The 122,033-nt window shown below is 41.1% G+C and overlaps 2 protein-coding genes and 1 non-coding gene across 3 annotated transcripts; 2 read left to right on the forward strand and 1 right to left on the reverse strand.

The window, feature by feature from the left end:
- The first annotated feature begins 5,168 nt into the window (after positions 1-5,168).
- Positions 5,169-120,650, forward strand: Gtf2f2 (general transcription factor IIF subunit 2). The gene is made up of 8 exons (XM_005070953.4): positions 5,169-5,411; positions 9,147-9,220; positions 23,322-23,340; positions 24,469-24,613; positions 71,645-71,726; positions 102,115-102,214; positions 109,362-109,505; positions 119,953-120,650. Exons 1-8 carry the CDS (start codon positions 5,346-5,348, stop codon positions 120,070-120,072), a joined length of 750 nt encoding a protein of 249 aa, XP_005071010.1. The 5' UTR covers positions 5,169-5,345; the 3' UTR covers positions 120,073-120,650.
- LOC121138800 lies at positions 49,846-49,981 on the forward strand. Its single transcript, XR_005875663.1, has one exon. It is a non-coding gene; the product is annotated as a small nucleolar RNA SNORA5 (small nucleolar RNA).
- Positions 57,662-67,280, reverse strand: Kctd4 (potassium channel tetramerization domain containing 4). Its single transcript, XM_005070952.4, has 2 exons — positions 67,130-67,280; positions 57,662-59,259 (listed from the first exon to the last, which is right to left on the reverse strand). The coding sequence occupies exon 2, from the start codon at positions 59,063-59,065 to the stop codon at positions 58,286-58,288; it is 780 nt and encodes a 259-aa protein (XP_005071009.1). The 5' UTR covers positions 59,066-59,259; positions 67,130-67,280; the 3' UTR covers positions 57,662-58,285.
- Positions 120,651-122,033: the final 1,383 nt, after the last annotated feature.

The following is a 122,033-nucleotide window of genomic DNA, read 5'->3' on the forward strand; positions in this document are numbered from 1 at the left end:
CCAGGGTGAGTTTGAGTCAATGTCCATGACTCCTGATTCCATCAAAGGCCATGCTGAAGCCCGAGGTCTGGACCACCACCTGGAGCCATGTTGGTGTTGGAGGACTGTTCTGTTGCGGGGTTGTGCTTATCTGGGTGAGTGTGCGCTGCTGCCTGGAACTATGTCTCTGGATCTAAGGTCCTGTCACTGTCAGGGTCTGTGATGTCTGTGGCCTGTGTTGCCACCAAAGGTCACACAGATAGCCAGGGTCTAAGTTGCATCATGTGGCCATGTTGGCTGTGCTGCCACTAGGGCCATGGTGTTGTCTGGCTCAGGGTCATGCTGAGCCATTCCTGTCCCTCACTGGCTCCGGGGTAGTTGGCCCTGCTCCTCTCTGGACACTATAGCAGGAGAGCTGGTACTCTCCACTCCCCATGGGAGAGCTGACCCCAGAACTCGAGAGAGATGTCCCCATCCTTCACCACAGGTCTAGGAGAGTAACTTAGACCCACCAGCCTAACTACCATCCAGACCCACATCCTGGGCCTTGGGTTGGCTCACCATAACTGCTGCCAAAGGGACTGGTCCTACGGAACCATAGCTGCAGAATTTCCATGACTCGGGTCAACAATAGGATATCTGAGAGAAGATGAGGATCCAGACCAGTGATGGTGGTGTACCAGGCACCAGAAGCCTTGAACCAGACAGGTGACTCATTGCAATGAACATTTTGCAGGTGGAGCTGATTGGACATATGTGCCAAAGTCTTTAATAAAGATGCTACAAGCGAGTTGCTTGAATCAGAATGTCATTAACAGGTAGCTGAGCCCACTCTCTAATTGTGTCCTTGACTGTCACCCACAGTCCTGATGCCTCACCGGGTGGAAAATGTTCTTTGTACACACGCACTCAAGCACATCCTATATAAAAGACCATCTCTGCCTCCAGCCCTCCTTTCAAAAGTCCACTATCAAGTATTTCTTTAATTAGACTTTTTTGAGATAGGTTCTCACTATGTAATGCTGGCTTGCCTGGAACTTACAGATCTGCTTGCTTCTACCTCCTGAACACTGGGATTAAAGGCTTGCCCTGCTAAACCCTTTTTAAAAAATTTAAACATAATTCTTTATTGATTCTTTGGAAATTTCACATCATGCACCCCACTCCTGCTTGCCTCCCACTTCCTCCATATTTGCTCCTTACCTCTTCAGTATAGCCCCCCAAATTAACTAAAAACAAAGCAAAACAACAACAATAACAACAAAAACTACCTAGTTCCTCCATCTTTCCATTACCTCCTCATTCATCTTAATGGCATCTGGAGCTGTCACTTGCAGCATCTTTATTAAAGGATTTGGCACACATGCTGTAATGGCTACCTGACAGAACCACACTGGCTGAATTTACAAGGCACAGGGGAACTCCAGCTATACGGCAAACAATGGAGAGAAAAACTCCCAATGGCTTTCTGTCACGAATTAGACCTTTCACCCCGCCCCAGCTCTAATGAATTCTCACAGTGTGGCATTAGAAGAATTATTCCCAGTAATGCAAGCTTGCTGAAATGTCAGTTTCCAGACTGGTCCTAGAAATGCTGGATTTGCTCCACTCAATTTTCAGGACATTCCTTGAGGAACCCTGCTGCAGTGTGCCCAAGAACTGGAGAGTGGGAGCCCTCATCTAGAATGAAACATTCCTGGCATTGGGTGCAGTGGTTGGGATTTTTCTCCTGCTCCATCCAATCTAGAAGTATCAGGAAAATTGTAGGTCTCCCTTTTAATCAGGTAGGAGTACTTGGAGGTCTGAACTGAAATCTAAGCCCTATCAGGTATGTCCAACACTCAGGCCTTACTCACCTTAGAAACTATGAATCTGCTCCAACACAACATTGTAAATTTGCATACAAGATCATGAGAATGTTTTTGTAATTTTTTCTGTAAATTGGTTATAAGGTCCTGAAGCATGTTTGTGAGTTCTTGAAGTGTGAACTTTGTAGAATATGATTGTCATGTTGCAATGTCAAAGACTGGACTGTCTTGACTTGGGTCACAGCTGCATGTATGTGCTCTTATAGTTCTTGGAAGAATTGCAGCCAGAGGGAGTCTTGGACCTTACCTCCTGTGATCATATTCTCATCTTAAAACGGTTTGATAAGAATTTCACTGGTCAATGACTGGAGGGATGGCTCAGCAGTTAAGAATTTCACTGGTCAATTATCTGTGGAAATAAAGAGTTTTGGAATTACCCACTTTTGTTATTGACCTTTGTATTCAAATGTTTTTCAGGGGTTGGCATCACAACTGGGCCTCAGCTCTTAGAAGTTTAGACTTTAGTGAGTATGGAGTCGTAGCAAAGAATAACAGCACCTACTGGAGCACCATCACAACGGAGAAGTGGGACAGTAGTCAGGTATGGCTGAGAGCTTACATCCACAAGCTGGAAATGGAGTGAGTGAACTAGAAATGGCTGTTGCTTTTACACTCTGTCTTCCAAGCTCCTACAGGATAGACTATTAAAGCTCTGCTTAAAGTTCAGCTGATTTTCTAGTTCACAGTCCCAAAATCTCCCACAGTCTTCCAAACACCAACACGGTCAGGTTCTTCATAGTAATTACCCACTCCCTGGTACTAGCTGTGTATTAGTTACTTTTTCATTGCTGTGATAAAACACCATGCTCGAGGAAACTCACTGAAGAAAGAGTTTATTTTTGGTCTTACAGTTCCAAAAGGTCAGAGGCCATAAAGACGGGGACAGCAGGAGGCAGACACGGTGGTGGCTGGAGCTGGAAGGTGAGAGCAGAGGGTTCACATCTCAGATTGCAAGCAGGAAGTTGAGAGAGTGCACTCAAAATGCTTCGAGTCTTTTAAAACCTTCACATCTACCCCAAGTAGCTGGCGTTGGTGGCACATGCCTTTAATCCCAGCACTGGGTTGGCTGATCCAGTCCTGAAGGGAAACAGCTCACAAAAAGACGATCTTAGTGCTTGGGATCACACGCCTTTAATCCCAGCATTGGGGTGGCTGATCCAATCCTAAAGGGAAACAGCTCCCAAAAAGACGCTCTTAGTGCTTGGGATCACACACCTTTAATCCCAGCACTGGGGTGGCTGATCCAGTCCTGAAGGGAAACAGCTCACAAAAAGACGATTTTAGTGCTTGGGATCACACGCCTTTAATCCCAGCATTGGGGTGGCTGATCCAATCCTGAAGGGAAACAGCTCACAAAAAGATGATCTTAATGCTTGGGATCACATACCTTTAATCCCAGCACTGGGGTGGCTGATCCAGTCCTGAAGGGAAACAGCTCACAAAAAGATGATCTTAATGCTTGGGATCACACGCCTTTAATCCTAGCACTAGAGAGGTATAAAAAGCAAAGGGTCTCATAGAGATTCATTCTTCCACTACAGGAGAGACAGCAGTCAGGAGCGTGGTGGAGAGCTTGTGGAGACAGGATCAGCCCTTTGAGGCTGAGGTAGAGGTAAGATCTACTGGCTTGGCTGCTTTGCTTTTCTGATCTTCAGCTTGAAGCTTGAACCCAATACCAGTCTCTGAGGTTTTTGTTTGTTTGTTTTTTGTTTTTCTCTTGTGTTTCACCACCACCACATCTCACTGTGAGCTCTGTAAATTGGACAGTGCATCATGGGTACTTCATCTACTTGCAAATGTTTAATGCAAGTACCTACACTTAATCTTTAAAGCCCATTCCTGGGGCATGCCAGGCTCCTCTTATTTCCTTCTCTCAGATTCTTCTATTTTTATTTATCCCTTCCACTTGAACCAAGCCTAAAGCAGTTCTCAGATACTTGCTTATTATACTCTTTAGGCTTGTTTCCAAGCTGTTACAGGAGAATGCAACCTTCCTTTTCAGTGTGTGCCTGGTCTTTCCCATCACATTAGTTTTGCCAGCAGATCTCAGGGACCTGACAGTTTCCCCCAGACCTTATGCAGCACAGAGACAGACTTTCTGCAATTTTGTGCATAGCTCTGGTGTGTGATTCAATAAATTACTTGCCATTCTTCCAATACCTTACTGTTTCTCTTCAGCAAATGTTCATTCAACCAAAGCCTACTGACATCCCACAGTATGTCGTGCATATAAAATGAAAAATGCACTCTCTCGTATTCACCAATTATGCTTCAGTAAATTTGGGGGGAAAGCAGTATTTTTGTCTAGGAGGAGTTCAGTTTGTAGTCTACAAAACATGCATCTATCTAATGGTACAGGATCTGCGTATCACACACTGTGAAATTGAGAAACGGGCTTTCCCCGGGGATGACTCCCAGGAAGTAACATTTCCATTAGTTTTTGTTCATAAGTAGAAGTTTGCCAACCTAAGGACAGGGCCAGAGTAAAGTACAGGGAAAATGGAGTGTCTATTGTGGATTGGTTTCAAATAGTGTCTGAAATGGGATGGGGTAGAGCCTGGAGCCTTCAGACAGGTAGATGGGATTGGTGTGCAGGGTTTACAGAATACTGGATACGGAAAGATCAAACTGAGAACCCAGTTGAAGCAGAGGGTAGAATTTCATTCTAAAGGCAAGCGGGAGAGGAAACTGTTTAATAACCAGTTTTGTTTCTTACACGTTGGGTCTTACTGATCCAACTAGCTAGCATACTGGTTTTGACGTCTGAAAGAGTGTATTCTGCTTGTGCAAGCAGAAGATCTTGATTTTCACGTCTCGGCACGGCCTGTGTCCAGTATACTCATTTGTACTCTAGGGCCCACTTGTGTCAATGACGTTGGGCCACGAATGTGATTTTATGCCTCGCCTCTTCAGCTAGGGCTGGGTAAATACACACAGCTTTTGTCTGTCTAAACCATAGATTTTCCATTTCTGTACTTTTTTCCCCAGTTATCCAGGGTTCGTTTTTATTTTTTTATTTTTTATTTTTGGTTTTATGAGACAGGGTTTCTCTGTATTGTTTTGGAGGCTGTCGGTCCAGCCTGGCCTCGAACTCACAGAGATCCGCCTATCTCTGCCTCCCGAGTGCTGGGATTAAAGGCGTGCGCCACCACCGCCCGGCTAGGGTTCATGTTTTAATGCTCTGATTGTAATTTGGCTCTCTCTTCCCTTTTCCACAGTGAGACACACACTTACCAGAAGCCACGCCCACCGAAGAAGTTGCCGAAGCAGAAAATTTGTCCCTTGCGACGCGCCGTCCTCACGTTGCCGTGCGCAGGCGCAGTTCCTGGTTCGGCAGCGTGTTCCTTTTCCCCCAAGTTCCTGGTGTCCCGGCCGGGGAGCGACACCGGCTTTTAGGCGGTCTCAGGGCTCCAGCGTCGGGCTCTGGTGTGTCGCTCTCGGTCCTCCAGCTCGGGGCCACTGCTCGTGCGCGCACGCCCACCCGCACGCGGCGAACTCATGGCGGAGCGCGGGGAACTCGACCTGACCGGCGCCAAACAGAACACCGGCGTGTGGCTGGTGAAGGTAAGACGCGAGCCCCGGGGCGCCTCCCTCCCTCCCCTGTCTCCGAAAGTCCTGGGCCGGCCCGCCCCGAGCCACCCCTTCCCGAGAAGAGAGGCCGCCGCGGTCGCGTCCGTCCCCAGGCTAGAGAAGTTACTTTGGGGGCGCGGGGCGTCTTTGAGGCGTCTCTCGGGGAGCCCGCCCGGCATGGGGCTCTCTCTCAGGGAACTGCCCCGACGTTCCCAGAGGGAGCCTTTCACCCCGGGCCGGAGGCGCTTCCTTTTGGTGAAGTTGACTTTAGTCTCAGATCTGAACGCCTTAGTTGAGTCGATATCCCGTATAGTTGTGTGGTCCACAAAGTGGAACTAGCCCCTGTGTTCTTTGTTTTTTGAAGCCCTGGATGTAGATGTAGACCCTCGCCTCTGCTATAGCGGTCCCTGGGCTGGTGGTAATCCAGACGGAGCTTTCGAAAGACCTGGAAGTTGGGAATTTAGGAAGCAGGAGCTGTTGGGCTCCCCCCAACCCCCAGACAGGGTTTAACCTGCGTGATTGTGTTGGGTATCCTGGAACTTGCTCTGTAGACCAGGCTGGTCTCGAACTCACACATCCGCCTGCCTCTGCCTCCCGAGTGCTGGGATTAAAGGCGTGCACCCCCCATCCCGGGGGTGGGGTGGGATTTAGAGTTTTAGAGAGAAAGTTTAGATCTCATGACACTTCAGTAAGTATTTTTTTATGGTTATGGCAAGCTTTGTCTATCCTTATTTGGCTTACTTTTGCACACAGGGAGGGGGGTACTCTTTGGGCAATTTCCTTTTAGAAAGCCATATTTAAATGGAATCGTGAAAGTTTTTCAAATTCACTGGAACTTTTGGTTTATGAATGCTTTATCTGTATAATGAATGTCAATGTTTTAGTTACATGGCTGAGTGCTCATTAAGTCGAGAATTTTCTTCTGTCCACTTCTCTGAAACAGCTCATCATTTGCCAGCACATCAGACTGTGTTAAATTCCTCAAAGCACTTTACACAGTTTCCGGTGATTCTTTGTGCCTGTATCCAGTGTGACCTGCCACCCCCACCTTCCGCAAAGTTACTTTCTTTGCTCTCCAGTTAGTGTTAGGCTTTTCCTATAAATCATACCGAGTGTAAGATCTCTTTCTCTTCAGCCTTCACTTTGGCTCTCATTTGTCAGAGTCTGTCTTTATGGAGGTCTCCCTGGTACACAGAAGGGAAGAGCTTGCAAAAATGTTGGGACTTGAGTTGATGCCTTTGTGTTTGGAGAATGGCAGATACTCATTGTTTGCCTTGCAGGCTTTGGGTGGGTACAGTGGTATGACAGCGGGAACAGAAATGCCAGCTGGAAAATGCATGCAGCCTTGTGAATCCTGCAAAGGGAACAGGAGGCCCTAGAGCAGAGGGTGGCCTACATAAAGGTTGAAGTCAGGGTTTGGGATTGTCATTTCATGAAATGAAAATGTCCTGGCTTTAGTTTAAGTTAGGGTTGCAATCCCAGCACTCGGGAGGCAGAGGCAGGCGGATCTCTGTGAGTTCGAGGCCAGCCTGGTCTACCGAGCGAGTTCCAGGACAGCCTCCAAAACAATACAGAGAAACCCTGTCTCAAAAAACCAAAAAAAAAAAAAAAAAAAAAAAGTAGGGTTGCAAAACATTATATCAGAAAAATAGTAAGTTTGGCGTCCTGCAGCGTGGCTAGAGGAAACGGTAACTGGCGTTGGAAACTTGCAGGGTCATAAGTATGTGCTGATGAAGAATTAGGGAGGCTTGTTCTGTACCAATTGATGGAATTTTGGTGGCAGCTTTTCCTGAAAGGAACTCTGTTCAAGCCATTGTTTTGTGCCTGTTTTCTGTTGTGTAGAAAGAAAGGAGAGTACTGAGCTGTGTCAAGTAAAACCAACAACTTCCTACCTGGCAGACATCTATTCCCATCACCTTCCTCTGCAAATGTGTTCTGCTCATTGTTAGAGGAGGGACTCACTCTGTGTGCATGGGATGACCTTTATTCAGCTGCCACCAAGCTCAGCCTTTACTTTTTCACAGACACAAGCTAAAATGGGTGGGAGTTAGTCTTGTCAGTTTCAGTGGATTAACAGCTAAGAGTTTAGGTTCTGGGTATGTTTGTGGTGCTGTTTCTGGAGACAAGCAATTCATGAGGCTGTGATCTAATTAATGGACTCATTAATGACTCCTTTGGTGGATTCATACTATGGTTTCTCTGAGAGCTGGTGAGGTGGGGAACTAGTTGCAAGAAGTAGATCCTCACATTGTGTTCTTAGGGGCTGTGTCTTGCCCTGGCCCTTTCTGTATCCTCTTCATCTTGGCGTTGTGGTGTGAGCAGCGGTGCTCTTCCTTGCTTTTCCCACCACAACAGACAGTGCAAAAATGACTCTTAAATTGTGTCTGTCAGGTACTAACTACGGTAACCAAAAGTGGTTGATGCAGATAACACAGCGAAGGCTTGTAAGTAACAGGACAAAAGAGAACCTCTTCTCTTCCTCTCTCCTTCCCCTTTCTATGTCTGGGCTGACCTGGAACTCACTCTGTAGCCCAAGTTGGGCCTTAAACACATGGCGATCCTCCCACCTCAGTATGAGCTAGAACACACATGCTTCTTGTATATTTATGTTATAAATTAAAGCTACCAAATAGATACTGCTGTGGTGGTTCACACCTTTAATCCGAGACCTTGTTTACGTAGTGAGTTCCAGGCCAGTCAGGAACATACTAAGACCCAGAGGCCAGACAAGGGCATTATATTATAAATGGTTGTGAGATACCATGTAAGTGCTGGGAATTGAACTGAGGTCCTCTGGAAAAGCAACCAGTGCTTTTAATGCTGACCTATCTCTCATCCCCTAATCCATGTGGTTTTTGAGATCCGCTGTACACAGTCTCACATAGCTTTATTGCTGAGTTGTATCACTAGCCCTAGTGTGTGACTAGTTGGTTTTCACATCTGTAGAAAGGGAGAGTGCATGTGTGTGTGCACAGAGTGACTGAGAGGATGGATGGATGGATGGATGGATGGATGGATGGATGGATGGATAGTGGATGCAGAATTTCGAGCATGGAGTCTCACAGAGCTGTCCTCTTGCCTTCCTCTTTTCTAGCCTTAGGCATATTATCTGGCATGTATTTGTAGTTCAGTAAGTTAATGTGACAAACATACACAGAGTTGAATAAACACAGTCTGTTTTTACCCCTTTGTTTTTTTAGCCTTAACTGTAGTCAAGGTCTTCTACCCAATAATGAAATCTTGCTAGACTTTTTTCCCTCTTTCCAGCCGTGACACCATATCTTAGTTGTGCTTTTGTATTGATGATGATATTCTAAGTTTACTATGAGAAATACTGATGACAGTGATACTCATTGAATATTTAGTCCACACAGCACATTATGCTTTATTCTATATTTATAGTCTTTCCTTGACTTCTCAAAACAGAATAGCCTTAACAGTATGTACTGATTTCAGGGTCTACACTACTTTGAAGAAAGAGACAAATTACATATCAGAGAATTAATATATTATTCCATTTTTCCTTCTTAGAAGTTAACCCCTGGTGACTGCTATATCTTGTTTTAGACATGGTATTTGTATGATTGAGAGTGTAGTCCCTGGCACATAGACTCTGGAGATGGTTGGCTTGAATCCTAGCTCTATCATTTACTAATTATATAACCTCAGGGAAGGTATATGAGCTCTGGGTATCCATAATCATCATGAAATGTTTTTGCTTCATTTTAGGTTCCCAAATATTTGTCCACGCAATGGGGTAAAGCCTCTGGAAGAGGTGAAGTTGGGAAACTGAGGATTGCCAAGTAAGTTATTTATATACGTATATAGTGCATAAACTATAAAAGTTAAAAGCTATTGTTTTTTAAAATGTTTATAGTTGCTTCTGAATGTGATCATATTCTTAGAGAATTTATTTAGAGGTTGAGAGTTACTGGTCATATTAAAGCAGGTCATGGGATACTTGTATATTCTGTGAGGACATAGGTTTGTGTGTGTGTGATAGGTAGTGTGAATATAAAGTTAAATTTATTGGTGAAACTGGCTGACAGAGGAGCAAATGATGGGATCTCCCTAGCTCTCCCATCTGTTCCTGGTGTGCAGAGGTATGCTCACATTAGGCATACATAGAAAGTACTTTGATGGAAGGACTTTGCTAGTGACATCGTGCCTGGCTGCAGGGCTCTGGCAGGAGATAGAGACCAGCACAGGACAAGCCTCAGATGCTGAGTTGATGTCACCTGAGGCTTTGTGTTCTAATTTTTTCCCATTCATTCATTCATTCATTCATTCATTCATTCATATTTATTGCCCCTCTTCTATAAGGTGGTTGAATCCAGGTCTTCCGTGTTAGGAAACGTTTTATCACTGAGCTTCATTGCCAGTCCTGTTCCTCTACTTTGTCTGTCTGTCTGATCTGTCTTGTTTTTTTAAGACAGGGTTATTACTCTTGTGTAGCCCTGGATGTCCTCCTGGATGTCCTGGAATTTTCTCTGTAGACCAGACTGACCCTGAACTCAAAGATCCACCTGTCTCTGCCTCCTGAGTTTGGGATTAAAAGTGTATGCTACTGTGCCTGACTTCACCCATCCATTAAATAAATATTATTTTATTTTTTTCCAGTTTTTTATTTTTTAAAATAACTTATTGTTTTATGTGCATTCATGTTTCTCCTATATGTCTGTCCGTGTGAGAGTCAGAAATCTTGGAGTTGTAGATAGATATGGGCTGCCATGTGGGTGCTAGAATTTGAACCCAGGTCTTCTGGAAGAGCAGTCAGTGCTCTTTAACCGCTGAGCCATCTCTCCAGCCCCTAAAATATTATTTTACTATATGTGGGTTTTGCCTGTATGTATGTCTATGTACTACATTCTTGCCTGATGCTTGAAGAGGTCAGAAGGGCATCTGATCTCTTGGAACTGGAGTTACAGTCAGTTGTAAACCACTATGAGGATGCTGAAATTCAATCCCGTTCCTCTAGAAGAGTAGCCCCTGCTCTTGACTGCTAAATCATCTTTCTATTCAACTCCAGTGAGATTCCCATGCCTACCACTTCACTGAAACAGCTCTCTCCTATCTGTTACCAATGTCCCCGTCTTTATCAGTTAGCTTTTGTTTCATAGCAGAACTTCAAAAAATTGTTATTTGTCACAGTTCTCTGGATTTGTTCTGGTTGGGCTAACCTGGCAGTCCTTCCTGACTGGACTGGCCATGTTAATATAGGATGGCTTCCTTATCAGCTGGGTAGTGCCCATCTGTTTTCCTCCATGTTTCATGTGGTGGTTAGAGTTCCCAGTACCAAAAGAAAAGAGGGCCTATAGTTCTAGCAGTTTGCAGGTCTGAGCTGTGTCTGTTTCCTAAAGACCTGTTGGCCAGAACCAAATTCAAGGGTCTGCAACAGATTCCGACACCAAAGAATTTGTTGCTTTGATTACTTTTATTCCACATCTACATTCCCAACTCTTCAGAATCAGATGGCAACCATCTTGATTGGCCCTCATCAGAATTTGACGTAGTTAATCGCTTCTTTCCTTAAAACTGTTATCCATCACTTCAGGACAACACTCTGCTGCCCCTCCCTTCATTGTCTCCTCCTTTGGATCTTGATAGGTTCCCTACCCCAACTCAACTCCTTAATTTACATGACCCCTCCTCTCAGTCATCAGTTCTTCTCTTTTCATTTTAAGTGGTCTTTGTCTCTTCTCCTAGCTTTAAATGCAAATGATGTTTAAATGTCTGGCTCTAGGCTGGTGATGGCCATCTCTTCCTTATTCCCCCAGGGGTGTCTCATGGGCATCTCCAGCTTAGTGATTGCTACCTGCTTTTGTCAGCAGCAACTCCTTCTGGTAGCCCCGTGGCTTGCTCCCACACTCTTTGTCAGCAGCAACTCCTTCTGGTAGCCCCGTGGCTTGCTCCCACACTCTTTGGTCCCCATCAACATAGCAGCTCCCCCAGGGCTTCCTGACCACCCATAGGAAATAGCACACCATGGTTTCTACCTCCTCCCTCCTTTTTTCTTGGGTCTTTTCTTTATTGTACTTGACTTTTTTTTCACTTACCTGCTCTTCTTATCTTACCTATTATGTATTTACGTATTATTTATCTTTTCTGGTGTACTGTAAGTGCTACAAGGTCAGGAGTTCTTTTTTTTAGTAATCGTATTTCTGGCCTTTAGAACAGTGGATGACATGGAACACATTGAGCAGAGTTTTGTTGAATCAGTCAATAAAAGAAAACTTCTAAGACAAGTTTATTAAAAATAGCTGTTTTACTCTGTATTTCTTTATACGGTAGTTCCAAAATTGACAGCTAGTAAACAAGAGTGAACATTTTAGGGCTTAAATTTTCCTGCTTTTCTCCTGAAGTATGGAGTTTATGTCCCCTATCCCTCAGATACCTAGTATCAGTGAAAATTACTTTTCAGGGGCCAGTTTAAAGCTTCCTCAAGAAAGACCATCACTCTGGAGTTAGGTTTATTAGCTTCTGGGTTTTGATATGACTTGTCTTGACAACTTGATACTTCTTTGTTCTACTTGTTTTGTCTCTTAGTTCTTTGTTTCTTATGTGTGCTTGTGCACATGTGTATATGCATGTTTAAGTATGTTCAGGTAGAGCGTGTGTGTGTGTGTGTGTGTGTGTGTGTGTGTGTGTGTGTGTGTGTGTAAAATTCCTTACTGATGATTTGGTATTAGATAACCAGTTGGTGTGCTCTTCCCTGGGGAAGGATATTTCTCCTCATCTCAGCATTCCTTTGGTGCCTGTAGTTCTTTTTTAAGGTTGAGGCTTTATGGGAGTTATGTTATTATATTTCTTGGTGTTGCCCTTCATTATGGAAGAGGGGTTGGGAAGAGTATAAGAGTCAGAGAAACAGGGAGTTTGCTCTGCTATCATATCTCCTAGAAATGTCAGAAGGACTTAATAATTTCTTATGTTAAGTTTTACTGAAATGGGAGGCCATACCAAGATGAAAGCTGAGACATGTCATTGAAGAAAAAGCAAAGGCAAAAAACTTTGTTTATACACCAAGCCCTTATCATGTGCAGTTTATGACTTCACTGGACACAGGACCTGGCTTCTCCTCCTGAGAAGTTGCACATAGCTGTTGACTGTTGGAATGTTATTTTAAGGTGTGTGACTTTTGTTTATGCTGCGTTTGTTTAACTCTTCTAAGCTGTGATTTTCTGTCTAAAACACCTGATGGTCTATTAAAGAGGTGAATGGCCAATATGGAAGAAGGAGCAAGGATAGACAGGGCTGGCAGGCAGAGAGGATAAATACAAGGAGAAATGAGGAAAGGAGCAACAAGAGAAGGAGAGAAGAACATGAGTGGTCAGCCACCCAGTCAGGCACAGAGTAAGACGGAAAGTAAGATATACAGAAGTAAGAAAGATAAAAGCTCGGAGAGAAAGGTAGAAGGGCTAGAAACAAGCCACTCTAAGGCCAGGCAGTCATCACTAATCATAAGACTCCATGTGTGATTTGTTTGGGTGCTGGGTGGCGGGTCCCCCAAAGAGCTGAAAGAGTGAAAAACAATTCAAGCAACAGTTGGCTCTGGGAATTACTCTTCTAAGCATTAGCATCCTTTTTTTGTGAAGTGTGAATATTAATATTAATGCCTCCCAACACACAGGATAGTGTTTATAAGACAATAGGCACTTAGGGTTTGTTAAGTAGCTTTGTAACTTAGATATGTCCTTACCGTGAACATTGCATTTCTGTAAACCTGTACAGTGACCATTGCCTATTGGAGGAATGTCAGATCTCTCTTGGTATGAGAGACTGAGACTTACAGGAACAAGTTTCAGGGAAGTCGTGAAAGCCCCAGTATTGCATTGACCACTGAAGTAAGATGTTACAGGAGTTGTTCAAATGAGCAGTGATGACTGTGCTTCCATTCTTCATTGGCGCAAGCACCCCTGCTTACTTACTGAGCCAGGGAGTGTCAGTCAGGCTGGGTCAGAGGGTTCTCAGCAAGACTGAGGCTGAGACAAGTTTATTTCAAGCAATCAGACTTTTTCTACTCTTTTTTTTTTTTTTTTTCTCAAGACAGGGTTTCTCTGTATTGTTTTGGAGGCTGTCCTAGAACTCGCTCTGTAGACCAGGCTGGCCTTGAACTCACAGAGATCCGCCTGCCTCTGCCTCCCAAGTGCTGGGATTAAAGGTGTGCGCCACCAACGCCCGGCCGACTTTTTCTACTCTTACTAAAACAAAATGTAATGGTAGTTGCCAGGATACAATGATGATTGCAAACTAGATGTGGTACCCAAGATTAATGTCTAAGACAAACTGTTCAGTCGAGCTCCTATATCATTGGTTCCACCCTTTGGGGGTTGAGCTACCCTTTTGCAATGATCACCTAAGACCATCGGAAAACAGATATTTACATTACAGCTCATAACAGTAGCAAAGTTAGTTATGAAGAAGCAGCAAAAATAATTTTATGGTTGGGGTCACCACAGCATGAGGAACTGTATTAAAGTTTTACATGCAGCATCAGGAAGGTTGGGAACCACTGTTCTATGTGCTTCACTGACTTCTAGGGAATGCTAGGACACACAGATGGCCTGAATCCTTCACTGCCTGAGGGAGTGCCTCAGTTTCTCAGGAACCTGAAAAAACCATGACACATGCCTCTCAAGGCAGCTAGGCCAGACCAACTCCGTGATTCCCTGCACATTAGTAGGAAATTTCAAGCTCCCTTTCCCCTTCATTTTAAAGCAGGTGTCTTAACATAGTTGCATCTAGTATTCATAGGTGGTCATACCTACAGGTTTGCTTTGATCAGTCCCCATTGATAGATTTACCTGGGAAGTTATTGAAGTGTCTGGTTTCATTCCACTGAGTATCCCAGTTTGATAATGAACTGTGGCTACCTAAATGTTACTGTGTGCATGTGTATGTGCTGTGCATTACCAGGCCTAGTTTTTATATATAAAATGATATTGTTTACTCTTGACCACCCAGAGTCCCATAGAAATACTGTGTATGTGTTTTCTTACGTAAGGAATACATTCCCTTTAAATTTGTTTTAAATCATCTGTATACAAACTAAAAAGTCATCTGTATTTCCCATTCACTCCTTGGAGGTGGTGACAGTTTGGTGTGTAAGCCTTTAGATTGCATCCTGATTATTTTGGATGTGAAACATATGGATGCAGTTTTAAAGCATCTTTGTTTATTCTGCTGAATTCTCAGGCTCCTTAGGCTCAGTGTTGCTAATTTCGGAGCATAGCACAGAACTCTGCTTGTGTTCTCGTTGTCATTCACTGTTGTATGCAGGCTTAAGGCTTTGGTTTATATATTGGTCTGCTTTCCTTTATCTCCTCTAGGGATACATGACTAGTACCCCTGTTCTTTGGATCTTTTTAGAAAGAAAATCTTTAGTAGAAGCAACTTGAAATTAACCAATTACAGTGAAGAAAAAGTAAACATGCTAGAATTTCCTTTAAAAAAATGTGATCTTGTGGTTGATGAGGAGTAGGGTTGCTGCTGTTGTTGTTGTTAATGGTTTTTCAAGACAGGATTTCTCTGGCTGTCCTGAAACTCACTTTGTAGACCAGGCTGACCTTGAGCTAACTGCCTCCCAAGTGCTGAGGTTAAAGGTGTATGTCACCACTGCCTGTCAAGGATTAGTTTGTATGCCAGTATACAATATAAAGAGCAGATATTGTGTGTGTGTGTGTGTGTGTGTGTGTGTGTGTGTGTGTTTTCTGTCTACCCAAACTGACCAGTCTTGCCTTGCAGAAGAGCTGACCTCTTTAATAATAGTACACCTTTAGTAACTAGTTCCTTGAGATTCCAGTGGAGAGATGCTGGAAAACAGCTTGTCCCTAGTATCTGCAGCTGCATCTTCTGTGTGTCTTGTTCACACCCTTAGTTGACTGAATTTTCACTGCTATTGCTAATGTACTAAGTTCACTGCTGGTAAATGTAGAGTGGGTGAGGAGCGACTTAGCGGTGCCTATGACTAAGTTGTCAGAATTTGAGTTGATATGAGTCATCAGAGTTTTATGGCTGTAAACTGAAGTCTCCATTAATAGATGTTTGTTTAGAATGAAATGCAGTGATGGTCTCACTCTTCTTTTTGCCAGTTAGCTCACAGTGCAAGCATATGTTGCATTCTTAATGCTGCCAGTAGAGAGAAGTGGATGGGATCAGGGAGTGGGGAGGACAGTGTTTCACTGATGCCTTATGAAGAGCATGGGACATGTGAAGAATTTAGGACTGTTGAGAGAATTAAATTAGGTCACTACAGGTAAACTACTCTTTAAATATTAAAAAAAAAAACATTTTCGTGACTAGAAGATGTATGATCAGTTACTGATTCTTAAGAGGAAATGTAGGCAATTTTTAGTTGTCTATGTGTATATGTTGTGGGGGGGCTGTGGTGTTGATTTTAAAAAAGAATAAAGGGTTTAGAAAGGCAGTATGGTACAATAATTAGGTGTATGGACCCATAAGTTAGATTGGAGGTTCAGTCCTGACGGTGTTACCAACTAGCTGTGTATTTTGGGGTAAGTTATTTACCCTCTGTTTTCTCATTTGTTAAAAGGGCAATTATTAATACCTCATGTTTATTGTATGTGTATAAAGTGCTTAGTTGGTAAGTCATAACACATACCACATACATGTATCACATACAGTCCGCACCACGAGATGTCGGTGGACTTCCCTCCCTATACCAGATCTCCCGAGGTCAGGAGAGAGTGCTGTGCAGCATAGGTCAGGAGCTTGGAAGATCTGCAGTGCACAGTGTGCTGCTTGTTCATCTCTGCACAGGCAGGGCTGTGGGTGGAGAGGCAGACACAGAGGTGAGGAGACATACATCTGGGGAAGCAGTGCTCTTCAGATTCGGTTCCCATTTAATGTCTGAGAAATGGAGAATCTGCCTGTGAGTATGTGGAGAATGATACCCTATTTAGACAGTTGGGAATTTGGCCATTTATGTACATCAGTTTATGAGATGGCCTGATCCTCTGCACTTTTGATTATTTTGTGCTTTTGGGCATCCAACATGTATCCCGTCTGAGTTTATACCACTTTAGCTTTTTTAATTTTGCATTACCATCCTGTCTCAGTGCACTTCAGTTTTCTGTTTTGTTTGTGCCTCATTATACTATACCACAATCTTGAGTACTATACTTATATGTCTTTTTTCAGAGACACTTGATTTATAGCTTTATTGCTCAATAGATTTAACATCGTAGGTCATTTGGAGCCCATCAATAATAAAAACCTGCAAATAAGACATCAGTGAAGTAAGACTGAAAGAATCCATAGTGAATTTACACTGCTGACAAGCATTTATTTACGTTAGCACAAACTGTTTGAAAGACCATGTGTATGTATTTCTATATATAGCAATATATGCAGTACACATTATACAGTGTTGTTGCTAACAACAAAATGGAGTTGGAAACCACTATTCCCTGGTAGGTATTTTACAGCTTGGGCATTGTTAACAGTTCTTGTTGCTACTGTCACAGACACAGTTGCACACAGAAAGAGAGACAGAATTGGGACAATGAAAGTGAAAGATAAAAAATAAAGTACTCTTGCCTTGATCCCAGCAGTCTCATCAACTTCTAGGAATTTATCCCATGGACCCAGTTAGTGGTGCAAAGATTGATAAGCAAGGATAAGTTTCATTCCTTAGCAGGGATAATTTAAATAGCTAGGCACAGCTCTTAATTATTGGACTCCTTTATTTGAGAACAGACACAAGATTAGGAAGGTAACTCAGTTGGTAGAATGTTTGTCTAGCATGTACCAACCCCTGCTTCAGTCTCCAGCACTGGATTCGCTGGGGCATGCCTGGGTTATTCTCATTGGTGTAGTGAATTCAAGGTCAACCTGGGCTACATAAGACTGTGTCAGGTTTTTCTTAAGCTACAGGACAGTTAGGAGAATTCTAAAAAGCACTTTTCCCATGACACATTTAAGACCACAGTGCTGAAATATGCCTGATCACTCAGAACTACTTGTAATATGTGTTTCCTATGTAGTCTCATAGACCTCCACACCAGCAGGCTAACGTCTAGTAATACTACCCCCTCATGCTTAGACTTCATTCAGGGTTTCCAGGCATCTCAGTATTACTTTACAACACAGTCATCCAGTTTAGAATCTTAGATTACATTCTGTCATCGTGTTTTTCAAAAATGTCCTTCCTTCAACCTACAGCATCCTGAACTCTTCCTGGACCTTTCTAATGTGTAAGCTTCGATGTTGCTGCTATTTATGAGACAGTGATTTTACTGGATGTGCATCTGTTTGATGGTTCTTCATGATGATTAGATTTGAGTCATGTCTCTTTGGCAAGAGTGTGACAAAGTACAGCCGAGTTTTTTCTGACATTCTAGAGGGGTTTGCATGCTTGCATCCTGTCCTGTTTCATGTGGTAGTAACTTGACCAACTTGTTTATAGGTTGTCTTCTTTCTAGTTTCTTGATTATAAAGTTACCCCTTACGTTTTTGTGGTATATTCTGTGGGGTGATACTATATAAATTATCTGTGCTTCATCAAAATTTTAGTTGATGTATTAATTTTGTATGAACTTATGGATTCTGGTTTGTTCATTTAATCGCAGTTTGCTGCTCTAGCCTTTATTCTGATATGAATGCCTTCTCACCCTGTGTTAGCTTATTCTCTGAGGTGGGCTCCATTTGTTCTGCTCACAGGGCTGTGTCTTCACTTTGTTGGGTTTCCTCCAGAGCTGCTTTCTTGCACTGGTGGGGGTGCAGCAATACGCTTCAGGTGCCTTCCTGGATAGATGCCTTTACTTCTGCACACACTTCCAGCCAAGCCGCTCCTTTATGGAGAACCCTTCTTCATCCGGCTTTGCTTTAACAACTTGCCCCAGGTTGTTCCTCAACTGTACATACATCATCTTCATTCCATTTGGACCATGACTTTACTATCGAGCCTACCTCAGATATCTGTCTCACTTGGTATTACCTAATGGCTTTTGAGCTTAATTGTTCAGGCAGCAGAGACCCTCCAATGTAGTTGATGATTTCATATTATTTGGTTGGTTTTCTTAACTGGGAAAAGAAAATTTATTGTCTATCAGTGATAATAAGAACTTGTGACTTTTGATGTCAGATCCAAGAAATACTTTAAAAGTGAAGAACAAACATGATTTTTGTTTTTGTTTTTTAAAGCAAGAGGAATGAGTGGAGCTTGAAGTGCTGTGTGTATTGAGAAATGGCTCTGAGTAGTGAATGAGGAAATCAGTATCATTGTGATAAACTCTCAAGGATGGGCCAGATACTTACCTCGTTACTTTTTTAACATATTGTTTAGAAAACTAGTTGGTGTTGGCCATTTTATCCACACATCGTTAGGCAAAAGAATGTGATAGTTTTAATGTGGGACAATAAAGTCTTGTGTACTTCATACACTGTATGTCATAACTATACACACCAAGGCAAAGCTATAGGCATCCACCTTTTTTAAAAAAGGTTACAGTTTTTCAAAGACGAGCTTTTGTTTCCTGTGAAGTTAACCTGTCAGAGCTCATTAATCTGTTCTCATTCCAGCTAAGTTGTTGCTGTAATTATGTAAAAAGGAAGCTCCCCTTCCCTCCTGTGTTCCCTAATTGCATCTGGGTGATTTTCTAGTTATCCAGACTGGAAATGTCAATGTGATCTTTAATTCATCCTTTTTCATTTGCTGCCCACTTGCAGCCATTCCCTCCTCTGTCAGTTCTGACAGCTCAGCAACCCTCTGTGAACTTCTTCCTGCATTTCACCACCACCTGGCTCAAACCTTCATCCCCTTTTCTGTTCACCTCCATTCGGTCCAGTCAACATTGGAGGGTGGTCGTCTGCAGCTCTGCCCTTCTCTGTCTGCATCTCTGGGTATTAAAGGTAGCTGTGCCATACACCTCAAGAAATAAGTTCAGAAAGGGGCCTGACCCGAGCTCATGTGTGGGGTTGTTGTCAAGTAGAATTTGAGGCCATTGTTGCCAATTCTTCAAGTGTTGTAAAGAAGATGGAAATTCATTTATTTTATGTGAAATCTGCCGCGCCAGCGCCACAACCAAGTCCAGGGTATCAGGAAAAGAGAGACCAGACATCCAGCTGTTTGTACTAAGAGAATGCATGTGCTGCCTTTATTGCCAGGAGAGTGTGTGTGTGTGTGTCTTCATTGCAAGTGCTAAGAGGTCTCTTCCTTGTAGGAGGGAGGAGCTTTTTATACAGGTTTACAGCACAGTGGAAAAAACCCCAGGTAGAAGAGATCGTTGTTTTCCTCCTGCTGGATGTTGATGTCAGAGGGTCAAGGCCAGGGCAGTAAGCCAGGACTAGAAAACAGAAAGCACTTGGACTGGAAAACAAGTTGCACTTGTAAGCTGACCAGCAACTCACAGAGACCCCATGGGGCTGGGGCCCAACAAAATCTCTCCCTTTTCCATAGTATTTTGCCAATATGTAAAGAAAGACTGAGAAATTGGTAATAAAATGTTCAATTCCCAGCATCACATGACAATTCACAACTGTAACTCTTATTCCAAGTGATCTATCATCCTCTCTGGACTAAGGACCATGCACACATGTGTGAGGATCACAGACCCTGGCCGGAAACCCACCCCTCTATCAGCCTGGGAGCTGGCAGCTGCTAGATAATGTTTACTGAAAACAATTCAGTGCCATAAAGCTCTTGATAGGGCTCCGATAAGGGCTCGCTCACTGAAACACCGTGACTTTGATCCCCCCCTATGGCTAGATGCTTCTTCCTGCTCCCTGCTGTTTCTCCCCATTCTGGTGCTGGAGATTCAAGGACCAGCCAGGAGGGTGAGAAGTCTGGGAGAGCTGTGAGAGGTGTGTGAGAGCTCGGGTGGAGAATTGTGTGTGTATGGATGGCAGAAGTCTTTAAAAAGGGAAGCGTTTTTTTCTTGGGGAGTTCTCCTAAGCTCTTGGGAAGCATAACGTTTTCTTAACGCAACCGACTGGTCTCTGTGCCATCTATCCCGACCACCTCGCTACATTCTCGGATGCAGGCTGCTCAGCAGGTGCGACACACATGTGGTACATTTACATACACATGGCAAAACACCCATACCCATACCTATAAAATACCTTAGAATCCTTACTTTGATCAAAGGCCCTTTTACTACGTAATATTAGGCTGCTCTTCTTGTGTTAGAGGATGCACTAGATACTTTCTTATTTTGTTGTTTAATTGGAATAGTCTATATTAGCCTGAAATTTTTCCATTTTATTTATTTCTGACTTTTTTTTTTTTTTTTTACTTATTTCCTTTTTTCCTGGCTGGCTTTTTAGTCTGCACTTCTTGACAATGTACCGTATTGTATGTGTATGTGTGTGTGTGTCTGTGAACACCAGGGCCAGCAGAGTAATGATCTGCATGAGGCAAGATGACAATCCCATTCAACATGACTCAGTAACCTCTGTCATTTCAAATTTACAGTCTGACACTAGGCAGTTTATTTTGGGCATCTTTTAAGTACAGTACAATTTTGGAAAAAAGTTTCCTGATAACTCAGTCGTGTGCAAAATAACACTTAGGCATGACTACATTGAAACTGTTTTGCAAAGTACATGTGACCTCTTCCATAAATATGGGTCCTATACTTAAGGGCCTAGGGAACAATCTGGTGTGGTCTAGGTCATACAGATAGCATAGAGGGTACAATGTATATATAAAAGCACATATGACATCTCCCATAAAGATGGTGACTTGATAAATACTTGATGATCAACTATTCAAATCAGTGAGCCTATGCAAGCTATTCTCATTCAAACCACTACAGATGGATTCTGTTGAGTGGCAAACAATGCTCAGGGTAAAGGTCTAGGGAGGCATGACTGAGTCAGATGTGGCCTAGCCCTACAGATAATCCATTCCCAACCTTCTGGGTAGAAAACAGGTTGTATCTCTCTTCTCTTGAAGAGACATCCCTGCTTGTTTAATTTTCCTGGTTTCCCCAGTACTTATCTGAGTACAAGGACCCTGTGCCTTGTACACTCTATGTACTTCTGTTGGACCAGTTTGACAAGATACCAATTATTTGTTTATAATTCTTTATGGATTTAACCCTGTGGGTTTTTGTTTTTTTAAAAAAAACAAAACTTTTACTGAGTTTCTTCTATGATAATTTCATACCTGTATAACATGCATCCTGGTTATCTTACTTCTCTAATCTTCAACCCATAATACTTTTCCCTTCCCACATTCATGATTTTGTTATCCTTTGTTTTTGTTTGTTTTGTTCTTTGAGTGCCACTGAGTTTAACCAGGATCACTTGTGTGACCATGGGTTTGGAATTGTCTTCTGGAGTCTCAAAGCTCCTCAGTGAATATACACTCAAGAGTGCCCTTCTCCTAGACTACATCAGTAGTAATTCATCAGGGAAGGGAAGAGCCACAAGTCTTATGTGGCTCATTATAGACAGCCAGAGTTGCTCTGAGGTCATGTCTGCATTGGTTGTGCCATGATCAGAAAATAGCATTTCACAGCCCCTCTCTCTGTCTCTGGCTCTTGACTTCTTTCTGCCTCCCCTTCCTCCCTGTGTCCTGAGTCTCAGAGGCAGTGATATAAATGTCCTGTTGAGGAATGAGCACTCAGCCATCACTCTTCTCAGCCCCTTGAGCAGCCATGGCCTCTGCATTCATCACTGTTGGCTGCAAAGAGAGGCTTCTCTGGTTAAGCTGGGAGTAGCATAGCTTTATGAGTATAAACATAAATATTTAGAAGGCAGCTTGGCACCATGACATTTTAGCTAAATAGCAGTATTAAGTTCACCACTCTGCTGTGGTTTATTTTTATTTTTTATTTATGCATATGATTATTTTGCCTGCATGTAATGTACGTGCAGGTAACAGAAGAGGGTTTTGGATCACCTGGAAGTAGAGATAGGATGTTTGTGAGCCACTATGTGGGTGCTAGGATATAGACATGGGTCCTCTGCAAGAGCAACAAGTGCTCTTAACCCTTGAGCCATCTCCAGCTCCACCAACCATCAGTTTTTTTACCAGGTTTCAAGTATCAAGTATGAATTCCCCTCTTGTGGAGCAGGCCTTAAGTCCATTCAAAGAGCAGTTGCTATCCCTGAAACAGACAAGCCACCGGTACACCAGTGGACACATCTTAACCTGGCAGGTTGATGTTACAGACTGCTCTGGGACTTTTTAGGACAAGGACTTGTGCTTCTTGTCAGTGCCTAATGGATATAGAAGACTTGTAATGGCAGAGTGAAGGCACGTTAGAACTAAGCTGAGTGCCAAGGAGAAACAGCACTTCAGTCTTTAGTTCATTTATATATTTTGTGGTACAAGTCAAGTGTGTTGGATCATCTTTGAACTTGTTTTTGTTCAAATAGTGTCTGCAGGTCATCATTGCCTAAAGAATAAAGTCTAAGCTTTGGGCTGTGATATTTAAAGTCTTCCATAGTTGATCCTTAACTCTCTTTTTATTTCTTCCCCTTCTTCCTCCATTCCTCCCTCCATCTTTTCCTTCCTCCCCTTTTAGAGGGGGAAGCCCTAGGATTGAACCCAATGTTCTTACACTGAGCTACACCCTAGCCCAACTCTTCCCTTGCTTTGCCTCGTTCTTCCAGCGAGATCTGTTTATTTGTGATTTTAGTAGTGAGCTTCTAGAAGCTAAAAATTCTTAGAAATAATGAGAATTAGAAGATCATTATCAGGTTAATATAATTAGAAGTGGTTATAGTAGTGTTATGTGATGCAAGTTCATAAAATAAACTTGTGGGGTTACTTTAATAATCTTTGTACAGGATTAAAAATAGGAGCAAAAGATTAACATTAGTTGAAATAAATTTAATGTTTTATGCAATAAGAATGGGTATGTCTTTAGATTTTTTCCTTATATATGAAAGTAATATGCAATCTAAGTAATACTAAATATTTCTTTTCTCTTTTAGGAATCAAGGAAGGACTGAGGTGAGATTATTTATATGGAAATTTTATTGAAATTATGAGTTGTGCCTGGTATTCCTATAATTCCAGCACTTGGGAGGAAGGGACAGGTGGACAAGGAGTTCAAGGGCATCTTCTGCTACTTAGCAAGTTCCAGGCCAGCCTATGCTGCTTCAGATTCAGTTTCACAAAAATCAACATTAACAACAAACCACAGTGAATAATAGTTGTTTGCATTCTGGAAAACTCTTAATTGAAATGAATGGCTGATTGGTCAGAAATACATTAAGGTATAAATGCTACTTGGATGAATGAATGGACTCTTTTAATTCAGTCTGAGCATTTTTCTTCTTTTACCTAACAGCATTGTGAAACAGAATATGGCTTTAGTAAAACTTCAGCATTACTTCTGTGGGACACAGACATTTGATGTAGAATTTTAAGAATGTTAGATTTTAAACTGTTGAGTATAATTTGTACTGTGTATGTGGTACCTATCATAATATTAGCTATATAGTTAGTAGTTCATGATTTTCCTGTCTAGCTGGAAAGCCAGTGATTTTATAGATAATTTTAATATACAATTTGTTCTTTCAGGGAGAGATGGCATATGATATAAATTATTTGGAGAGAATACCTTTTATTCTATACCATATGACTGAATTATTCTTCAAAATGGAATAGTTTACAGTATTTTAAAATAACATAGTACCATATATTCATGCAACAGTTGTTAAACCTAAAAATGAAATTTGAGTGTTTAAGCTTTTTAGAATAACTAGCTTGACCCTTACCCTTTTCAGATACAGTTGATTTCTTAGTATTAAAATACTCATTCAACAAATGTTTTCCTTCTGTGTGCCAAGCATGTGCAAGGTCTTAGGGAATGTATTAGTAAAAAAGTAATGTCAGTCATGTTCTGGAAAGACTTCTTCAGCCACAGACCAGAGAAGACATTGTAGACAAGTTCCGTCATTCTGACACATGGCGATAAATATCTTGTTATAAGCTTAAGGACTTCAGGGTGATATTTAAGAAATAAATGTTTAAGAGACTCAACTCACATAAAAAATAATTTATAATCAAAATGTTTATATAGATACCTTGAATATAAATGTCTATTTTAATAAGTGTGGTTAATTTGTCCACTAGGTATCGTTTACTTTAAACGAAGATCTTGCAAATATTCATAATATTGGAAAGAAACCAACTTCAGTCAATGCTCCTAGAGAGCATCCATTTGTCTTGCAAAGCGTTGGAGGACAGACATTGACAGTGTTTACCGAGAGCTCCTCAGGTAAGGAGGGCCACAATTAATGTCCTACGATTCAGTTGTTTGTTGGGTAGGCTTTCAGTCTCATCCTGCATGCCTGTTTGCTTGGTTTAAGGTAACTATTGTTTTGTCTACTTGTGAGTCTCATGTCATACAGTCTTTCTGCTCCTGTATTTTTCTTGTGATGAATGAAATTTTGACCATTACCTGAGAAGAGCTTAACACTCATTTGGTTATGACCTTATAGAACAAAATAGATGGAATCTTGAGATTCTGAGTCTTGCCAAGCTAAGGCAGCCCTGGCTTGCCTTGCTGAATTGACACAAAGCAAATGTAAGCTATGGTTTATATAGTGCTTACTTTAGGAAATGGATTAGTTTGCATTTCTGTATTGTGTGCTTTGTGTTTTGAGAAGCCTTTATATTTTATAAAGATTAACTTTGATTGGCATTAGCTTTCAGAATGAATGAATTATTGTTTTGAAATTGTGTGTGATAGCAATGTGACATTTTAAGTTCCGTAAGCCAGGAGCGATTGGTTCAGTTTGTGAATTGAATGTGGAAGAGAACTTGCTGGCTTGTTTTCATGAGTTTTTACCTTCATCTTTCACTGAATTCACAGCACTGCTATTAAAGCAGCACTCTCTCTCCATTCAGTAGAATTAGCTTTCTTCTAATTCAAAAGTTAGGCTATGTAGAAGGAAAAAAAAGTGTTGTAGTTCAAGCATTTTAAAGCAAACTGCAAGGTACTATGTATGCCAAGAATGTTGTTGCTTTAAAAAAAAAAGCCTTACAAAACATTTTTTTGTCACAGCTTGGATTTTAGTAACTGTGAACTGATCTATTAGATTTCTAGTTGGTCTGTTGGAGTTCCAGTAGCTGTGTAGACTTTCTTTTTCCCTTGATGGAGAATCTAAAATGATGATGACATGAGACCAGAGCTATCGGATTGATTTTACTTTTATTATTATGTTGTTGCATTAATTTGTTATGTAGTGTTCAGGGAGGTAGAAAGTAGACTGTTATGTTGGAGAAGGCTCAGCTAGTCAATAGCCATTTACAATGAGTTCCACTGTTCAGGGTGTAGTGCGTGTACAAACTGGCAGTCTGCAGTTAGTCTTTGGAGTGATAGGACTGAAGACTGTTGACCCTGTTAGGCTGCTCTACTTCTGTGACTGAGCAAGGTAAAGGCAAGAGTCTCAGGAGAGGCTCAAATTTGCCTAGCAGAAAAAAATATGTGACTAGTTTTTCCAAAGAATGCTTAGCTCTGTGATTTAGAAAACTAACGTGTTGTCTTCAAAAATTGTTCTTTAGTTTTTATCTTTTAAATTCTTCAGTGTAGTCTTCATGAACATTTTGTGTTCCTGTTTCTGGTAACAAGCAGTGGTGTGGCTTCAGGCTTATCTTGGCACAGGGTACGGAAAGGATACACACTTGTCCTACTGTTGTCAACTTGTGTGTCTTATTTCATGCAGTTATTTTGCTCTAGTATTTTTCTTGTGGTGAATGAAAATTAGACCATTACCTGAGAAGACCTTAATTCCCATTTGGATACAAATTTATAGAACAAAATACATGGAAGATTGTTTGGACTAGTTTGGACAGTGTGTTCTTGTGTTGCAGAACTGGAAGAACTTTTTGTAATGCAGAAACTTACTTTGTAGATGGGATATATTTTTGCTTGTTTGTTTCCTTTCCTAGTTATTTTCTTTTACAAGTCATTGCCCTTGACTTTCTTTGTACCTTCCTGTCCTTTAAGTTCTTCCTTTGTGAAATCTGGATAATTATTTACACTTACATTATAATGTGTTCAAATGCTTAGGACAGTGCTTAGCACCACTGGAAAGGTGGATCTTTGGAGCTTGCGGGCTGTTTAGCTGAATCTGTGAGCTCTAGGTTTGGTGAAAGACCTGTCTCACAAAATAAGCTGTAGGGTGATTAAGAAAGATGCCTCACACCAGCCTCTGGTCTCCACACCATGCATACATGTGCCTGTGAACCTGCACACCGAACCACATAGACCTACACCATATACACAAAAAAGTTGGAAAAGTAATTGGGAAAGATATCCCATGTTAGCCTTTGCCCTTCAAACACATGTCTGCATACATGTATGTGAACACATACACAGATAAATGTTTAAAAGTAAATATTTTAAGCACTAGTTTAGATAATATACCCATCTGTAAAATGTGGACTTTTTATAAGAAAATTACAGTGTTTTTTTAAGGTCAGTATGTATAGAGTTGTAGTTTTAATAGCTATTTTGTTGGTTTTTGAGACCTTCTTTGAGCCATCTTTGAGTTTTACAGATTGGAGTATCTATGGGAAATGGAGTTAGTAAGACTAACAGTATACTTTATAGCGCTTTCCCTAACAAAACTGTTTTCATAGCATTAACGTTTTGTCAGCCGAATTAATTTGTTTATGGTTGAATAACCAACTTGCTTTGGGTTAGCTCCTCTGTGTCTGCATTTCTATGTGAACTTCTAGAAGGTTAATTTCTCAATTCAGTGTTTTGTGGGCATCTTTAGTGTCTTATCCCTCTCTCTCTCTCTCTCTCTCTCTCTCTCTCTCTCCCCTCTCTCCCTCTCTCCCCCTCCCCCTCTCCCCCTCCCCCCTCTCTCTTTCTCTCTCTTTTTTTTTGGTTTTACAAGACCGGGTTTCATTGTATTGTTTTGGAGGCTGTCGGTCCAGCCTAGCCTCCAACTCACAGAGATCCACACCACATGCCTCTGCTTCCTGAGTGCTGGGATTAAAGGCGTGCGCCACCACCACCCTGCCCACTGAGCCATCTTTTGCCCAAGTTTTATTTATAACTGCCAATTCTGGACAAAGTCTTCATTTATCTGTTGCACAAATTTTCTAATGCCAGGTCCTGTGCTAGAACAAGACCAGATTCCTGTCCACTGGGGCAGCCAATATTTGTTAACAATTGCTACAGTGAGTCCTTGAATGGGTTCAGTAGAGAGAGAAAAGCATGTACTTTGCCTAAAGGTATTGGGAAAGTCTTCAGAAATGCTGAGATTTGAACTGGTCCTCAGAGTATATGAATCATTACATGAATAGGAGAGAAAGAAACAGAGATAACATTCATTTTTGAATGTTGACTTGTTGCTGACCAGTCTTCATTCTGCCTTTATTTTACCTATTTACCATTTTGCTCTGCCTAACGGATCCAGAAGAGAGGCCCAGTTAAAGCAGAGAAGCTCAGCTGTGAAAAGTATAAGCTGGTGCAGTGGGAGTAGAAAGGGGATGGTATTCTAGAGATGGCAGAGATCATGCCGGCAACCTCCGGTGATGTGAGGGGATCAGAGGCTAAGAGCTTAGAGTGGTTTCCAGGGTGGGGCATGAGCATCTGGATGGTGGTAAAACTGCATTAGGAGATTCTAAAAGTGACAGCAGAACTTCTTTACTCTGATTCTTTCTTTTTAATCTCTTGGTAGCAGTTCATGAATTCAGCAGGCTGATATCACTGCCTAGTTTGTACATGTCTTCTTTTGGGCTTAGGAAACTTGAGTGAGCAAAGTCTCAACCTTTGTAGTGCTTGCTCCTCCTGGTAGAGGAGATAGCAGCAATGAATAGTAAACAAGTGAACTATATCTCAGACTACAGGGTGTCTGGGAAATGGGGTGAGGTGTATATGTCAACTTGACATAACTACGGCCACTTAGCAAGAGGGGATTTCAGTTGTGGGATTGGCTCCTGGGCATGTCTGTGGGGCGTTTTCTTGGTTAATGCTTGAGGTGTGCTGGCCCAGCCCACTGGGTAGTGCCACCCCTGGTTGCAGAAAGAAGCAAGCTGAGCAGAACCAGGAAGGATAGAATATGTCTCCATGGATCCTTTCCTGACTTCCCAATGATGGACTGGGGTTGTGAAGTGTAAACCAAATAAGCCCTTTCCTCCCTAAATTGCTTTTTGGTCATGGTGTTTATCACAGAAACAAAGCAAACTAGAACCAGAGAGTGGGCCGTTGCTGTGATGATCAAGACTGTCTTCTTTTGGGAAAATTGTGAAGGTGTTAGGAACTTTGGACTGGAAAAAAGCTGTTGAGTGCTTAAAGAGCTGTTAGGGGAGCTTTGAAGGTAAGAATAGTGTACATGATGGAGGCATGGCTTGTGAAGAAGTTTCAGCTGTTTATATGATATTTTGCATTATGAATCTGGAAATGAAACCTTTGCGTAACTGTGACGGAATAATTAGCTGTGATTAATAAGAGTCTGGCATCACTGAGTGAAATCTTCTGGGAAGCAGAAGGGTCAGCCCAGAGGTACGGTGGCCTAGAGAGGGCCAAGGCTGCACATCTAGTAGGCAGCGGAACTTGGTAAAGTGTGAGTCTCCCTTGTGCTACTGGTTTTAATGGCACGAAAGCTGTAGGATTGCAGCAGTTATGAGAGAAACTGAAGGCAACACCACCAGTCTGCTGTTAGCCAGCCAGATGCTTTCAGCCCAGAGAGGAACATTTAACCACAAATGTCATGGCCAGCCTGCCATGTCCAGGGAGTAGCAGGAAGGTCAGGAGTGGGTGAGTCTAAGGGAAGACTCTAAGTGAGTTCTTAGGCTGAGGAGCAGGGATTCAGGCTGAGGAGCAGGGATTTGGAAGCCCTTGTAAAGATTTTGGGATGTGCTTTGTGGAGTGAGATGCTGTGGGATTCATCAGGTGAGTCAGTTTGCCTTGTTAAGGCTCATTCTGACTGGCGACTTGAAAAGAGCTCCATGCAGGGAAGGCTAGAAGCTGGAGGCCATGACAGGCTTGGCCCAGTGTGGCAGCAGTGACAGGTCTAGTTTTGTACCCAATGTCCAGCCCTGTATCTGTAAATCATCTAAGATCCAGAGGACAGGAAACATTCACTTTTCCATTCCATATTCTCTATAAATTCAAGCTCTTTATTCTCTTGGCCACAATATTTATTAGATTGCTTCCTCTTGTACTTAGCCACAATCCTCGTCTGGTCATTTCTAGAAATCACACGGAACATTTGTGATGATCATTTAACCAACTCAACCTCTTAAGACTTTGCTGTCTCTCCTCAGCTGGTCCCAGCTGCCGAGTCCCTTCTCTTTGTAACAGCTTTCTATTGAACAGCTTCTGCTCTCTCTCTTGTTCATCCTGCCAGGTTTGTGTGGTGGTTTTGTAGCCATAACCTTTATGGAGCAAGCTTTTAATGTCATGGTGTGGATGAGAATGGCTCCCATAGGCTCATATATTTGAATACTTGGTCTCCAATTGATGGAAATGTTTGGGAAGGATTAGGTGTGACCTTGCTGGAGGAGGTGTGTTACTGGGGGTAGACTTTGAGGTTTCAAAAGACTCTCAATACTCCTAGTGTGTCTTTCTGCCTCCTATTTGTGGATCATCATGTGAGCTCTCAGCTCTTAGATTTTGCTTCACCACCAGGCACTGTAACCCTCTAAAATTGCAAGCCAAATTGAATGATTTCTTTTTTAAGTGTTTTGGTCAGGGTGGTTTGTCAAAGCAATAGAGAAGTGATTAAGATGGTTACTTCACTTAGATTCACCTGGCAGTAAGATTTCTAGGACTTATTTTGTCCCTTAACTAAACTTTTTGGGCTGAGGCTAGGTCTCAGGATTATACCCACAGTACCCAGTAGAATAGAATTCAGCAGAGTGAATGTGGTAAAATATTTGTTACCTGCTAAGAATCACACATACTCCAGAGATACTTTCAGGACTTTAAAATGAGACAACTTATTAGTGTCTTGCCTGGACTGCCTTTCTCCTTTAGAATTTAACAGATTGTCTGAAGATACTTTAGGTTCAAGGCTGAACATGAAGTTCTCTTGTTCTTGTTTATTATAGTTTTATCCAATCCCCCCCCCCCTTGCTAATCAACCTAGTTCGGCATTGTGTGCAGTGCGGCTTGGTTAGCTCCTCTTCACATTGTCAAAAACCTATTCCCTAGATAAAGTAGCAGGCAAGATAATTGGCTCTGGAGCATTAACTTTGATACTGTATAGCAGCCTAGAATGGCTTAGAATACAAATTTGAAGAAAATATTTAGGATGAAGATTCTCCTTGAGGATGCTGAATTGCTAATTGAAGTCTACGCTGATGCGGAGGAATTTTGAATCTGCTGTGGGTGGCTCTGCCTTGCAAGGTAGTGAACAAAGATTGAAGTAAGGTGTGCCTCCATTTTAAGTTGAAGTTTTGAGTGTTTATGGGGAGTCTAACTGCTGTGTTTTCTCTATTGTGGGGAATAGAATGTCTGATACTTGATTTTGAGAGATTTGAATCTCAGCATGCCAATCCTTTAGCACTCAAAACACATTCTCATTAGATTTTTTCCACTACTTTGAAACATGGCCTCTGCTGTTTACTAAAGTTGCAGGTGTGTATCACAGATTGCCATAGGATGTTAGATGTGTATTACTGATTGTCATAGGATGGGGTTCCTAGAGATTTTTACTTAGCCTTCTAAAAAGTTAGGAGAAGCTGGGAAACAGTCATATTGATGGCCCAATCTTGCCCCTTTCTTCCCAGACAGAGTTTCTCTGTGCAATAGCCCTGGTTGTCCTGGAACTCACTCTGTAGACCAGGCTGACCTCAAACTCAGATATTCACCTGCCTCTGCCTCTGCCTCTGCCTCTCTGCCTCTCTGCCTCTCTCTCTGCCTCTCTCTCTGCCTCTCTCTCTGCCTCTCTCTCTGCCTCTCTCTCTGCCTCTCTCTCTGCCTCTCTCTCTGCCTCTCTCTCTGCCTCTCTCTCTGCCTCTCTCTCTGCCTCTCTCTCTGCCTCTCTCTCTGCCTCTCTCTCTGCCTCTCTCTCTGCCTCTCTCTCTGCCTCTCTGCCTCTCTGCCTCTCTGCCTCTCTGCCTCTCTGCCTCTCTGCCTCTCTGCCTCTGCCTCTGCCTCTGCCTCTGCCTCCCGAGTGCTGGGAATGAAAACTGTGCCAAGAGGCCCAGGTTTAACCCAAATTTTTGAAGTTTTGACAGATTAAAATCTCTGTGGTGGTCTGTTGCTGTAACGATAAACAGCACACTTGTTGAGAGTAGAGGTAACTGTTTGTTGTAGAAATTATTTACAAGAGAAAACGGGCAACCAAGATGAGTCAAGTAGCTTTCCACCACCAAACAGGAAGCCAAAGAGAGAGAGAGAGTGCAGCTGTGCCGCAGTCTTTTATAAGAACCTCCGGACATGCCTCTACCCAAAAGTGGACCTGGCTATGGCATAGTGGTCCATGCCTATAAACCCAGCCGAAGGAGGAAGATTTCTGGGAGTTCAGGACAGATAGTGCTGCATAGAGAGACCCTGTCTCAACCTACTCTCCTCGCAAAAAAGCAACCACAAATCCAAACAAATTCAGTGGTCTGTGTTCCTGTTGGGATAAACCTTTTGCTCCAAGCTGGGTTCTGCTTCCTTCTTGGACTTGAATGTTCTTTGCTGTGCCAGCTGTTTGGTTATGCTTCCAAGAGTGCTTCTGCTCATTACCAGCATCGCTGATTTCTTCAGATGGGAATTTTAGAGCTGCTGAGCTTAAGACACTGGGCACAAGCTCTTCAGACTTAAAATTCTAGAGGAGCTGTTTATTAAGTATAATTGAGGTGTTGTATGTGAAAGGATGAGTGTTTCTCATTCAGTTTTGAAAAAATTCTGTCCAGATACTTGAGTTTGAATAACTGGTTACCTGTCAATGACTTTTCGAAAAAAGAAGTAGGCAGATTTACTGGCCCAGTGTGTCCATCCATTAAGGCAGCCTTATTACCCAGTAACAGCAGAAGTGCTTTATGGCTTTGTGTGTGTCTTGCATTTGCCTTTACAGAATGTTTAAGCATATGTACTTGAGGGAGACATTTTGAACTGAAACCAACTTAAAAAAAAAGCAACAACAAAACCCAAAAGCCTGTAGTATGAGGTACTGAAGCAAACTGACTGTACAATTTGTTGTCGCTGCCTTGATTTGTTCTGGCAACACTGATTTTACCCACTGTTGCTTTAGTACCATCATTGAAGAATCAAAAACAGCATTAAAAAGGCAATTACATATTTTAATAAAAGTAGTTGGGACCTTGTGGATATCCAGAAGATCTTGAGATCCCTTAGGGGTTGTTGGCCCCAGTTCTGGGGGATGCTAACTTAGTGTGCTTTAATAAGCGTTACATTTGGGAGGGCAGGGGAGGAAGGGAGGGAGAGGGAGCTGGGATTGACATGTAAAGCAAGCTTGTTTCTAACTTAAATTAGAAAAAAAAAAGTAAAAAGCAACCAAAAAAAGTTTTAGAGGTTTCGCTCCTTCCTGCACTAGTGCGGCACAGCTGTAGCAATCTTAACAGCAATGACATGCCTGTTTCAGTGTGTTTGAGGTTGCTTTGGATGGATGGTGGGGGCACATCTTTAATCCCAGCACTTGGGGGACAGAGACAGATGGAGCTCTGTGAGTTTGAGGACAGCCAGGGCTATACACAGAATCCCCGTCTCAAAAAACCAAAAAATAAATAATGAACTAAAAATAAAGAGTGGGGTACATATTTTTAAACTGGACTTGATTCATGGTCAGTTTCCTTGAAGTGTTATATTTCTCCTGACAGTTGTCTTGCCTTTCCATGTACTGTCCATTTAATTCTCCCTAAAACCCTGTGTGGAGGGGTCTCACAGGGCTCATGGGGAGGGACCATGCAGATGAAAAACTAAAGTTCTTAGGCATTCTATGATTAGCTTTCTTAATTGCTTCAGTTGAAATTTATCTTTTTAAAAAGCAACTCCCTGTGATGAAGAAATGGCTCTTTTGGTAAATTGCTTTCCACCCATGAGGACCTGAGTTCAGATTCCCCAGTGCCCCTGTAAAAAAATCAAGCATGAAAAAAGAAAGAAAGAAAAAAAAAAGTCAAGCATTGCAGCACGTCTGTAATCCCAGCACTGGGTTGCCAGAGCCAAGTGGATCCCAGAAGCTTGATGGCTGTCTTAGTTAGAGTTTTGTTTTTACTTTTCGAGACAGGGGTTCTCTGTATCACTGGCTGTCTTGGAACTCGACTCTGTAGACCAGGCTGACCTTGAACTCACAGAGATCCACTTGCCTCTGCTGCCCAGGTACTGGGATTAAAGGCATAATCCACCACCACCTGGATTAGTTAGGGTTTCTATTGCTGTGAAGAGACAGCATGACCATGGCAACACTTCTAAAGGAAGACATAGGTTACAGTTCAGAGCTTTAGTCCATTATTACCATGGAGGGAAACATGGCAGTGTACAGGCCAACATGGTACTGGAGAAGGAGCTGAGAATATTACATCCTGGTTGGCAGGCAGCATTGGAAAAGACTTGAGCTTCTGAGACCTCAGAGCTACCCCCTAGTGACACAATCCCTCCAACAAGGCCACACCTCCTAATCTTGCCACTCTCCATGGACCAAGTATTCAAACATACGAGTCTGTGGGGGTCATTCCTGCTCATCATCACAATGGCAAATCAGCTTAGTCAGGTGAGCTCTTGGCTTGGTGGAAGACCCTAACAAGTAAGGTGGATCCTTTGAAGTAGGTAACAGAAACGCTGCTACAATGACCTATGTCCATGCTTGCTTCTGAGCCCCGTGGGCATTCTGTTTGTCTCTCTTTGCTGTGTCCTTGCACAGCCCAGGGATTGACCTGCTGGTGGCAGTGAGAGAATGAAGAAAAGACAAACACAAGGTCACACAGAAAAGCTGGGATTGGGTAGCCTGGATTCTCTGATGGAGAAAGAATCCTCAGCCCCCAGGAAGCTCAGCATGTTTATGTAGTTGAACAGAGAGGCAGGGTTATTGCATGCAGGTGAATCTAAGAGGCAGAGTTTATGGTATTATTAACCATAAATGAGGAGGCAAGTTTAGCTAATCTTGGTGGGATCCAGCAGCCTTCATAGAGAAGCACCCTTCTGGGGCTATGGTGGACATTTCTGCACACAATATCATCATCTGCAGTGGACTAGAGAGGGATGTTGGTCTCTCTGAGCCTCATCCTCACCAGGGTCTGTGGATCTAAAACTATGGTCCTGAACATGGCCGTGCCCATGTCAACAACACATACCACTCAGGTCTTCCTCCACTCCCCACATCCCTTTTCCCTGAATGTCACTTCTCAGTCATCTGAGCTCTGTCTACCTTAGCAACTGTATTGGGCTTTCTTGTTTCCCACAGGGGAAGGGGAAGCATTGTCTGCCTACTTCTTCCTCTGCTGACTCCTTGCCAGTCATAGCAGTCTTAACACATATGAGGAGAACAAATGATGGAAATCATGGCTTACTTAGTGTTGTGTCTGTTTCCTCAACTGCCACTGAGGTTTGTGGCTGGCCTCACAGTCTGCTGTGAATTGCCAACTACTCGGGAACACTGAATCTAATAGTAGAAATGTTCCTTTATTCAGTGGTTGGAAGGGAGTAAAAGGGGTGTCTGTGCAATTCATATTCAAGTATGTGTTTAGAAATTCAGAGCTGGTTTTTGTGGTAGGTATAAACCAAGGACAGGGTAAGAGGGACTAAAAGAAAGAAACTGGGATCTAGAATAATGTTAAGAAATAATATTGGGCATGACAAATTCATTAAAAGTTAATGACTTACTCTTGTTTTATGTATTTATTGAAAATAGTTTTTTTCATGCAATATATTCTGATATGGTTCCCCTCCTCATCTCCTCCCAACTTCCCCAGCCATCCAACTCCATGCCTTTTTCTTTTACTCTGTAGAAAACAAACAGGCAAAAAGAAAAAAAGAACAAAATAAACAGAAAAAGAAAACAGTAACAAAAAGCACATATACACCCACACAAGAAATACAGATTGAAAAGCATAATATATAAGCAAAAGACTGGTAAACTTAAAAAAGCCCAGAGAAAGCATTAGAAACAAAAAGTATCTCTGAAATACCATTGAGTTTGTTTTACATTGGCCATCTACTGCTAACATGGGTATACAAACTAATTTTTCTTTGTGAGTCACTGTCAGTTGGAGATGGGATGTGGGCTTATGTCCACTTCACTCTCAGCGGTGCGATCTCATCTGGTTTGGACCTGTGTATGCTCCACTGTCTGAGTTCATATATTCATCAGTCTTGCTGTGTCTGAAGGGCCTTACCTCCTTGGTGTCCTCCATCCCCACTGGCTCTTACAATCTTCTACCTGTGCTCTTCCATAGGGTTCTCTGGGCTCTGAGGGGGTGGGATTTGATGGAGACATCCCTTTTAGGACTGGGTGTTACGAGGTCTCTTCATTCTGCACCTTGTCCACTTTTGGGTATTTCTTCTGCAGAAGGAAGCTTCTCTGATGAAGGCTAAGTGAGACACTGATCTGCTTCCCAGGCCAATGTAGCCAACCCTCAGTTTTTTTTTTTTTTTTTTTTTTTTTTTTTTGAGACAGGGTTTCTCTGTGGCTTTGGAGGCTGTCCTAGAACTCGCTTGGTAGTCCAGGCTGGTCTCGAACTCACAGAGATCCGCCTGCCTCTGCCTCCCGAGTGCTGGGATTAAAGGCATGCGCCACCAACGCCCGGCAATGTAGCCAACCCTCAGTTTTTATGATGCAGTAGTTTAGACCTTTAGGAAAGTTTAGAGACTGGTTTATAACCTCTCCCGATTGTCCCGTTTCCTGAGTACTACAATTTCTGTTTTCAAGACTAGAGGACTTTAAAACACTGATTCCCATCTTCTTCCTGGTCCTAGCTCCACAGCTGCTTCTCCAGAGAGGACTCTTGTCTGGAGTTGCTGTGTGAGTATGACTCAGGGTGCTTCTTTTCTGCATGTCTCTACAGTTTAACCAGAGAAAACCAATACAGATTTTGGAGCCGAATTAAGCAGTGTCCTCTATATATCTAGCAATGATGGAAGTTCAGTGCTTAGATAATGGTATAGATAGAACTTTTCCTCCTGGTTCCTCAGCCCGTTTAGTTCCAAGTAAATACATAGAGGCTTATATTAATTGTAAACTGCTTGGGCGATGGCTCATACTTCTTACTGACTAGCTTTCTCTTAATTGTTAACCCATATCTACTGACCTATGTATTTCCATATGGTCTTGGTCTTACTGGTGATGCCCGGTCACCTTTCTTCCTCAGCAGCTACATGGTGTCTCCTCTCTGCCTTCCTCTACCCAGCTTTCTCCTAGTCTGGTAACCCTTCCTATACTTCCTGCCTGGCTACTGGCCAATGAGCATTTTATAAAACCAATAAGAGAAACATATATTCACAGCATACAGAAAGAAGGACATTCCCCATCATAATAGACGTATTTTAGAAGTGTAGAGTGCATGCTCACAAGATTAATTCTTAATTTAATTCTTAAAAAAACATAATTTTGATAGACATTTGTGATATAAGTTACACCACTGAGAAATTTAACAGTCCACTGTTGCCAGTGAAACCATGAGTACTCGCTGTAGTAGGATGGAAGATGCTCGCGTTCTATTTAGCTATGACACCCATGCATTTTTGTAATTTGATGATGTAGCCTCCTCTTCATCATCTGTATTGTCATAATCATACTGACAGTGTTTTCATTGTGAATCAGTTAACATTTAGAATATTGTTCCTCAGAAGGTTCCGTCTATAATTTCTGGCCCATTTTAATTTTCCTAGTTAAGTAAAAGGATTGCTTTATTTTTATGTGTATGGGTGTTTTGCCTTCATGTATGTTTGCACCATGTGTATGCCTGGTGCTGGAAGAAGCCAGAGAGGGCATTGGATCCTGTGGAACTGAGGTTAGTTGGGAACTTGGGTCTTCTGGAGGGCAGCCCCATGTTCTTACCCACTGAGCTATCTCTCCAGCCCCAATTTTTTCCTATTTTTTCAAGATTGCTGTAAATTTGTTAATGTACCTGACTGTCCCGTTCTATTATTGATGAATTTCACGTATACTTGAATTGGTGTTGACTGGGTATGATTTCTGTCAAATAAGTAACTTCATTGTGAATCTCTAATTTCTCTATGTCCTTGATACGGTTTTTGTTAAAGTCAGAAAACTTTAACACACTTTTACTTTTATTGTATATCATGCTTACCTATCTTCTTAAATTTTTATTATATACAGGTGGATATGTACACATGAGTACAGGTGCCCATGGGGGCCAGAGGCATAGAATTCCCCAGAGCTAGACTTACAGTTGTGAGCCATCCTGGAAGAGCAGCACATACTGTGAAGTGCTGAGTCATCTCTGCTACCTCATATTTACCTTTTCTTGAAATACTTTGAGACCTACCTTTGGCCAAACCTGGCCATTTCCAATTTGGTAAAACAGTTGTGAGGAATTAAGAAAACTTTTCACACCCAGCAAGAATGGCAGGGGATACAGAGACGCGTGTCTTGCCTCCTGTTGGTTTTCTGTGACTTCCAGTCCATGAAGTTGCTTCTTTGTTTAGACTCCTGTATACCCAAGTTCTTATGGAGAATTTAGCATCTTTACAAACCAATTTATTTGAGGTTTTGAAATTAAGTCACTGGCAGAATTTAATTTTAAAACATTTAGTTTTTTAAAACATAATTTTTGGATTTCACATCATGCACCCCAATCCCACTCACTTCCCAATCTGTCCATATGTACCCCCTATCCCTGCAGCATGCCCTCCCAAAAGAACCCCACAAATTCATTAAAAACAAAACAAAAAAACCCCTACCTTCCTCCATCTTTCCAACAGCTCTTCATTTATCCTAGTCACATCAGGAGCTGCGATGTTTAAAACATTTAAAACATTTTTCTGTTTTTACAGTTGTATTTTTACCTTTTAGTTTTTGCTTTATCTATATGGGGTTTTGTTTTGCCTTCGTGTATGCACAATGTGTGTGCACTGCTGGGAGAGGCCAGAAGAGGGCTTCAGATCCCCTGGGACTGGAGTTACAGGTGTCTATGAGGTTGTGAGCTGTCATGTGGGTGCTAGGGATTAAACCCAGGTCCTCTGCAAAGAGCAGCCAGCACTTAGCTGTTGAGCCATCTCTCCAGGCCCAGTTTCTTAATTTTAAAGCCTCCCTTTGGGGTGGTATTAAATGGTGTTATCAGTATTATTTCTCAAACATCAAGGTTTATGTTACAGGCCTCTTCCCCAGTTCTTTGAATAACAGTGGTTTCTTTTGCATTTTGAAGCAGGGTGTCCTAGAACTCTCTGTGTAGTTCAGGCTGGCTTCAGACTTGTGGCAGTCTTTTTGCTTGAGACCCACTTAGTATTAGTATTACAGATGTGAGCCAGCAAACCTCACTTTCTGTGCCTTGCCATCTTCATTTATTTATTTACTTACTTTTGAAAAGGGCCTCATGGAGTCCACGGTGTCTTCCAGTTGTGTAATGGAGATTGATCTTAATCTTCTGCTGTCCTCCCTTTACCTTCCAAGTGCCAGATTACAGGTCTATGCTGTCACCCCTACTCTTCCCATGCATTCTTATATTAGAATATGGACAGAAAATATCACTTGACTAGCTTTCCTTGCTCTTATTTGTATTACAGAAAGAAAAGGTGGTTTATTTGGTTTTCTTTGTATTGTTAACATTTAGAGCTGTCCTCTGATAGAGTTGGTATAGTAAGTAGTTCCCTTGAAAGAAAAGTAAGACTCTACCACTGTCTTATTATTAAAAAAAAATGACACTATTTAATTTAAAAGTTGGAGTATAATGTAGAGAACTTTCAAGTAAATAAATAAAAAATAAAAAATAGCAGCCCCTTATGCCCCAGCCACACTGGTCCCACTTTGGGGGGCCTAGTGCTGGTCAGAGGTAGTGTAGTGAGAAAGTCACGGCGCAGTAAGGTTGGAAGGGTTGCCCTGTGGACAGGAAGGCTGTGCTTGCCTGCTCTTGAGTGCAGTGCATGTGCATTTCATCCTCTCTTAGATGAAATGGAAGGGCTTTTTATTGTGGCCTATAATTAAGTACTGAATTTATTATTGAACAGTAACCTTATGGATAGAAAAAAACCAATAGATAATCTATTATGGTCTTATTTTGTTCATGGTAGTGGATTTATGTGAAGTGTTTCATATACTCTGTTCTCAGTAAATGTACCACTATGCAGTGGTAGTATGTTATTTTATTGATGAGAGAGATGATTTTACACAGGCTATAAGTTGGTCCAAATCATACAGTAGGCTTGACCCTTATAATAACAACATAATTAGATTTTAGGATGAATGTAAAGTCAGTTCTGTGGAAAATACACAGCATTACAAAATACATGGGAAGTATTTAACTTTTGTTATAGACCATTTTACATATATACTAAAGCAAACAGCCCAACTCTGGTATCCCTGCCCAGGAATTTATGGTAGATGTTTTTAATGTGGCATAGGTAATTATGAACAAATTAATTTGGCTTGGTTTTCCTTCCTTTTTCTTTCTTTTATTTATTTATTTTTAAATAAATACTACTCTACAGTCCAAGCCAGCCTCAAACTTGCTATCCTTCTGCCTTGACTTTTTAGGCATGTGCCACCATGTCCAGTTGAGCAAATTAATTTTGGAAAGATTTATATTTGTACCATTTCCTCATCATTAGTCTGGTAAATTGTACTGCCTAAAACTGTGGGGCTGTATGTATCACTTCAATGTTTAATATAGCTTTTTTTCTTACTATACTATGAACCTCACTTCTTGAGAAACTATCCATGTAGTTTGCACTGCAAGGAAGTGGACATCATGTATCTGGCCATTGTCTGCAGATCATGAAACTTGCACTCTCTAAGTATATATTATATTATTATACTCTAAATATAAGTTATATTCTGGCAAAGCCTGGGGATGGTTTTGATTGTTGCAGCTAGAAGCACACTACTGATATCTAGAGCATATTCGTTGATGGCCAGGGAGGCTCTTAAACATCCTGTAATATAGGACAGATCCATGATGAAGAATTTTCCAGTTGAAACCATCATAGTGTCAAGGTAAAAAATCATAATCTACTGGAAGCAAAGCTACAGTTTTTGATGGACAAGCTATGGGCTGCAACTTCTTGATGGTAATAATGTTAAATAAGGGGGTAATGTGTTGAAGGAGCCAAGAGAAGTGATTGAACCCATTCATTCTCTTGGTGATTCATTCTCCTAGGGTTTGTATTGCTGTGAATAGACACCATGACTTCAGCAACTCTTATAAAGGAAAAGATTGAATTGTGATGGCTCATTTACAGTTTCAGAGGTTTAGTTCATTATCATTATCATTATGGCAGAAAGCATGGCCTATGCAGGCAGACAAGGTGCTGGAGAAGGAGTTGAGAGTCCCACATCTGGATCTGCAGGCAGCAGGAAGTGAATGTCACACTGCACCTGGCTTGAGCATTTGAGACACTTCCCTTAACAAAGCCACACCTATCCAACAAGGCCACTCCTCCTAATAGTGCCACTCCCTGTGGGCCTACGGGGGCCATCTTTCATACTACCAGCCATTGTGTATGCTCTCATTTCTCTGCCCCAGCTCTCTGGAGCCTTTGTTTTGTCTCTTTTGTTATACTTGAACATTTTATGCTTTTAGGAGGCTACTCTTGAGGTTTTAGCCTTATACTGATATTTTAAAGCATCTAACTAAGTACCCTCTTTTTCATACCTATTTTTCTGAGCTTATTCTTTTAAAACAGCTTGGGGTATTTATCATGATCACAAAAGCATTCTTTTGTTAATTCATAGTGGCCTTCACTAAAGAAAACCATACATAGGGTGTTTTAAATGTGGGTTTTTACTGCTCTTGAAGAAAGTTCTTCCAGCTGGGAAGATGTCTTCTGTGCTGTGTTCCATGTTCCCTCGGGGTCAGGGACTCGGGTATGGCAAAGGGAAGCATGCAAGCTAGCTTCTCACTTGTGTATTTCAGATGGTTATGTTATAGGATTTTTCAAAGGAAAAAAACAAGCTTGGATTTTCCACCCTCTAACCCCAGTCTTTGAGTTTTTATTATGATGAATTTTATGAAGACATACAAATCAGAGCAAGAGTGTGAGAGGGTCTGCCTCCTTGTCATGGAGTTTCAGGAGTGTCAGGTCCCAAATGGCTGTGGTGCCTATTCAGTATACCAAAGTGTCTTTTTGGCCTCAGACTCACTTACTGCCTGTGGATTTTTCATACCACCCCCTACCCTAAAATCTCTCCAGTCTAGGGACTTGCCTTCCCTTCCCCAGCTTCTCATCCCTACATGATCAGCCACTTCATCCGTGTGCTCTCTGGGTCTCTGCTTTCTCTGGTTCCCCCTCACTCTCCCCTTCCCACTCTCCTTTCATGGCAGGTTCAGTCTGGACCCTTCCAGATGCCTCTGGCTGTTCTCTCCACCATATCTACAATAGACCTCCTCTACCATACCTAGGAGTGGTCATGTTCTCATTTTCATTCAAGGAGTCCAGGTACGATAAAGGTGTAGCAAAGACACTACCCCCTCTCACCTAGCAGATTTATGTTAATGACTTGAGTGTATCATTCCACCCTTCAGTTTCTCAGTACACATCTCTGTATGGATTCCTTGTTAAAAGATAGACAACCACAAACCACCGTGATAGGTGCAAAAATAACATAAATCCCAAAGTGTCTTCATAGGGTATAGATTAGAGGGAGCTGTTGATGCTCAGATTCTAGGGGCTTTACTTTTTACTTTTCTCTTTTTAAATACATTTTATTTTCTGTTTTGTGATACAACTTTATCTGAAGAAACCATAGTTCATATTGCATGGCAATATGATTCAGTTCATCAAGTCATTCTTACTGTTTTGGTGGCATGATCTTTCTATAGACTGAATAATTTGTGTGATGAAAATGCTTAAGAGTAGAAAATGGTTACTTGGGCAGTTCCAAAAAACTTGTCACATTTGAGACCATGCTGAGTAAGTGAGGTGCTTTTCACTGAATATTGGATTATTTTTACTTTGTCAGAGTAATGCAAAGTATTGCTAATCTAGTATGACCAAAATTTAAGAAACAGGGGGCTTTCAAAGTAGAGGTTAACAACCAAATAAAGTATTCTGTGAGACTTTATATAATGAATGGAATAAAAAGTATTAATTTTCAAGTGTGTCTCCAGGGGCATTGTTTATAACTTACACAAACTCTAGTTTACAGTATCGGTTTATTACTTGGGATATGAAACTTAAATTTCTTTGGTCATTTTATATTCCATTATACAAAATCACTCACCAGCAGCTTAAGACTCCAAAATGAAAGCACAGTCTTGTATTTCCCCATCATCCAGTAGGAGTGTGCGGCCTGGCCAGGGGGCGATGTTGGGAGCCAGAGTCTACTGAAAGACCGCTGTGTTTGAAGAGAAATGTGGCTGAGGTCTGTGCTGGGTTGTTATTTTAACAGTGCTCGAATTCTTGCCTACAGACATCTTACTAGCGGTTCAACAGATACATGCCCCCCCGCCTTTCTGAGGATGTAGGAAGGAAGGAAGGAAGGAAGGAAGGAAGGAAGGAAGGAAGGAAGGAAGGAAGGAAGGAAGGAAGGAAGGAATAGTCCTCTCTCTTGATAAGAAGAGAGCCTTTCCCACCCAGGGTTGTTTACAGCTTCAGTATCTCACATAGATTGTAGAATTTAATGACCATGGTGATGTAATAGATTTTTCCCCTTATTGTGTAACTTGTTACATACTGTAATTTTGCTGTTTATTCATATTAATACATATACTGTTGAACAAAGGAAAAATGTGGTTTAGAGCCATTTTCATTGCTTTCTCTGCTGTGTCTTGGTGAACACTGGTGTTTCTTATATGTACAAATGAAGATCAGGCTCCTGTGGTTTGGGACTGGTATAAATGATACCCGTGCCCACCCATGCATGTCCCTTGATTCTAGTATTTCTGTGTACCTGGGCCAACTTCTACATTGTAACATCTCTGTCTCTGCCTGAGAGAGCTGTTTCTTCTGCCAGCTAGCCTGCCTACAGGGAGGGATGGACCAGACTACAGACTCTTCACCCTATGGACAGCCTGCCAATCTAACCCGAGAAGAGTTTAGTGGGAGTAAGCACTATTCCATTAACCCATAGTTGTCACACTTTGAGAATGTGTCTTGTGCTGCCTTCCAGAGTTCTGCAGCTGGACCAAGCAACAGTTTCCTACAGTGGGTTCAGCTAGCACTGGTTTTCTAGACCAGTCTCTTTGTTAGTATTTAGGCATTGTATTGGCCTGCCTTTGGAGTTCTGACAGGACACATCCTCAGCTGCTGCCACTAAGAGCACCACCTGTGCCTGTTCAATATGTTCTCTTTTAAAAGGGCCCTGCCCACCTCCCATCCCTGTTTCTTTCCGTCTCTGTTCCTTTCTCTCTTCCTCTCTGCCTCTTTGCCTCTGTTTTCTCTCTCTGGCTGCTCCTGTCCCAGAGGCTGGTCTTCCCCCCTCCCCCTATTCCCTTTTTTCAATTCTTTTCCCTAATTAAAAAGACCCCTCCGTTTGACCTGTGTCACATGGCATCTGTCTTTCTCTATTGCTCCCCTTTTTAAATTACAACAGTCCTCATTGACTCTGTTGGTTTCCTCCCCAGTTGTCTCCAGTATTCCTGACATTCACCTCCCTCACAAGTACACTGCCTGGTGTTTCAGACCATGCGTCACAGTTGGCTTCTGGAAGGACTAAGACAAGTCTGGGAACATTTGTATATGTATGCATATTCTCTGTCTCTGTCTCTGTCTCTGTCTCTGTCTCCCCCCCCCCCCACGTCTCTATCCCTCTCCCTCTTTTCTTCGTTGTGTGCGCGTGTGTGTGTTCACAAGGCTAAGCCAGGTCACCAGCATTACTTTGATGTTTTGGGGCTTTTTTGACACAGGGTCTTGCTATGTAGCCTTAACTGGCTTGGTACTCAATATATAGACCAGGCTGGCCTCAAATCCACAGGGACCCACCTGCCCCTGCCTCCCAGGTGCTGAGATTAAAGGTGTGGGCCATCACACCCAACTCCTACTTTGATTTTTAATTCATAGATCTACCGTTGAAGTTTCTAGATTTATACTTTATATGTCTTCAGCAACTTTTTCTCCCTTTTAATATACATTACTTTTTACGTTTTCAAGCCTGGGTTTTACGTGGATACAGGTATTGTTTAGAAATAGTATAATACGAAAATGCACCAAGCTTCAGAAGCACTGTGTATTAAGGTAGACAAGAGAGTTGTGCTAGCAACATATTTTCCTTTTCTTTTAAACAGATAACAAATGAATTAGCTCTTTGAGACACATATAGGCTGGTAAATTTATCATTTGATTTGGAGCTCCAATTAATTTTTCTTTCTCTAACTTAATAACTTTTAATATTTTTCTTCTGACATGACTTAGAAGCAAGTGAAAGCATTTGTGGAAAGTGAATGTCAGTTGAATCAGTGATGCAGGTAATTTATTTGAATTACTTTTGAGGAGTTTTTTATTCTTGAAATGAAATCATTTCCACCAAATGACATTTTTCTAAGCTAATGAGGTGCTTTGTACATGGACTATTGCAAAAAGTTGCAACTGCCTTTTTGAGTGAATTATATTCTAATAGAGTCTGTAGCTTTGAAGTTGTTATTTCAGAAAGCTGTAAAATACAGAGAATCTTAAGTGCATGACAGCCTGAGAGTTGGTATTTCAGAACTTATCTGAGATGGCATCTAAGGAACTCATTTTGAGATTCGAATGACAGTTTATGGAAGAATAAAAATGGATGGGAATAAAAGGATGTGCCTAGCCCTGAAAACTAGGTGTTTTGAAGAGACATGATTTCTGGTTTCCAGGAATTTGAATGTAGACGATGGGTGGGAAAGGAAGGAATTTATTGGAAGCAAAAAAAGAAAGGAAGGGTAACCCAGCAGAATTATGTTAGATGAATGAGATAAGTTTCCATGAACATCTAGCATCTCAGTTAAATGCTTCACACCAGCACTAAAGCCTCTTGTACACTGAAGCGGCATTTACAATGGTGAGAGAGAGTGAGGACCTTGGAACATGCCAGAGTGAGGGATGGTACATGGAGGATGAGATGTAGAAACAGAGGTCACACATAGGAGTTAGTCCCCTCCCCTCCGTTACTGGTGCTGATGAAAAGACTGAATTCCTTGAAAATGCATGGGGAGTGTAAAAGATTGCTGCTTCTCACAGATTAGGAGTAAAGGTTTGGGGAAAAGAAAGAATTAACATTCAGTACTTGATTCCATCATGATTTGGGGCTACCACTTTCTTATAAAGGACCAACCTGGTGTCATTTTGAAGTTAACTATTACACGGCTACATATATCCTGTATAATATAGTTCATCTTGTTTCTTCTGAAGATTCAGGAATGTTTCTCACGTTTGAGGGCAAAATGTACAAGTCAACCATTGTCTTTGCTCATTCTAGTGGATAGTCTCTTTTACAGGATTTTGTCTTAGCTTCTATTCAGAGGTGTACAATACCTCAGCTACATTAGCTCTGGGATATTTGTGATTCTAAAATTGCTTTAAATAATTTTGTAAGAATGTTTACATTTATGAAATTTGTTCATAGCTGCTCTTCAGTGAAATAATAGCTTTAAGTATTTATAATTCAGTTTAGGTCCTTTCAGTTGCAATTACTGTCATTCATTGGAGCTAATTTTTGCTGGTATATTGGCTGGCTGACTACTGTGTAGGGTTACTTGGCTATAGTGACATTTTATAAGTAGTAAGAATCACATTCGATCAGCTTTAAATCAAATCAGGTCATATATAAGTGGTAAACTTTCATTTTAAAGAACTCTTGCTTTGTGTGGTGGCCACTGAAGTGCTATGTAAGCATTTTAGCCAGTCAGATTTATTTGAAAATCATTGGCTATGTTGTTTTTTGTAGAAACACATAACTTTGTAAACTAATTTCATAATACTGTTAATATATTGTAAAATTTCTATGAATGGTTATTTTTTCTTCTTACATAAAAATTTAAATATAGCATAGAAACTATTTATAAACTCCATATTCTGCTCTTACTTTCACACATGAATAATTAATGGCTCATCATTAATGGTTTGTCTCTTTCCTGTCTGCCTTATCTGGATTATGTGCCACACATCTGGATTCTATCACCTTGTAGTAATCACTTTAGTTTCAGGTCTCCTTTAGGGATTCTCCTCCTGGAGCCATTCCAAAGAGGTGATATGTAGGGATAATTAGCCCTAGAGTAAAAGCTTCCTGGTTTTGAATTTCTCAGTTCTTTATAATCCCAATCTTATCTATCAGTGAGTTTGACACTATTTAGTGGTTTTATAAAGAAAAGATATATTTGCATTATGCTACTTTTTATAGTAAAGTTTTATTGAACTGTAATTCACATTTCACTTTTACAGGGTGCAGTTGGCTAGTTTTAGTATATGTACAGTGTGGTACATCTGTCACAACATTCCATTTTAGACCGTTTTCATCTTATTAAAAACAGGCTTATTAGCAGTCACTCATTAATCCCACTCCGACCTCTACTGCTGCTGTTTGTACTATAGTTATCCATTCTGGAAACTTCATATAGATAGAAACAAAGAATTAGTCTTTTGTGATTGGCACTTGTATTAGTTCCCTTCTGTTGCTGAGATAGAACACCATGACCAAAAGCAACTTAAGGAAGTTTGACTTATGGTTCAGAAGGATAGAGTCCTTCACCAGCTCCCAGACATGGATGGTCCTTAAGACGGCTTTTGGAATTTATCTTTACAGATCAGTAGGATAGTGTGTGTGTGTGTGTGTGTGTGTGTGTGAGAGGGGGGGGGTAGGCTACCCCTTTAAGTTTCCCCTTAGGATTCATTGAGCTTCATACCTGTTAATTGCTGTTTTTCATCAATCATAGGACACTTTCAGACATTCCTTTAAGTGTTATCTCTGCTGTCTCCTTTTCTTCCTCCCTCTGAAATTCCTACTGAACAAGTATTGTGAACATATGCTCAGTTTTGTCTTCTGCATATCTATTTTGACTTTTTTGTTTTCCCCTTAATGTAATATCCTCTGCAAAATTTATTTTTCATGTTCCATCTCACTGTATGATTTCTTTACTTATGTCTAGTCAGATATCAAACATTTCCGGTGATGTTTAAATTCCATCTATTGTGTTTTCAGGGTTTCTAGATGTCCTAACTGGTTGTTAACTGTGTTTCTCACAGCATAATTATTTCATAGTCTGTATTGGAGAATTCTAACCTCTGACGTCAGAGTTCTTCCTTCCAGATAGGACTTGCCTTGCTTCCAGGCACTTGGGATCATTACCAGTTATCATCACCGCTTGAGCAGTTTATTTTTGGGGAAAAAACAAGCCAAAGTGGAGCTTAAAATAAATGATGCACCGTTCCCTTAGATGTGTAGGTATCTAGGTTAGGCTGGGAGGTCTTTTGCACAGCTGGTGTCAGTGAGTTGTTCACGCATCTGCATTCAGCTGTGAGTCGGCCATGGTACGGCTTCTGCCTTTCTCACTTACAATTGGGTTCAGTGTTGCAGGGGTGCCTTGGTCCTCCCTCATGCTCTGCAGTACTTTCTCAGTGTTTAGGCATCTGTGTCTGGCATTGCAGGGTGAGTAGGGTTCTTCAGCTGCAGTCAGTCAGCCACATACAGTCGCCGGGCCGCTTCTTTTCTCCCTTCCTGTTTTCTCCTGTTTGTTTGTGTGGCTACAGATTACTTATTGTAATCTCTCATTTTTAATGTTCAAAATCCTGGGAAATTCAGCAACTAATTATCCTCTTGTCTTAATGCCTGTGAATTTAGGGAGTGGGACAAAGTGGTTGTACTTTGAATTGGTAGGCATCTTCCTGGAAAATTGTATATAAATTGCATCATGAGTAGAATGTGTTAAATTTAGTTCAGCACAAGTTTGGTGCCCATAATTGTTTTTTATTCTCAGTGTTTTTCTGAAGTTTAAATTTTTGAACCCAGAGCTAGCCAGTTCCACAGGGATGTCCTTGCCTTACCATCCCTGGCTCTACAGATAAATGCTGCTGTGTGTGGCTTTGTGCATGTGTCCTGTAGATTTGAACTTGGGTTCTAATGCTTGCTATGCCCACTGAGCATCTCTCCAGCCCTGAAAGGGATTATTATTTTTGACCATAATCTTTAGAGACCACCTACCACAGTCACCTGCAGCCACACACAAAGCTTAACCATTCTTTGTAAGAGCCATAAAATTAAAGCTGGATAATCTTCATATTACTGTGTAACTTGACATCCAAACTCAAGCATTTTAGTCTTTATCTTTTTTTTTAAGCTATCCCTTCAGCCCTTTAGTATGTGTCTTAGACCTGTTTCTACTTTGTGTCTGTATTAGATAGTTATATAAACACACACACACACACACACACTTTTGCTCTGCAAGCAGAATTATAGCTGGTCATAAATGGTATTTTTCAAGCTGTCTGTGTACTGTAGATGCTTTCCTGAAGAATTGACTGGCTTACTGAACCATACTGATCTTTTTCTTTTCTCATACTCACTGTTTTTATTTCCTTAAAATCCAGGGTTTTTTTTTTCATTTAAATTAGAAACAAACTTCTTTTACATGTCAATCTCAATTCTCTCTCTAAAATCCAGTTTTTAATATGTACATTTCCTTAATTATGAGCTCTGATCTAACTTGGTCTGTATTATTTAGAACATAAAATAATTGTTTTTATTTTCTCAATTTTGTTTCAAATGGATTGTGCTATTAATTATTTCTATAGGTTTCTTATACTTGGCAGCTATCGAATTAATAAAATCTGTTGCATTAATTTTTATCTGTTCGTCTAAGTGCTTTCTTTAGGAGGTAATTTGAAGAAGTCTTTTGTGTGTGTGCTGTATACCACATAGAGAGAATATGAATGAATGAATGAATGAATGAATGAATGAGTGAGTGAGTGAATGAGTGAATGAATTGCCAGACTGCTTGTCTTTGTCACACATAGTCATCAAATCCCAAAGGGATAAATCATGGCATCCTTTCTCTTCCTATATCTCTTCCCTCTTCAGTGGTCACCCTAATAAGGGAAGAGCTACTTATTTCAGCTAGTGGCAGATTGAAATTTATTGGCTTATGCACAGTAGCTTTCTGAGTTTCTTTTCCTGCTGGTGTCACAAAATACTCTTAAATTCAATTTGAAAAAGAAAGAACTTAATTTTAGGTAATAGTTCACTGTGAACACACCATAATGGTGAGGAAGCTTTAAAATAAGGCTTTTTAAAATAACAGTAGTTTTTTATTTTATAGATAATTAGTATATATTTAGAAGTAACTTAGAAGAGAATCCACAAATTCCTTTGAGTGCATTGTGTTAAGTCATATTCCAACCATTGTTTTTTAGATAGTCCCTCTCTGCCCCTTTCCCCTCACCCTCCTCCCCTCCTTACCCCATTCCCTCTCTCTCCTCCACTCCTTGTCTCTCCTTTGCCTTCATTTTGAAAAACACTGTTTGGCTGCAGTCAAGTCAAATTCAGCTTCCATGCTCTTATGGTGGGAGCTGGCCCAGATGGCTGCCACAGCAAGCTCTGCTGCTCATGGGCCCTGTGTCTCCTGCACTGGGACTTAGGGATAAGTTTGGCTGCAGACAAAGCAAAGAAAACACTGCCAGGAGCCAACAAAATGGCTTAATGGAGAAATGCATCAGCTGCCAAGTTTGAGGATCTGAGTTCAATCCCCAGGACCTACATGATAGAAGAAGAGAATTGGCTCACACACATGTGCACACATGCAAATAAAAATAAACACTATGTAATAATAATTTTAAAGCCTGTGTAGATTCTATCATCTGTGTCCTTATGTGCAAAATATTTCTGTTCTTGATGTTTCTATTGACGTGTTACTGGAAGGAGATGTCTAATTGTTCGAATCATTTATTACAGTTTATTGATTTGGAAAACTGGAGATAACAACGGAGACTACTAGGGAACAAGTGGGTGCCCTGCTGATCTGAGTGGGCACCTTCTCTGTGGAGGCAGCCCTTAATGCAGCTTTCTCTGTGCATACTGTGCTGTTTCTAGGATTGGCCTCTGTCTTATAGCTCTCAATAGCTCAGTTTTTTACATTCAGTTTCTCTTTTCCGGTGTTCTTTATGCTGTTGTAAAACAGATTTCAAAGCACTTTATTCAGTTGTTTGTCTTGTTTTGTTTTTAATTCTTGATACTGTAAGGATGCAGAATTGTATCCCCTTCCCTCTACCTCTGTAATCTTCCTCCACCACAAAATGGAGACATTACACTGAAATTTACTATATCTCAAATCTGTAGCATTGTTCCTGTGTTTACTTGACACACATACCTTTCCTCCCCTCCTTTGCTTAAAGATATTCTACTCATGTTCCCTAAAAGAATTTGTAATTGAGTTTTAGAGATTAGTTTTATAGTTATTCCCAGTTGTAGTTGTTTTTCCTCAACTTAATCCAGAGGTGATTCTGTGTATTAATGGAAAAATTTACCTACCTTGCAATGGTTTCTTTCCTGGCTAGACTTTATTATTATTGTTGTTGTTATTGTTGTTATTATTTATTTATTTTCAGAGGTGTTTTTTGTAGTTGTTTTGTTTTAGGTTTATTTATTAATTCCTTGCTTGCATGTATATCCATGTGCCACATGCATGCTTGGTGTCCACCAAGGTCAGAAGAAAGCATCAGATCCCTTGGAAATAGAGTTATGGATGATTGTGAGTCACCATGAGGGTGGTGGAATTGAACCCATAATCCTGTGCAAGAGCACCATGTACTGTTAACTACTTAGCTATTTCCCCAGCCCCTTGATGTTTTTGTTGTTGTTTTGTGTGTTTGTCTGTGTTGGGGGTGTGGGAGGGTATGCCCATGGAGGTCAGAAGAGAAGAGAAGAGAAGAGAAGAGAAGAGAAGAGAAGAGAAGAGAAGAGAAGAGAAGAGAAGAGAAGAGAAGAGAAGAGAAGAGAAGAGGAGAGGAGAAGAGAAGAGAAGAGAAGAGAGATTCCCCGGAGCTGGAGTGGTTATTAAGATACCTGACATGGCTGCTAGGAGTTGAACTCTGGTTCTATACAAGAGTAGCAAATACCGAATCCAGTCCCCTGGCTAGACTTCTTATCCCGCCTACTCTCTTTTCCCTTCTGCAGTTGTGGCCCCAGTAGGAAATGGATCCTTTGCCATCTTTTTTTGTTTGGTTGGTTTTTTGTTTGTTTTTTTGTTTTGCTTTGCAGTATACTTATCAAGGCAAACTGAATTCAGTTATGGTTAACTGAAGCCTCTCACTTTATATTAAGCTAAGGCCTGACCTGATCTATGAATAGAAGTCCTGACCTTCCTCCGGTGTTGTCTAGACATTTGCAAGCCTCATCATGTTCTTGGTCAGGTTTCTCTCTGAGTTCTTCAGGTATAGTCTGAAGGCAGTATTGCAGAATTACTAAGAACTTTATATTTAAGGTTGCCTGCCAGCTGTGGGACTGGGCAAGTTGTCCTCATCAGTGGGTCTGTTTCTTCTGTAAAATATGAGTGCTAACACTCCTCAGCTACTTCAGATTGACTGTACTAGCCAGCATCTCAAGGCATCAGTGACTTAGATACATCTCCCCACTCTGATGCCAATTCTAAGATGACAAGACCTGTACCCAGGTTCTGTCATCAGCTACCCCTTGCCATTGTTAGCGTGTAACTTCTGTTCTCATGGTTTCTAGCATGAGCGCTGTACTTAACCATCATGTCTGCATCTTGTTAGTGAAATGAAGAGCTCAGCCAGCCTTCGCCTCTTTTAAGGAGCTTATTACAAGTCACATATGCCTATATGGCATTGATAAAAACCTGAGCCCGTGGCCACACCTCCCAATCCTAGAGCAGTAGGAAATACAGGTTTAACCTGGAGCAGTTAGAGTCCTAGAAAGGAAAATTAGATGGTTCTGGGACGTAATGAACAGTCCCTTCCTTAGGCGTTCGGGGACTGCCATGTTTGGTGATTTGAAAACCAATGCTTATGTGAAAAAATGGAAACAGGAGTTTGGTTGTTTGGGACAGAAATTTGCTTGTTTAATACACTTTAAAACCCTTTGTATGTGATGAGTCTGTTGGGATTTGCTTTAATTTTTGACATTAGTGTGCACATTTTAGGAAGAATGTTAACATATATTTGTCAGTTTTGTAAGACTGATTTATTTATGTATATGAGTGCTCTATTTGCATGACAGAATAGGTCATCAGATCCCATAATAGGTTGTTGTGAGCCACCATATGGTTGCTGGGAATTGATTAAGAGCTATCTTTTAGCCCCATATTTGTCAGTTTTAAGGAATAAAAATATTAAGTGATTATAAATATTTTGTCTTTTAAAGAAAAATTGGTACATGGAGGCAGGATGTTGTATTCATAATAAATAAACAAATCTTTAAAAAAAGAAAAATTGTTTTTAACTATCTTGCTTTTATAGTCAAGTTATAATAACATTGCAAAGGGGTATATGAAAAATTATTCAATTCCTGTGAAATTGCAGAATTGTATCTTTTTAATTAAAATTACTTTAATTATGTTTTTAAAAATAAGAACATTAGCATAAATATTAACAATTTTGTGACATTAGTAAGCTGCATATTTTTCTGAAACAGTTTTGTCTGTAAAATAGCTCTTTAACATTTGCCTCTTTTTTTTTCCCTAAAAAGCTACTAAGTGCTGGAAAAGTATAATTTAACATATTACCCATTTGCCGAGGGGGGGGAGAAGCTGCTTGCCTTGGGGGCAACAAAAGACAATGCTTATAAATATTTACTGCTGTGTCCAATCTTGCACCTCAGCAATGATGTGCATTTTAATGCACCCTCTCTTAAGGGAATGCAAAATCATTTAGTTATTTGTAAAACTAAATTAAATTATGAAAGATTCAAATTCAAGGAAGTATTGAGATTGAAATTAGTTACTCAGCATTTCTTAAGAATTCTTTAAAAAGTTAATGAACATCTGTTATAAGCAAAATCAATGGGATGTAATTAAGACTAAATCAATAGGCTAGCTCAATTTCACATTTTAATGTAGAAGAATTTGTGCTTGAATCCTAAAAGATATTAATCAAAATTACTTGTATAAAATTGAGCCTAGCATCAAAAGGAATTTCTAAAAATTAAGTAGATCTTTGTAGATAATTATTAAAAATTGTTTTAAGATGTGACCAGATGTACTGGGGTCCTGCATTTAGAGAAACCTGTCATGGTGGTGTAAAGGAATACATCAGAGTTGCCTTATTCTTTGATATCTAATAGATTTCATTTTTGTTTTGTCATTCTTTAATGTCTAATTCAGTATTTCACATATATAATGCCTAAGTTACACACACCCTATAGCCATTGCTGAGGTCAAACATAGAACCTTGTTTATGCTAGGCAAGCCCTCTACTAGAGTCATCCTCAGCCCAAGATACACACATTTAACATTGACAGAGGAGTTTAGCTAAATATAGATAACATAATAGTATTCGAGAAACATTTAAGTGACTTGTTTGATAAAACACTGTAACCAATCACGTGTTTTTTGTCAAGAAAAGATGAGTGTTATTTCTTCACAAATATTTTAGGTGAATTTAGATTTTATTTTAGATGTATCTGTGCCCAACAAGTGCTTGTTTAATACTTCCCCCTTGTGTTTGTTGACATAGCAAGTGAATTTTAATAGTAGCTTAAACATATTATGGTTAGGAAGCTAAATATAGAAGAAGTTGTATGTTTCAGTGCTGTACACAAGTTGTGTTGGATGGTCCGTGTTACATTTTTGCTTACAAGTAGTGGTCTTATGACTCAGACACTAATTTTAACAGCAGCCAACACCTTTGCATTGTGAAGTATTTACTCATAACTCATTAAATAGGCATAGCTTTTAGATTGCTTTGTCATCTACATTGTTCCCACTGAATTTTAAAATGCTAATAAGATTAATGCTAACTTCTTGTAAATTTTTATATAGGGCTAGAAAGTTAGTATGAAGAAAATCATGTTGGATTTCTTTTCTCTCTCTCTTTTTTTAATTATTTTACATCTCAGCTCCTGTCCCACCCCACAACCTCCCCTCCCAGATCCTCTTCCTTCATCCCCCCCACATCTCCTCCTCTTCCATCTTCATCCATGAATTGTTTTTAATAATAAAATTAAGTCTCTTTTTCCTATGTTTTTGTCTTAAAATATTTCACTTCTTTGCATAAGCAAGCATGTGTTTATTACAAGTTCTGTGTTCTATTTATGTCTGAATAGAAAGCCTAACTTAGTAATCCTACCTTCTACATGGTTGATATTTATGATTAGGAAGATGCCTTTGCAGTGGCTAAAATTATACATGCTTTGCCTGGAAGTCAGTGAAGTGTAGGCATTTACACAGCTCACAGTTGAAACTTCATTGTGAGCACATAAAAAGTTTGGAAGAATTAAGAATTGACTTACCAGTCTCTAAGCTAGTTTGTAGAATTTAATAGAACATGATTCCAGAACTCAGGAGAATTTCATTTGAGTGTATTTTGCATATAACATAAGAAAAATATTTTTCTTAATACGGTTAATGCGGGTTGTGAAAGACTAGCCTTCTCAGCAAACCTGATATGTACAAAATTTAGATTCATAAATAGACAAATTTGGATATTCTTTAGTCTTGTGAGATGGATGATTCACCTCGTGTTCTTTAAATGACGTGACATGACATTAAAAATGTTATTTGCTATTCCAAAATTCAATTTTTCACTTAACATTTTTAGAATACTTGTATTGTGAACGTGTCCAAGTAAGACAGACTGTCTCTGATAGTCTGTATTCATGTGGAGTTCGTAAATGTCTGTTTTGTGCAGGTTCTAGGTTAGGTACTGGAAACCTGAGTGGCTCACATGCCCATCTGGAACCACTAACTCTAGGCTATGGACCTCAGTTCTTAATAACTGTGTATGAAGTAGGATGGGATTCTTAACCCTTCTTTCTCTGTCATCCATGAGAAGAGTGACTGTCTTTGTGTGAGGGTTAATTGAGATACATAGTTTGATATTTGCCTATAGTAAAACACTTCAAGACCTCCCTGGTCACCCACACCTATAACCCAGCCTAGGCTCAGGATAAGTCCCTGTCTCAAAACAAAAACTAGACAACAAGAACTTAATGAATATTACCTTTTTGTTAGTAGTGTCTCAAAAGTGGGACTTAAGACTACACCAGAAACACCAGAACAAGTTTGTTTGGTATTTTCATCTTTAGGCTGGGATTTCATTTATTCATGATGCACAGACATGTTTCAAAGAATAGCAGAAAGCTATAATAAGTACGCTTTTGTTTGTCTTAATTTAAAGTTTGGGTACTAGAATCACTGTGTGGGCTAGTTCCAGATACAGGAGAATGTATGCTTAGGCCCTGGCAACTGCAGTAAGTGTCTTTTACCACCTTTCTCTAAAAAGACAAAGATGCTGATCAGTTCTTTATGACATTTGCTTTTGATAGAGAAGTTACACACTCAGTGAAACAAAGCTGTCAGGGAAGCTTTGCACTTAACATCAACATTTTGTAAGATACCTTGACTGAAGAAGATCCTTGTAAATGTTGTTAGAAAGCTAAAATTTAAAACTAGATACTTGGTCCCCACAGCACAACATTTAAGTACTTGAATCTGTCAATACAGTTAATTTGAATTTGCAAAGGCAGATTTCTAAAGACACATAAGAGTAACCGATGTAGTCATATTTCTTGTAGACCATTGATTGCTGTAATTACTGTTATGCCTTAAAGTTTGAGGATTTAAATCCACATGACTTTTCACTTAAAGAGCTACATAAACATGCACCTGCTTCCTTTGGTGGTTCATAACAGCAGTAACTTCGCTATGGAAGCTAAATTCTCTGGTGAAGTCATGGCAAGCCTTTGCAGTTCAGAGATTTGTTCAGCCGCATCTCCTATAACAGATTATGTCAGTGTGTCTTTATTATCTGGAGTGAGATTTTGAGCAAGAAAACCTGACTCAGACATGAAATCTACCAGTTTTTTTTCATTACCAAAACCAAAGACAAGGGAAAGTCAGCTCATAGTCTGAGGCGTGTAACAGCTGAGTAGCAGCCACTGGCAAAATCATACAATTTTGTTTTCCTGTTTTAATAGTCCCTTTTTTGTCTTTATTAAGCCCTTTAGAGCTCATTAAGAAAATTTCATACTTTAGGAAAAACATTTTTTTCTAGCACCAGAGAAAATTATGTAGTTTACGTTGAGTATTTTAGTGTGAATTTTTGAAGAACTTCATTTGCATAATAGCTTTTAAAGGGTTTCTTTTATAGTCTTTACAAGCAACTTTTATATTACCTTAGATCTTGTAAGTCAAAGTCAGTTATAGTTAATAATCATTAATTAATATTGAACTTTATTCTAATTTTATATGTAACCAAAATGTTGGAATATTTAACTATTTAAGCTCAGCCAAGATACCCAACAGTTTTTGTTGGTTTATTATAATTAAGGTTGAATTGATAGTTGTTGCTTTAATGATTGCTTCTCCACCCTCTTTTCTTTCCTTCCCCCCCTACCCCCATCTTTTTTGAGATTGAGTCTCACCTAGTAACTCTGGCCGGCCTCAAGCTTGTGGTAATCCTCCTGCCTCAGCCTACCAACTGCTGGAATTCAAGCATGAGTCCCCACTCTGAGCTTGTTTATTTTAAATTTAAGACAGCTTGTTCTTAGAAACCATAGGAGTGATGAAGGTGCTCTTTATAGAGTAAGTGGGCGAGGAGTACACTCACATTCAGCTGGAAGATTAGTCCTTAATCAGTCATTCATAAAATAAGTTGAAATTTTCTTTAAATATTAGCATAAAGTAGAAAAAATCAGCACAACTCTATGACTTTGATTTTAGCATCAGAACAGGTATTTTTAGTATAACATAACAGAAATGGAGTGGTAGTTGGGGTTGACCTTGTTGGGTTTTAGTATGAGTTTCTGAAGGACTTTTTTACATAATAGATTTTAAAAACACCAGTAAAGTTGTTTTGTGAGAGTCTTGTTGAATAGTATTCATTTGATATTTTGAGCTTGAGAAATGTGCAGATACAGTGATTGTGAAAATGTATCCTTCCATTCTAACACCATGTACTCAGCTGGGACCAAGCTACCCATGCTGTGCTGGAGCGCAGTGTACCGGGGTTTGTTCATTTCTGTTGCTTGCAGACCAGTAAGGTGCTATAGCCTGACAGTTGATTGCATCAGTGCAGAGTGTCATGCACAATCATCAAGTGGCACTATTGTTTTTAAGTGACATGTGTAACTTTTATTACAACCATTAATACAAGCAAAGAAGCTAGCAGTGATTTTATTATGTTTTATTGTTATCAAGCAGTTTCCTAGGAATTTTCAGCAAAATGTCAATTTAGCTGTAATTCTAGTATGAAATACAGGAGCTGTAATAAAGCTTTTGGTACCTGATACTTAAAAAGTCAAATCTGTAGCTCAAATATGCCTTACAGTTCCATTTTGATTCACTGCCACTCTGCTTTAGGTAGCTCTGTACATTTATTTTGCTCTCCATGTTTATTTTACCAGTTCAGCTTCTTTGTAGATTTCTGCTATAAGTAGAAAGGATTTTTGAACTGTATGTTGTTAACATTTGCCATAGTGAATGATAGATGCAAGTACCCACGACATTCTCATTGAAAAACAGCTCAAGGAAAAAAAAAACAAATAGCAAAAGCATTGTCTTTATTTACAGTGTAGAAGACCACAGCTTCACCGTAGGTAGAAGTGTGATGGCAGCACACCCCAGAGAAGGACATCTTTAGTGATAGATCTACATACCGTTAGCTCACAGTGCTTGATTAGCAGTTGGACTCTGGGACAAGCTAGCTGGGCGCGTTGTTTGGGACGCCTTTGATTCTGTGGCTTCCGAAGCTTGCTGGCTGCATGCTTGTTGTCTTTGTTCGTGAGACAGGTAATTACTTGATAAAATGAAGTGCATCACTGTGAACAATTGACCCTTTGGAGCAGTCCAGGCTGGTCAGCAGTCTAAAACCACACTTTAAAGCCATCATTATGGCCTCAAACTTAAGAGTTTCCAAGGTGCAGACAAAGGTGTTGTCTTCCTTTAGTACGAGTCGAGTGCCATTCTCAGACTTGATGAAGTATTTAAACTGGATGATATTTGACGACACAGAAAACTCCTCCGGAAACCCATCCAGCCTGCTTTTGGACACCAGCACAATGCGAGATTTTATTTTTGATATGAAATCAGGAGCATTACAGAAGATTCTCAGTCCTTGTGAGCGATCGTGGTTATCTGTTATTTCCAAGAAAGTAGTCTCTCGGGGTGTCAGCTGTTCTTTTTCCCACCTGGATTTCACTTCCTCTGCCAGCCCCTTGAGCTGGAAGAATTCTGCTTCTTGAGCAAGAAGTTGATTTTCTCGAAACCCTTCGGGCAATAGAAGTTCTCCATTTCGAAGGAAGTTTAGGACATGCCTGAAGAGGAGCCCGTCCCTGTCTATGAAGTAATGGCCATCAGCATCAAATGGGCAGAGGATTTTCCCATTTACGATACCTTCAAGGAAAGTGTCTGGGTACTTGGTCAGTGTTTGCTTTTGAGTAATGTATAAATATCCACCGACGTTGAGGGTCATTAGCGTGGATTTGCAGTTCTTGCCTTGCTCAGCATCTTCCAGGCTGTTGTGCCTCCCTTCATACTCCCTTTCTTTTTCTCTTCGGATTATTTTACGCTCCATTTTCAAGATGTTATTTCAGCTAGTTCTTCTTGGCTTGGAGGATTTTTCTTTCCTTTTAAAAAAGAAACACTAGCACACAAGCACGCCTTTATTCCGTCCCAGCCTGGCGATGCGATGAAGTGCTGGCAGCACCGCCTGCGCTGGCAGCTGGGCTTTGCAGTAGGTGGCGTGTCAGCTATGCATGCAGGAGCTTTCTGGAGTAAGAGGAAAAGAGAATTTGCATTTAACTGTATCAGGGAAGGGATTTGCTGCAAAAGGATTTCTAGGTCTGTTCTTAGAGGAAATGAGACTTACTCAGGGTACATTCTCCTTCCTCTGCCAGTTAAATTGCCATTCTGCTTTATTTCCCAAGTTAATGAGAATTGTTGTCCATTTCTAAAGGTTTCAGTCATAGTTTAGTCAGGCAAGGCTAATACTGAGTTACATTGTTAGCTTTTGGAAAGTGACATGTGTTGAAATCAGAGGTGAAAGAAACTACCCATATAGAATTTTCTCCTATAAAAGTCCACTGTTTTCAGTGATGTAGACCCAGACAAAAATAGGCTTACTGTTGTGACTTTGCATTTGAATTTAGTGACATTGCATTCGAATTTAGCTGAATTTGTGTGTGTTTTGGATTTGGGTCTCTTTGTTAAATTAGGAGAAATTTGCATAACTTCTTTTCACAAAAGGTTATTTACTTATTTTTTACTTCAGGGTTTAAAAAATCATGTAGACTGTCTCTGTAGTATTCACATTTTGCTGGTTAAGATGTCCTATGGAAATCCATGAGCTTGTTTCACCCTAAGCCTGCTTCAGTGCTGAACAGTCTAGGGCTACAACAGGGAACACTGTAGCCATAAGTATGCATGTGTGTTGGAAAAACGGAGAAAGGTGGAAATTCTAAATGCCTACTCGATAGTAGTGTTATGGGCAAGTTAGGTTTTGTTTGTTCTTTCACAAAGAGTGATAGAAAAGTGTGAGTGGAATGCCTGCCTGTCCCTCTGTCCCTAAAATTGCCTTCCAAAGCACTTTAGAATTCTGTGCTTATACTCCTAGGGTCAAGGGCTTGGATAAGCAGCCTGTCTACTAAATTACCCTGAGGAACTCTTGTTCTTTGAGTAAGACTTCGGGAAAGTCACCTATATTTCCGTTGCATTAATGGTTATTTTTAAATTTACTATGTCTCCTTTTAAAATGTTCAACTTTTACTTCCTGTAAACAGGGTTAGATTTTATTATATATTTTTTCAAATTGTATACCCTTATAGCAGATAATGAATTTAACATTTAATACCGAAGTTATCAAAAGCTAATTGAAATTGGACTAGAAATCTAAGGCATCATCATTTTTTAGGTGAATGATGAAATTCAGCTTCTTTGCTCTACCAAAAATGAAATTGCATTCCAGAGAGCTTGTAGTTTTTTCTCTGGGCTTTTGCAATTTGCTTTGACAAAAGCCATAAACTAACTCGTCCTTCTCAGCCCTGCAGCATTTTAGAAGAGCGTGCTTTTACAATCTTCAGAGAGTGCATGTGTGTGCGTGTGTATGTGTATATGTTTTAGAGTCAAATTTTTCTGTGGTATGACTTATTTTAAAAACTGAATAGTTGGGTGTAGGGCACAAGTTTGGAAATCAAGGAGTTCTTGTTATTGCAGGTAAGTAACATTAGCAAGAGCATAATAGCTCCTCTTTTTATGAACTAATAGGCACCAGACTCAATACAGTATGATCATACTTTAGGGATAGGCTTCCTAGTGTAGCTGTGCTTCCTCAGTCTGCGTGCAGTTGCCTTTATTGGGCAGCCTTGATGCTGTTGCTGCTAGAAAATGGTCTTCCGTGGGGGTGGTGAGCAGGTAGGAATACAGGCAGTTCTGCATCTTCTACCTGAAAGTCTACTTATGGTCTCTGCTGCCAGAATTCCAACACCATGGATGAGCACTGTTTCTTCCATCTTGCCTTCTGTGTTTGTAACATGTTGCCTTCCCTGCCATCCTACTGGGCCCTGCCACAGTTGCAGTCCCCAAATAACACACAAGACACTATATTAATTATGAAGCTGTTGGCCATTTGCTTGTTTCTTACTGGTTAACTCTGACTTAAGTTTTAACTTAATTTTTAATTTAAGTATTTCCCTTACTGGAGGAAAGGATCCGGACCTCTTATTCTGGTGGCCTACTTGGTGTCTATCTGTGTCTCCCAGAATCCTCCTTGACTCCTAGTCCCACCTATCTTGCTTCCCTATTGGCCAACAATGTTTTATCCAAACTAGTCAGACACATATTTACAGAATGGCATCTCCCAACATGTGTTATTTTGTTTGTTTTTTGAGTCAGAGTTTCCCTCTAGCATCCCCAGTCCTCAAAGTCTTGGTAGCCCCCCTTCAGCCTCTTCAGGGCTGGGGTTGGAGGTGTGAGACATCGTACCTAGCTTACAGCTTTACTAGCTCCTGCACACCTGCCGTGCATGTTTGCCAGCCATGGCTGCCTCGAGTATTGTGACTAAAGGCTTCTTGGTGTGAGACATGAATCCACAGGACTTTCTTTTTCTGTCTTGTCTGCCATCTTGCATCTTTAAAAAGGGAAGCTGGAGCCGGGCGTTGGTAGCTCACACCTTTAATCCCAGCACTTGGGAGGCAGAGGCAGGTGGATCTCTGTGAGTTCGAGGCCAGCCTGATCTACAGAGTAAGTCCAGGACAGCCTCCAAAACAATACAGAGAAACCCCGTCTCAAAAAACAAAACAAAAAAAAAGGAAGCTGAATCTGGTAGATGCTATCTTGTCCATGTTACTGCTGTTTCAGCCAGATGCTAACATTTGTGGAATTACAGGCCTCCTTTGATCATTGCTGTCTGTTGTGGTACACTTGCCAGCTTGACTTCTGTGGGTTCTTCTATTACTTGTGGTAGATGCTTGTTGTAGGTAGTCAGTCAGCTCTAAAACTGTAAAATAGGACTTGTGTAACAATACCAGACAGTCTATGCTTCACTGCAGGTACAGAGATTCTATCACAAGAGCCCAAACTGTATATCAAAGAGTAGCTCCTGGGTGCCTTTGACCACCACCATCTTAGGGGATTTCATCTAACTTCATAGGCAGGAAGACATTGTGAAGAGTAGAGCTCTCCTTGTGTTAAAACCTGAGTTCTTTATAAGAGTTGCACTGGCTCACACTTGATATGGTGGTATGTGCCCTCATTTATCCCTAGCACTCAGAAGTTGAGGCCAGAAGATCCTGAGTTCAAGGCCAGCCTGGGCTGCATTGTAAGGTCCTATCTCAAAATTTAAAAAAGAACAGAAGAAAGAAAGCTATAGAGAGAGATAACCTCTTAAACACTATAGTCACAAATCTTACAAACAGAACCCTTCAGCAACTTCGAGAATTTAAATGGGTTGTTGGCTGAAACATTTCCTATAGTTAAATAGGCCCAATGCCTAACCAAAATCTAGCAAGACTTCCCATTTGAGGTAATACTCCTCTGCTGTCTGTAGAAGGCAGAATTCACATCTTTTCTACCGACTTTTAATGGGAGTGATTAACACAGGACATGATTATAATGCATGCATACTCCATTTGTATGTTGATTGACAGATACAAGGAGAGGCCAGTATCCGTAGATTCAGCAGGTCCCTCTTTGGTGAGATGTAGACACTATGTTTTAGGAAGCAGGATTGTCTTAGGAGCTTCCATTAATAGAAAGACACCCTGCCCCCACATTCTGCACCCCTGCCAGATCTTTTGGTTATTTTTTGCACATTTTCTTGTATTCCTTATTCTTTGAAATGGTTGGTTTCCGTGACCTTAGAAAGAAAATTGAAAACAACCATAGCTGTCAGTTTGTACTTGATCTGCTTGGTACCTCTCTGACTGTGACTCCCACTCTCTGTTTCCAGCTTATTGATCCGTGCTTTGACTTGACTGTGCTTTCACAAGTGAGTTTCTCGTTTTGACATGTGGCTTTTTCTTCATAGCCTCCTGTTACAGCATTGGCTGTGAGAGGCATTCATACCGCTATTCCCTATGAATATTTTATGTTAGCCTTTTCGTCTATTAAAAAATGAAACACCACTGAATCAAGGTTGTTTTTCATGAGAGTTAGTCTGTTTGCATGTCAAAGTTTAGTTGCATTTTGAAATATAAAATCCACCTCATTGTGTACTTCTGGAACGACTCTTGCTGACACAAGTACAGTGTCAGCTAACTGACCACAGCATCATACAGGCTATGTAGAAGACCAGAACCTTCCTGGAACTCGCTGGGCATCATCTCGGGGCAGAAGAGCACATGAATGTGTCATACATGCCTCATGAACACTCACACATGCTTTTGTGGTGATTCTCCACGAAAGCCGAAAGGGCGTCTAGCTAGTTTGGCAACTTTTTTGGCCTCCTTATAAGAGTACAGAAAACAGGAGTGTTTTATCAAAAGAACAAATAAAAATGACAGACTAGCTGAGAAGTTCAAGTAAAGTTCCATTTCACATTTTTGTTTTTTGCTTACACAAGCAATCTTGACAACGTTTAAATCTTATTTATTCCTACTGTATACTTTGTAGATGAATTGTTCAATAAAATTCATGTTTTATAAGTAGAAGCTAAACTTTAAAATTATTTTAAATGAAGAGTTTGTTTTGTTTGTTTATTTGGTGTGTGGTGTGTGTGGACATACAAGACCCAGCACTCGTATGGAAATCAGAGTTGGTTTCTGTCCTGTGGATCCTGGAAATTGAACTCAGCTCATTAAGCTTAGTGGCAAGCCCCGTTACCTACTGATCTATCTCACCAGCTGTATATTTGTTTTTAAGTGTGGCTACTTGAAATTTTTCTTTTACCCAGAATAGCAAAGCATCTCTGTCAGCCATCAGGTCAGCTGTAGTTGGAATGTTATACAAAACTCATCTTTGTGTTCTCTATAGAAAGGGAGAGTCTCACTGTTTCTTTGAGAAGTAGTTATTTTATGTTAATAACCATGTTGCATTCTAAATGAATGGTGTGCTCTTGAACACTTTCATAAAGTTTGTGAGTAGGGGATTAGGGATGGAGAAATCTCACTGACATTTTTTTTCACACTTAACATTTCTAAAATTGTCTTAAAGTCATTGGCTTGCCAAAACTTAATGCCAATGTTTTGTTTCCTTAGTGGTTCATTACATAATGATGACTGTTGAAATTGATGTCATTTTTAAGCAACTCTGAGACACTCCTTTCATATCTCAGGATATTAGAGACAGGAGAGTGTTTGGGGGTGGGAATGAAAGAGCAAGAGGAGGGAGACGCTGAAAGAAAGGAAGGCAACTGCTCAGTGCTAAGCCAGTGAGCCCTGGGAGAGCACCGCTGCCTTTCCACACAGCTAAAGCGGGCTTCCCGGGGAAAGCTGGTGACCGACCGGAAGAACCAGCAGTAAAGAAATGTTGTTCTGAGGAGGGATCTTTTTGTTTCCAGGTGGGGTTTCTCTGTGTAGTACTGGTCTTGAACTCAGGGATCTGCTGGGATTAAAGACGTGTACTACCACTACCTTCCTAAGAAGAGGTTTTAACTTAGAGGTGGCTGGATTTTTGTTACTTGCCTTGGTTTTTGTTTGCTTGGTTGTTTAAGAAAGGAGAGAATTACTTTTGCTCACAGTTGCAGGGGCCTGTGGTTGGCTAGTTATGTTCCTTTAGGCCAAGGGGAGATGGAGAGCATATGGTTCGTGGCATGGCACTTACCTCATGGTAGCCAAGATCAGAGCTCTTAACCCCTGTAAATTGGAAGAACTCTATCTTGAAAACCATAAAGAACTCAACTATTCCTGCTAATTGCACATGGTAAAGAGAACAAGAGTTATTTGGTGCTAGTGAGCCAAGTTCAATTCCCATTGCCCACATGGTATGTAACAACTGACTATAACTCTAGTTCCAGGGAATTCAGTGCCCTCTTTGGTCCTCTGAGGGCACTGTGTGCTGTGCATGTGGTTCACCTAGATATGTGAACCACATGCATACATAAATGAATATAATATAAAAATTCATACATAAATGAATATATTTCTTTTAAAAGTGAGAGAGTGGGCTAGAGAGATGGCTCAGGAGTTAAGAGCACTGACTGCTCTCCCAGAGATCCTAGGTTCAATTCCCAGCAACCACGTGGTGACTCACAACCATCTATAATAGGATCCGGTGACTTCTGGTATAAAGTTATACATGCAGATAAAGCACACTTGTACATAAAACAAATAAATACATCTTTGAAAAAAGTGAGAGAGCAAGAACTATTAAAGGTGAGCGTAACAGAACATGAGTCAGATTCAACTGACTTAATATGCTGATTTCAAATATAGCTGCTAAAGCTAGATAGCATTCCTTTAATCGGGGCCTAATACAAATCATAGGTTGAGTGTTCATGAAATTTTTAATTTTTGCATTGTGGATTTTTAAATTATGGGTGCCCAACTGATAAAACTTACACAAATATTTCAAATCCATAAAAGTCAAACTTCTGTCTCCAAGTATTTTGAGTATAGATATTCAGCCTACCCTATATTACAGACTTTCCTGTCCCCTTGTTACTAAAATGCAGTATTCCTTCATACAAAAACAGCATTTAGCCAGGCGGCGACGCCGCACGCCTTTAATCCCAGCACTCGGGAGACAGGCAGACAGATCTCTGTGAGTTTGAGACCAGCCTGGTCTACAAGAGCTAGTTCCAGGACAGCCTCCAAAGCCACAGAGAAACACTGTCTGGAGGAGCAGGGGGATGGGACATGACACCCAGCATTTATTTTTCTAAGTCTACTTTGGTCCTAGATTTTATTTGCTTTATTTTAATGTATGTAGTGTGCACACAGGTATGTGTATTTACATGTATGTGTACATGCATATGAATACCCGAGATTGGTTTTGGATCTTTCTGCCTATCACTCTACTTTGTTTACTGAGGCACACTGAACCTGAGCTTACCAGTTGTTCTAGGCTAGCTCCATAGTTTGCCCCTGATTTCTCCTGCCTGTCTGTGCCTCTTGAGTGCTGGGATTACGGGTGGGCCACTATGCCCATCTGGCTTAGATTCTTGAATGCGCTTGTGTATGTGTGTATGTGTACTCGTGTGTATGTGTGGGGGCTCACATAGCATTGGTCATTTGTGAAGCACAGAGAACCCTTGCTTTTTACCTTTCTTTAAATAGTTTCTATTTTGTTGTTCATCACTGTGTACAGCAAGCTAGTGACAGGATTCTCCTGTCACTGCTTCCCATCTTTCCCGGGATAGTTGGAATCATAGACATGCACTACCTCATGTAGCTTTACATAGGCCCTGAGGGTTCAAACTTGGCTCCCTCTTCATGCTCTTATGACACAAGTGCTTTCCCACTGAGCCATCTCCTCAGCCTGTTTTATATTCTTGAAAACAGCATTGGGAGTGGAAATTGTCTCTGTGTACCATTATGTGCACAGTTTAAGAGATTTTTCTTGTGTTGACTTCATTTATTGTCTGAAGTCTAGTGGAACCATTACTTGTGATCTTAACTTTATAGAAGAAATTAAAATAATGCAAATTGACAAAAAATTGTTGGACATCTATAGGACTGTCCAAACTTCTTCACACATTTGATATCGTCTTTCATACCCTTAACCAACCACTTTACTTTCTGCTCCTAGACACGAGTCTGTCACCAGCAGGTGCTCTCACGCAGGCTCTCAGCGTCTGTGTCCCTGCCTGTGCCTCCCATCCTCTTCCTCCCCCTCCATGAAGAAAAAGAGTAGTGTGTATGTGTGAGGAAGTTGCATTCTCAAGATCCTGTGCCTGGTTCTCAATTACAGTTTAGGGGGTTTTGTTTTGTTTTTTCAATTGGGAATCCTCAACACATTGATTTGAATAGTATTATAAGAAAGCATGTTTATCTCAAAGTCTGAAGGCTAGGTAAGATCAAAATATCAACTCACAAATTATTGATGGTTACCTTTTATCTTTTAATAAAAGAGGATACTGGATTCACTTACCTAATTTGTTAAGGTGCCAAGTGGCTCCACTCAGATATCCCCAGGGGGAAAACTGCTAGAAAAATATACTAAATGAGGAGAGAAGAAACTATTGGGGATATTAGAAATCATTTACCTTTTAGATGCACATGGTTGTTAGAAGGATTTCTCCTCAAAGACAGTAGGCGCAGGAGTGATTTGTGAGAGTCACTTCAGAAGTCTACAAGGTCCACTGCTCCATGTCCTACTAAGTACCTTACTGATCTGTGTTGTAGCTGGAGTTGGAAGTGTCCACATGCAGATGGATCCCGAGTAGTCTTGTGGAAATGAATTAGCTAACTTCTGGATGCCTGAGGACTTCCTAACCTAGCTGATCTCATTGCTCACGTGCCAGGGCTAGCACGAACCCTTCCTGCTTACTTACTAGTCTAACTTGCTGAAGCTAGAGGTGACTTTAACTATTCACTTCCCTTCCAGTTCTTCAACAGAATGGCACTGGCAGCCTACAAATCTGTCTTTAGGGTATATTTTACTTACTCTATTTTTTTCTCTCTGCTCCTTTTATATTTATTAGAGTCGTTTGGCTATAAAACAAGGACAGAAATGAATAAACCAATCTGACCAAAGAGGTGGGCATGTTAGGAAAGATCTAAGTGTTTGTTTGTTTGTTTGTTTTTTGAGTCAGGGTTTTTCTGTATAACTACCCAGGCTGTCCTGGAACTCTCTCTCTCTGTAGACCAGGCTGGCCTGGAACTCATAGAGATCCGCCTGCCTCTACCTCCCTGAGCACTGGGATTAAAGGCATGTGCCATCATGCCAGCAAAGTGTTTGGTTCTTTATTCCCATCATCCACAGAAAATTTATAAGAATACACTGACAAAGGGAAGGGAAGGGGAGAACTAGTGATTAAAAGGCTCTCAGTAGAATGAGCTGTGATTTCATTAGCAAGTTTCAGGGCTACATGGTAAGTCCTGTCTCAAAACAAATAAAATATGTGATTAATATGTATTCCTGTGCTTTATCTCAGAACTTTGAAGTGTCTAGCTGCTTGTTTAGTAATGTAAAATAAAGCTTTGCTTTGAGTAGAGGGTGGATGTCCATTGACCATCTGCTTTCTCTTTCTCGTGGAAATTAAACCTATAATTTAAGCCCTCAGTTTCAGTTCCTTCAATCACAAAGGAAGAATTTAGATACTGCAGTAACACTAATCAAATCCATGTAGATATATGCTTATTTTCTGTCTCTAGCTTCATAACAAACTGGAAAGTATGTTTTAAAAGCAGTTTACCTTTACAAGTCTTTAACAGAAGACTTACATAGAAACAACCGCAGGTGCCACTCCCCTTCTTAATTTAATAAACTTATCTGATCCATAATCAAATTACATAATTACTTAAACTAGCATCAACAAGTTTGAGCAGAAGTATGAAGGAGTGCTTGAGATTAACCTACTACCCACTAGTGTATGGCGAGCTGTGGGCATCTGTCACTGTATTTAATAGTGGTTAAATGAACGCCTGTGTTAATCTGGGAATAAATTAAAGAGGTATGTCCAATGCTTCCATTATATTGAATTTGCTTGTGTACCTTCTCCCCAATCTACTAGACCTGAATATGAGAAGAGTCCTGTGTGCTCAGCTCTTTTCCCTCATATTCACAAAAAATGTCTTGTTTCCAGTGTTTTACAGATCCATAAATAAGTCAGGTCCTAGAGTACTGGCCTGGCGGGGAAGAGCACTGAAGCCCTTCCAAAGGACTCAAGTTCCTATCTCAGCACCACATTTGGTGCTCATGGCCACCTGGAACTCCAGCTTCAAGACATTAAACTCCCTCCTCTGGCCTCTCTGGGCACTTGCACACATGGGGCATGTTCATACACATTATAAGTTACTCTCCCAGAAGACCAGTGTTCTGTTCCCAGCCAATGTCCAGTGGCTCACCCCTGTAGCCCCTGCCGCAGGGAATCTTGAAACCTCTGACCTCTTTGGGCACCTGCACACAAATCACATACTCACACAGACACTTGCAAATATACATAAATAGGAATTCAATTTAATTTAAATTAAAGAAAATTATTTTGGGTGTGGTAGCGCAGGCCTTTACTTGCCAAAACTTGGAAGACAGAAACAGGTGGATCTCTGCAAAAATTTTAGGTCAGTCATGGCTATTACATAGAGAGACCTTGTCTTACAAGCAAAGCACAGGGCAATGTAAATATATTGAATTTTGAAGTTTTTTGTAAATTCACAAATAAACATAATTTGGTTTTGGTATGTTGTGTGTTATTTTGGGGTGTGTGTCTTTCTGAAATCATTCAAAACATATAGCACAGAACAAACATTTGAGAATGGCTACAGTCATCTCTGCTGTCCCTGACCACAGAGGCATGCTTCCTTTATCCCTGCTGTTTCTAATGTGCTTTGCATGGTGTCTTTATGCAATAGGCACTTGATAAATATGTAATAAATGTAAAATAGTAAAAATGGTTATTTTTCAGATATTCACATTCTTTCAAATTGGTCCAAAGGGTAGTTTTAAATACGGATTCCTGTATTGAGGTATTTTTAAATTAATTTGTTTGTAATTACCAGCAATGGTGTGCAAGTGAGTGCTTTGAGCTAGATTTTCATGTTTAATACCTTTCCCTTGAACTATAAGTAATGTGTTGAAGAAATGATGCATGGTTCATTGGGAAAATACAAGAGCATGTTCCCATGAGACTTTTGAGAAGTAGAGTTAGCTTTAAACAGAGAACAGGCAGATCATGTTAGGGGGTGCCTAAACCAAAGGAAGATGGCCTTTTAAATTTAAGAGCGAGAGTAACACCAGCCAGTTGATGGAAGAATTCATTGCTAATGGTTTAAGACCTTCCCTTGAACTTGAGTAGTATTTGAAAACAGTTTTAGGTCTGAAAGGGTGGTAAACAGAAAAGTATGGTCTGAGGGAGTGAATGTTAATTGATCTGTGTGAATAGCCTTGACTGAAGAATAGACTGTAGTGTCAAGTTGAAATGAGCAGGGGCGTTAAACTACTTCCCACCCTTTCAGTTACATATGTGGAGAAAGTTAACAGCAGAACCCTTAAATAGGTGGGGGAGCATTAACAAATGATATTAAAGGTAGCCATTTTAGCATTCAACATTAATAAATACTTGGGCTTGTGATTGACTTACTATCAGGATTCTATCCTAGACTCACTTTGTTTTAGACAAGCCTCTTTTACTGTCTAGGTTTGGACATTTCCTCATACACTTAGGAACAAAATACATCCGAATTTTCCAGATTTTATTATTGTGAGACTGGAGCATGTTCTTGTTTAGTACTCTCAGTTTCACCAGAGAGACCATCTGGGACATAAGATTTGTGGTTGCTTTGAGAAAATTCTAAGTTTAGTCTTACCAACTTCACTCATGACAGGAACTTATTTTCAGGGTTAGAGTGTAAAGAATGGTGGCTTGTACAGTACTGATTTCCTGGCACACTGAAATATGCACTAGATGTGGGTCTTGTCATTGTGCTTTCCAGGCACCTCTTAGCTACTGTATTGAGGTACTCTGGAAATATTTAGTTCAGATGGTGTGTTTCATAATTAGTATTTAGGACCACAGGCCATATAAAAATCTAGGAAAATCACTAGAAGCCTTTTCTTGGGTGAGTTGTGTAGATGGGGTTCTGTGTGAGTGCGTTTTATTTGGTGTGTCAAACGTGCTGCTTGAAGACAGTGCTGTATCTTAATCATCTTTGATTCTGCAGTGCGCACATGGTGCCTTTGCATAGTAGTCATTTACATTAGTGGAATGAAGAGATGAATCGGTGCAATCCTCTTCAGTCACAGGATTTTCTTAGTCTCTTCTCAGAGCTCAGGTGAATTCTCTTGGAAATGATTGACCAGTGGCTGTTTCTAACCAGTGTTAGATTTTCAGGTTTTTATAAAGCTGCTGTCCATGAGAGGCATTCATATGCCTCTTACGTAGTAGACCAGATCCACCAACTTCACTCTGTCACTCTGCCAGTGGACTTGCAAGGTCCAGGCTTTTATTTCCTTTTTCTGTTTCTCCTGGTTTTAAATCAGGGTCACTAGAAGGAAGAAAACTGTATTTCTGTTTAGACAGATATTTATAGTAGCTTTACTGTTTACTTGTCTTGCTGTGTAACCCAGGCTGGCCCAAAATATGTAATCCCCTATCTTCCCTCTCAGCGCTATGCATTCCTCAGCTTACAGATTCATGTTGACACACCCTTTATCATTTCAGATTCAGAGTATACAATATAGCCTAGATAAGGAGTTGCCCAGTTTCACAGTATTTTCTTAGTTGGCTCTTTGGAACTTCTGTATTTCCAGAAGTTACTTGTGTTACAGATGGAATCCTTCACCTTTTTACTTGATTGCCCTTTTAGGTCTGTTTAGTCCAGGTGTGTTTAAAGCTGTTGTTGACAAAGGGCAGTGCAGCTCAAGAAACAAGCAAAAAATTCTCCAGTTTACAGCTGGCTAAGGATGACCTTTCTCTATTCTGATAAATAATGTTGCTATCAGCTTAATACTATCCTTTTATTTCCTTGGATTCTGTAAATTATGTTTAAGCTATATATCGAAATGCCGTCTTGGAAATGATGAATGTTATCACTGAATACAGTTTTCTCTTTCATTCTAGATAAACTGTCATTGGAAGGAATAGTGGTACAGAGAGCGGAATGCCGACCTGCTGCCAATGAGAACTACATGAAATTAAAGAGGTTGGTGTTCTATAACTTTAAACTGATACTTGATATTTTTCTTGGGGCTTAGGATACTTACGTTAGATTGTTGGTTGCCTTCATGAAAACCATGGTTTCTGTTTGTAATATTTGCAAATTCAGCATGATGGCACTAACTTTTAATCCCAACAGATCTCTGTGAGTGAAACTAGCTGGTCTACATAGTGAGTTCCAAGCCATCCAGGGGTAACACAGTGAGACTCTCTCTGTCTCAGAAACAAAACAGAAGCAAGTAGTAAGAGTGTCGATAGAGAACTGTCAGAACACAGCTATTGGAGTCACCATAGCCTACTGTGTTAATGCATTCTGAAAGCAAAGTTGATAGGATGTTTTCCTAGTTGTACTTAATATTACTTAAGCTTGGATCTATGCACTTATACATGTGTGTGCACATTTGTTTATATGAGTGTGGTATGTAGATCAAAGGTCATCCTTGAATAGTGTCCTCAGGTACCTTCTTGTTTGTCTGTTTTGTGGTGGTGGTTTGATTTGGTTTGGTTTTAGAGACCTTGTCTTTTGAGACAGGGCTCTCAGTATGGAGCTTCTGCTTTAGATGAGCTGGCTGGCCAGCAGGTGGGGATTTATTTACCTGTCTCCACCTCCCAGCACTAGGATAGTATTGCACACTTGCTTGGGTTCTGAAGAGCAAACTCAAGTCCTCATACTTGGTAGATGGGTTTCCAAGGAAGCCATCCTCCCCTACCCATGAATCTTGATTCTGTAATGGCATGTTTCAGAGGTCTTTGTGCTGTTTTATTTTAAGAGGCTTACAGTTTTCCTATAGTGAATAAATATCCGACTACTGCCTGAAAAAGCAGGTATGGTTGTCAAAGTATCATCTTGCTTTTGATCTATTGAGAATTTTATAAAGTTGTATTGTTAATGAGATTTTGCTTCAGCCCACCAACTTTCATATTGCCATTAATATTATATAATTATTTAAAGACAATGACTTGGAGTCAGCATTTTTTTCAAAGCCCCAAAGAAATGTTTTATACCAGTTTGATGATTTGTATTTGATAGATTTCAGTACCATGAGATTAGAATTGCTCCATCCATCCATCCACCCACCCACCCACCCATTCATTCTGTACTATCTTGTAGGTATATTTTAGGTACTAGAGAAAGTTGTGCATGTGATAGACACTTGCTCAGCAACTTCGCCATAGGCTGGTTGTAACCAACCAGTACTGGCTATCCAGCATTCTTACCTAGGAGACTGTAGCTGAACTTAGCATCTCTAATATCACATTGAAGTATAACGTGCCCCCCTCCTTCTTGATTGCATTAGATGCTGTTTCCTGGGAATGGCTCAAAAAGCTAGATGTGGTTTTGTTCTTTTGTCTAATCATCCCCCTGTTTTAAATGCCTCCCCAGGACGAGTAAAAAAATGACAGTCAAAATGAAAATTAGCTTTGTAAGACTGTCAAAAGATATTTCAATGTTTGTTTGCAGCCTGTAAGTCTTTTAAAAAATGATCTTCAGATAACTACAAATGTTGAAAAGTACAAAATTAGGTGTTGGGCTACTTGTTGAGATCTCTTTTTATGGTCTTAATTTTCCTTAAAGGACTTATCTGAGGATGAGAGCAGCCAGGCCACCTGCTACGTCTGCCTTGTTTTTACCAAAATGAAAATTATGTACCTTTAAAAATAATGCCATACAAAGCCGGGCGTTGGTGGCACACGCCTTTAATCCCAGCACTTGGGAGGCAGAGGCAGGTGGATCTCTGTGAGGCCAGCCTGGTCTACAGAGTTCCAGGACAGCCTCCAAAACAATACAGAGAAACCCTGTCTTGAAAAACAACAACAACAACAAAAATGCCATATAGCTAAGTACTCATATTTTAGCCTTAAGGGACCGAAGAAGCAGAGTGATTCAGATAGTGCTGATCATGTGTGTCACAGAGTAGATGACATCAGTTTTGAAGACTGAGATTTTGACTAAGGGAAAAACAATGAGGGTGGAATGAATGCATGGCCTGTCATAAAGACACAAGGAGGATTGAGAGGTGTGTAAGCCTAGATGTGGGACTTGTGTAAGGCGACAGGTGCCTTTCTGTGTGAACTCTACACACACTCGGACGTTATATACTATTTGTCTAATATATCAGAAGCAACTCCAGACTTCTCCCTCAGACATTCAGGTAATGCCACACCTATCTCACTGTCTTTCCTTGGTCCAAAAACCTTCCACCCCACAGCCAATGTCTCAGGATATCTTGCAGATTCTACCTTCAAAATCCTTTTTTCTGTATTCCAACCTTACTTTACACAAGCCACAGAAGTGGCCATGCTTCCCGCCCTAGTCTCCTCAGCACAGAGGCCAGCTCTGTAGTAGATCTTTTTTTGGTTTTTTGAGACAGGGTTTCTCTGTGACTTTGGATTCTGTCCTGTAGACCAGGCTGGTATCAGACTCAGAGATCCGCCTGCCTCTGCCTCCCAAGTGCTGGGATTAAAGGCATGCGCCGCCACTGCCCGGCTGTAGCAGGTCTTTTAAACTATGACTCATGCCATTCCTTGCTCCTGGTGTCTCAAGTGTTTTCTGTCTTGTTGAGACTAACATTAAAGTATTTGTAGTGGTCAGTGGAGCCCTCCATGATCACTCTGTATTCTGTGTGCCTTCTTCTCCCCCTCCCCACCATTTTCACCAACTACCTCAGTCTCCTAGCAGTCTGAAAACTAGCCTTACTCTTATCCTGGGTCCCTTGTGCTGCGGTTTGCAGCCTGGCTCCTTCTTCAACTATCTGCTCAGGTGCTCCTTTTCATCAAGATCCACCTCGACCACCCGACCTCATTCTCCACTCTTGATTCATGTCTCCACTCTAAACTGTAGCCGTTACCTGGCTTACTTCCAGCTTCTCCCTACTACAGTTACAGTTCTCACAAGAACAGGGGTTTTACTAGTGGGTTTTGTTGTTGTTGTTGTTTTTTACTTTAGATTTGGTATCTAATTCTTTCTTGCACATATTTAGAATATTTCATAACACTCAACAAGTAGATACTTGGTAAAAGTAGCAGAAAACTGGGCTTGAAAGTTAAAAGATGCACATGTCATTTAGGAAGGTACTAAAGAGGGGTTTTTTGTTTGTTTTTTAACTGGTTAGTCTATGAAGAGATTTGTATCTTAACTGGATGCCCAGAATATCTGCTTTAGAATGGAGATGAGAAGCTAGCTGTGTTTAGGGCATATTCTGAGACAGAGTCTTGGACTAAGTCAACTCAACTTGTGTGGTTATGAGATGACCGATTGCTCTAGCTGGCCTGTATGTATGCCCCACCGTGACTATGTCAGATTGACTCCATTCCATCCTGTGTATCACACAGGAAGAAATGTGTCAATAAAAGAGGAGGGAGTAGAAGCTTTTGTAATTTCCATACCCATCTTAATTAAATCCTAGTTGACAGTTTACCAAAAAGACTTAAAGCAGAAAGTACTTAGCTTTGCCAAGGGAGTACCAGGGATTAAACTATCAAAATAGCAAGAGTATAAGCCATAAGATGTGTCTCCTGTATTTCATTTATAATTACTTAGTGTCGGGGGTATGCTTTGATCACTGAGGTGAAGGTCAGTGTGTTTTTAAATCAAAGGATGCTGTCCTTGCTCCAGAGTTGACAGTCGTCTCTGTACCTGAAAAAACACACATGCACCTGCTTCTGTAAGACTATCATTATTGATATTGTAGCAATGAGAAGAGAAGTGTGCTGGTGCTGTTTAAGAAGAAGGTGGAAAGGCAGATGTAGGTGACACTGAAGCAGAAGTGTTTGGGAGCTGAATTGGCAAGTGGGCTATGACACAGCTCAGTATCACACGTGTGACCGGGTGTCTTCAGACACCCTTACGAGTGCCGCCATTCACGTGTAATCTAGCTCTTGCTCACTTTCTGACTTCATTTTCAACTGCTCCTCTATATAGACATGCTTAGATCACACTTCAAGGTGATATTCCAGATGTGCCCAGGGGTTCCCATCACATGCCTTTGTTACATACACTCCACACATTTCACCCGCAATGCCGTTGCCTCTGCACCTTTACAACCAACCTATATATTATGCCCTTTAGCAAAACCTCTTCATAGCTCCTAATCCCACCCCATTGGGTTCTGCCATTTTCCTTTTGAACATTGCCACATACTTATTCGTTGTTGTGTGTGTAAATGTCTATTCCTTGTTTTCACTTGTCCTGAGAAGTTTCATCTTTTGTAATATTCTGATCATCATGACGGCAGGGACTGTATTATGTTTCCTCTTCTTCCTTCCTTCCTATTTTCTTTTCTATTTTTGATTTGTGGTTTGTTGAATAGTATGTTCTGAATTAAAAAAAAATAGCCAAAGAGATATATATGTAGGAGTGCTGTAGATTAAAGTGAAAAAGAATTGTCAAAATGACATACAGAAACATGGGAATCGTTGATACCCAATTTCTGTATTTCTTTTATTCAGTGCCATTCTTAAGTCTGTACTTTTTCAGGTGTGTGTGTGTGTGTGTGTGTGTGTGTGTGTGTGTGTGTGTGTGTAAGTGTGCATTCATACATACATCACACTCTCACTTTTGGACAGGAAAATGTGATTGGAAAAAGTATATAAACACTGAGAATTTTATTTTAGTAATAGTTCTTACTATAGCTCTATTAAATTTGGGGTGGTAAATTTTTCAGTTATGAAGATTATATATCCATCAAATGTTAGTTAATAAGACTGTGTTTATTTAAAGTAGAAGTTAAGTGTGGAATGCTCAAATGAAAGAGGGGCTGAAGAGCTGGCACAGTGGTTAAGAGTGTACATTGCTCCCCATAGGACCTGTGCTTGGCCCCAGCACCCATCCTGGGGGCTCACAACTGTCTATAATTCCAGTTCTGGAGGACCTGAAGCCTCTGGCCTCTGTGGACACCTGCACTCGGGGGAAAACACACACACACACACACACACACACACACACACACACACACACACACGCTCCTTTATTGGTTGGTTGGTTGGTTGGTTTTTCGAGACAGTGTTCCTCTATGGCTTTGGAGGCTGTCCTGGAACTAGGTCTTATAGACTAGGCTGATCTCACAGAGATCCGCCTGCCTCTGCCTCCCGAGTGCTGGGATTAAAGGCATGTGCCACCACCGCCCAGTGCCCATATCTTAAATAAAGTCAGGCTTTATAAATAAAAGGATGGACAGTGCATGTGAGACCTTGTGTTCACTCCTTAGCACTACTGTGTGCACGAGTAGTAACACACACGCGCACGCACACACGACTGGCTTGTAGAAAATACAGCCCTGACACCACTCCTCACATGCCTGTGGGTTTTTTTTTTTTTTTTTTGAGGCAGGATCTTGCTGTGTATCTCAGGCATCTAGGTTTTTCTTTATCTACCAGTGCTGGAATTACAGGCACATGCCACCACCATGGCTACCTGACTAAGCCTTTTTTCAGATACCTTTCTTTCCCTGATAGAAGTCAATAATTTTAAAATTTAATTAGTGAGTTTTTACTGTATGGTATTTTAGTGAATGGCAGCCAAACTACATGCTCTTAGTAACATAAGCGGCTATATTAAAAAGTATAACGTTATAAGTAATGTATTTATAAACAGCGTTCTTTAAGAATAATCAGTTGTATTTTAAGAGAATTTGATTTTAGTAATCAATTCTTATTATAGCTCTCTGTTATTGAATTTTGGCTGATAAATTGTTCAGTTATGAAAATTATATATTCATTAAATATAAGTTAGTAAGATCCTGTCATTTATTTAGATAAAGATAGAAGTTGAAATGGAACTAGTATTATGGTAAGCCTCAGGAATATTGAAACCCTTTAACAAATGAAATTCCGGTCAAGAGAGAAATAATCCTGATGTCATTTCCTTTCATGTGATCCCATCACACACTAGACTTACCCATGAATCCTGATGGCCGCTAGACAGGGTCGAAAGTAACCACCACCACCACCTGTTAACTAGTTTTGTGTGCTGGTCTTAACCCTTAGAGTGAGCTTTTCACACAGTGAGGGAGCTCCTTCCATGCTTCAGTGCTTCTGCATGTCCGGTGTTACATGATTGATACCAGCGTTTCAGTAGGAAGAGACTTATTTTGAGGTGGTGAATATATTAAACATCAATTCATAGTGATGTGTTAGTTAAAAGTTGATTTAATTTGGCTTCATTGAATGTAACTTATTTTCACCTGTTGAGTTCTTTATCTTTAATGCGGTTAAAGTACATGGGCAGCTTATTATAGTTTGTAGCCAGATTTTTCTTTGGGTCGACAGCTCACCAAAAATGGCATGGAGACGTACTGTTAATTACGAAAGCTCAGCCTGTAGACTTCTTTCTAACTAGCTCGTATAACTTAAATTAACCCATTTCTATTCATCTCCATGCTGCCACGTGGCTCACGGCTTTTACCTCTCCTGCATGTCTAATTCCCTCTGCTTCTGGCTGGTGACTCTGCCTTTCTTCTTCCCAGAGCTGTCTGTCCTCAAGTCCCTGCTATACCTAGCTGTTGACCATTTAGTTTATTATTAAACAGATCACAGTGATGTATCCTGACACAGTGTAATCAAGTCCTTGCTGCTATAGTATGTTTCACTTGGTCCACTACAGAAGCAAGGACACCTGCTTGCCATACATACTAATGTGTTTTCTTGCAGGAGAGTCGGTCCAGTAGGAGAATATGTGGTGCTGGCCTTTTACCTGTTTATGTCACTACCTCGTCTAAGAGAACTTGCTCCCAAAGTTGACAAAATGTCTCAGTGGGTAAAGGTGCTTGGTTCCCAAGAATAACATGGCTAAAGAAGAGAAGACATGTTTTTTTAAAAGTTTATATTTTATTTTGTCAACATTTATGGGTTTTCTTCAGAGAAACCTAAGAAAACCCTTTCTCGTGGGAACCTGTGAAGGATGGAGAAGAAAAAAATGTGAACATACTTTGTTTTCATTAAGGCCGGGCAGTGGTGCCACACCTTTAATCCCAGCACTCGGGAGGTGGAGGCAGGCGAATCTCTGATAGTTCCAGGACAGCTAGGGCTGTTACACAGAGAAACCCTGTGTGTGTGTTTGTGCGCGTGGGTGCAAAAACCAACTTCTAGAGACACAACACACTCTAAATAAAATATATAATTAAAAAAAGGTATTTTTGTCCATCTTGTTCCAAGTAACTACTGTTTCAGAGAAACTGATGCCTTCTTTTGGCCTGCATAGGTGCCTTCATGTTTGTACACTCAGATATACACATAAATAAAATTTAATGTATTTATATACTTTTAATTTATGATTTTATTAGAATGATGTTCATAACTATCATATGAACACACATATATGCAAGGGGAATTTAAAATAAGTTTGCCGTATAATTTATCATCAGAATGACATATTTTCTTCCATTTTAACTTGTGTTTATCCTATGGGTGGAGGGGTGCACACTTGTACTCGGGCCTCTCCACTTGTGGCACAGCACACACGTAGAGGGCAAAGAACAGTGTGCAGGAAGTTATTTCCTTTTTTACACTGTATCCCAGGAATTGAATTCAAGTCATCAGGCTTTGTAATAGGTCTTTACCTACTGAGTCATATCCCTGTCACAAAGCAAGATGCCGTGGCTGGGGCATGGTGGTGCACACCTTTAATCCCAGCACTCAGAAGACTGATGAATCTCTGTGAGTTCCAAGACAGCCTGGGTTATACACAGAGGAATCCTGTCTTGAAAACCAAAAGAAAAGAAAAATGAAAGTCTTCAGGAGACAGAGGCAGGTGGATCTCTGGGTTTGAGGCCAGCCTGTTCTACAAAGCAAGTTCTAAGACAGCCAAGGCTACTCAAAGAAACCGTGTCTGGAATGTGCCCCCCCTACTCCCCCAAAAGAATACCTTGGATAGAGAGTTGGCTCAGTGGTTAAGAGAACTTGCTGCTTGCTGTTCGCAATACCCAGCTTTCTAAATATTAAGTATGCTAATGCAATCAAGGTGACTTTAGTACATAAAGAGAATAAGTACTAAGAGTGTCTTAGGGCTTCTGTTCCTCTGAAGAGACCCATGAGCATAGCAACTCTTGTAAAGGCTCACTTACAGTTTTGGTCCATTATCATCATGTCGAGAAGCATGGCAGCATGGAGGGAGACTATGTCGCTGCTGCAGAGGTAGCTGAGAGTTCTACATCTGGATCTGTAGGCAGCAGATAGAGACTGTGTGCCACACTGGGTGTAGCTTGAGCATGTGAGACCCTAAAGCCCACCCCCATAGTGACACACTTCCTCCAACAAGGCCATACCTACTAATAGTGTCACTCCCTATGGGCCAACCATTGAAACACATGCGTCCATGGGGCCATTTCTGTTCAAACCACCACAGAGATTTGCAATGAAGATTTTGCAGTGGAATTCTAAGATAGTAATTCTCTCTTCAAAAGAGAAATTCAAAAGGGGCAGAACTGCCTGGATAGGCTCCAGTATCTACTGTCTCTATTCCAGGACTTCTTGTTGCTGTTACTGTTAGCTGTATATGGGTAGATAGCAGATAACTAGGGGGTTTTGAATGTGCAGTCCTGCTGATAGATGCTTAGAATGTCTCTCAGAAGTCTAAAGAAGTCTTAATGGTTTCCTGAGTCATGTTTTGAAATGGCCTCGTTGTTCTCCAAGCAGTGATAAAATGCCCAAGTGTGTAATTTTTTAAATGTGGAACTGTAAGTCTCTGGGAGCTCTGTCCTTCTGAAGCACTAATGGGGAATAAAGGCATCTAAAAGTTTTTTCTGCCATAAGGTTGCTTCTCTTCCTGCATCCTCGTTCCATAAACTGCTGCTTTTTAATTGTCTATTTGCAAGTGAAGGAGCTGGTCAGCTTCTTTTTTATTGTATTTTTCCTATTTTTTGAGATTATATTACATCACTTACCCTCTTTAAAACACTAAAACAGCCAGGTAGTGCACACCTTTAATGCAAGCATGGGTGCTGCGTAGGCAGATCTCTGTGAGTCCAGGGCCTGTCTGTGTGGTGAGTTCCAAGACAGCCAGAGCTACTCACCTACCCCATCCCCCAAAAGGACTAAAACAGACCCTGCCTGGGCACATTGTTTAAGACAAGGAGGACACCTTAGAGATCTTGAGGGCAGCACCTGCAGGTCTCCGATGCAGACTGCTCTGGGAGGTTTACTTCTGTTACGAGACGACGGTTTCCAAGTTAGTGTAGACACTTAGGAACACATACTGAACATGAATTCATGACTTAAACAGCAGACTGAAGTTTTACAGAAGTGATTATCTCTGTCCAGTCATCTTGTGTCTTTTGACGTGTGAGCGCTGTTTCACCCTGAGTGTCTCTGGTGTGTCAAACTCTTTGTTCCTCTAGTACTGGTACCAACTGTGGTTTCTCTCTTGTGGGGGAGCCCAGATGTGTGGTTTGTTTGTTTTTGTTGTTGTTTAATGTGGAAATGTAAGTCTTTTAAGGCCAGAAAATAGGAAGAGCCTCTGTGTTCTGGACTTCTTGCCTCGGTTCTGGCCCACGTGTGTGCTGGATCAGGACCAGCCACTTTCTGCCCCCACGTGCACCGTGTGCTGTTTCCTGACCTGCTCGCTCTCCAGGGCCTTCATTTGCTTTCTGCTTGCCAGACTCCATCCCTTCACCTGCAGCACAGATGTCCAAGTTCCTTGACAGCTGCCACACACAGGGCAAACACCACCTCCCCAATTCTTGCCGCATACGCCCTAATTAACAACTAGTCACACTTTCCTTTTCATCTTCCTTCTGTTGCTGTTGTCCCTTTCTTTGATTGTAAGCTCTTTGAGTTCAGGAACTGGTTGTCATTCGTCCAGTGAACACGAGCACAGGTCAATATTTGAAAATGAAAGGTTTATAGTTCTACATTGACTGACAGAATGGTGTATTTAAAGGCATTTGTCTGTGTTTACAAGTGAAGGTGTTAAGTCCTGGGCAGCATTAATGGCATGTGGTGGTTTCCCAGAGCCTCACAGCTTTGCAGAATGAAAAACCTCAGTATAAGTCTGTCTTTGTTCACCCACAGCTCAAAGTCAACAGGGCTAACCTGAGGCAAAACTCAATAGAATGATTGTCTTTTATCTGGCCATTTCCTCTTTCACCTTCCATCTTAACAATGTCTATATTTAGACACTGACTTTTATCTCATTCTGATCGTTTTATTCTGTCAATTCTGAATATATTCAGTCAAACTGAGTGCTTGATATTAAACCTATTACTGAGTGTTGAAATCGCTGCTCAAGGTATTTGAGTGGGCAGTTTTCCATGGAAGAAAGAGAAGTCACTGGAGTTTTACCATTTATAGATTGGCCCCAGACAAAGCCTAATCGGTTTTAGTTTGCTGGAAGGTTTGTCACCAGGACAACCGTCTCTGCCTCTGGACCGGTGAGCTGTGCTGGCCCTGATGGCGTTTGTTGTAAATCTGTTTTAGAAACTTAAAACTGGCTATTGAAGGTGGCCTTCCTATGTAGGTGGCCACATTCCCTTAGGTGGAACCAAGACCATTTCTGACTAGTCCATCTGGTGTCATTACAAATCAGAATAAGGAACGTATCCCTCGGAAGTTTTTATTTTATGTTAGAAAATTGTGGTGATTTACAGATGTAGTTAAAAAGACGTCACTACCAATGTGCCAGGAAATGGTCAGAGTAATTGGTGTGAATCATTGCTGTCTTAGATGTGAATATGGCTTCCATATGGCACCACCACTGCAAAATGGGCAGACTTGGGAGGGAGCTATACGCCCAGTGCTGCAGACTATGTGTGTACCCTTCTTCTTTGTGGACTCCAGAAGGTCTAGTATGCTTCTCCTGGTCCTTAGCCTTTCGACTATGCTTCCCTAAAGCTTTTCAGACTAAGAAAAGATGCCATATGCTCCTTTGTTAGTGAGTAAGAGTACTAGTCAGTGCATTGAGTCAGTAAGCTACTCAGTGCCTGGGGCCACCAAACATTGATAGTCAAGTCTTTAACTTACCAGTGGGGTGAACTTAATTTATACTTTGAGATGATCAGAACTCGGTCTTTGTACTTTAATATCCCCAAAATACAAGCTGTGACTCTTAAAAATCAATGTCTGCATCTCACTTGAGATTCAGATGTCGTTGTCAGGGGGTGTTGTAAAGAAAATATTTAAGGCATTCATTCATTTTGTAAGTAGAGAAAAGGATTGATTTTTCTGTTTTGTTTTGTTTTGTTTTGTTTAATGACTGATTAGCGGAAATGACTTTTGGGTAGAAGGTCAGCCTGTGTATCAGATCACTCTTAAATGACTTCGTGTTGCCCGAATCTGTTCTTTTCATTTACTGCCCTCTTAGAAAAACTTGTTTCCACTTTCTCACAAGTGAGTTCTGGAAAAGTTAAATGATTCTTGTGGGCTCACAGTTTGAAAATGGCAAAGCTGGAATTTGAGCCAATATCAAATGGAATTCAGGACACTATTGACAGGTCTCTTCCAGGTCCAGTGGTTTAAAAACCACTTTTTTCCTAGTGCTTGGATACTCCTTCCTCTCTTTGATGACTCTTGTTCTAAAGGCCTCAGAACTTAAACCAAGATTATTAGTACCATGTAGATATAGTGAAAATACCTAGTTTCTGAACTTGATATCATAACTGAAATTTATATGCAGAGCTACATATATTGGCAGAAGAAAGGTAGAATAACAAATTGCTTTATCTGTGTCAAATCTGGAATGCTTTAGTAATTTAATGAAATAGTTGTGTCATTTAGAAGATACTCATTGGTGCATTTCTAGTAAAGATGGTCATTAGAAATGTGCCTGGTTAATAGCTCTAAAGTATTTGCTGAATAAAAAAGAGAATAAAAGTTGTGAGGCTTAACTAATTAGTCTCCTGGGGTTCCTGGGATATTGGTCACTGTGAGTCATTCCTTTTTAAGTTATGGCATGTCACATTGATTTATAAACTTGTGTTACTTCCTCATGCTTCATAGCTCCCAAGCATCATTTATTACTCATTGTTCAATAGGTATTTGCTAAGTATCTAAGCATACTAAGTAATGGAACATTAAAAACCCATCAGAGATACTGCTGTTGGAAAATAGATTATGCTGATGTAGTGTACTGTTTTGTGCTGTGTAAGAGGTTGGCATAGGCAGTAAATAGTAGAGTTCATAAATCCACAGGTGCAGTAAAGTCAGAGAGGAGACATTGATAGCTATGGGGGGAATCCAGCCAGGAACAGCAGACTATATAGGTCAGGCAAAGCAGTAGGAGTGGTACTTAGTAAACCATCCTGAGAAGATGAAGGAACACATAAAAGCAGCCTATGAGTAAAGCTGGCTGAAGAGTATGTCTATGCCAGGCTGAAGTCCCTGGTGTGTGTTTTCTACTTACTATACAGGAATTTTAACATACCTAAACCCACTCTAGAATCCCACTGTAACACTAAGGAAGGGATAGTTTTTGTTTCTAAATATATACTCCGGAACTACAACGTAATTTACAGAGCTAGTTATACAATGATATGTGAGCATTTGTTCATAAGGTAGCAATCTCAAAAGTAACAGCAATATATCAGATCAAGCTCTTGTATGTACAAGACAGTGTCATGCACAGGAGGAGTGCCATGAGTATAAGGTTAGTCTATGCTACATGGTGAGTTTGAGGCCAGCTTGGGCTACCTAGCAAGATTCCTGCAATAAGTAAATTGACTTGTTTACTTTAATTTAAAGATTCTTCAAGGTCATGCATGATCCGACCCTCAGAGCTTGTGGTTAGATAGTAAAGCTTCTTCAGCCTCCTCCCATTGATTAGACAGCCCAAGATACCATCTTCTGTCTGCAGAACAAAGGCAGACTCATCTTCAGTTCCTTCTGCATGCAAACATGCCTTTAGTCAGACCTTCAAGTGGCAGCAGCCTCCTCCTATATGCAGTTCTCAGTTCATGTAGCCATCCCTGACCCTCCAGGATGAAATAATGTAGCCTTCTTCTCAGTGCTGCCTCATGGTTACTTGCTGTCTTAGTCATTGTTCAGTTGTTGTGAAGACACACCAGGACCAAGGTTGGTTTATTTTTATTTATAATATTATTATATTATATTCTGCCCTTCATCACTCCTTAGGCTGATGTACAGGCTAATCTTGAACCTTTTCCTTTGTAGGTTGAATGTGTCATGTGTTTCTTATTATAATGGAAAACTAGCACAATTTGACAAGAAATTAAAGATGTTTGTACCTGTTGAAACCAAAGTTAATACTATACAGAGCAGAGCCCCCCATCAGTATTTTATATTGTTTTTTTGGGGGGGGAGTGGGTTTTTTGTTTTTCTTTTTATGTTTTTTTTTTCGAGACAGGGTTTCTCTGTATTGCTTTGGAGGTTGTCCTGGAACTCTCTCTGTAGACTAGGCTGGCTTTGAACTCACAGAGATCTGCCTGCCTCTGCCTCCCAAGTGCTGGGATTAAAGGCGGGCACCACCAAAGTCCGCCAATATTTTAGATTGTTAATAATATGGAGCAGAGTTCCCCATTAGTATCAGTGTTATATTCCATATAACATCAATGGTTTCATAGTCAAACTTCACAAGTTCATGTAATAAGCCTCTAAGCTTTGAATATCTTACTATGTAGCAACAGTCAGGGATGAACAGATGAGAAAGACACTCATCTTAGAGTTGATATTCAGTGTTCTAGATAATTAAATATGTTTATGTAGTCCCTCTACTTCATGGACTACAGCTACACCATTAGCCTTTAAAACTTCATTTCATAGTCCAAGATGATGCAGGTGTATAGAGAAAACGTAATACTCCCTCCCTCCCTCCAGAGGTTAACATGAACAAGAAATATTTTAATTTGTGAGTCTGTTGTTTACCAGTGCTGTCTGCTACACTCATCGGTTTTGGAGGGGGTGGGTGTGGTGACGGACAGACAAATGCTATTGTTCACAGAATTTTCAGTTCTTATTATATAATTACATTGACTGCCATCTGGCGTTTTGCTGTAGTGTGTTAATTACTCGTGGTACTTCTATTTCTGTTATTAGTGCACTTTGGCTTAGCTGTTTCTTAAGTACAAAACTTTAGGTGTTTGGTTTTTTTGTTTTTCATAAAATATTATCCTTTGGGGTGAAATTCATGGAATCCAGCCTGTGTAGGCTCTAAATGGTGCCATAATGTATTTATTCAGATATATACAAAATAACTACTGGTAATCATGTTAAAGAAATAATTGACTTTTTCGTGAATATTTTGTTATCTCTTGGGTTTTCTTACTGTATTTCCTGAAATTTTATAGGAATAGTTTATTTATATTAGTTTATATTTATGTTTTTATTCTACCTTTGGAAAATTGAAGGTATTTGGTCATTATAATATACAATTAAATAAGCTCGAAGAACTGGCCAGAAAACAAATAAGGATAATTATCATTTCTTTGTGGATATTTGAGAAAAGGTCTTATAGACCCCACTGGCCTCAAATTCACGGCAATTCTCTTACCACTTACTAGCTATTAATGTCTCCAGCAAAGGTTGCCTGTATACTTCTTAAATTATTTAATGGAAATAACTGATGGGTCTTTCTAAATGGTGTTACATATTACATCTGTGCACACCTTATGTACAGACTTCATTGAGAACCAAACTTAGCCTTCTCTTTAGCTCGCATTTTCATATGCACGCCTGTGTTTGAATTGTACTCTGGGTGCTTCCAAGTCCTATCAGGAATAGGGGATTGTCTTTCCCAAGTGGGCACTGGATATTACAGTTCCCAGCTGTCTACTGCAGTTCGTCCATTTTTTTTCTCTCAGAGCTGCCATTATGTTAACAGTGTCTGTTGCAGCCCTCTCCTTTTTGGGGGCAGGGGTATCGAGACATTCTTTGTGTAGCCCTGACTGTCCTGGAACTTGCTGTATAGACCAGGGTGGTCTTGAACTCAGCGATCTATCTGCCTCCCAAGTGCTGGACTTAAAGGCATGTGCCACCACTGCTTGCTCCTCTGCTTTTCTAGTGTGCCGGTTTTTAATTCCTGGAAGCTAGGAATCCAGTGTGTATTAAAAAGATTGCATAGCTCTGAGTTGTATGCTGAGATGGTTTCTGGAAATCTTTTGGGTTCTGGTGAAGGTACATGTCATTCATAGTATCTAATAAGTCACAAAATGAAAGTCGGTTATCTCTGCTTAAGACCCTTCATTTGGGTGGGTAACTTGGTCTTTGTGAGAATGATACACTTTTGCCATCTTTCTGAAACTCGGCTATTTAATAAAGTATTGCTAATTAAATTTCCTGACATCTTTCCCAGTGCTTGGCTGGGAAACTGAACCGTGCAAGCAAACAAGCTCTTAATATTAAGCTGCTGATCTTCAGAGTTGATTTTTCTGCTGATCATTAAAATTTCTATCATGGCCGAAATAGGCAGGTTCAAAGTCTGGTTTTGTTTTGATACTGATGGCCAAGCCCTGTGCCTCCTGTATGACACAGGCAGATGCTCGCTGTTGCATTGCACTGCTCTCCCCATGGTGGGTTTTTATAGTTGGTCTAGTGCACGTTTCTTAACTCTCCAGCTGCATCGAGGGCCACCTTCTTCTGTAGGCACTGTCGGTGATCGTATCTACAATCTCTTTTTAATTTTTGTTTTCATTAACCATGGAGTTTATTAAAGGGAGAGAGTGAGAGGGGGGCGAAGAGAAAGAGAGAGATGAAGGGGAAAGGGAGAGCGAGGGGCGAGAGAGGAAGGGACAAAAGGAGAGAGCAAAAGGAAGCACTATTTCTCTTTTAAAGGCTTGCATAGTTTTCAAGCTTTTGTGTGAGTATGTAAATCAGCTTAGGTCTTCAGAGAAGATTGTAGATCCTAGAACCATCAGCAGAGGTAAGCTAAACTGTAGTCATGTGCTACAAATTTTTTTAAGTAAGGGACCATAAAATTATCATCCCTTAAAATTATCACTTCATTAAATTGTAGCTCTTAGCTGATGAAGTACAGTGATGTTCTGATAATAATGTGCTGATAATATACTTCTCAGAAGTGTCCTATCATTAAGTGTTACAGGCCCTGTGTCAATTCTTTATGAGGGTAAGGTTGATAACAGGTTCCAGGCTGTCCTTGAACTCATACTCCTGCCTAAGCCTTAGAAATATTTGGAATGTAAGTACACACCAATCCTGTCCAGCCCAGGAGTTTATTTTTTAGCTTCGTCACCAGTAAATGTCCTAAGAATGGCATTGCCTGTTAACATGCTTCCTCCCAAATCCAGCAATGGGTAGAAGATTAGAGCAAAGACAGAACCTTGAAGGACTTTAAAAGTTAAGTGTCAGAGAGTGTATCTTGAACAGTACACTCCCAGAAATTGTATTAGTGTTTTTTTCCACAGACAGAATTCTAGGTAGTTAGTAGAGACTTAGTTGTAATGTGGATCTTTTTGTACTGTACAAATTCTGTTCCAAGTGATTGTGTTACCTGTAGAAAACTATATGTGAGGCCATATGCCACGTGTCACCCAAATGCAGCTTCAGTCTCTGCACCCTGTTTCCTCTTCCAGCATGCCTTAGGGGTGGAGCTTTCCTCCTTGTAGCAACTCTCCCTTCTCAAGTTGATACCACTAACTTAATGTCATTCCTATACATAATAGGACCTGTTTCCTAGTGATCTTTGCTTCTCCATAATTCTAGTCTTCAGTTGGAAAGTATAGCATTTTGCTTCCTACAGCTTAATATTATCTGGAATATTTTAATGTTAGTATTCAGGCATCTGTACTGGCCTGCTCTTGGGTCCTGACAGGAAAAGTTCTCAGATGCAGCACTAACAACACCACCTGTGCGCATTTACCATGTTCCCTTTTAGAATGTAGGCCTTCCCACCTCTTGTTTATCTCTTTCCCTCGCCCTCTCCCTCTTTCTCTGCCTCTCTCTCCTGTTTCTCCTGTCCCCAGAAGCCAGTCTCCTCCCTCCTCTCCTCCCTTTCCCATTCCTTCCCCCAATAAAAATCTCTCCACTCTGTTGCATGATGGTGTCTCTCTCGCCCACTGTCTCTTAAACAATAATCAATGTCTAGAATATTAAGGTTGCTGGTATTACTTATTGTCTTTTCTCTGTCTTTATTATTTGCTTGGTCTTCTCTCTCCCACCATCTCTTAAACAACAATTAATGTCTAGAATATTAAGGTTGCTGGTATTACTTATTGTCTTTTCTATGTTTTTATTATTTGCTTGGTCTTCCATGTCAATTTAAAAACGACTTTTACCAAATTAATAAAGCAGGGAGGTATTGAGGGGAATTTCCTGTTTGGCTGTTTCAACTTAATCATGTTGAAATATAGCTGCCTGATCCAGGCTTTCTTTTCTGTCTTCCTGTAGAGTATATTCCTTCATAGCATTTTTGCTAAGAATTGCCTACTGTAATTGCTTTTCTTTTAATAAATATGGCACAGCTGGAGTATAGAAAACTAGTTTGGGATACTTACACTTTGGGACTTAATACTTAAATTGTTTATCTGTTTTCTTAAGGTTACAAATGTATATTGATTTTTTTTAAAAAAACTCAACTAGTATATGAAACAGAAGAATATATGGTCAAGTTTAACATAAACTATGTTCTCATAGTTATTTAAATAAAAATGTAAAATAAAATTGACTATTGATCAGATATAGAAAAGAACTTGTTTTTTAATTTTCAGTTTCAATTTATTGATTTCTAAAAAAAAACAATTTTTTCTTAAACAAACAAAATTGAGCACTACAGAACTGCAACTGCAAGGACCAGTTGTCCAAACAGATCCGTGATCCCACAAGTGCATGAGTGTGTGAGCACGTATCCAGCCATGAACTTTCAGCACCTGCAGTTTGTTGCGTGCTGGTGATGCTTCACTACAAACATGAAACCATTGTGTGCAATGGGCTCCCTCTCCAATGCCCCCGCCTTGTGTATGCTTTCACTGAAGAGTTCTCTGGAAGTTTTACTAGTATGCTTTAAGCAGGTTGTAGATCAGTAGTTAATGTCGGCTACCTAATGTATTAAGTGGCGTGTGATTGAATAACATGGTGGATCATTGACATTGATGCTCACTTTGTAAGTAGCTGGGGGACACTGGATCCTCTAGTGACGACTGCTGCAGTAGTAGCTGGGGAAGTGGGACATTGTGGATCAAGGGACAGCTTCCCTGGGGAGATGCAGCCCAAGAAGGCATTGCCATGAGAGAAAGTCTTCCTGAATGAACATCCTTCCATATGCTGCAGGTTTCCTTTGGGGTGCCTGTCTGCCTTGCCTTCCCCCTGTATGATGTCAAGGCCTTTGCCGTGGGCTCCTGTAGTGCTGTGTCTGTGTGTGCTCACTACACTCTCACCCCATCGTCCCTTAGTCTGCCCTTCAGCTTTCTTGCTTGTCTGTCCTAGGACATGACCTTCATCTTAAAGAGTCTTCTGCTACAGCCCCCGCAGTGTAACAGCTGGGTCCCGACAGCTTAGCTTGGCATACGGGACTTCATCACTCTCGCTTTTATCCTTTCTTCTGCTTTCTTCCTTTCTCCTGCTCTCTTGTTCTCTTTTTTCTCTTTTTCGTCCTTAGAATTTGTGAAATTTTCCTCACCTTCTCCTGTGTCCCTAGTCTCCCTCTCCCTTTTGCACAGTAAATCCTCACTGAGGACATCACCTCCTGAGTCAAGCCTCTCCTTAGTCCTCCAGGCAGTCACTCTACCTTCTCTGTGGCTCTGCTCACTTCCTATTGCACCTCTCCTACATGGCCTTGTTTGGCTCTCTGGGCTTGCCTGGGACAGTCTAGTGGCAGATGGAAGATGTGTGGAGTTAGTTTGAAAATAGGGACTTCTATTAGAAGAATGTGGCTGATAAGAAAAAAGCATAAATGCATGTTTCAGAGAAATTACAGAGAGTATTGATAGAGTGCATTGTGGTTCAAGTGCTTGAGTGTGGTAGGGAGGCAACTCCCATGTGTGTATTGGGAAACGTGGGTGATTGATGAGGGCCCTGATCCGGAAAAATGAGAGGTGGCACTAGTCTGGGATAAGCAGATAGGGTTTAAAAGATCTAACAAAAGAAATTTAGAAGGATAAATCAAAGAACTAAATAAGCTAAAGAATTTACAAGCTGACACACTTAACCAAAGAAGAGACAAAGACAAGAGTAGCATTGCCTTATATTTATGGAAGTTTGTAAGTTTTGTTTATTGCCAGTCTCCATAGTCCAGTGGTTTGAGGGAAATCTGGCTAAAGTAAGTACTAGTGATATGCCTGTCTGGTATGGGGTGCTACAGTTAATGCTTCATTTTGAACTAGGATTTTGTGTTTGTGGTGTTATATCATCAAAAGATCATAATATAACTTTGAATGAAATAGAAGCTTTTGTTACTTATAAAGTCTCTATGAAGAATGGCAATATTAAAAAAAGCCTGTGAATTTCTTAGTTTGTAACTTTTTTGTAACAAATTATTTGGCATGGAACTTTGTTGAGCAGTAGGTAATTTATTTAACTGCTTCAGGTCAAATTCAAATCTAGTATTTGTCTTTTAAAACTGTTTCTCAGGTGTTTATCTCTATCTGTTATTTTCATTGTTTAAAGTTTACTTTCTTGTTTTTTTGTTGTTGTTGTTTTTTCTATTTTTCTTGTTATTTTCATTGATTAAAGTTTACTTTCTTCTGTCAGGTGGTGCCTTTAATCCCAGCAGCAGAGACAGGCACGATATTTACAAGTTCCAGGCCAGCTTGGTCTACAGAGTGAGTTCCAGGACAGGCTCCAAAGCTACAGAGAAACCCTGCCTTGGGGGGGAGGGGGAAGAGTTTACTTTCTTCTAATTAGAAAAAATGTGCAAAACTCCTCCTTAGCCTTCTGTGCATCCCCTCAATGAAGAGAGAGCCAGAGACCATATGGCTGAAGGCTGTGGGGGTCCCTTGCCTATTTGCAGTCCTGTTTGGTAATCATGGAAAATTTCCCTATGTAACATGGGTATCAGTGCCTCAGCAACGGGTCCTACATAGCTCTCTCCCTTGAAGGCTACCTCCTCATTTTCTCCCTGACTTGATTAGGCTTTAGTTAGCACAAAACTCTTAATTTTTTAACAGTATGCTAAGATTTACATTGTCTTTTAAGAAACTCTTTATGAATCATGGCCCACATTAGTGGCTATGTACTGCCAGATATTTCTCATCTATTCCAGCATTTATAGTCACTAATGAATTAGCTTCTTGCTATATTTGCTTAGTCACCATAGCAACGGTGTCTTGGTTCGTATACACCTGGGTAGCTTCCTGCAGTTTGACATGAGGCACAGCCAATAATTCTGATTTCTGCTCATAGGCAACTGGAATTTTGTAGATGGTGCTTTTTAATTTACTGAAGAGAAGTTGTTGGATTCCACTGCTATATTGTGTTAGTATCCATCACATAGTCATTGAGTGTGGAAGTTGTAGTTTAGAAAAATGATTTAGACTTTTATAGCTACCTGTAAACACCTTATTTGATCTCATGCCTTAATATTTTTAGGAATCAGAGAAATTGAGGGTTACAAATTGAGACTGCTTAATAGCCTAGGTATTTAACTTTTTTTGTTTTTTTTTATTTTGTTTTGTTTTGTTTTTATGACACAGGGTTTCTCTGTATTGTTTTGGAGGCTGTTAGTCCAGCCTGGCCTCGAACTCACAGAGATCTGCCTGCCTCTGCCTCCCGAGTGCCAGGATTAAAGGTGTGCGCCACCACCACCCGGCGGTATTTAACTTTTAAAACTTCAAATAAGTCTGGTTGTAAGCCTTCCTGTCTTTATTTTTGAGACAATCTAATTCTCCAGCCCAGGCAATCCTGGCACTATGTAATCCAGGCTAGCCTGGAACTCTCAGTCCTCTGACTCAGGTGTATACCACAACACACAAAAAGCCTTCAGGGTTTTTGTTTATTTTATGTGTATGAGTATTTTGCCTGCATGTATGTATGCGTGCCTATGCAGACCAGAAGAAGGCATCAGATCCCCTGGAAATGGAGTCAGTAGATATGTGGGTACTCAGAATTGAATCCTGGTCCTCTGCAAGAGCCTCAAGTGCTCTTAACCACTGAGCCATCTCTTCAGCCCTCAAGCCTTCTTTTTTTTTTTTAATGTAATAAAAGATGAAAAATAAAGGTACTTCTCATCACAGTAGTGTTTTCTACCTTCCTGCTGTCACATTTCTGTTAGCTCAGCCTTTGAATCTCATTTTATCTTCTTTCTTACACACTTCCTGTACTATTTGGGAGTCTCTACAGCCCTGGTTGGCCTGGAACCCAAAGTGGTTCAGCTGCCTGCCTCTGTCTCTGAAGTGCTGGGATTACAGGCTTTGGGCCATCATGCCTGGTAACCTACGTACTCACTTTAGCTACTGTGCCATCGTGCCTGGTGGCCTATGTGCTTACCTTTGCTACTGTTTAAGCCCACACTTTTTTTAAATCTTTTTCCGCTATGTAAATGTGATTCCTTCAGATTTATGTGGAGTGCAAATATGTCCTTCAGAAAACATACATTCTCTAATAGACATTTTTGAGGAGGAAGAAGATAATGTTATTCATGATAACATTATAATTTGAAGAATTTACTCGACTCTTAAATGATAAAATATCTGTGCCATCTACTGTGAAATCTCCAAAGGTTCATTTTAAACCTCCACGCTCCTTTCGTATATAAAATTACCTTTTAAAACGTTCTCTATACTTTTAAGCCACACAGTGTATATGAATTAAATCCATAAAAGTCTATGTCACTTTAATATTCTCACTTTGATCCTTACTAATTTCCTTCATGGATTTAAATAAAAAGAGAAAACATAGCATTGTTTTAAACTGTTCATTCATGTGTGTGTTCTTGTACCTTCATATCTTTTCATTTGTTCCTGCCTAACTCAGTTATTGAATGGATTGTACTAGGAAACCAGGTTTGTAACTGGTTGTTACTAGAACTGAATCCTGTTCTGTGGACACAGATGTTGTTCTTGCCTTCCACCAGCATGAAAGCCTTGAGTCAGTTGTAGAGGGATTTAGGGAAAGTAACTTGGTATAAAAATGTTGCAAAAACTGGCTGTTCTTCCAGAGGACCCTGGTTCAATTCCTAGCACCCATGTGGTAGCTCACAACTGCCTCTGACCCCCGTTAATTGGGATCTGACACTATCACACCAGAACACATATAATAAAATTAAATAAACTATTTTTTAAAAATGCAAGTTGACTAATTTGTCAAAAGTTGCAGGAGCTTTTACTTTTCCTACTTTGCTCCTGGCGAGTCAGTCAACCTCATTGATAAGTTTTCTGCCCTTCCCACCCTCCCATAATAGGTTTCTCCACCTATGCAGTAAACCAGATCAAGCCAAATTGCAAAAGTATTATAACAGGTTTATTTGAACAAAGCAACTCCTGGACGGGTTCTCCAGGCCCAGAGATAGAGGCTGGAGAAGCTGCACACCTGAACTAAAGCAGGAGGCTTATATAGGTTGTAGGCCAGGGGTAGTGATGTGTCAAAAGCTGGGTTTGTGTCTAAGTATGGCCAAAAGCTGAGGACTTTGGCAGCTAGCAACTTCAGGGGAGGAAGCTGCAATAGTTGCCAAGAATGTGGAATTGGGCTTTTGGTGCTTTCCCTTTGTTCGGAGATTCTCCAGATCATGTAGGGGCCAGCTGGAGGTTCCAACGGAACACTCATTGCTCGTATACACAGCTGTCTACCAAAGTCTGAGTAAGTGACCCAGGTCATGATAGCAGCACTCAGAAAAGTAGGCTGTTGCTCACCACCTCATGACTGGCTTCGGGGCTCCGTGTGCTACACTGTGGTTTTTACTCTATGCATCTTGATGCCACATAAAACTTTGCATTTGGGACAAACTGGCTGAACCATTTCTACAGTGTTTTTTTTTTTTTACCAAACTTGAGAAACCATCTCAATTTCTTTATTATATTTATAATGAATTATGGTGTGGGTGATTAGCTCTGCCCAAGGAATCCTGATTGATTGATTTTTGAGATGGGATGTTATCCAGAGTGCCCTCCAATCTCTGAACTCAAATACCCCTGTTTTATCTCCATGCCCAATACCTACAACTACAGTGTGTGCCTCTGTGCAGACACCTCTGCCAACTCTCCCTGCCTGCCATCACTGCCTCTGACAAGCCCTGTGGTCATCGACAGTCCAAGTTGCACTGGATCTAGAAGCTTGAAATATTTTTATACAGAAGGAACTGATGATTCATCATCAGTTTTAGAATTCAAAAATGATCACATTTCTGTGTTATACTATAGAGTGAGGTTTGATTGTTTTGTTTTCCCTAGCCTGACTACAGCTATAATGTATTCCCCTAAGAGCAATCTAGATGAGTCCTTCAGCCAGTTCCTGGGTCCTCCATGGCAGTGGAATGTGAGAATTGGGTGGAAGGAATTACTGTTCCTTTGGAGAAGCCAGTTTTGCTGCTGGTTGGTAATTTCCTACTGGCATCATGACTGCTGCTCTAATAATGTTTGCTGCTGCTTTGCAGGAAAAACAAACATGGAAAACACTGTGGGCTAGAAATACGACAGTGCAGAGGGTTGCTAATTAATAGCTTGGTATAGATACTATATGTGGGGTTCGGGGTTGTTATTTGCTAGGTTTTTGTTTTGTTGGTTTGAGGTAAGATGGGTGGGGTTTTTTGTTTTGTTTTGTTTTTTTGTTGTTGTTCAACGGAACTAGCTGGCAACATTGGGTAAGTGTTTTAAGGTTTGTTGTTGTTGTTGTGTTTCAATTAGGCCTGGCAACACCATCCTTAGAGTGACGGTCAGCTGGAGCAGAGAACTGTTGGCCCCTGGGGTGGAGCATGTTCTCTGTCTGGTTCATCATTTACCTCACAGGAACCTGCAGACATTGAGTTTGATTCTCCTGCCTGTCCATCATGGTGACCACTAGCCTCATGTTGCTCATAACCACTTGAAATGTTATCAGTGTGCTTGAAAGACTTTGCATTTCATTTTTTTTTTACTTGACTTGTAATAGTACATACGGCATTGTGATGGTTTGAATGAGAACGACCCTCATAGGTTCATATGTTCAAATACTTGGTCCCCTCCCAGTTGGTTGAGGTGTTATGGGAAGGGTTAGAAGGTGTGGCCTTGTTGGAAGAGGTGTGTCACTGGCTAAGTCTCATGCTGTGCTACTATGATTTGGCTTCCAAACTACTGCCTCTGACTAAATACAGCCTGAAAGTTTTCTTCCCTTTAATTTACTCAGCTCATTATATAACACGAGCATGTGAACAGGATCCCTAGAGACAGTTGTTGAGATCATTTAGTGTTTGCTCTCTGACTCCTCCAATAGAATAGTCCTGCCAGATCAGGAGATAGCCATTTAGTCAGATGAAGCCCTAAACTTTCTTCATGGCCCCTCAGATTTGTGTTCTAGTAGATGCACAAGTACTTACTGTTGCAAGCCCTGAAGAAGCTCACCTCGAGCTGTTCCCCTAATACTGAAGTGTCTCACAGCTGGTATCAACAGACATCCTCGTCTGGCCCTGCGTTATTTCATTATCTGTCTCCAGCCTCCTGCCACCATTCTCAAGCTGTACTTCCTCTCCTGTGACGTGACCTGGGGCGCTGTGCGCTCTTGCCCACCATCAGGTCCAGGGCCTGCTGCTTCCCCTGCTTCTCTCTACCATGGTTCTCTCTCATTCTGTGAGTGCCAGCATCCATCTCTCCCTCTTAAGAAAGTAGGTAGTCTTCTGTAAAGCTTGTCATTTTAAGAATAACATGAATTGTAAGCAAATACAGTTGTAGCACAAAATATAAATAAACTCTGCAATGGTGTTTACATTATGAACTGATTCCTGCATTGGCAGTTGATGCAAACACTTGTTGCTTGATGGTGTTTGTAATTTTTCAGCTCTCTGATAACCAGACTGAAAAGACTGTACTGCTTGTTCATGACCAAGCAAGTCTACATGGACAGAATTAGGCTTACTATGGTATTTGCTTATGTGTAGTTCTGCTGTTTCCTTTGTGATCTAATTGTCCCACAAAAGTGTTATATTCTTACTTGCTCAGCAAACATTTACTGTTGTTATTGTATGAACCAGTGAGTAATTGAGGAGCTTATTAGCTGAAATCTGTAGTCAACTCCTTAAGTCAAGATTGGCATTTTGGGTAGATTTTTCTTAACTGAGTTGAGTAGATCTTAACATGTTCACCCTTTAAATATTTGAAGGATGTATATATTACTATTTTTATTTGACTGTACATTTTTAAAGTATGCTTAGTAATTTAATCTGGGTGTTGAATTTATATCAAATAACTCCTAGTAAAAGCATAATATTGAGAACCTTTAAGTAATTTTGGTAAGAGTAATTATTAGCCATGATTATGACCTAATGACTAGTGATGCTGACTTAAATGGACATCATTTGGTTGGGGGAGGGTGTTAAAGAAGAAACCATTTTCTACTCTGTATTTGCATAGACCTGGATTAGTTACCAGCAGGCTGATAACTATTAAAGAAATGGCCAGACTAGAGATGGCCGATTAGATCTGCAGCACCACATGAACGGTCACAGCAGTGCACACTGTGTAAGCGGGAGGATGGGGGCTATCCTCGCTTCAGAACAAGGTCAAGGCCAGTCCAGGCTGCACGAGACCTGTGTCATAAGAAAAAGAAATGCTTGGTTGTTTCTTTTATGCTAAATTCTCTGGAATTTTAAAGAGTCTGTGTTCTGTTACATGGCCTTATATGAACCATGTAGTGATATGATCTAGTTTTACATACTATGAGGAAAAAGTACAATGGGTGTGGTTAACACTCTTAACAGTTTCTAGTGTGGAGTAAGAACTCTTGGAGCCTGTTCTGGCACTCTCTCTGTAAACCAGGCTGATCTTGAGCTCACAGAGATCTTTCAAGGTAAAAACTCTTTAAGTGTCTGCCATGTTGGTTTCCCTTGTCATTCTATAGATGTTCTTAGGTCACATAGACCATGTTAAGTTTTCTTTAAGGGAAGAAATGTGTGATATAGGAACTCAGTAATCTTAGGAAGACTAATTTAGTGAACTGATTGTGACTGATACCATAAAGTAGGAGCAAGGTGAAATAATGATATATAACCAAAGTAGTAGTTGTCAGTTGCTGTCCAGAGAAATAGGTTGTCCCTGACAGGTGTTTGTTTCCTGTTCTAAAAAATCAAAAAGTTTCAGTTTTTAGCTCTCTGGTTTTTCAGAGAGCTAGAATTTGGAAGATTTTATAGTTTCTAGTAAACTACAGTAATTTCTTGGGAATGGTTTTTACAGTGATGCCGTCTGTCTCTTAGGTTATAGTCACTAAGCCAGAAGTCTGAGTTCAGTGATCTTACTGCCTTCAAAGTAAGTTTTTAAATTTGACTGTATTCTACGTCCTTAAGCTTCACCATAGTCATTAGGGCCTAATGCAAACACTATACTTTCCTGTGCATTAGTACAGTAGCCTTCCCAGTCTCTCATCACCCACCCATCCCTGTTAACAAGGGCCCTTGCGTTTAGGGTTCTTTTAGAAAACTAAAGGGATTGAGGATAAGTAATGCAGGATAAGTAAGGCAGTTCAGATCCACATGCCTACTCCTGACTTTTGTTTCATTTTCTCTATAAATTGGAACTCTGCTACAGGTAAAACAGACAGATTTCTCTCTTATGGCTTTGCCCAAAACTGTAACTGATTTTTTTTTTTCCTAGCATGCATGTGAGTGAGTTGTTGCTCCCAGAGAGCTAGGATGAAAAGAGACACTGACCATGGCAATTCTTGTAAAGGAAAACATTTAATTGGGGGCTGGCTTACAGCTCAGGGGTTTAGTCCATTTTAGTCACGGTAGGAAGCATGGTGGACACTTGCATACGTGGGCTGAGAATTAGTTCTACATCTGGATCCGCAGGTAGCAGGAAACCTCAAGGCCACACCTACTCCAGCAAGGCCCCACCTCCTAATAGTGGGGGAGGGGGCATTTTCATTCAAACTACCACAATGGCCAAGAGTTGGAATAATACTGTTGTGTGAATAGCAGTCAGAGAAGCCGGTTTTATTGTTGTTGTTTGGGTTTTAGTTTTGAATTAGGTGTATCTGTATGTGGGTATGTACATGTTAGTATAGGTGCCAGTGGAGGCCAAAGGGTTTCAGATTCCCTAGAACTGGTGTTACAGGTAGCTGTCTATGGGTGCTAGTAACCACAGCTGAGTTCTCTGCAAGCATAGTGTGCACTGTGTATGCTCAGTATGTGCAAAGCACATATTTCTTTACTGCTTTGCTTTAATTTCTGATTTTCCAGGCTGGAGAGGTTGTTCAACATTTAACAGAACATGCTACTTCTAAAAGACAGGAGGTCATTTCCCAGTATCCACTTGGCAACCTAGAATTGCCTGTACCATCAGCTCCAGGGTATCTGACACCCTCTTCTGACTTCCACCCACACACAGATACACATATACATAGTTACAAATTTAGAAATTACAAGTTTGACTACATAAAAATCATATATTATGACAGACAAGTATGATTTGTAGATGCTATTGCATTATGAACATGTTTTCAAACACTTTCTTTGTGATTAGAAAAAATATTAAAAACCTAACCTTTTAATTTCTTCTAACCTTTTAATGTGCAGGTTTTTTCTGAATTGTTCTGTACAGTGGTATTAGGAATTTGTGTCAAGTATCTGTTGAGTGGTTTATGAAACGACAGTGATCAATAAATAATATTGTATTTCTTACACCAAGCATGATGGCATACATCTCGAATCTCCTAACTCTTGAGAGGCAAAATCAGGTGGAATTCAGTGAGTTTGAGGTCAGGTGTGTCTACATGTCAGAACCTTGTCTCAAAAAAAAAAAGGGAAAATAAAGAACATTGTATTTCTGATTATAGCATCTTGGAAATAACTGTCCTTTTTTGTGTTCTGAAAAAGATAAGACCTAGTCTTAGACAGTCAGGACAAAGAAGCATGTAGCTTTCTTCTCGTTCAGCCTATCCCCTCTGTCTGAAGTTGGCTACTCTGCCTTATGAACTGAGTATTTTCAAATTATATCAAAAAGCCCAGATAATCCTTGTGTTGATGTTGAAAGTGTGGTGAAGCCAGCAGTGTTTAATTTAGAGCATTGTTAATAATAAAATAGAGTTGCAAATTGTTCTGGCACATCATGAGATAATGTTAAATGAATTATTTAGTGTTAAATAAAAAAGCCTTTTAAACTATTCATGGTTAATGAAAATATTTTAAGATTAAGTTCTTTTGAAATGTGTTGTGTTTTCAGTCCATAGACTAACCTTTTGAATTTCGAGTCATAGGATGTCCTCTTTTAATTAAAACAAAACTCTGGGAATTGACTTTTTTAAAAGGTATAATAGAAAGGTTACATTTTTGTATGAGCTCTTTAAAAGAAAACAACAGTGTGTTCCTTTATGTAAAATAATTGATGCCTTGAGAATAAATGTGACACAAACTCTGATGATGAAAATGACTTTTAGAATTGAAAGGAAAGTGTGCCTCGTGAACATGAATCAGAGTGCAGAGACTACAGATAAATCCAGGATGCAGGTGTGGCAAGGATAAGCTGCCATTTATAAAGAGCATGTGTCTAAGCGCACTGCACGTGGGACTTGAGGTGCAGGGTAAAGGGGGCGGTTGGTGTGGAAAAGAGGCTGGTGCTGCCTCCAGAAGAATCAGGGAGGGAGGGAGGGAGGGAGGGAGGGAGGGAGGGAGGGAGGGAGGGAGGGAGGGAGGGAGGGAGGGAGGGAGGGAGGTGCTTGAAGCAGGGAAGGTAGTCTGATGGCAGCATGGGGATTTCCACCTGGAGAGGCCAGTCCCCTGTGAGCTGGGGGTGGGGGCGGCCTGGCTACAGTCAGAACACGGGTGTTGTGTTTAGAAACACACTGCCACTTAATCATACCTGTGCCTGTTTTGTTTTGCCAAGGAGTTACACATGCCTAGGCCTATACTTTGTGGACATTTCTTGTCTGTCTCCATCTCCCTCTTAAGACCAAGAGGTCTGACCCCCAGTCTCTACAAGACTGCTTCTCTTAGGAGAGTCTGTCTTTTTGTCCTTCCCTGTACCCCTGAGCTTCCCCGTACCGGCTTACCCTCGTGCACCGTGTGGTCCCTTCTCTCCATATCACTGTCATCTGACTGAATGCTGCCTTCCCTGTCCTCAGGACTGCTGTTAACTGACTCAACATTTGGTTAGTTAAGTCTCAGATGACCCTTTAACCAAATTGGGGTATTTTCTTTTAATTTTTCTTCTGATTATAAAAGTCATAGGTGTTTATTATAGAGATTTGAGGAAACTCAGCAAAAAATAATCTTAAAATGTGCTAATTTCCCATCTTTCATGTACTTCCACATTTAAAAAAAACAACTGAGGCTGGACAAATGGTTTAGCAGTTACAAGAGCATACTGTTCATCCAGAGCATCTGGGTTCAGTTTACAACCACTTAAAACTCCAGCCCCATGCAGTCCAGCACCCTCCTTTGGCCTCCTTGGGCCCCTACATACTGACATGCACACACACAGAGTGATAACACGCATACATAAAAAATAAATTAAAAAAACCTTCAGAAGCCAAGCTGTTTTCTGGCTTGGCTCTTGGTTTCTTGGTGGGACCCATTGCATTCATTAATTCCTCAGTGAGGTTCATAAGGGATAAGCCCAGGTATTTTTCCAAAAAATACTTTTATTTCATGCTTATTCTTCAATTATAAGTTAGTCAGGTATAGTAGGCAATTTTCTGAGGTGTGTTACATTTTGTATTCTGATACCCTGCTGGTGAAAAATCTAAAGACACAATGATACCCTCTGTGTCTTTAAAAATAGTCACTTTTGTGAGCTGTACTTTTCCCCTCTTAAAACAGACTTTTGGATTTACTGTGCTTATAAACCAAATGGATTAATTTTTAAGATGCAAATTTAGTATACAAATGAAAGTCATTGCTTAAGAAGATATAGAAACTCCTGAGTAGTGTCTTCATGATAATACATGGGATGGTGTGTTTGTGATTTTCTTTTTCTTTCTGAAGGCAGTATTTTGAGTCACATTTAATTCAGATAGAGTCCTGCAGTGTTCTAGACCAGTGCAGTTGAGGCTTCTGTGGTGACAGAAATGCTTTGAACATCAGTGTCTGATCCGGTGGCCACTGGTCACTGGACAGTGAGTGTTGGTTTGCTTTACTCACCTTTATTTTTTGTCAGCATAGTGGAAGCTTTGTATTGATCACCTGATGAATTTTAGACAATAATCATTCAAGACAGTTTGTTTTGCTACAAGAGTTTGGACTGTAATGACATAACTTGTATGGGGCTAGTTTTTACATTGTAATCATTCTTCTGTGTTTCTAACTATTATGGTAAAGCTACCGTGCTATTCTGAGCTTACTTGCTTACATGTTACTAGTAATTGGCATAATTCTACAGGATCTACTCTACTAAGCAGTGTATTAACAATGCCTTCTGTTTTTTCAGATTGCAAATAGAAGAGTCTTCCAAACCTACAAGACTATCGCAGCAGCTGGACAAAGTTGTAACAACCAATTACAAGCCTGTCGCTAACCATCAGTACAATGTAAGTCTTCTGTATGGGTTTCATCAGTTCTCAGTACCACAGACTTTAGGCTCCAGACCTTCGCAGTCATGCAGCTTGCTGTGACATAGAAAGGAGCTTGATCTATGTCTGGAGCTACATGGCAGAAGGGAACCACTGTCCAAATTGCTCTTGATCAGGTTTTGCAGAGAGATAATAACACTTTATTCTAGATGTCTCTAATCACAACATACTTTGTAAATGTAAATTTACTAATTTTTTGTTTTCTGTATCTATATGGTTTGCTATACCAGTTTTAGTGTGTTCATTTTTTAAATGTTACTTTTAAACCTTAATCTTAAGGAGCAATGGTAGTTGTCCTTGTTGATTATTAAGGTCGCTTTGCTTCATGTCATGCATCACAGGCATTTTTATGGTCCTTCACTCCTATACAAAGTAGGGGCTGCCCACTTTGAAGTATATGTATAGAACAATTTGTATACATTTCTATTGAAATGTATGTATAGAACAATTTATGATAGAGATGCAAACTATCCTCTTATGTATCCTAGGTGTGTGTGCATTATTTTCATCACTACTACCTTTTGAAGTAGAACTACTATTACATACATGAGTAAAACTGACCAGTTCAAATATTCAACCCAAGCAGTCTGGTTTAGGAGCTGTGCTGACTAATTTTATGTCAACTCGATACTAGCTTGGGTCTGTTGGGCAGCAGGCGCTTCATTGAGAAATCGCCCCCACTGGAGTGGCCTATGGGCAAGTCTGAGGTGCATTTTATTTTGTTGTTGTTGTTTTTATGAGACAGGGTTTCTCTGTATTGTTTTGGAGGCTGTTGGTCCAGCCTGGCCTCGAACTCACAGAGATCCACCTGCCTCTGCCTCCCGAGTGCCGGGATTAAAGGCGTGCGCCACCACCGCCCGGTGAGGTGCATTTTCTTGATTGATGATTGATATAGGAAGGCCCAGCCCATTGTGGGCAGTGCTGTTCCTGCACTGGTGGTCCTGAGTGCTATAAGAAGGCAGGTTGAGCAAGCCAATAAGTACCATTCCTCCATGGCCTCCTCATAAGTTCTTGCCTTAGGTTCCTGCCTTGAGTTCCTTGGATGATGCACTACAAGTTGTAAGAGGAAATAAACCCTTTCCTCCCCAAGTTGTTTAGGTCATGGTGTTTCTTCACAGCAATAGAAACCTCAACAAAACAGGAACCAAATGCTTACCTACTGTTTGTGTTAATTGTAGAGTGTTAACAGTCTAAGGGAGCACAGGGAAAGGTGATTAGTTCCTGAAGGTAAATGCAAGTCTAAATAACAGATAGAATCTTGTGTCCTGTGCTGTTGGCTGATTTCCTTTTGGTCTCAGTTTGGGAAAAATAAAACCTCCATAAGATGGGCCTTAAGCACCCAGTGCCACAGAATGGTATCTGAGTTCCTTGTGCTTATTTTGTATAAGATAGCAAATGCCTCCAGGGTTTTTAAAAAAAGGCGTCTTCAGTGGGCAGAAGACTGAGATTTACTCACTCATTACAATTCACTACACTGACTGGATTAAAGGAAGCAGGCAGCGGTTCAGCTGTGTAGCCCCTGGTGGTGCTTTAGGGGGAAAGTAACCCTAAGAAGAGAAGCAGGGAGCTAAGTGGAGTCGGCAGTGGTGGTAACATGAGAGTGCTGGTTTTCTGTTGTCAGTCGATTGAGACAAGGGAGTGAAAGGCAGTTGAGTTCTCCCTTTGGAGTAGGAAGGGGGTGAGCTCTAGGCAAGAGTGTCTGTAGCCAGCCCATGACAGACATGTCTTCTCTGGGTAGCAGATGTTTCCTGTGCCTGCGAAGGAATCCCTGGTGACCTGCCTTCCTGAGCCACCACCTCGTCCTGTGCCTTTCCTTCCATCTATCCCAAGTTGGGGCATGGCGAACATTTCCTTTGAAGTAGGGAGCACAGTTTTCTGTAGTATTAGCCACCACTTCCCCCTAATTCCACTGCAAATAGGCCATTAGTCCTAAGATGAAAGGCAAGTCCCCTCAGGAGGATAGAAGCTGAAGCTTTGTAGGGCAGCTCAGACCTCTGCCTAGGTCATTTTCTTAGTCACATTAACACTCAGCCTGGCATTAGCATTGTATGTTAAAATACGTTGGTATTGTGCTCTATTTTACTGCTAAACTTAGTACAGAGTCACTGTGTTCTGAATTCTTCATTAAGATATAAAACTGTAGGGCATTTGTTTTAATAGTCTCTTCACATCAAGTGATATTTCAGTTCAAGCATCATACCTTTATTAGGATTGTTATGATATAAATGAGTGTAATGAGTTATCTAATAACTGCATTGAGACTGTTTATATAGAGACAAAGCATTTGAGTACTTAGTGATTGTTTTCTGTCAAAACAGGTCAAAATGGGCAGAAGCGCTTGCATAGCTTTAGAAACCATGTGATAGCAGTTATAGAAAATACTATTATACTGTGCCAAACCTTGCTTATTTATCCAAAAGAAACACTAATTTTTAAAATACTAAGAAATCAACATGGTTTAAAATGAACAAGTTAGAGGTCACATAATAAAACTTTTAATAAAATTCAAATCAGTATAGTAGTGCAATATTTCCAAAGGTTTATGTCATTGACTCAGTGATTTATTTATTAGTTGAGGTTTTAAAAAAGAAAGTGCAAGATTACACAATTGTACAAAATCTGTAGTCATTTTTTTGTTAGCATTATTGCCCATAGTAGGTAAGATGGTTATAGCTAAACACTGGCACTACTTAGATCAGAATTAAACACACCAGAAAATGTCCACCGTACGCATCAATCCTGTCAATCATTCTGTGCTCTTATTCAGCTCTTATGCTAGTCATACATTGTCAACAAAAGAGTAGAAATTGTAGCGTTGGAGCAGTTCACTATGGTCTTATCAAAATACCAATATCACTGTAACTGTGGCTTGTCCTCCATCTTTGTTAATGACTCAGTTGTGTCTCTCTTGAGAATTGAAACAACTCCAGGTACTTAAAGAAAAGGGGGATTTAGTATAAAGAATCAGCTGTCACTATAACTACAGAATGGAAGGTCATGATCATGAAAGGGAGGTTTAGCTACCAGAGAACTGCTGAAGGAAAAGGGAAGGAAAGAAAATCCCCTCCACTTACCATCACTTCTCTGTTGGCAGCAGGGAGCTGGAAATCAGCTAAACAATAAGACTTTGGAAATGTAGCCTGCCACTCTGAGCACCACCACCAAGGCCTGGAGCTAACAGCTTTGACTATGAAAATAACTGGCCCTTAACCTTTATGAGTTTTGTACCTTATTATATTAGCTATTGGTAGTATAAACTTAAGAGTTTGCAATGCTTTTGAAAACTAAATGTCCTAAAAATAGATGACTATTTTTATTCTTTCCAGATCACTATATTTTGAATGTAAATAATAAGGGTTTACTTGATGATTTGTTTTTCTGGTGGAGGGAGGTTATATTTTGGGGTGCTCAAGTATGTGTGTTCATGTGAAAGCCAGAGTCCACATTGAATGTCTTCCTTGCTTAGTTACTGCCCATCTTTTTTTTTTTTTTTTTTTTTTTTTTTTTTTTTTGAGGCAGGGTCTCTAGACTGAACCTACTTGTATTGATTCAGCTGGACTGGCTAGCCAGCAAGCCCCAGATTGCTGAATTCAGTCTTCATTTTTTAGAATAAGTAGTGATTTTGTTTATTTAATCTATTTTAATTGTGTGTGCAACTCATAATATCCATGTATTAGTATAGAATGATAAATTTAACTTATTAAAATATACATGTGTGATTCATTCTTTATGTTTTGCTGATAGAAATGTTAGTCAGATAGTGTAGTCTGGCCAAGTGTGATGTCACACACTTTTAATTCTAGCACTCACTCTTGAGGCAGATGGGTCTCTATGTGTTCAAGCCTTGTCTGTTCTACATTGTAAGTTCCAGGCCAGCCAGGGCTACATAGTGAGTCCCTGTCTTTAAAAAATAAAGAAGTATAATTAGGGGCTAGATATGTATACCTCCTTTGGTAAAGTGTTTCCCTGAACTTGAAAACACTGCATAAAATTGGTCATGCTTAGGCAGGGAGTTGGTGGTGCGTGCCCTTAATCCCAGCACTTGGGAGGCAGAGGCAGGCGGATCTCTGTGAGTGAGTTTGAGGCCAGACTGGTCTACAAAGTGAGTGCCAGGATAGGCTCCAAAACTACACAGAGAAACCCTATCTTAAAAAGTTTAAAAAGAAAAAAAAAGTTTGACCATGCTTGTATATGCTTGTAACCCCAGCATGCTTGAGGTAAAAACAAAAGGATCAAAAGTTGAAAGGTTATTCTCAGCCCTAGCAAGTTTGAAGCCAGCCTAGGCTACATGAGACCCTGTCTAAAAATACACTTGAGTAAAATAAGCTTCTCCGAGTCAAAGTAACTATGCTCCTGCCTGGCAGACTTGCCATCGTCTGCCCATGTGACTTTTACATGTACTCTGTGGTCTTGTAAAGAGTGCTGTCTGTGGTGGTTCTCAGTGTGGCTTGTATGCTAGAATCACCCAGAAGGATGCTTCCCTGAAGAGGGTTGAAGTGCCTCCAGAAAGTAACTCAGTTGATGGAGTGTGGATTGTGTTTTAAGCTCCTGTGTTATTTGCAGCCACCAATCCGAAGACAGGAACTTTTTATAGTTGTCTGCCATCTGTTGAGAAGGGAATGGGGTTCTGTAATGGCACCAGAAAATGGTCCTCTCTCTTGAGATGTATCTTCTCACCTTTGTTACCATCCCTACCCTCTTGTTCTGAGTTCAGTAAAGGACTTTGATGTAGCTTTTGGTGCTAGAGAAACTAAGAAAAGCTAACTGGAAAGCACTCGTTGAAATAATAGAGTTGTTACATAAACCCTCCAGGTAACACCCTCCTCCCAGGAACATTTATGTTTATGCATTGCCCTTTCCCTTCTGTGAGACAGCCAACTTTGAGCCTTGAGTTTTTCACAGGTAGGTGCTGACATTTTTACTTTTGATCATTAAAATGGCTGCCCATAGGACTATCTCATAAGGGCTTTTCAGCAGTATTACCCTGGCATAAGACTACTACATGCCTTGTCCTTTTGAATTTTGACACCAAGGACTGACCTGTTCTGAAGAATTACTTTTCTCCCAAGAGATGATGACACGATAATCAGAAATAGAAGCATTGACAGAGGGGAGAAGGAAGTAATCTTTCTCAAGGATTTAAAATACAAAACCATGATAGTCAAGGCTGTCACTATCACTTCAGAAGTTGGAATAAAAGCCTCACAAAGACTGCCTTGACAAAGCAATCAGAGTATTTCTGCAAACAGCAGTCTGAAATTTACAGACATCTGAATTATAATATTTTAATTGGTAGTGGGTGACATTTATAATTTTAGTCAGTGATTAAGATTTCAGTAATAACGATTGAGTATGTCTATACCACATCCACAGTCGATTTTCAACATGTAGTTACATTTAATCTTGAATAACTTGTTGTCTTGAAAATAAAATTAATTTCATCTGATAAATTTGGGGGAATATAAAACATTTATAACTGGAGACTAAGCTTATAGTACCTTCTGAGTTAACAGTTTATCTTTAACAATTAGCTCTGCAGTGATATGGTCAGTGGAGGCAGATTCTTATGACATAACAATTACTTCTGTTCCAGTAACTATCTTAGTAATTTATACATTGTCCTGGCTGCTAATGAGCTGGCTGGCTGGCTGGTTGGCTGCTTTGCGTATTGTTCCCTGCAATTCCAATGGGCATCAATGAGAAGCAAAATGCCCAATGGGAAAAGAAAAAACATTGCCTCAAAGTAGTCTTCTGGATACAGCCGTTCATAGTATTGAAAGTTTATTTGCATGGCCTTGTTTGTAGCATTAAATTGAGTAAAATACTAAGGACACTGTTGTTTATACTGTATAGCATAAAAACGAACAGTTACTTTAAGGTCTTAGCTTTGTCCTAAGTACAACATTAGATATTAGTAGGGCTGAAGAGATGACGCAGCATTTAAGAGCACGGGCTCTCTTCCAGAGGACGTGAGTTTGATTCCCAGCACTCCTGTGGTGGACTCATAACCCCTAGATCTCCAGTCACAAGGGATCCTTGCCCTCTTCTGGCCTTTATGTGCACCAGGCACACACTTGGTACACAGACATACATGCATGGCGAACATCTATACACATGAAAGGAAAAAACAATAGCATTGCGTATTAATAGCTTGAGGCATCTAAGTCTCTTTTAATAGGATATGAACATGGGGCCTACTTGACTGATAATGCCACAATGAGAATTTGGATTATGAACCTGTCTTAGACATTACCAAAGCAAATTTAACCAATTTATTCTAAAACAGTCTTTTTCTGTAAGTTCTCCATAGTATGGACTCTGAGAACACTAGGTAACTGTTCTGCATTCCCTGTTGGCAGTGGGCACCCCAGGTAGTGCTGCTCTCTCTCTGCCTGTAGCCATTGCAGCTTTCTGCAGTGCTCCATCTGCTCAGAGAGCATTCTTTGCTGAGGGCTGAGCGCTGCTTCCAGGGCTGCTGTGTGAAGATGCATGGAAGTGTGGGCACATGGAACATGGTCCTAGTGTCTTGGTTTTATTTGAATAAGAGGTGTGTTTTACAGGTAAATTTAGAGGACACCTAGTATAAGATAAAGCGAAGATTCAGAAGGATAGTCTGCTCGTGTCCCTGCTGGGTGTATTTACCTTTCTTGTCCAGAGGCAGCAGCTGGGGGCTAGAGGGCGGAGCCTCTCTTCCCAGGGCTTCCCTTACTTCTCAGGGGCTAGAGAACCTGCCCTGATTCCAGCATGTGCCGGAGGACTCCGGCTGGTACCTACCAAGTGTGGTTTATGTCAGAAAATTATCTTACTGTATTTTGTTTAATCAAAAACAAACTGCAAGTTAGTTTCTGGCTAGTCCAGGCTAACCAGGAAGAAAACCTACTTGGGGAAAATGAACACATTACATGAAGCTTCAAGAAAGACTGAAAATGGTTTATAAAGCAGTGTTATAACTGTCCTAGAGCCTGAAAGGTACTGGGAGTGGGGCAACAAGACCCCAGTTCTGAGTCCCTGCCAGAGACCAGATACCTTGGAACCTTAAATGTAGTTCTCAGATGACTGAAACAGAAATGTTAAGTTGATACCTTCCTTCTGGTTTTGCCTGTAGATTGAATATGAAAGGAAGAAGAAAGAAGATGGAAAGCGAGCCCGGGCAGACAAACAACACGTCCTAGACATGCTGTTTTCAGCCTTTGAGAAGCATCAGTACTATAATCTCAAGGATTTGGTGGACATCACAAAGCAGCCGGTGGTATGTGTGTGTTTATGCTGGTCCTTAAGTGTACCCTGCTTCATTTACATAGCATTAGTGAGGAGAAGCATGATTAAGTTTGTCCCCACTGCTAATGACAGTTTGTGTTGGCACTCAGAAAACAAGTCTTAATTGATGCAGCTATGTCTTTCTTTCTTTCTCTCTCTCTCTGTGTGTGTGTGTGTGTGTGTGTGTGTGTGTGTGTGTGTGTGTGTGTGTGTGTGTGTGTGTTTGAAACAGGGTTTCTCTGTAGCTTTGGAGGCTGTCCTGGAACTAGCTCTTGTAGACCAGGATGGTCTGGAACTCACAGAGATCCGCCTGCCTCTACCTCCTGAGTGCTGGGATTAAAGGCGTGCGCCACCGCCCGGCCAGCTATGTCTTTTGAACATCCGCTCCATTACTTTAGATTTAAAATACATTTCAGAGCCACTGAAATGGCTCACTCTGTAAAGGCACTCATGCACATGCCTGATGATCCCCAAAGCCCACTCCTAAAAGTTATCTTCTGACTGTTACACACACACACTAAGGTCCTCATGTGTGCACACATGTGTCCACACACAGTAATAAAGTGTTAGGGCTGGAGAGGTGACTCAGTGGTTAAGAGATCGGCTGTTCTTCTAGAGACTCACCTTTGAGTCCTTGTACCCACATAGTGGCTTACAACCACCTATAACTCTGGGTCAGGCCAGAGTTACCTCTCTGTCCGCTGCAGGCACCAGGCATGCATGTGGTCCACAGACACTCAAGCAGGCAGACACCCATACACATAAAATTAATAGTAGTAATAAGATGATAGATACATTTAACAGAAATAATTTTATATGGAGAAAAGGAATCTGTATTCTTAACATTAATCTGAGATCTGTTAAATGTTTCACATTCTTTTTAATTTCTGCTGAACTGTTAGTAGCTCAGCTAATGGCTTCTTTCCCTTCGGCTTCACAGCCTGGGAAGCAGCACCTAGCCTGGCTTAAAATATTCTTTGAAGAATAATTTATTAGCAATCTGTGTTTCTTCTGGTTTTAATGACTACTTTTATATGTAAATATGTCTACAGGAAAAGGCCATTCCAGACACTGACAGCAAATAAGCTATTCCTGCAGAATAAACATGCTTACAGTTGGACATAAGGGAATAAGCCCAGTGAAGGAACATTCTAGCAATGCTAGGGAAAGCAAGTTCTTGTTCTTGCCATGGGGTGTTAGGGTTATTCATTGTATATTAAGGGGAGGGATTGTCAGAAAGCCTGTCCACTGCAATACAGAGAAACCCTGTCTCGAAAAACAAAAAAAGAAAAAAGAAAAAATCTGTCTGCTGTAGGCGTGGTGGTTCATCTTTGTAATCTTAGTACTCAGAGGCTCCAACGGGAAAAGCCAAAGCCTAAGGCCAGTGTGTACAAGCGTCTTACAAACGTTTTCAGTTCAGTTTGCTTTTTTGTTGTTGTAGTTGTTGTTGCTGCATTTCACTCTTTGTGTGTGGGTGTTTGCCTGGGGAGACATTGGATGCTGGGATTGAACCCAGGTCATCTGAAAGAGCAGCCAGTGCTCCTCACCACTGAGCCAGTCACCTCTGCTGGTCAGATAATTGTTATGTAGTGGTACTTAGTGAGTCTCTTGCCCTAGAGCACCAGATTCCTCACTCTACTGAACTAGGATGAACCTCAGGAGATGTACTCCCCTAAGGCCCGAGACCGGATGAGTAGCTTGTATCAAATTCTCATGGTGGGGGTCTGCTGTGTAGCAAGCAGTCAGAGACTGCACCACCTCAGCACCACATCTGTTTTGGAGAGGAGCTCTTGCTGTGTACTGGCTGAAACTTAACCATGTTGCTCAGACTAGCTGCAAGTTCTCTGTTCTCCTGCCTCAACCTTCTGAAACAGGTTGTGCCATCTCTGGCTCTTAATCTTCGGTCAGTACCAAGTCTCCAACCATGAAGTCCAGCCTATGACAAATCCTCTGCAGTATTGGCGTATTGGTACTATCTGCATCCTGACTCTTATAATGTCATCGTTTTCTCTCTCCCCCCACACACACACTTCCTGCTTCCCCCCTCTCCTCTCCCTCCCCTCTCCATCTTTCACATCCCATCCTCCACCCCCACCCCACTTTTTCTTACTGCCTTGCTGCCTCACTTATATAGCCTAGACTGACCTCAGACTCAAAATCTTCCTGCCTCAGCTACTATAGTTCTGGGGTTAAAGACACATGCCACCATACTTACCTGTGGTTTTTTCTCTTTATTATTTTTTCTTCCTAAAAACCTTCATTTCTACAAGCAAACTTACTCATCGCAGAAACTACTAGGGTAAGGTAGTCTTTATGTCGTATAGCTTATATAGGCAACCAGAACAGTAGACAAGCAAGTTAGAAAAGGCCAAGCTTTGGTGCCTAATACAAATTCAGCAAAATGATATCTATTTAGTAGAATGTTTGTATGTGATTCAGCCTTTAGCTGTTTCTTCTCTCTCTAAAATATGAAACATTGGGGGTTGGAGAGATAGATGCTCAGTGGCTGGAGCACTGACTGCTCTTCCAGAGGACTAGGAATTGGTCCCAGTGCCACATGACAGTGCATAACCATCCAGAATATAGGGGGTGGTGCCGTCATCTGGCTTCTGTGGGAACCTGGTGTGCATATAGTGCACAGACAGACAAGCAAAACACTCACATGAAATAAAACAGACTTTAAAATAAAAGTAAGATAGGAAACCTCAGGGAACTTGTTATTTCTCCCAGCTCTTGGTGATCTTTAACATTTGCTGTGTTTTGTCTAGTCTTCCTCCATGTTTTATCCATAAAATAGGAGCACACATACATTTCCTCTAAAAGTACAAGCCTTTGAAAAGTTTAGTTGTACCCTTTGAAACATTAAACTGCCGAGAGCACTGAGACCGAACACACTGGTTCTAGCATCTGCCCTTTACGTCCCTATTAATGCTGTAGAAAGCCAGCTCTGATTATGGCAGAACCTTGTCATTTCCTTGCATACTTTATTCTCCTGGGTGTATTTATTATTTTATAGGTGTGGGTGTACATGTAGAAGTCAGAGGATAGCTTGGGAGAATTAATTCTGTCTACCATGTAGATTCCATGGAGCAAACTCAGTCATCAGGCATGGCTACAGGTACCCTCGACCACTGAGCCATTTTACCAGCCCCAGCATAACATGAATTCTGATTGTTCTTAAATGAAAACTCAGAGTCAAATACTGGAGTTAATGCTGAAGATCAGAGACGCAAAGCAGCCAGTCACTAGAGAGTTTTCACCTCTACCAGTGCTCAGAGCAAAGGGGTGATCCTGTCCTCAGACTGCATCCTCCAACTGCATTGAGCTCCTGTCTCCTCCAGCATTTTAATAGAGTAGGTTGAGTCACAAGAAAAACTAGGTGCAACTTAGTGTTCATGCTTGAGCAATCCTGCCCAACAAACACTCACTTATTTGAAAGGTAAGTGTTCCATAAACAGCAGTTGTAACTCTGTGTCTGTAATTGGTGGGATTAGCCCAAGACTCACAGGCTATTTCCAGATAGGCCTAAGTAAAGAGCTAAATGAATAATAAAGATCTGGAGAAATGGGTCAGCAGTTAAGAACACTGTGCTGTTCCAGAGAATCCAGGTTTAGTTCCCAGCACCCACATGGCAGCTCACCACTGTCTGTAACTCCAGGTCCAGGGGATCCAGTGCCCTCATCTAGTGTTCAAGAACTCTAGATGCATATGATGCACATGCATGAAAATATACACATAAAAATGAAAATAAGTAAGTTTGGGGCATTTATATTCTTCCAGGAGACCTAGGTTTGATTCCCAGGTCCCATATGGTGGCTCATAGTATCTATAACTCCAGTTCGAGGAGACCCAACAGGCCAAATACCCATACACATAAATCTTTTTAAAAATGATTTGAATAAAAGTAGTTTAAGTAAAATCTGGAATAAAAAAAACTATGGTATTTCTCCTAGGGTAAAATAACTAGAGAATTTGAAATAGTATATCTTTCCCATCAAACCTAAAAATCTTCAAGCATATCCTATTAGGAGTCTATGAATAGGTGATGATTTTCAATTACAAGGGACAGAAACCAACTAAAACTAGTGTCAACAAAATTAGAATGTGTTGCCTCGCTTTGTTGTAAAGTTCCAGACCGTGGCTTTAGAGATAGTTTGAACTAGCTACTGGTGTTATCTAGCTAGAACTATTCCTTTCCCTCTTTCCATTTTCCTTGTCTGTTGTCTTTATGTGTAAGCAGATGCTTACCTGTTAGGGTAGCCAGAATGGCCTCCTCCCAGCTAGCAGCCATGCAGAAGATCTACCCTGGTTATTCCTGTAAAAGACCCAGGGTGGGTTCTAATATATTCAGTAGGAGTTGAGTGTCTGCTTCTGAACTAAGAGGATCAGGTCAGGAAATGAGCTAGCCAGCCAAAGCCACTGTTCCTCCCACCCTCTCCTGGCCAGTGTTAACTTCAGATATAATGTATTCAAAGCAAAATTTAGGAGGGAAGCTGTGCGTGCAGTTTATGTACACGCTGTGGACATGGTGTCATTCTCAGGTGCCTCCTGTTCTCTGAGACTCTCCCTGGCCTGGGGTTTCAAATTAGTCTTAGGTGGCTAGCCATCAAGCCCCAGGGATCTGCCTGTCTCTGCCTCCTCAGTGCTGTGATTACAAGCACGCCCTTCCATGCCCACCTTCTCCACGGGGCTTCTAGGGATCACACATAGAACATCATGCTTGCTTGGCAAGCACTTTACTGATTGTGCCATCCCCGAAGTTCCAGAACCGAACTTGGTTTCCATACCTCAGCAAGCCTTTAGTAAGTGATACTGACACCCAAAAAATTCCTATTTCTTCCTCGTGCTATGAGCTACAAATCCTGGCCTGTGGGCCTCCTACTTGGGCCCTTAAAGTAAAAGGTAGCATAGAGACTAATTTTCTCTCATTTCCTTTTAAGATTTGTTTTTATCTTATGTGCTTTGGTGTCATTGAATCCAAATCTTAACAGCTGAACCATCTCTGCAGCCCCAGACTGCTTTTCTTCCTAACAGGTCCAGGGTGGGGCTGGGGCTTGGATACCGTTGTCCTGACTTCAGACTGCCCTCTGATGTTTATTCCAGCACATAGATAGATCTGTGGACAAGCAAGGAAAAATTTCCTGACAGCCTTTTTAATGAGGAGGGGAATGTGTTTTTCTCCCAACAAGGTTCCTTTCTGCTTTTCATGTGGTATCATTGGTCTGGCTGTGGTCAGGAGTACAGAAAATAGAACACAAGCTTGATGTTTGCTTCTCAGTTCCTAATCCCAAAGTGAAAGTGGGTACTGTCAAATCTTTGTTATTTGTTATAATGCTGCCCTTTTTCTATTTGATCCCTCTGTTTTTAATAGTTTTCAGTTCTTAAATTTGGTATCAATGATACTAATTTTTCCAAGAGAGCATGTTAATTAATGACAGTCCTTTCTTTCTTCTCAATATATGTTTTTATTTAAATTAGAAACATGAATGCTCATCACTGTATACATGATAAATAAATCTTAAAAAAAAAAAAAAAGAAACATGCATGCTTCACATTGTCAATGCCAGCCCCCTCTCCCATCCCTCCTCCCTTGTCCCTCTGCCCAATCCCCACATCATTCCCCAGGGAGGGTAAGGCCCTCCTTGAGGGGATCTCTAAAGTCAATGACAGTCCTTTTTTAAGAATAATTACTTCTGATGCATGAAGGAGTCTTTTTTTTTTAAGATTTATTATGTATTCAGTGTTTTGTCTGCATGTATGCCTGCAGGCCAGAAGAGGGCACCAAATCTGGTTACAGATGGTTGTAGCCATCATGTGGTTGCTGGGAATTGAACTCAAGATCTCTGGAAGAACAGCAAGTGTTCTTAACCACTGAGCCATCTTTCCACCCTGAAGAAGGAATCTTAATTAAAAGTTTTAAAACAGGAAATGTTTCACTGAGATAAATGTTAAGTATACATCGGTAAAATGGCAGAGGCAGGCGGATCTCTGTGAGTTCGAGGCCAGCCTGGTCTACAGAGTGAGTTCCAGGACAGCCTCCAAAGCCACAGAGAAACCCTGACTCAAAAAAAAAAAAAAAAAAAAAAAAAAAAGGTTGAGGGGAAGCATTACAGGGAGGAGGCACCTGGCATGGAGAACACACATAGACAGGATGGCAAGCAGGAGGGAAGGCGAGCCGGAATGGATGCCCCTGAAGGAATCTGAGATCAGGAGACATCTGTGAAGCACCTCACTGTTGTGTTGTGCCAGCTAGTTTTATATCCACTTGACACAAGCTGGAGTCACCTGAAAGGAGGAAACCTCGATTGAGAAATGCCCCCACAAGCTCTAGCTGAACAGCATTTTCTTAATTAGTGATTGATATGTGTGGGCGCAGCTTTTTGTCAGGACTGCCAGCCCCCAGTAAACACACAAAGTGTACAAAGATTGTTTGTTCCACAGCAGATGTGGGAGGGCCCAGCCCATTGTGGGTGGTGCCATCCCTAGGCGGGTGGCAAGCATGGGGAGCAAGCCAGTAAGCAGTGTCTACCTCTGTGGCCTCTCCATCAGCTCCTGCCTCCAGGTTCCTGCCCTGTATGAGTTCCCTTCCTTCCTTCCTTCCTTCCTTCCTTCCTTCCTTCCTTCCTTCCTTCCTTCCTTCCTTCCTTCCTTCCTTCCTTCAGTGATGGACTAAGATGTGGAAGTGAGGGCTAATTAAACCCTTTCCTCCCCAAGTTGCTTTGATCATTGAGTTTCATCACAGCAGTAACCACTAACTAGAATCTCTATCCACATCCCTTTAGGGATTTTTCTGAACATGTTTGCCTTGTCACTACTACTTCTTCCTCGACAAGCACTGTGTCTACTCCCATGTCAAGCCATTTCATTTGGTCTTGGGACTTGAAACATCCTAAAGACGAAGGAAATTTGAAACCACCACCCTGCAGAATCGTAGTCTGCTTAGGCAGTAAGGTTCTGATTCTGTTTTATTACTTGACGATGTCAGTAGGCAGTGCACATCTCGTCCCCTTGTTTTTGTCATCAGCTCATGTGCTGCATTACCAAATGAGGGGGACTGCATGAGAACAACCAGTCTATAGAGTGAGGGCTTTGTCTCTGTGGCTGTGAGCCTAGCCCCTCACAGCTGAGCTGTCTCTCCAGCCCTGTGAAGACATCCTTACGTTTCATGTTGAACACTCTTCTGACTTCCCGTTTTCCTGGCCTAGGTTGTAGGTAGGTGCATAACTTGAAGTCAAGAGCGCTGCTTTTCTGGGCTGCTGAAATGCTCCTGATAGTTGCTGTGTGTGTGGATTCACTGGGGCGCTACCACAGCTGTGTGAGTGTTTGTGTGTGGATTCACTGGGGCACACCCACAGCTGTGTGAGTGTGTGTGTGTGTGGATTCACTGGGGCACACCCACAGCTGTGTGAGTGTTTGTGTGTGTGGATTCACTGGGGCACACCCACAGCTGTGTGAGTGTTTGTGTGTGTGGATTCACTGGGGCACACCCACAGCTGTGTGAGTGTGTGTGTGTGTGGATTCACTGGGGCACACCCACAGCTGTGTGAGTGTGTTTGTGTAGATTCACTGGGGCACACCCACAGCTGTGTGAGTGTGTGTGTGTGGATTCACTGGGGCACACCCACAGCTGTGTGAGTGTTTGTGTGTGGATTCACTGGGGCACACCCACAGCTGTGTGAGTGTTTGTGTGTGGATTCACTGGGGCACACCCACAGCTGTGTGAGTGTTTGTGTGGATTCACTGGGGCACACCCACAGCTGTGTGAGTGTTTGTGTGGATTCACTGGGGCACACCCACAGCTGTGTGAGTGTGTGTGTGTGTGGATTCACTGGGGCACACCCACAGCTGTGTGAGTGTGTGTGTGTGTGGATTCACTGGGGCACACCCACAGCTGTGTGAGTGTTTGTGTGTGGATTCACTGGGGCACACCCACAGCTGTGTGAGTGTTTGTGCAACGGCGTCTTAGCCTCACAACAAACCATTCTTTGGAATTCTACAAAGATGTCATTCTTGGCGTCTAAACTGAGATCATTTGTGCCTAACCCATCATTTTCCCTGTATGAATTCGGTTTAATTAGAAAGTAGTTTATGAACAGTGTCCCATTTTTCAAGTGTACTGTGAAATATCAGATGGCAGACATGCACATTACCTGCGTGCCCAAGCCTTTCTGCTTACTCATTCACACGCATTCCTTTAGCAATGCCAACTATAGAAGGTGTGGGAGGCAGGCAAGCCGCCTGGGGAACCCAGGACTCACTTGGTTCACTGCTGCCACCTGCTGGGGCCTGTTTGCTGGGATAGAAAGGCTATCCAGGAGACAGGTCCTAAGCCTTCCGGGAACCTTCACACGAGCCCTAGTTTTCAACTATTAAATTTCTAAATGGCAGTCTACCCCTGGCTGAATGGGTTGTGCTCCATTATTCCAAATCAGTGACTTTCTGGTAACCTGCAGTGTCCTGCACTGGTTCAGAAAACAAACACTATCATGGACACACTGATTCTGGAGTGTCAACTGCAACAGCCTTAAAGCAGATCTGGTAGAATTTCAGAGTAATTGGACGAATCAGTTAGGGACTTGGCAAAGACAGGCGTCCTCTTGCCTAGCATGGTGGAGCATGCCCCTGATACCAGCCTGGACAGCTTAATGAGACCTTGTCTCAAAAAACAAGGACAAGTCTGGGCGTGGTGGCGCTACAGAGGCTGAGACAGGCAGATCTCTCCTAGTTTAAGGCCAGCACATATAGAGTCTTGCAGGCCAGTCAAGTCAGACCTGTCTGTTTGTAAGGGGAGGGGCATGGTGGCATACAGCTTTAATCTCAGCACTCTGAAAGCAGAATCAGGTAGATTTCTGGGCGTTTGAAGCTAGCTGGAGACACACACACACACACTGGGACTTGGTAAAGATCCACACACAATGAGATTTGGTAGTATTGCACACAGTGCAAATATCATCTAAGCAGGAGCTCCTCAGCCATTAGTGCCTCTCCTCAATGAATTACCTCTCCTCCTGCAATGAGGGAAGCCATCTTAATGTTGTGACTGATTCTTTGAAGCATATAGTCAGATTAGGTTGATTGGCACTTGTGAATAATTAACTTCTTTCTCTTCTTAGGAGCTACTATAATTTGTATTGATTTGTTCAGAGTGAGTGCTTCAGTGGGCTTTAGCAAACAATCAGAGTTTTGTAGTATACTTAGCATAGTCATAATTTCCATGGCTCCAGTAGTCATTTGGTAAGCAGCTTCTTGGGGGCATAAATAGTGTGAGCTGAGCACAAGAAGCCTGGGCCCTCATAGTTTCAGCACGTCTCATTATTAGTTCTTAGTCCTCTCTCTGCTTTGGCAGGCTCGGGCAACACAAAGATAATACGGTTCCTTATTCTATGGGAAAGAGGTGTTCTGAAACTATTTGAAGAGCCATCTTAGTTGGAATGCGTGTGGCTCTCAGCTCTCGGGAAGCAGAGGCTCATAGAACTCTGGGAGTTGAGACCGTCTGGCTCAGGGGGTCCAGACCAGCCAAGACTGCATGATGAAATCCTGTCTTTAAAAGAAGAAAACCCATCTTAGAAGTGGGAATTCTACTGATGGGCAAAGGAGTTAAGACTGGGCTGGTTTAATCCATAGAAACAGTTGCCCTGAGCAAGGGGGAGCTCTTGGACCCCAGATTGATGGCTGTGTGGAAAGCATGGGACTGACCCAGATGCCCCTGAATGTGGGTGTCAGTTAGGAAGCTTAGGTAATTTACAGGGCCATGGGTAATACTTATCCCTGGCGTACAAATAGACTTTGAGTGCCCATGCCACAATATGGGAGGCTCTCTCAGCCAGGACTCTTGGGGGGAGGGCCTCACCCTCCCTGGGGATCGGAGTGGAGATTGGGCGGGGAACTGGGGGACCTGGCGGACCTGGCGAGGTGGGATGGGGGAGGAGGGGAAGGAGAGTGAGCTGGGATTGACATGTGAAGCAAGATTGTTTCTAACCTAAATTAAAAAAAAAAAATAAGAAAGACCACAGATTCAATTTTGAGTTCAGAGACTTTCTAAAAATCCAAAAAAAAAAAAAAAAAGGTAGGATTCTAGATGCTCGTCAAGTGCTTCCTTCTTGACTATTACCTCCCATCCCTACCGTATGTGAACGACACATGTGTGCTCCGAAACTGCTGGTTGCAGTCTGGACTGAGTCCATTAAGCCCCTAAGTCAAGAGCAGATTGCCCTCATTAGTTCATTGACCATTGAGCAGCCATCACTTAATGTGTAAATCATTCGTTCAGGCCTTTGATGCACATGGTTGTGTGTTTACTGGGGTGTGCCTCTTCATAGAAAGCCCTACTTGGGTTTAAGAAACATAGTTTTTGTTATTTGTGGGTATTTAGTTTATATCATTTTAAGTGTTATTTTCTGCCTTGATAACCTCCTCTGTGGCACTTTTTTGGTTTTTAGGGATACCTGAAAGAAATCTTGAAAGAAATCGGCATTCAGAATGTAAAAGGGATTCACAAGAATACATGGGAGCTGAAGCCCGAGTACAGGCATTACCAGACTGAAGAGAAGAGTGACTGAGAAGCATGTGCTGGGACACTTAAAGGCAGCCATGAGCCTGCCACTCCCACCGGCTGACTACCTGCTGTGACAGCACAAAGACTACAGTTCTGCCGTTCCTCTCAGTAAACTGTTAAAGCTGGGATTCCATGTTTCCTAAGTGGTTTTTTAAAAGAATGACGTTATTTATAGACTTAAACTTGGGTTAAACCATAGCATTCAGGTGTCCAACACTTCGGAGGCCAAGGCAGGAAGATGTGAGGTTGAGGCCAGCCTGGAATACACAGCGAGACCCTCCCCACAAAAGACAATGTTCTCATGGTATAGAGGGGGTGTGGGAATTGAAACTGCTTTTGCTTTCAAGGGTTAACTTTTCAAGTATCAGTAGGATATTTCCTAAATGAAAATTGTCAATCTCTGAGGAACTAAGGTAAGGTCCAAAGGGAAGAAGAAAGTGGGAGGGAGGATTATCAACTACAGAAACTATGAAAGGAACACAGTCCAAGTTCCTTTTTCTGAAACTGAAGAGGGAATTTGTCTCCACAGAGGTAATGTTCACCTTCAAGCATACATTAATAAAGGGACCTGTTTGCTTTGTACTAAATGGCAACTTTGTTTTTTGTTTTTCGAGACAGGGTTTCTCTGTGGCTTTGGAGGCTGTCCTGGAACTAGCTCTTGTAGAGCAGGCTGGTCTCAAACTCACAGAGGTCCGCCAGCCTCTGCCTCCCAAGTGCTGGGATTAAAGGTGTGCACCACTACCACCGCCGGCTCTAAATGGCAACTTTTATCACTGGCTTAATTTACCCTTATGATGTTGGTAAAGGAAACAGAACTGTAGATGTTAATGTTCTTTTTGTTTAGTTTTAAAATAGGAAAGTCTGCTGGGTGGTGGTGGCGGCGGCGCACGCCTTTAATCCCAGCACTCGGGAGGCAGAGGCAGGCAGATCTCTGAGTTCGAGGCCTCCAAAACAATACAGAGAAACCCTGTCTCGTAAAAAACCAAATAAATAAATAAAAATAAAATAGGAAAATCCAGGCTGGAGGGTGGGCACGGGTTATGGGCACACACTGCCCCCGCAGAGAACATGAGTTTGGTTCCCAGCACTCAGAGTGGCTCACAGCTGCCTGCGACTCCAGCTTCAAGGGATCTATGCCCTCTTCGGGTCTCCCCAGACATTCTCACATATATCACACAGACACATAAATGAAAAATGTCTTTTTAATCTCTTAATAATAAATGAAAATTAAATACCTTTCCAGTCTTAGGATAAATCTCCTATAATGAGATGTAAACTCCTGGAACTTCCCACTCTGCAGGCAAGGCCTGACCCTTGACTCTCAGATTCCATTGCCAACTGAGTCGGGGCCAGAGGGTGGTGGAAAAGGCTGGCACTGTTTCCTAGAGAATCAGATGCCCTTCTTTCATCATCTTTATTTGATCGTGGATGGAAGCAGCCCATGCTCACCATGAGTTTCTTCTAGACAAAACGTCAAAAGCTGTTAAAAGTCCAAAATCACACCTGCAAAGCAAAAGATTCTTCAGGAAAAGTTGCTTTGAACGTGTGTGCATTTTACCCTCAGCCTCTGGATGCCTGCAGGCAAGCCGTACAAATGCCGGAAATATAAGAAAGTGTTATATCCTGAATCTGGGTGTCAGTGAAGAGGCCTAGGGAATCTATTGAGCCTTGGGCAGCAGATCAGTACCCATCCCAAGTATACACACGGACTTTGGACTCCCATAGAACAATGTGAGGTGCACTCTCACCCTGAACTCTTGGGGAAGGGTCTAGGCCCTGCCCTATATGAAACGACAGACTATGCACACCCCCATGGAGGGCCTCACCCTCCCTGGGGAAATGAGGGGGATAACGGGGGTGGGGGGGTGGGGGGAGGGCACGGGAGGAAGGGAGGGAATGGGAGAGGGACCTGGAACTGACTTGTGAAGCAACCTCGTTTCTTATCTAAATTTAAACTGGAAAATA

Source organism: Mesocricetus auratus, unplaced genomic scaffold, assembly GCF_017639785.1.
Source record: "Mesocricetus auratus isolate SY011 unplaced genomic scaffold, BCM_Maur_2.0 Super-Scaffold_2245, whole genome shotgun sequence".
Classification (NCBI taxonomy): domain Eukaryota; kingdom Metazoa; phylum Chordata; class Mammalia; order Rodentia; family Cricetidae; genus Mesocricetus; species Mesocricetus auratus.

Excerpts from the sequence above, each read along its gene's own strand:
- Gtf2f2 (XM_005070953.4), top strand. The coding sequence starts at position 5,346 with ATGGCGGAGCGCGGGGAACTCGACCTGACCGGCGCCAAACAGAACACC. Across the intron at positions 5,412-9,146 it reads CCGGCGTGTGGCTGGTGAAG|GTTCCCAAATATTTGTCCAC; the intron begins GTAAGACGCGAG and ends GCTTCATTTTAG. Across the intron at positions 24,614-71,644 it reads GTTTACCGAGAGCTCCTCAG|ATAAACTGTCATTGGAAGGA; the intron begins GTAAGGAGGGCC and ends CTTTCATTCTAG.
- Kctd4 (XM_005070952.4), bottom strand. The coding sequence starts at position 59,065 with ATGGAGCGTAAAATAATCCGAAGAGAAAAAGAAAGGGAGTATGAAGGG.